Source organism: Erigeron canadensis, chromosome 9, assembly GCF_010389155.1.
Source record: "Erigeron canadensis isolate Cc75 chromosome 9, C_canadensis_v1, whole genome shotgun sequence".
In the NCBI taxonomy this organism is placed as follows: domain Eukaryota; kingdom Viridiplantae; phylum Streptophyta; class Magnoliopsida; order Asterales; family Asteraceae; genus Erigeron; species Erigeron canadensis.
Window position 1 is genome coordinate 29,926,503 of NC_057769.1, and position 102,593 is coordinate 30,029,095.

A 102,593-nucleotide genomic window follows, 5' to 3' on the forward strand; every position below is an offset into this window, starting at 1 on the left:
TTAAGTGATTCCTTATTTCTTTCCAAAAATGTTTAATTTATATTATATCTAATATTCTCTTATAAAACATTTAAAAAAAAAAAATGATTTGAACTACCCAAAATACCCCCATTCTTTATTCACTAATTTAAACATTTCTACCTAATATACCTATAATAACTTTAAATCTCAACCACTCATTTTTTTTCTCCCTCCTCAAATCTCAAAAACTTATTTTTTTTTCCTACTCATCTATAAATCATTTTATTTCTCTAACGCATTCAAAATCTTTTATCTCAAAAACCGTATACCGATAAATTGAAATTGTATGGGTGTTCTTAAAATTTCATGCTCTTTCATTAGAAATGTCATTCGATATACTTTCGACGAATTTTTAAATCCGAAGGCGGAGCCCGTACGGCTAAAACATTTGGCTATCATACTCTATGACTTGATCTATCACCCCAACCATCTCACCGCCGCAACGCGCGAGCACTATCTCTCGTTAATAAACAAACTATCATCCCCCATTTCAACTCTCTACCTTTAAAATACCCAAAATACCCTTAATTTTTAACGCATTTCTAACTCACATACTAAATCACCCAATATATGCCTAAAATATTTTATACTCATATTTATCAAAATTATCTATTTTCTTTATTAATTAATTTAAATATTTACACCTAATATTTTTTATAATATTCTTAATAAAGTTATTTACAATACATCTCTTAACCATAAAATAACTACACTACCATTTACGTCAATTACTTTTAGATTAATAACCACATCGTTACGACCACCGCCAATAGCACCACCCGTTGCTGCCACCGCCATCGCATTGTGCGAGTACCCATTTCGTCAGAAACTAAAGAAACTTTTGTAAACCCCTCGAAAGCACTAGAGGGACAGTTTCGTAATTCTGTAACACCTAGCCTCTATATATAAATTTTAAACTACACATTGCCTCATTCTAAAACATAGACCCATTTAGTTTATGTGTTAACTACAATAGCCGTGATGTAAACTAATCGCTCTGAGTTTTTCATCTGCACACCGACGACCGTATGAATGACTTAATATAAGTCACTCTTCTTTCATTCCTAGATTTTGTCACTTTTAATTCAACTTTTTTTTCTTTTTCACAAATTTTTTTAAGTTGGGTCTAGTAGCTTTGTGGTTGGGTTCGATATGGATTTGTTGATTCCAATTGTTCAGGTGGATGATGACATCTTGAAGATGATTTGGTTGATCAGTGTATCTCGATCTTGCTTTCCCCGTTTAAATTAATTTGTGTTAATCGTTTAATATTTGGTTGGACAACATGTTTAACAGTGAAGATAAAGTGGAAGAAATATGTGTGTTGTCAAAAGCATATTAAATGATTTATGCATAAAAGTGTTGTGAATATCATTGCTAATGTCTTTCTAAAAGAAAGTCAGAGGCTACTCGAAAGTCAAAGAGAGATCAATATCTAATCGCATTTTTAACCAAATCCGATTAGCTCCTTCTGATTTTCTCTTTCCCTTTTTTAGAATATATACTGATGGCAGCGCTAAGTGGTCCAAAAGTTTTTGGTATAGATTTTTTAATTAGCTTTTTTTCGTATGATTATTAGTAAACTTTAACATTTGTAAGAAAAATAAGATAGATGGTATCCGCTTGTAATCTGTGATCGTATTTTTATAGTTGTATTGTAAAAGAAATATATAAGTTTTATATAACGTTTTTTTATTAATCAGATTGTGTCAAACTCATACTCGTTTTTTGTATTTTCTCATCTTCAGAATTCTTTTACATATGTGATATGAATTAGTTTTGGGATTTCCTGTAATTTTAATTTTGAGGATATATTCGTGTATATTGAACTTATGCTATAAATAATGCTAATGACAACGCAAAGTTTAAAGTCAAATACGTTATAGATATAGATAATATTAATGCAGTTGGGAGAAGTTTATGTCTTTTGGAGAGAAAATTCAATTGTTAACACTTAACATAGGCATTTGGGTGGTTTTAACTTTTAAGAGTAGAATAGATGCTTATTGCCCTTTAGGAAGACACGAAGATTCAAATCTTCACATAGGCATTTGGGTAGTTGTAGAAGCAGATTAGATGTCGGATAATAACCAAATATATAAAGGTAAATTTGGATGAAATTAAGTGATAAAATTATTAGATAATATACTTATTCATTGTTTATTATTAGGATTTTATCTTGAAAATTAAATCATTTTTCATATAAAGATTACATTAACAGCCATAAAAGTATCTTTAAAAGTCATGTATCAAATGCTATCTTATTATTCTTATAAAATATTAATCATCTCTACATTTAAAATTTTGTAAAAGCAGTAAGGTTGGATCAAGTGGTTAACACTCTTGTCTCTGGAGACAGAGGTCATGGGTTCTATCCTCATCCCTTGCAAGGCCGGAGGTCCTTTTCTATCTTTAGATAGAACCTGGAAGCAGTCTCTTTACACCGTCGTGGTAGGAGTAAGACTGTCTACATCTTAACCTCCCCATACACCGTCGAGGTATTGGGACCCAAAACCCATGAAAAACGGCATTGGGCGTTACTTACTTTTTTTACATTTAAAATTTTTAACCAAGTATGTATCAAAAAGTTGTCGTTAAGTATTACTTTGATTGATACGTATACGTATACTTAAAATGTAGTAATACCCTATCGTTTTTTATGAGTTTTGGATTTCAATATATCGAATGTGTATGGGTGAGGTTGAGACGTAAACAATATTACCCCTACCTAGATATAATTAATTGATTTAAATAAACTTAATGATTTTGAATATAACTTGCATATTTATACTATTTATATTATATTATAAAAAGAATAACCCAATGTTAAAAGTTGCATAAAAAAATTTTCTAAAATACTCTTAATGATTATATTACATTGTCAGTCCTTTATCTTTTAAAATATCTCAATTAACCTATTACATCAATTACTTTTACATCAATTATCTACACCACTCGACGCTGCCTTTATCACCAACAGTTGTCCCCCATCACCACACTGTCGCCGTTACAAACATCACCGCATTATACAGATACTGTGGTAGTTGAAATTATTAAGGTTCATGTAGTAAATTTAATGGTAGTGTACTTAAATTTACACGTTCTAATTCTTATGTCATTAAATAGCACGTCTAATCTGTATACTTTTTGTAATAGCCATATGTCCGTGTGATATACGGTAACGGCGGCGACGACAGGTGGTGGTGTTGGTGGCAGCAGTGTTGATAGTGGCATGGTTTTTAAATATAAAAGTAATTGATATAAAAAAAAAGATATTATAGTTATTTTAAGAGTTGAGAGATGTATGTTGTAAATAATTTCATTAAGGGTATCATAGGTATATTAGGTGTAGATATTAACTTAGTAAATAAAAAAGATGGGTAGTTTGAGTAGATCGAATTCTTTTTTGAAAAAGTAAGAGGTCAAATGTATTATAAGGTAGTTAAGATTTATATAAAACTTGTTTAAATTTCAATGTTATCTATACTCCATTAAGCAAACTACCTCACCCCCCTTTTAACACCTCTACCTTTAAAATGTCTTTTATGTCCTCCTAATTTACACTACCCTATTTTTTTCTCCATCACGCTCATTACACACAGATACGTTCATCCGATTTTCGATTTTCTCTCCCTTCCCCCTTCTCTGATTTTCTCCCCCCATAAACACCATCCACCACCACCCCAAATACCACCATCCACCGCCGCAATCCACCTTCTATGTACGCTATCCCCCATAAACACCATCCACCACCGTCCCAAAAACCACCATCAAACCACCATCCACTGCCGCCGGCTTATTTTTTTTTCTTTTTCATCGTCGCCGCCCCACAAACCACCATCAAACCACCGGCGTTTTTTTTTTATTCCCTGCTACATCGTGTGGGTACAACGCTAGTAAAATAATACAAGTTTCTAGAATGTATATTTTTGGTAATTAAACTACGAGTATAATATAAGAGTTGATTGCACAAATCATCTATGTGGTGTATATTTTTTGGGTTTTCATCCCTCTAAGATTTTTTTAATAAATTTTATCCTTAAAGTAAACATTTTTAGCCCTTTACATCCTTTTGAGGGACGTAAGGTGTTAAAAAAGTTTGCACAAAGTTTATACATTTTTTTTTGTTTTTCATCTCTTAAAATGATGTAAATGTTAAAAAATTAAGGTTACTATAAGGACGAAACTTACTAAACAAAATTTAAGGGGGTGAAAAGCACAAAATATACAAATTACATGAATGATTGGTGCAATTGTATTGTATACTATATTAAAGCAAATCAATTTGAATAGTAACCACATTATTATTTTTTATATATAAAGATAGTTAATTATGTAAACAAAAATTAATTTGGGTGGATTGGTCATACAAAGTTATCTAAAATCTTTGGCCAATTAAAGGTCTTGAGATCAAAACCAAGGTCTCTTTTCATAAATTTGTTTTTGAATGTCAAATATTAAAACTAAATTGAATTGTAGTTATATATATATTTTTTTTTCGTTTTGTTTTTATTTGTTTGTATCTTTTTTTGATATATGGTTTTGTTGCACACAGTGAATCAATATGTATTTGATATATAACTTTGTTTTGTTATCAACCAAACAAAGATGTCTAAAGTCTTTGGCCTCTTGAGATAAAGTAAGGACTTTTTTTATGAATTGGTTTTTGAATGTCAATATGTTAAAACTAAAATGACTTATAGTTTATATAGTTTCTGTTTTCTTTTCATTTTTATTTGTTTGTAACTTTGTTGATATATGGTTTTGTTGCACATAGTGAATCAATATGTATTTGATATGAATTTTATTTTGTTATCAAGGTATTGGTCATCGATTAGGCGTATATGAATTATACCCCAAGTAAAGTAGCATAATGCAACTATATATGTTAATAACAAAATTAATTGCAATGTTTGGAGCCTTTTTGAATTACCTACATACGAACAATTAGCAACCTGGAAAACCATATACACTTAAGAGACTAAGGATTGAATAAACTTGGGATTTGATGGAGTTGCAAATTATGAAGGCGCTTGGGTTTTTTCCTTTAAATAGACGTTTGGGTATGTTTTACGAAATTATTAATAAGGTTACATTGTTGTGTTTGTAGTATAGTCTTGTAGAAGTTCCTAGTTACTCATTAATGTAACAAACTTTTATATCTTACCATTTACAAATGTATACAAATGTATAACGTCGACAAGTCCCACATATACTTTTACAATAGTGCGGTGCACAGAAGTGTTGATACCTGATTAATTATGTGCCACATGGAGATTTGCTATGAACAAGTGTCTGATGACGAGGAGCTTTAGATCAGCCTATAGGCTCACGATTATTGCAATGGGTAAACTAACTATGATTTTTGTAAGCATTGTTATAAAGTTTATTTATGTATCTGTGTATATGATGTTCATTTCTTACTCAAATTTGTTTGCAGCCCGTTAGAATCACATTTGGGCTAAAGGAGGATCAAACTAAATCAATTTCTAGTGCTTTTAAGGCTATAAAGAAATCACCCGACGTTGCAATAATAAGTGATAGCCGTAAGCGTATAGTTTAATGCGATTATAGAGTATAGATACAAATAATATTATAATTATCTATACTTTTAGTTATTGTAAACAGTTTTTAATATTTTGATACATAAAAACATATTGCAACTGACTAACCAACCCAACTACCCAAGTAACTTCATTTGATTCTCCTTCGTATAAATCAATCAATCAGATACTAGTCATCCTAATATTATACGGAAACAAAAAATATCAAAGCAATATACTTACACAACATTACCATTTTCTTTATACAGTTTACAATTTTACATATGCCAACAAACACGCACTTTGATCATCTTTTAAAATTTATTTTGAAATAACTAATCCACTCAATACGATTGTAAACACTTTAGGAAAAAAATAATAATTTTATATGATTTGCATAGATTAAAATTTGTTAGTAGAAGTATATTGCAAGGCTTGAGCGACTTTTAACTAGATTCTAAGATTTACCCAATCTACGTATGTGCTTATGGTTGTTTTCTGTTATGTTCCAAGTACTGCTTTTGGTAGATTCTAATCAGTAATCACCATATGATTGTGTAATCAAATCATCATGTGATTTTATAAAATAACACGTATGAAGATGAACAAAGTAATTGACTATCATAGGGCATAGGCAATCACATTGTGATTATACAATCCAATCATTCGATTCTCAAACCAATCCAGCCCTTTAACAAACGAGTCCGACCCATCAATTTTGCCACTTGATTATTGATAAGGAATTTAAAATTACCTGAAACATCTTGTCATGCAATTGCCTCTGGTAAATAAAATGGTAATCATAATTCTATCAAACTTGGTCACCTTTTACAAATTTCATTAATAGATTTATTCACGAAACTCAGAACCACAAACGACTTAAATAACAGATAAAAAGAAGGAATAAAAGGTATGTATGTATGTTACACAGGGTAACATTTTACCTTTTCATTCCATCTCATAATATGCTAGTGCTTATAATGCCTTTTTCACATTAATCAAAAGACTAATATGCAAAATGGAAAAAGAATCAAGAACCCCATGGACTTCATCTTTGACATTTGATAATCCCTTCATCTGGTACAAAATGGTGAAAACCCAGTTTAAAACATCAAAAGACTAATATGCAACCTCCTCATATCGTGGGAGTAATAATATTATGGAACCAATTACTCTGAAACTAGTAACCACATAACTTAGACATTCCACAAGTTTTAACGATTTAGAAACAGTTCCTATTTTGGGTCTTGTTTTCCAAACTCGTGGATAATTTGGTCAAAATACCTGAAATTCGCAACAACTGATGTGAAAAAGAGACATGTATCATGTATAATACACAAATCAAAAGTAATGATCATTTAATACTTTCCGAGACCAACAATACTTGTATATTTACGTTAACGGTTTAGATAGACATTTATATAAACATTCATTTCTATATATCTCCGTCCCGTACTATGAACTCAAGGTGTACGGGTTTCGAGTATGACATGCCAATGCCTACAAAAATTGCAAGCCACATGGCATTCTTCATGACAAGATTCAGTTAAAACAAGCTCCACTGTAAGATATGTGACATGAACTCCTAACATATTCTCATACTTTCCAACTATTCAGGAAGCACGTGCACCTAAATGGGACGTCCGAGAATGGATATAAACACTAATAGTTGGTTGTTAGAAGCCAGCCTAATAGTTACCCAAACCTTGAAAAAGTAGCTCATCTTAGAAAGAAACAGACATACCATAGTAATGAAAAACGGAAATAAGGGGTGGTGATTTGGTTTGTCTAGTGACAAATAAAAACCCGAAGTTCCCATCAAAGAGGCATATAAGCATATTAATCAAATCAAATGAAGGGATCCTAAAAACTTATAAATCAATACCTTATTTATTAACGCATTTGGATGTGAAGAATCCATCCTTAACATTTTTCGAATACTTTTATATAGCAAAGTTCAAACAAAGTTGGTGTTGGTTGAACGGGTGGTTGTCATGGTTATTATATCTCTTTTTTTCTAGGTATTCTTTTTTTTTTTTTTCCTTTCTTTCTAGGTGCAGTAATGGGTTTTATGTGGCAATTTGGGCTCACTGATTAGTGATTAGAACATTAATGTTATTTGCTGCTACTTGGCTTTTTGGGGTCTCAGGGTCTCACCATATATGTCTGTACCATTATCCTCTTCCTTCTCAATAGTTGCAATGCTCATTCTCAAAAGTTATGCCTAATTCCTAATTTACTTTCTCTGGCAATGGTTTATATGTTTTCTGTTTGAACCAGTTTTCTACGGATGTCTGTTGTTCTACTTTTGGATTGTAAGCTGTTACACTAATTCTTGAAATCATTGGTTTCCACAATTAATCCATATCAAGGGTTTAAAGAAAATGCACATTTCTCGCTTAAATATTCACTCACCCACTTCGATTCTTTGTAGACGAAGGCTAACCTAGAATAGAGAATGGCGCCTAACCATGTACCACCAGTTTCCCGTTTTTCATAATAGCCATTGAAATCTCTACTTCCATAAAAAAATAATTAGATTTGGTTCCGAATATCTAAACTTCTAAGAACACTCATGTTAAGTGGTTCCAAACAACCATCACAAACTATGGACTTACCAGCATTTTTTAGAACCTGACACACATTATGTTCTGCAACATTTGCAAACTCATCTTGCTTCTAATTTTGTATTTATGGTTTTTAAGGCCAACAGAATCAAATTTTGACAACCTAACAACTTAAACTAAATGCCCACAAGCTATTTGTCTGAAGGAAGGCTTACCAGAAAGTTATTAACCTTTCTTTAGGAATTCAGTGAACGGCACCCTCCATTTAAATTCAGTGTAGCATTAGTACCTCAACATAAGCATTCTAACAACAAAATGAAAAGAAAAAAAAAATGCAAGAAAACAAAAGGTAAGTAAAAAGAAAAACTATAGAGGCAAATTATCAAACAGTTTGACTGCACAATATAAAATAAAAAGAAAATTGTAAATTGACAATCTCAGAAGTAAGAATACATAAATTTAAAGAATAAAATTTACCACTGACTGATGGGAGATTGAATTTCACTGTGCAAGTGCAACATTGAGTTTATTGCGAAGTGTAGTCGATGAGGCCAGATGTTTGGCCGAAAAATGACGTTTTGTTTAAAGAGTAAATTATACTTTGTGTCCCTGAAGTTGACACGTTTTTCACTTTCGTCCCTTAAATGAAAACATTACAATTTTGACCTTAAAGTTGGCAGATTTTTTCAATCACCGTCCCTCGCCAAACGTCGTTAAGTTTCAGCCGTTAAGTCGGACACGTGCAAAACACGTGAGGGACTGAAACTGCAAAAAATGACAAGTTCATGGACGAAAACTGAAATTTATTTTTCTGTTGTCATCATCTTTATCTTCTCTGGCTGACTTTCGTAGGAAAATTCGCCGGAAAACTTAAAATGTTGATATCTCCAACGTTCAATTTACTTAATTCCTATTTAAACACTAACAATTTTTCATTTTTAACACAACCAATTCAAATCACTAAACAATTTCTTTCAACTCATTTTTATCCTCCTCAAACCATTCAATTTCAAGATGGAGAGACAAGTGTGGACTAAATCCGAAGATCTTTTGTTATGCAGGTGTTGGATACAAGTTTCTGAAATGGTTAACCCAACACCCCAAAAATCTACTTTGACCAACATATATGAAAGCTTCAACGAACGCACCACTGAAGGTCCACGAAGCGTATCTCAAATACTAGGTCACTCAATAAGATTCGCAATGAATGTAAGTAGTTTTAGGCAATTTATACGAGGTTGAATGCCCAGATTCATTCTGATGAGTTGCTCTATGCAACGACGCATCGAGAGTACAACAAGAATTATGAAAGGGGCTTCAGATACGAGCATTGTTTCAGGAAGCTTATCACGGTTCCCCGCTTTCGTTTTCATTAAGTCTGTTTTATGTATATTAATTAAGTCTGTTTTATGTATTTTTATTTAAGTGTGTTTTATGTATTTTATTTAAGTTTGTTTTATGTATTGTAATGTCTACTTTGTATATTAATAAAAACACACTTTTATTCATAATTTAAAAACACTACAAACTTATTAAAGAGAAACATACAACATGATAATTCATAGAACACATTATTAAAAAACAAACTTATTTTTCTTCATCTCATATATAGACTGCTCTGGCATTCATGATGAACTCGTTGAATGTGTACACCGCATTAGCAAGTTGGTCAATAGCAAGTTGAATTTTGTCGTACTTCCCCAGCAAATAAGTGAAGTATTGACACTCAAGATCAGTACAACGCCCGATTTTTATATAACGGATTTGTTCAAGACACCATTTCTTTTTCGCTACCAGTTTTAGACCAATTTCAACAAGTTCCTCTTTGGAATTTTGGTGATCGAGGATATCAGCCATGATACTGTCATTCACTTGATCGACAGTCATTGGTGGTTTATGGTTAGGGACTCTTGATGAAGAAGCCATTGCAGATGTATAAAAGTTGTGTTTTGGTAAGAAATATCTGATAAGGAGCCAATATTTATAGCTAAACTAAAAGACGCTCTTCCGACGTTCAAAATTTAAAATATTTACATAATTAGTCCCTCCAACGTTCAAATTCAAAATATTTACAAGTTTAGTCCCTCAAACGGCCAAAAATTCAAAAATATTTACACTTTCAGTCCTTGAACGGCTAGTTGGATTGCAAGTCTATAAATACCAACCCATAGCAGAATTCAGTTGCATCCTCATACCCATTTTCATTATTTTACAAACTCGCTCACTCTTTCTAACCAAATGGCGTCCTCATCATCAAACAAGAATGTTCATCGACCTCGTTTGACAGAACAAGAGATGAAAACACGAATTATGGCTGATATCAAAGAGGATACCCTCCTTCAAACTGAAGTCTCTAAGCAATTGGGTTACTTACGGGAAAAAAGACGACAATGCGAGCATCAGCTTGAGGCAATACAATCACCATACCGCAAGGTCTCGAAGCACGAAAAGACATATTTTTCTTTGTTTCTATAGGATGAGATCAAGAAGATAAAGAGGGTGTTCGATGACGTTTTTGACGTTGGTCACACGTTGGGTGACCAATGCACCTGGGCCGAATCGTATCACGACAATTGCGGGGAAGACAAAAGTACTTGAGAAGTCAAATGTCCGCAACACGACAAGTGGTGGGCAAACGAAAGCGCTTTCCGTGGCTTAGGGAAAATGTCAATCAAAGATGATGAAGATGAAGAGTAATTTTAATGATTATGTATTTTGTGTTTTTTTATCAAGCACTATGTTTTTTAATTTTGTGTTGTCTTTTATTTTGAAGTAATGTAATTTGTTTGTTTAATAATAAAATGTGTTTTTTTTATATTTGAATGTATTTTGTTAATTAAAAAAAATATAAAAGAATTGATGATGTGGCGAAGAAGTTTTAAAAAAGTTGTCCTTATAGACAGTGAAAGTCTGTGAAGCGTCCTGGATTATGTGATGCTGATGTGATAGTGAAGAAGTTCCAAGAAATTGTGCTTATAAGCACAGATAAGATGGTGACATTTAAAAAAACTAAAAGATAATATTAAACAAAAGACTTATACATGTGTTTTATTTTTGGGTTATGCTTTTAAATGAAGTTGCTACGTTTTCTTTGAGTTATATTGTACATTGTTCGTCTTTTTATTATTTTTTAATGTATTTTTATCTATACTATATTAATAAACAAACTAACATTTCTCCTTTTTAACTCTCTATCTTTAAAATACCCAAAATACCCTTAGCTTTTAACACATTTCTAACTCTCACACTAAATTTACCCAATATATCCCTTCTATACTATATTAATAAACAAACTACCTTTCTTCTTTTTAACTCTCTACTTCTAAAATACCCAAAATACCCTTAACTTTTGACACATTTCTAACTCTCACACTAAATATACCCAATATATCCCTAAAATAATTTACACTCATATTTATCTAAACTATCTATCTTCTTTATTAATTAATATAAATATTTTCACCTAATATCTCTACAATATTCTTAATAAAGTTATTTACAAAAGATACATCCATTAATCATAAAAAAACTACACTATCATTTACGTCAATTACTTTTAGATTAATAACCACATCGTTACCACCACCACCGCTAGCATCACCCGTTGTCACCACCACCACCGCATTGCACGGGTACCCATCTCGTGTTTATAATTAGGGGAGGCCCATATGGGGTAAATCGACCTCCAGCCTGACATTTATGAATGGGCACCAAAATTTTAAAAAATTTCTACATACATCTTTTTCATATATAAAACTCAAGTCCATTCCTAAATTTTTTTAAAATATAATCTTATGTGGCATGGTTAGAATCCTTTCATTCACCTATTACCATTAAATAAAGATATTTATGATGTCATAAATTTATAAAAAAAAATGTCCTAATTATTTGTATGAGTGTTTCTCTTAATCTGTTAAGATTTTTTCAAAAAAATTAGTTCTCTATCAATTCAAATGTCCATCGTTGCTAGCCTCTTCAGTATTTGAAATCATGTTTGTTTATTATGGTAGAAAGTATTTTAATTTATTTATAACTTTTGATATTTTCTTTAAACTCTTAAGTTGGTTCGTTGTAATTCTATTTATTATAGCGAATGAACCCGGTTTAACCTATATATGTTATAAAAAAAATATATGTAATGTTTATTATTGTTGCATTATAACTTGATATAAAGCTAAAATATCAACTAACACAATAATTGTAAAGTTAATGAATTAACTAACATAATAATAATTTATAAAATAAGAGTAATTATTGCATTAAGTAACTTTATACGGTAACAATTATACTGATATAAACTATATGTGAATTACGATAACACCATCCGTGTATTACCTAGGCTTAAATGTATCGCATTGATCGTCCAAATCCTAATTCATATCAATTACAACACAAAATCATTGGTATATGTTGTTAAATAGATATTTATGAAACTTTATACGGTTTGTATGTTTAGATTGTTTAGTATAAGTATTACATTGTTTACTGCTTACATACTGATGTGTATTTTCTAGTCTTAAATTTATAAACACGAAATACCTAGCTACTTACTACTACACACTTGCGGGCAGTGGACCCGTTCGTATGCAGTATAGTTGACTTGGTAAACCGAGGTCGAACACAAGGACTTAATAAACAATTGTTACAATAAAATGATTCAGATTAAAAAGGGGGGTTTTGTGACCGAATTGTCACGTTGCAAAAGTTAGTAAGAAAAGTCAGTAATCCCGTAGGATTAATCACAAGAGAATATTTGGTTGTTGAATCTTAACACAGATTTAAAAGGAACACCTACTTGGGTCAGCTCACATGCCAATCATCGGGTCTAAATATTACTTGCATTTGTTGAACGACTTAAAAGGTAGACAAGATGAACTCCCGTTATACTTGAAACTTTAACTGCTCAAAACATAATTATTGCTCCCGCACTTAATTTCTACTCTAAACAGTTAAGCATTAAATACCTGAGTTGATTTTATGATTTAATCTTTTGAAAGCTTTCTCCCGAACTGCTTATTCGCCTAATCAGATCCCTCTATCATAAGCGTTTACACACTCAAAATGAATTTAATTGTTTAAAATCTTTATCGTTGATTTCTCCCGAACTCCAACGACTTTAGGTTAATTATGGACCGATCAACCTTTTCATAAATTAATTGACAATGACATAGATTTCTTCCGAACTTCTAATTACAATTATCAATTAATAAATATAAAAGATAAAAACAATATTTAAACTTAAATAAATATGGATCTTTGATTAAACATGAAAATCTTGTCCAACGATTGCAAGTAACATTCAAAACGACCCTATGACTTGTTTACTACCCAAGCGGGTGTTGAAGTGTGACATCCGTCATCAAAACTGGTAATTTATTATAATCTCTAACTTACATTCCAAATTTCTTGACTAGTCAATATGCCTATATAGTATAACAAGCATAGAAATGTGGTAATTATTTCCAATATGGGATTTCTATTACTTGAATTTCAATAGTTTAGGATTGAGATATTTGATCTTCCTAAACGTAGATGACTATAACTATCCCCGTAATTTCTAGACTTGTAGTTGTCAGTCATATTTATTTCTAGACATTGATAATTTAGTATACGCTATTTAGTGGTGAACAAAATCAATAATTATAAAAATAATATATAATCAGTCTAAGTAGTAAGATGGTAATAGTAATAGTAAAATATCATATGTTTAGTAAAAAAATTTCGGTCATATATATATTACAACAATTTACGGCGAGCAAGGAATTTTAATTCCATTAGAATTCTTATGATGCATTAAGTCTAATCATAAACTAACTAAAACACTTATCTATATATATATATATATATATAATAACTATACCCTAAATAAATAAATAAATAAATAAACCAAAACCCTTTTTGATTCTTTTTTTTTCTCTTTTGTCGACCAACCAACAAAACATCACAACATCAAATATTTTTTTTTTATTATTATTAATCATCTCATTGTCAAAGCAAACTTTGGTAAGTTTAATTATAATTCTATTGAATCTTCATTTAAATTACAATTAATAATAAATTCGTAAAGATTATATTCTATTCTTTTTTTCAAGGTATCTAAAAAGAAGATCATCAATCTTGGGGTAAAATCACTTGTCTTCTCTTTTCATATATATTAGTCTTTTTATTTATTAAAATATATATATGTATATATATATATAAGCATATCTTTTTATTTATTAATCTTTATTTATAAGTAACCTATTTGATGAATATATATTATGGCAAATTTATAATAATGAATGAAAGGGTTTTTTTTTAGGGTTAAATCAAAAGCTTGAAGTAAAAATCATATTAATGTTAAAAGTTTACGTATTTATTGTAGCATAATAATTAATGTAATTACAGAAATACAATTATGAAGGCATGGAAATCATAATAACAGATGTAAATAGGTGTTGGAAGGATTTGAAAATTTTTATATAAGTATTTAATTGTAGTAGTCTTTAAAACAGTAAGTTTGAGTTATTTCAGAATCTGGACAGATTCAGTTTGTTAACTTTAAGAGGTCGTATCTTGGTCATGGAAGATGTTTAAGTCACGTTTTTGGTGTCTAAAATTAATTTCAGGAAGTCTACTTTCTGGTGGAATGCGTTTCGTGTCAAAATATGAAGTTTAAGGTTGTCAAACGAATTTTATAACAAAACTGCGCAAAGCTGAGTTTTCCGAACAGATTTTGGTCGACTTCAAATAGTCATATCTTGGTCGATTTTATGAACTGGAAAATTATTTTTCTCCAGAAACGTTTTTGAGATGTTAAGATTATACAGTAAAAAAATTGGATTTTTTTGAAGCTTCGAAGGCCCTTAACTTTTATAAAACTTTTCTATGCGCAAATAGTGATTTTTCTGACTAGTCTGTAATCATTGAATTTTTAAAAATAGTTAACGTGCCAAATAAATTATGTAAAAATTCATGTAAGTATATAACACTTTAAGGTAACAGTAATTAAGATTTGGAATCTTGAATCGTTCGTTTCATCCTAATAAAAAATAGATAAAGTTACCAAAAATTTCAGTTAATATGAACTTGTAGAATTTAATCTTAAATCATTAAAACGAATATTATATATTAAGTTATGTGACTTGTAACTTAATAATATATGAAAAATCAGTGGTGAATATTTTGAAAGTAGCCATATGTGTATTCCATCAAATACGGGTTACAATGGACGGTTTTTGACCATGTCCATAATTGTAAGTTGTTCATATAATATGTTGTGTAGATTCTAGCGACCTTGTTGGATTTGCATAACTACTTGCTTGTTGAGGTGAGTTTTGTGGCCCCTTTTTATATTATTTCTTTGGGGGAAAATAATGCTCAAAACACTTTTCATTTCTTTACTAGTTGTGCCAAAACTTGTTTATTTTCATGGACAAATACGTGTAATTATGAAATTGTGTATGCTAGCTTGCTTGTATTGATTTCTTTGATGCAATAGATGTCTTTTGGTATCTATTGAAGACTATTGGAAAACTATCGACCAACTTTACACTCCAGCTGGTAGTTGTTGGTATTTAAAGCATGATTGAGTTGTTAACAGGAGTGATGGGGATTGTGTTGTTGGATAACTATGATGGCATTGATCAGTATTTAGTACGCTACTACATGTTTATATTTACACTATTGTCCAAAACTTGATATATCATGCACAGCAAACTCATTTGTATTCCTTTAAACCTACGAACTCACCAACGTTATGTTGACATTTCGAGCATTCATTTTCAGGTAATAACAATACTTAGGAGGATTGAGCTTATGGACTTTAGGAAGACCAATAAAGAGATCCTTCATGGACTCCTAGATTGCATGTGAAACATTGAACACTAATTGCAATTGTTACTTCTTTTGATATTTGAGGCGTGTTGCCTAGACTTTCCGCTTGTGGAATTTACATTTATTTGAATTTCATTTAGTCTGACTCTATTATAAAGTCCATGTGCTATTGCTATATCTTTTCGTCATATCTTACGATTCCGCCTAAGGTGGGGTGTGACATGAAGGATTTAGCTACTCATAATAATGAAAACATATTGTACCAAATGTTGAAATCGTTTGAGAATGATAAACAATAGCTAAATAAATCTCCAATCGTTCTAGCGATCTTCAAAAAATGTTTGTAGATGAAAAACCCTTGAAAAGATGCTAAAAATCGGCTGGAATGTAAAAGTTAGGTTTTTGGAATGATTAAGCAAGCTATTTATAAGTTTACAAAAATCTGCCCAGATTCGGACGTAGTTGCGGGGCAACTAGGTCTAGCTTCGCGTTGACTTGTTGACGTCCAATGATTTAAAGCTGAAGGTGCTGCGGGGCAACTCCATAAGTTGCGGGGCAACGATTCTTCTCTGTTTTCCTATTGCGGGGCAACTCCCACTTTTCAGCTTTGACTTTCGTTGACTTTCTGCTATCTTCATCCAAACACTCCAGAAATCATCCGTTAGCACTTATTTCACCTCAATAATGTCGTTTTTTCCAGATTTACGCTTAAACACCTGTCAGTAGCCTGAAACACTAACAAACACCATAAGCGCACCAAATGTATACAAAAACGACTTATAAACCATGCTAAAACAACTATATTCATTGTGGGAAATGGGTCTAAAATACGACATATCACATACATATACATTTTTTTTTGCAATGAACTTTTAGCGTATTCTATTTTAAATTACTACTTATTTCGTAGTTATTTGTGTTGTCATGTGTTTACGTTTAACATTACTCAGTTATCATAATACTACTTGGATATCACCCGGGTTCTTAAGCTAGTTATATATATATAAGTATAATGTGTTATATGTATAAAAATATTTGATTCTAATAACTAGTTAATAGCCAAATTATAAATACTATGATTTTGTTTTTATTATAAATTTTATTATATTTGAATTCGTTAACAATTAAGAGCATTTTTTCCTCACTTAAACTAGGTCTTTAATTCTCATGATCGCCCCTACTTATAGTAAGTCGTTATTTTATGGTGATTCAATTCAAATGTCATTGTTTTGAATTAACATAATAGTGTTATATGTTATGTTAGTGGTAATATATTATATAAACGTGACCTAACTGATACTGTTAATGATAATGTAAATATATTTCATGATCAACTATTAGGTTTGGAAATTTACCAGTTCTATCACACCCTTATTTCTCGTCACATGCCAACTTAATGTCGGGGGAAAAATTCACAAGTGTTTTTGTGGCCATTTTAATTATTGTAGACTAGATCGTCCTATCTAAGTTCATTTTACATAGTAATAAAGTAAATTTCTTGTTTATTAAGTGATGCCTTTCTTTTTTATTTAAAAAATAGTTAATAACCGACCAAGCAAATATTTTCTAGAACCTTCGAAATCAGCTTGAAGGATAGTTTCGTAATTTGGAACCCCTATCAATACCCTAAATGGTTCTCTATATAAACCACACATTCAACTCTTGTTGCAGCATATTCCCATTTAGTTTTGGTCAAGTAATAGCCGTCATGTAAATAACCATATATTTTCTCTCGTATTATGATTTGATAAAAGTCAGGTTCTTATTTCATTCCTAATATTTGTTCCCTTTTATTCGATATTTCTTCTATCACAAATACAGTACATTTTACTTGGATCTGGTTGTTTTGTGGTTGGGTTAGATCTGGTCGATTTACATCTTAAAGATGGTTTGGTCGGTTGCGTTTAATGTTTTTCAATCTTGCTTTCTCCGTTTAAACTAAACCGTGCAAATCACCTAATAGTACGTGACAACATAAGTTGCGTTGGAGTAAACATGAAGAAGCATAAGTGTTGTCAAAATCAAATTAGGCGAATTTGTATGTCTCCTTGAAAAAAGGTAAGGTAAAGAGCTATAGATATGTGCTTCGGTATACACCGTTCTTTTTTTATAACAGTCTCCCACATAGAAGCCAGGGAGTGTTATCAAATAAGCACGGGGTGTTATTATCATTATATATCGATAATTTTAGAGGTGTAAAATATGAGAATTTTAAATCATTTTTTTCGAGACATGCATAAGAACCGGGTGTTGTCAAATTCATATTTTGATTTTTTGTATTTTCTTATTTCTAGTTTTTGTTATGTATGTGATATGTGTTGCGAATTAGTTTTATTATTTTTTATTCCAAATTATCAATTTTGATTTTTTGTTTTTCTTTGTTCAATCCATTATTTTTGAGATTATAGCTTTTGGATATGTTATTGTAGTATCACATACCTAAATGGTAGTATGACAACATTATAATCTAGATTACATAGTACTTTTCAATTAAATGATAAATATAAAAAGTATCAATAATATAGAAGGTATCAGTAGAAGTCATAAAATTGTGATTAAAAGTAATATATGTTTGAAAAAATCGGTTAATACACATTGGACGACCATCGGGTAATAAGAAAGCAATGAAAGATAAAATAAGGCTGGCATAGCTTTTTGACCAAAGTGATTTAAAATGTTACGAGTACATCTTTAAAAATACAGTTTGAGCCACTTCTTATCGATCTGTTTGACCCATTTTGACCAATGCTGCTATGAGTTCACCCTTTTTATGACCCACTTGACGTATTCGAGACATACATAGCGTGTACTTATTGTTCAATCCATTATTATGCAAATGGGTCGTAGTTGGCACATTTAATTATTAGTTTGTATATTGTTTTTTGTAAGTTTTGAGATTTTCATTACATGCCTTTTTTCCTTGGCACAACAATTTGTGGCGTAACACTCGATCTAAATATACCCCGTCCTTTACATATTGTCTACTTCTATCGTTGACAGAACCAAGAGGTCCCTTCCTGGCTTGCTCGCAATGCCGTTCAAACTTACATATGTTGGGTTGTTCCAAAAAAATTTCATATGGTCGTGACATGAATGTTGTCCATATGACGTCAACCATGAAATCTGAGAGGATTGTCGTTCCACAAAAATCGTGATGGGAGGTTGAAATATGGAGGTCTGTATGGGTGTGGTAGATGATATGATATGAAGCAACTTCTGGTGTTGGATACTAATGTCCATTGGAAGGACAGGTTCCTGTTGGTTGCGGAAATGGTCCTGTGGGATCGATGGTTCAGGTTTTTCTTTCAAACATAAGTTGAGAGTCTTAATTAGTAGCAGCTATTTAGTACATAATTATTAACATAAGGCTTAGAAATTTCTAACTCTAATAATCTATCATATGATTGATGATGTTTATATGTTTGTGCTGTTTTAGGTCCTGTTAAGCTTTGTATTCATCTCTTCTAAACAGGACAACCCTTCCAATATTTTATGGTCTGTTTCTATAACATCATCCAATAATGAGCCTTCAACTCTTAACTAGTAAGTAGTAACATGTTTGCATTTCTATATAACTGTACTTGGTTATTAAAGGGGTCTTTTTTCGAAGTATTTATTTTCTTGGTCTGTTTGGTCACATGGGGATGACCGGCCATTTTTTTGATTATGATGTAACAGCCTAGCGGGTTTTTTTTTGCCCCGGACAGTTTCAAACATTTACCTGGCCATCCCAAGACATAATTCGAATCTAAAACATCTTGTGAGGAAATATGATCCTTGTCAATAAACCAATCGGTGATGTTTTTTTTCTCAAAGTATATGACATGATATAGCAATTGTGATTGAACATAAATTCCACTAATAGTAACTTTAAAAGTGATCAAAGATTATTACTCGTTCAATAAGACTTTTTCGAATACACGCTTGTGGACATTCACCACGAAAACAGAACATTTACAGAACCTGCATCATAAAATACTTTGGAGCAGATATATTGACTTCACATCTAAAGTGTATATGTCACAGAATGAAGTTTGGCCCAGAACCCTGCAAAAAATACGAGTAAATAGTATTAAAATTAGAAAGATTCCCAATTGCTAAGACAAAGATTGTTCATCTCAGGTTCAGTCCACAACCATGAGTATCATCATAATCGTGAATTGCTGGCTCCAGATTCTTTAAAACTTGATTTAGTTTGGTAATGTGATCAGTTGAAGATAAATGAACTGTTGCAGTCTCCCAGTTAAGATTTATTGAGTCTGAACGAAAACATAATAGGCTCGATAACCATATAGAGATGTATCAAATGTAACTTATTTTACCCCGGTCATCTTTTTCATACCATTAACATGAAAGCCCCAAAACAAGTTGTTTATTATAATTTTCATACAACTAACGATGCCTATTTTTACACAAAATGTGCCAGCATAGAATTTACCTGATTTTACCAATCTATGCAACAGTCTAGTTCACTAGCAGGGATTGAACGGGGATCTATATGACTATCTAAAGTTTACGCTAAATACATATATCCATAACCAGAGAATCCTAACTACAACTTGGACTCGCCACTTTACAAATCATAGAGGGTCCATAGTCCATACTGCACCCTAAGAATAGGTGCACGCTTGTCGTGCACAATAATTGGACTAACGGCCCTTAGCCTAAGAAAACCACTAAGACCATTAAAAATCTTCCAAAATCGCAGTTGAGTAGTAAAACTCTGTCATATAAGTTTCAACACTCCTAAGGTACTTCACTCCAAATTTTAAGCAAGAAAACCAAACCAATGTTAATTTGTGACATCTATTGCAAAACATTGTTAACCGGCCCACAATCGGTTCTCTATCCATAATGTTAGGGGCATATTTGACCCACTCCACACAATGTCATGATTATTAACCGAAACTTTAAAAATTACTTATCAATCAAAAACTACTGTATTTTGATACAGGCACAAAAATTATAAGTGAAAAAAAAAGAGTATATATATAATATACTTACCTTTAAATAAAACTTAAATTGATTGAGAATAAGTATAATCATGTTGACAAGCTTTACTCTTACAATCAGGAACATCTTGAAACATATCAGCAGGCAACTTTTTCGACAAATAACCAACATGAAACTCAATCATACCCGAATCCACATCCAAATCCATACCAGTAACACTTAACCATAAAAACAACTGTTTAGCTTGAATACCAGTCACACCAGATATTGACCCATAAGTCAACTTTCCTTGAATTGTTTTACTGTAGTAAACAGTTTGATCATCAAACTTTACGTAGCAAGGGCGCGTGAGCTGCACGGTAAACGACCCGTCTGTTGGTGACAGTTTGTAGGATTCTACCGCGTTCGGGAGGATCCCGACTGGCAGACCGAATTCTGGTAAGATGTCGTGGATGTCGTCCGAGGTTGCGGTTAGGATGAGGTGGATTGTGATTATAGAGATGATGATGAAGGGAGGTTGCTTGAAAGAAGAAGCCATTGATGTCGTATGGATTTAGAAGTCAACTAGGACTTTATATGTATGGATTTGATAAACAGAAATTATACTCGTATAATGAATGAATGCTCTAAATTCTATGTTAAATATGGTTTTTATTTGCATATTAGATAAGTTTTTTCGATATAAAAGGATGAGCTATGTTTGTGTACGTTTGTCATGTAGTGGTTGAATGTTTGGTGTCTTGTCAATTTCATTACTTTAAGAATGTAACTTGACACTTTTATTTATGAGCTATTTGTTCTTATGAAATTATTCTATTTTCTGTCGAGGATTGCCTTAAATTATTTAGGTGGTTAGTCTTGGTCATAGTACTTTCAAACATTCAGTCGGTATGCGACTATATAACGGTGAAGCCTTACACGTACCCTTGACAACGAGATATTGATTATATGCCGGTACAAGTATTTTGAGTAAAAAACACCAAGACTTGTCAATCTTAAAGATCAAACTCAAGACCTTGGATAAAATCTGGATACATCTGACATGTTAGACTAGTTATCATTGACTCTTAGTCATCTTAAATTAATAACTGTATAAAATGCATTAAGTATATGTTTTTTTTATTGATGTTTAAAAAAAAAAAAAGTTGATTTATGTTTTTTTATTTTATCATTTTGCTAGAAAAAATAATAATTTCTATAACATGTACATACATATAAATAAATAAATAAAATCTAGATTCCTAACAAATTGTTTAACCATACCGAATGAAGTATTTAGTTGTGAATGGTAATGGTATGAGAATATCACTCTCTAAAATTATTAAACAAAAATAGAAAATATTAAAATATATATATATATGTATATATAGGAAAGATAATTTGAGACCAACTAAAAAAATCCAAAAAAGGACTATTGATTTTCGTAACTTACACACCACCATCATCATCTATTACGATATACAAGATTTTTTTTTAAAAACACTAAGACTTTTAAGCGACAGACCCATGGAAAAATCATGTGTAAGTTAACTTACATATGATTTTCTAGAACTAAATTTCACACAAGGTGCCGTTAATGTTAATCCACCTAATTTTTTTTCTCAAAAAATAAAGTTACTAATGCAAAATGCCAAAATTTAATTGTTGCTATAAATTGTAGACAAACATAACGTGACAATAATATGAGTGATTGAGTGATGAGAAAGTATAACTAAGTATGAAGATGCAATCAAGAAAAATTTACATATATATCTTGTTTAAGACATAATTACATATTTATCTAAAAGAAAATGACTAATTCTTCTAACAAAATAGCATAAAAATCCTCCTAACACTTTAAGAGGATGGCATGTGGTATCCATTTATTCTTTTTTCTAATCTTACCCCCTGATTTTTTCACATGTTATAATCCAATAATTAAGAGCATTTTTAGGCTATTTTATTAGAAGGATTAATAATTTCCTTTATCCAAAATGTAAATTTTAATGCATAAATGCAATGCTTCTAAAGCATGCTTCTAATACATATATAATTATATCTTAAAAGTGAGATATAATGTTGGTACTCTATATTACACCAATTATCGTTGCATTTTGTAAAAACAGCAACACTATCGGACATGATGCTGTACCGAAAACACTATATATGAAGTAGGGTCCAAACAGTCTCAGTGATTTGCTAAATAAAATATTTGTCCAACTAGTACATTTCTACATATCCCCCATTCTAAATAATGTATCAGAAAGTGTCTAGTAGTTTATTAGCATACAAACTAAAATAAACATATAATGAAAAAAAGGGTACGGGGTACCTGCTGCTAGTTGCTACTGTCTTAGCCTATTCTGCTGCTGGTGGGCTGTTGTTGGAGAATGATGCTTGATGAAGTCTTCGATTTCACTAGATTGGTTGAAAGAGATTCGAGAAAATCGATAGGTTCAATTTTCAAGGAGCCTTTTTTTTTCTTCTTTTTTCTCTCTCTGCATGTCTGCGTCCCCTTATTTTCTTTTATGCCGTCGTTCCTGTTTACATTTGTCAATGCCCAATAGTCAATAGATAATAATCAAAATATGGGGGCTTTTAACTTTGGGGGCTTTTAACTTTGGGGCCAAAGCAATGGCTTGGTCCATTGATACCTTTGAGCCGGCTCTGGTAATCGGTATCGGCCGTGATAGTGTCTATATGCGTTGCGTTCTGGCTTACCTTCTCAACTTAATAGATTAGTAATTAATTAATTTTACAATTTTTATAATTAAATGGAAATCATACAGTTTTACAAAGAAATTAAGATTATTTGTCATGGCCTCATGGGTGAGAACTGGAAACCAAAATCATAGCTCTGGCCTCTATGCCTCTGGCTCTAATTAATAATTTGCATATACAAAATTATATTCAATTCAGTTTTGACACCATGCATTGCATCCCATGTATTTGTTGGCCCAGATTTTGGTTGGCCCATTATTTGTTGACCCATTATTAGTAGCCTTAGTAGGCTAACGTATATTAATTTGTTATGAACTAGTTAATCACAGTAATATTTTCAACCGGATAAAAATAAAAAATAACATACATCGTATGTATATTTTCTTAGCAAATTAGTATGGAATTTCGTTTGTATTGGCATTAAAACCCCCCATTTTAATGGTTCGTTTTAGGTCTTCAAACAACTTGAGTCACCCCTCGTTTAAATCACAGGTAAAAAAAAAAAAACAATCATCATTCATAAAGAAGAAAGCTTTCATTGTTTGCAACTACGATTGCTTGTTTTGTTTGTCTCAACTCGATCTCAAGCATAAAGGATAATATCTTGTCTTTCTTAATCCTTAATTTCTCTCTTTCAAATAAAACTTCTAATACATTGTCGAAAAGACGAAAATCATATATTAATATAACATATAATAAATAGTCGTACGCGAACATGATATATAACAATTATTTTATTTTTTTATTTTTGAACAGCAATATATAACAATTATAATTAATTGTTAAAAGTAAATTAGAAATGAAAATATAATCACTTTATACAATTATTATTATTAAAAAAGAATAGATAAAGAATGAAGAATATAAAAAACGTTTACACTAATATTACACAAATAATCTTTAAAAAAAACATATAAAACATATTAATCCTTTTATAATATAAAAAAATAATAACAATGTGAAAACATAATGATGTGAGTCGTGGCGGTGGACTTGTGATGGCCTTTTTCCAAACGTAAAGGCGACGCCGAGAACATAGACACAGTGGAACAGACTAGAAAGCGTGGCCAATATAACATCCTTCTTTTTCCAATTTGTCCATTTATGTTCGACTTTCTTGCACATGAGTTATTATAATTCTAAAATTAATAATTCATTCATGTAAACATAAACTTGCTTTTTGACTGCAGAACAAAAATCCTTTTTTAATTGTTAATCTTTACTTTTGGGCAGTTTATAGGTTGTATGTTAGATTGTTAGGTGGTTTCAGGAATTTCTATACTGTGTTATAAAGAACGAGGGAAAGTGTCCGCATATTGCAACGGTGAGATGGTAGGGGTGATAGGTCATAGGAGATGATAAGTCATAGAGTGTGATAGTCAAATACTTTATCCGTACGGGTTCCGCCCTCGTATTTAAAAATTCGTCGAAAGTATATCAAATGACATCTCTAATGAAAGAGCATGATATTTTAAGAACACCAATACAATTTTTATAATTTATCGATATACGATTTTTGAGATAAAAGATTTTGAATGAATTGGATGAATAAAATGATTTATGGGGTAGAGAAAAAAAAAATTAGTGGTTGAGATTTGATTAGAGAGAAAAAAAATGAGTGATTGATATTTAAGGGTATTACAGGTATATTAGCTTAGAATGTTTAAATTGGTGAATAAAGAAGAGGGGTATTTTAGGTACTTCAAATCATGAATTGAGATTTTTAAAAAGGACAAAATGCTTTATAAGATAGTATAGAAGTATAGATATGATGTTTGTTTTAAAATTTTCAAACTTTTAAGTACATTCTCAACTTTTCAATTAATGATATGATGTTTGTTATAAGAATCTACCAATAAACTAAAACAGAATTGACATGTTCTTAAAACGACATGTTGTGTAATCTTTGATCGACACGTGTCCTTTTAATTTATTTATTTTGTTAAATTGGCTTTTTAAGTTGTATATATATATATATATATATATATTCAATTTCCTTATTAGACTTAGATTTAAATTCTAACTATTGGCTTATTAATACAAAATACATTATAACCTTATTTGATTGATCGTTTTCTCATTAATAAATTGTCTCTCTTTTTTTTCTCAATCATTCAACACTTACTACTTATATTAATTATAATATGTCTTCAAAATTTTGAGTTTACGATCCGAAATCCCATGACAATTAGTCATTATCCACTATGCTTACAATTTTTGATTTTAATTTGGTACTAAAATTTTAAGGTAAATCTAAAATTCTAATTAAACATATACATTGTATTTGTCATTACTCTTTATTATAGTTTAACTTCGATCATCGATTTACTTTAACAACAATTTATTTTATACTCACAAATCATGTTTAAAGCATATACGAATTTCTTTATGATACAATCTATATAGCTACCGTACATCGTACGGGTATTAGGACTCAAATGAATATATGATATGTGCGAGTTGTTTATAAAAGATTAAAGATGTTATTTTGTTTACCTATATCCAAGGTTGCAGAACTCGGGAATCAAGATTGGATCAACGAGGGAGAGTCGGGATCTTTTAAAAATCGGATCGGAATCGAATCGGTGAATAGTGGGGTTTTTATGTATAAAATAATAGTTTTTGAAATTATGTAAGAAAAAAATTAAAAATATATATAAAACTTCAAACTTAAACATAACATAAATTTTCAACTAAAATATATTGATAAAAGCTTTAAAAAAAAAAAAGTTTGACTTTGGTTAACCCGGTCCGATACAGTGAAGTCTTGACCGATATAGTCGAGTCTTGACCAAGTTGACTTGAGTCTGGAACTCTGACCAATTTTCAAACCTAGAATGACAAACTCATATCGTCAGTCGACCGATACACTATCCGACTCGACTATATCGGCTGTATCAGCCGAGTTTCATGACACTGCCTATTTTACATTCCCTACTAAATATGTCTTTTATTACCCACCAAATCAAATTAAACATAGGTAGCTCCTCTAATTATCTATAATCTTATATAAAACATCTTACTTTTTAGCACATTTTAAATCTTTTAGCATTTTTAATGCTAAAAGATTTTTTGGCGTCATCTTTTAACTGTCACGTCATATTCTTACAAATCTTTAAAATTGTTTAATTTACTTTCAACTATACAAACATTTTTATATATGTTTATTGGAGATTAGAGATAACGTTATACCCTTCCATCCTTTTTATGCACAAGGAGTTAATAAGTTCAAGATATCTAAAGGTGCTTCTGGTTCTAACAGGGGAATGAGAAAGAAAATAGGAAAGGGAATGCAATCAAATACCAAGGTATATTATCATTCCATTAGTGATGTTTGGTTTGTACAAAGGAATGATTATAATTGACATTGGTATTGCTTGGTTATTATAAATATACTATTAAAAAAAAAAGCAAATGCATCACCTCAAACTATCTCATGCGTAATCATCAAATGTATTATATCATAAGAGGGTTGAATAATCATCTTATAATATTTATCTAATTCATAGCAACTGTGTGCTTATCGAATGCCAGACAACAATATATTGCAAGAACCCATAAACTCTAAAAAGAAAAAGTCAGACAACATTCTTTTACAGCAATAGCAATTGAGGGAATGGATGTGTCATAAGAGTTGCTTACCCCATTCTTTTACAGTCATATTTTTTTTTTACCCTCAAAGAAAGCAATCCTTCTTTTTGTTACTCTGATGATGTCACTATAGTGACATATGTATTTCATATGTTTTTCTTTTTTTATAATAACAATAACAGATATATCTTTGAGTGATATTCGAATCTTTAATTAAAATAATCCACCTTGTTTTGATGCATAATGTGATGATGTTTTTTCATTAATGAAGGATGAGAAAAAAAGAAAAGAAATTGATGGTTGTAAAGAGAGAAAAGATTATATTGTTGGAAAATAAGGGGTATTGAATACCATTACCTCCAATTTACTCTATAATAGTTCATTACCCATAATTGGTATTGATTATCTACTTTGGTTGACATTTGTCCACTACTAATCATAAAAAACATTCCCCTCATTCATTTGGGGTGGAGTAATGCCTCCAAGGCATTCCCAACCCCCCCCCCCTTTTTTTTTAAAAAAGTAATTGTTATATGTATTTATTATATTATATATATTATTTATATATATAATTAAGTTTAAACTTTGTAAATAAAAGTTAATTTAAATAAAAATACAATACAAATTTAAACTAAAAATACTTAATAAAAATGTAAGAACTAAAAGGAGACAATAAAACATACTACTAAAATTCATATTCGACGCGAATTCGAGCCTTTTCCTCCTCCAGAATAGCTCGGTCAACCGGATCGAGATGAGACAAGTCCCTAGCCAATAAAGTCATATCTTTGTTTCGGATTTTTTTGGACTTGAGTCGAAGCTTCTGAAGTTCGATTTCTTGGCGTTGCTTGCCCAATTCTTGCAAATTCCGCATCTCCACCGCTATGTTATACGCCTCCTCATCCACCGCCGCCGCCTTCCCTTTCCGTGAGCCCCCGCACGTTCGGCTTTTTTAGTCATATCTCTCGCCACCGAACGACTCAATCTAGACAGTTGAGGTTGCGGTTACTCCTCATCAGTATCATTAAGGTCGAATGCAACCCTCGCAGATGACCCCACACTTTATTGACCCGAACTTTCCGATGTTATCTTAGACCTTTTTGAACTTGGCTCACCCTGACTATTCATCGCCTCCCAAGTCTCAATAACCTCCCACTTCGAACTTCTCCTCAAACACTGCCATTCTTTTAAAAAATTAAAATTCGGGTATTGAGTATTATACTAGCTAACAACATTACTAATCAAATCCTCTTGGCTTGTACCACTTTGATAACCCGAACCACTAAGCCGAGTTATAATACCATTAAACTTGGTGACGCTAGTCCGAATTTTCCGCCACTTCCCCTGTAACGATTCAATGCCTCGATACGTCGATCTATTCAAGGTTTTATGATATCCTTCTTGAACCTTGAACCAAAAAGTCCGAGCCTTTTCATAATTTGCTACAAAAAACAAAACAAATATATATATACACACGGTTTAAATATATATATACGGTATTTATATTTATATATACACGGTTTTTATATAAAAAGTATATACATATATGAATATTTATATATATATATATATATTACTAAAAGTGATGATTTTATACCGCATTTGGGGTCCTCGGAAACATCAACCCAAGCTCAACATAACGCCAAGCTTTCTGCTTCAGTCCAAGTAATTTGAGAGGAGTTTTTCTTCGGCTCCTCTATGTTATCTCTCCTCCGATGTTTTCATTTTTCTTTTTGCGGAGAAGAAACACTACCTTCGGGTTGTGTCTCTTGAACCGCCTCCACATCTTCGTAAAAGGTTCCCGTACACGGCGGTGTATTAATCATCCTTTGTGAATCTTAAAAACAAAAAAAAAGACATAAAACCATATATATATAACCGAAATATATATATATATATATATATATATATACTAAAATATATATATATATATATGTATATAACTGAAAATATATATATTTTACTAAACATGGCGCCGGGTGTTTGACCGAAACGCGACGGAGAAGATGCAAACCCTAAATTATCTTGTCGAACCCACGGTGTTCTTTGTCTTGGCGGATTCATGGGTGATCCAATGTTCATTGTACCAAGTAATTGAATAAACTTCGGGTTATTATGAAGATTAGGGTCATCGAAATCGGGTTGGATGGGTATTCTTTGATTGTTACCCGTGTTTTGATTCGAAAAAATATTTAAACCCCACTGATTGGGATACATTTTCGGTTGATTTGGAAGAAGAGAGTTTGATTTTTTAAAGAAAAATAGGTAGAGAAGATAGATAGAAGATGATAGATAGATAGATATAAAAATATATATGTATAATGTATGTATATATATAAAATCATGCACCTGCACAAAAAAATAATAAATTTTCGGTTTCCAAAGCCCTTTGACCCACTAAATGCCAAGTGCCCGGACGCGTTTGAAATTTTCGGTTTCCAAAGCACGTTTTTTAAGTAAGCGGAACGCCCCCGGGACCGAGATACGGAGTTCCGGGGAGTTAGGCACGAAAAAAAAGACAGGTAACGGGCTACTCCTCTCGGTCTAAGGTGTGTCCGTGTGTATAATCATTACTTCATCTTTCAGATTTTATTTAAATAATCATTTATTTGTGATTCTTACAATCAATATAATTATTTTTAATATGTAAGTGAACGCCACGATAATGTACCAATGGGATTAAGGTGTGTAATTTATTATTCTAAGTATCATTAATTAATAAATGAAAATTGTTACCTACAGTATATGGCACTCATAATATAATATGAAAGGTTAATTATGTAATTCAGTAATTAATGTAAGATTTATAGTTAACAAAGATGAAATATAAAAAATTAAAAAATTACTTATGCCACAGCTACCCTAAATGATGTAAACAACATATAAGCTATCCTAAATGGTTTTGATATGTCAAGAGATCGTCCAGATAATAATTAGTCCTAACTAATGTTGATTTCTATATCACTATTTATGAATCTATGAGTAGAATATATTTAGTTTAGCAAGCTATTTCTACGTTATGAAGTTGGAAGCTTAACTAAGATTATGATAACCAATGATCATGGACTCGAACGAGTTCATTTAAAGTTTCTTTAAATATAGCTACATTGCTTAATTAGAATGTTGATCAGACTTAATATAATTATATGTACTCATATTACGTAATTACGTAGAGTGGGCCAGTAGTAATGTTGCACAAATTGAATATGTAGTTTCTATCGTTTCCTTTTCTATCTTACAAAAAATTGAACTTGTGTGTCTATGTGATTCATTATATTCATTAAAATTATTGTAGTTTACCAATATAAATCAGAAAATGTATGTAGAATTGTCTAGTACGGAGTAATATTGAAGATGCATTTCGTAAGAACATAATTTGTTGGTCGTTTCCGTGACGATAGGTAGGAAACATTTAGTGTAAAAAAACGAGGTTTAAAAGTTCAAATTTTGATCTCATATTTAATCTCGATAATCATGCTTTATGTCGGTTGTATGACTAATTGATATGGAACCAATACTTGATCAATTATATTTATTTATTTGATGGGTTAATCAGTTTGAAGACTACAAAACCACAAGTATTGCTTACAAATATATGATTGCAGGTGAATTATTGTAGTAAAAAAAAATTAAAAAATTATTGTAGTTAAAATCAACATCAACTCTATTAAATAGTACTAGCTATATATCCGCACGATATGATGATGTAGTTATGACGGAGCTGGTAGCAGTGGCGGTGAAGACAGTAGTAACAGTGTGGTAATTAATGTAAAGATAATTGATATAAAAAAGGTAATGTAGTTATTTATCATTAAAAGTATTATATTATAGGTATTTACAATAAATGTTATAGGTATTTTAAAATTTTAATTGAGGATCTTTCAAATAACGATTAAAAATAAAAAAGATATTTTATGATTATCAATAAATTAGTTGAAAAAAATAAGAAGAAAATATTTTATAATATAGATACGAGTCATATGATAGGTAAAATAAAAACAGCCTGAGTGTTGTCTGCTTCGAGGAAAACTTCTAACGACAGTGAGCATTACAAAAATACATGAGTCGACTGCTTCTAGAAACTTATAGTTTAAATTGAAATATATAGTTTTACTAGCTGTGTTTAGGTAGAGTAAAACAAAATAAAATCTCAACATATACACTATGTCTATCTCAACATATTAATCTTTATAGCTACTTTTGTAAGAAACCGTGTCACTTTTTAAAATCATTCCTTTTTTTTTTATACTGTTTGATCTTTCATGATATAACTACACAAGTTTATGTTAATTTATTGTTTGAATCCTTTATAAGTTAACTCTCAAATTTATAAAATTAGAGGTTTAAATCACATGATTTATATAAATGTATGATAGTTTAGAATTAAAATGTTTCTTTTTATACAACATATAATAATAATAATAATAATAATAATAATAATAATAATAATAATAATAATAATAAAATAACATGTTATAACTGATAAAATCATTTATAAGAGTAAACTTAATAGGATTAAATCATAAAAGAAAATTAGCTTAGAAAAGGTTAATGCCTATGCATCATGCAGTTTTACTGGTTTTAATACTATTTCCTTTTTAACATAAATTATTTTACTTCTAATTTAAAATTGTACGATTCACTCTTACAAATATGAGAAATGAACATGAGATCAGGATCAAACTTTATCAATCTACCACCAATACAATCGAACTTATATATGTTTTAAGTCTATGTCGAGTATTTGTAAAATTATTGATCATTATATTTCGATTCACAAATTGATTATAATTTTCTAGAAGACCAAATATAAAATATACGTACTTTTTCACAACATAATTGATTCGTTGATCAGTTGAAGTAGTTGGTGGGCATTTTGCATTATAAATTAGGTGCCCCATTGTCACACTTTCTTTTGTCATATCATACATTATTTTTTTTCTCCATCTTTAACAATGGCCAAAATTTTCCTCTGCCTAATTTTGATCACCTTAACACAAATTTTTCTAGCTATAGAAGCCAATCCCAGGTTCCTACAATCTGTCAAAAACAACCCAATGAAACAAAGAACCGAAAAACTAAGCCATTTTCGGTTTTATTGGCACGATGTCATAAGTGGTTCGAACCCAACTTGTGTAAACATAATTCGACCACCAGCAGCCAACAATAAAACAAGTCCAACCGGGTTCGGGATGGTCAACATGATCGATGATGCATTGACCGAAGGGCCCGAGTCGAGTTCTAAGTTATTAGGAAGAGCCCAAGGTTTTTATGGGCAGGCTTCTCAACAAGATGTTGGACTATTGATGGCTATGAATTTTGCTTTTTCGACCGGGAAGTATAATGGGAGTACAATTACTATATTGGGTCGGAACCCGGTTTTTAATAAGGTTCGAGAAATGCCCGTGATCGGAGGAAGCGGGTTGTTTCGGTTTGCTAGAGGTTATGTACAAGCTAGTACACATACATTTGATATGAAAACTGGAGATGCGGTTGTTGAGTATAATGTTTATGTTATGCATTATTGATAGATTGAGATTATTATAATCTTCTTCTTCTTGTTTTTTTTTTTCTTGGCAACAAGTTTAATGAGTCGCTTTATCTTTGAATGTTTTTAGTTTTTATTTAACGGCGAATGTTTCTGTATGTTAGAATTAATTAACCGATATCATGAAGTGAACCTTCTTATCGAACATCTATCTATCTTTTTGGTTTTGTAATGGAATTGATGAGACATAGTTTATTGTTACTATATTGTTATGTTTGTTTGTACATGTTGATATAAATAATGAAAGTGGGTGACACTTTTTTATGATGATGTCCATTAGAAGACCATTTTGGTCTTACTTTGGTTATTGGTACCACTTTAGCAATTTATTTTATATATAATATGAAAATGAAAGTGAGTTTGCAATAGTTTTATCATTTTTTTTAAGGTATCTTTTTTAGGGGTTTTAGTTTGGTATAAAACTACTCGTACTAGTTTTAAAATTTTAATGGAATTCGTAAAGAGAAAATTAGTTTAAGATGGTATGGTATGCTTGTTACTTTACATAATAAAAGGAAGAAAATGGAAGTGTCTGATTATGTGGTTGGTAGATCAAGATTCCAAATCAAAACCAATAATAAAAGGATCCAAAGACTTGTCATTTCTCATCTCTTTTATTTCTAACACAATTGCCTCAAAATTATAATAGTTACAATATAAAGATTTTATCATAAACAAATCAAGTAATTTCGTTAAGAAAAATGTTATGATTGAATAAGTTAGTCAAATTTGATAAATTAATAAAGAAAAAACCTCTAATTACTTATAACTAGCATATAGCTCGCGTGAAACGCGAAAAAACCATATAAAAAGTATAAAAAAACTGAGAAAAGAAAAAATATACCATAATGAAGATAATATTTTATTTCATAATTATATATATCTTGTAGTTCAGATTTATCTTGTATGTTAATCAACTTGTAAAGAAAAATCCTAATTAGAATGAGAAGGATCGATCATAATCATCATACTAAAAAATCAAGAATTTATAAACTTGTAAATAAGAACCCTTATTAAAATATAGATCGGAGATAAAAACTATTCGTTTAAAAGAGCGTTTATCATATTACTTTGTTATTAAAACATCAGAAATGATTATTCGTGAAAATTCATTTAATCGCATTTAAAAGAACGTTTTTCAGATTGGTTGCAATCTATATTATGAAAACAACATTGGAGAGTTGCATTAGATAAAAATGTATGAGTGTTCAGAAAAATAGTGGAAGTTGGAGGACTAAAAATATTTTTAACTAAAAGTTTAGTCAAAGATGATGTAAGCATGGTAGAAAATAAATGATGAATTTTAATATAAGGTATAAATTTTTTCATTTTTATATTTAAAGGTTCTCTTTCAATATATATAAAAGAAGACACGTACAAAATTCAGTATTGAAACATTTAAAAGGAAGAAAAATATGCAACTTTTTGACAATATTCATATTTCAATTTAGCTGATTTAACTCTTATATAAGTTATCATCTCTCTGTTCGAGTGCCAATTGCTGGCCTTTTTCAGTTACAACGAATATTATAATGAACCATGATCATTATATTTAATGAATTATTATTGTTTAATAGTCACATCGAGATGTTTTTTAGTAACAGTGAGGGGATAATAATTAAGTATACAGTATATAAACGCATGCGTTGCACATTTCAGTCTACAATGTGAAAATATTGTATGTCTCAATATGTCTTAGATTAGATAGATACATCCTTGAAGATTTTCACGTGATTAAAGGTTATTTCAAAAAAACGAGTTATTTTTGACTTATTGTAACAGTTTAACCGAACTTAACCTATAAATGGTTTGAGCCATCCCCAAGATAATGCCTAATTAAAACGGGAATCAAGTTCGAATCAAACTTGAGACTTTAAGACTTTTACCACTAAATCATGTACATACGATTTATGTCTTGGACTCTTAGACATATCTATTTATATTTATATATATATTAGTATTTTCAAGCTTATCACATGTTTTGCTGGAGGTTATATACTTAAGTATATAAGCCTACGGGATTTCCTATCAATTTATTTTTTGTTTTAAGAAAACGACATACGGATTAGTCATTAATATCAGATGTTATAAAACATTTGTTTCCCATTTTCAACATCATGTATCTTATATGCGAAGTCAGGTGACATGAGAAACATGGTGGTCAACAAAGCCGTCAATATTTAACCCGAATTTTCACTCTTTCGAAGATAGGAGCCAAACCTAGCTTTTTAATTAATTTTATGGGAAGTGATTAATTCTCCTAATCAAATAGCCTAATAATCCTTCTAATTATGAGATAATGACATATGAAAAACTCAAGGGCAAGAAAAATAATTAGTTGATACCATATGTCACCTTCTTAATTTATTATGCCGATTATATAGCTATTTGGTTAAGAGAATTTATCATTTTCATAATTTTATATATTCATAACATCACAAAGTTATGATGTTACACTAAAAAACACTTGGAAAACTATTCTAGTGTTTATTTAAAAAATGCGTTGTTACAAAATTATACTCGTAATTACATCTTGTTTAGGATGGAAGTCGGAATGAAATAGGTATACAACCGCTCAAATATTTAAACCTGATTGTAGAAGTTATGAATTTTAATGATACAGAAAATCATAAAGATGTTATAATAGGTCAAATACTATGAGAGTTCATTAATGCTCCATTCTTATTAATGCTCCATTCTTTGAGTTTTTATTTTAAGTAGATAAGAAAAGAAAGATAATACATATTTTATTTTTGTATTTTTGAGTTTTTTTATTAAAAGAAAAGGAAGTGAAAGAAAGGAAAAATGACGGTGTTTTGATCTAAAACTTTTCTATTCACTTTTGACATGATTTAGAAAGAAAAGTGATAAATTTATCATTATAGCATTCGAAGTTATATATAAGTTTTAATAACTATAAGGTTATAAATGTAAAATTATATCTTTTTATTTTTTTTTTCTTCTTTTCCAACTCAAGAATACATTCAACTCTTAACTTTATTTTCTTTTCTTTGATTTTTCTTTAAACTCGCGAATGTCTTTTTTGATATAATTTTTTTATTTTCTTATCCAGTCCATTCTTATCCAATCTTTTCCTATCATAAATTCTCAAGAATGCATTATAAGCATAAATGATGTGTAATTATAATTATTATTAACTGTTGTTATATATTGTGCTATATTTAGGCCCATGTGTATTTAAAGTTTAAAATAAAAACACCAAAAGATTCGAAATTGTTTTGTGGTATTATATCTTTTAGATTTTTTTTTTATATAAAATATCACAACAAATGTTGTCTTTCAAAAAATTCAGATATATATATAAAAATATTGTGTGTATCCATATATGTTCAATTTAAATTTAATTTGTGTAAATAAATTTTAATAACTTGTATATACTTTTTATAAACAAATCGATCTTCTAGATAAAGTTATGAAGACTTGCAAAGCATTTTTTTTATTTTCAAGTTGTTGTCTTATAGAATTCTTGTGTTCAGAAAACAATAATGGATCAATAACAATTAAGGTATTTCGACTTATCTGTATTTTTTATGGGCCACTACAGTGTGTTTTCTCGAAGTTGAAGACTCCAAAGAACAAGCCCAATATATATCGGTAAATAAAAAGTTGAAGTTTGAAATCCTTTAAAGTTTAAAGTGACACTAAAACAAAATAATCTTGACAGTAGTTTAAAAGTTGTTTAATATAAGAAGACCTAGCTAGTTTTTTTTTTACTAGCACGGTACCCACGCAATGCGGCGATAGTCATGGCGACGACGGTGTGGTGGTGGGAGCGATTGTTGATGATGGAGGCGGCGTCAAGTGGTGTAGATAATTGATGTAAAAGTAATTGATTTAAAAGATTAATGAAGATATTTTAAAACATAAAGGACTGATAGTGTAATTTAATCATTAATGTTATTTTAGATAATTTTTCATGTAACATTTAAAGAGATGTTTTTTTTTATTAGATAGTAGCATAAAAGTATATTAGGTGTATATGAGAATTAGGATTAAGAAATAAATGTATTTTGGGTATAAAAAAGTGTTTAATTTCCTAAAATAGGATAATTTAATATGATTATTAAGGGTCTATAGAAGAGCGTTTTCCAAATCATTTTAAATTAACCATTCAAGAATGACTTTCATTCAAAATAAACTACATTGTCTTAATTAGATCTATATTTTTCTGGGTGATTTGAAAACTACGTAACGAGTGCATCTTCTCCAGGAAGCAACCATCCCCCCGTTTTGCTTTCATTGAGCTCAAAAGAACAAGCTTCTTTTGGTTATTGATAAGCATCCATTTTATGATAAAAACCCCTAATGAAAGGCTTCATTTTTATGCTTAAATGAGTTATTATTCCGGAACTATTGGTACTTAATAAATGATGGTGTTTATGCAGGTTCACGGAAGATGCGAGAGAGGGTAAATGACATCAACTGACTCAAGAAAGAAGCCTATGAAGATACAAGACACAAGGAGGTGATTCGGGAGCCAAAGGAAGACGCACGAAAAAGAACTGCAGCCACCAGCGCCGTTGGATTCCTTGCCAGCGCCGCTGGCCATCACCAGCGCTGCTCCCCAGATCAACCAGCGCCGCTAACCCAAAAGAGCCCAGGACCAGCGACACTGGTCAACCCAGATCAGAAACCGACTTTTATCACTATTTAAGTCGAACTAACCCTCAAAACCCTAAGAGAGAGCCGATTCAGCAGCCCTAGCCGCCCAGAAACAACCCTAGGTCGATCTTACAAGTTCCAAGGAGGTTTTGGAGCTTCTAACACCTTCCGATCTTCATCCTCGGTCTAGATTTATCTCTTTTATTTACTTTTCTTATTGAACAATGTCTTTCATCTTTTCAGATTTTGTTATTCCTTTAATAATGCTAGGCTAGTAGGCTGAATACTTGTTTGGATCGATGTGATCATGTAGACGCTTATTGTTTTACTGTGTTTGTTTAGATTCTGTTGGAATGTGTTTTACTGTTTATCATAGATCCATGTTTATTAGTAATTAATGTTGCTATTGGTTTTATATCTGAACATATTAGTTTAATTCTGATGGTTGTCTATGATCATACACTAGGACTAATATGCTAGGACAGAAAACGACTAGTCGGTCTATAACTAGAAGTAAAAAGTGATTCACTTGTAACCGAGGGATCCAGAACCATAGTAACTAGGATGAATTGAACATGAAGCTTAACAATGCCAGACCCGATCCTTTGACTTGTAACTGAGCACTGTGGTCACCGGAGGGAATTATATCTGGTCATGGCTTAAGAGCCGGGTAACTAAAAGATGAATTAGTAACACAAACTTTAGGTCATTAATGCTTAAATAATGAATCTAGGGAGACTTTGTTTATAGGGTAGTGTGAGTCTAGCGACAGCAATACTAATTAGGCAAAGTGAATCTAACGAGAATCTGAGCCGCGATGAACTTTCCAACAGACTAGCAAACAAGTAGGATAGTATTTGGTCGTACCATGAAATCAGAGATGCTAAACAAGTATTTTAATTTATTTATGGTTATTAGCTTTTCTCAAATATTTTCAGGTTAGCCTCTCGCTGAAAAGCGGTTGCGACTAGATTTTAAATTTACTGTTAAAAGTATTAGTTTATTAGGAGTTAGTGGCAAACCACCAAAACAAACTAGAATTACACGTACTACTAAATTAGGTAACGCAACGCGTCCCTGCGAACGATCCTATAACTTACCACTAGGTTATATTACACTGGCCGGGTTCTCTGCTCGTTAAAGTGTGTTTAGGTTAGATAGTGATGTGTAAAATCTAGTCTTAAATTTATAAACAAGAAAATACTAATAGTTAGACTTCTACACACAGGTAGTGTACCTTATCATGTATAGTAAAGCTATCAGTAAGTCCAGGATCGAACACAGGGACTGATTTAGAGCAGGCGAGTTTAATGCAGTTTAAAAAGAGTTTGGTTTTTAAAGACACCACGTCATCTTGATTTTGAAAGCGATTAGTTAATTTGAAAAAGTTAGTAATTCCGTAGAATTAATTGAAAAGAGAAGTTTTAATATCATTATTAATTAAAAGATCATCTACTTCGACTCCATGACACTACAAATTCAGGTTGCACTTAAATGAAGAACCAATTCAAATATGTTGATTAATAACCGAGAACTAAACAAAGACTCACCCCGTACCCGTCAAGTTCGTTACTTTATTCAACTCCCTTAATTAACTAGTTCCATTACTAAGACCGGTACCCCAAGACGCCTTTCATAACTTTCCTAGTCAACTAATTGTTTTGGTTATTTAGATAACAATTGTGTCTATTGATTGTACCCAACCATTAACCCGTTAACTCTTATTAACTATTAATTACTTTCTACCGTACCCGTCATAGAAACAACCACTTCTAACCAAGCAATCAAAATAACTTTTACACAACCTAGTTACCACTAAGATCATGCAAAAACTATCCGCAATCAAGAGTTAAATAACAAAGAATTAATAAGCTAAGATTACGACACAACGTTAAATCAAATCAACTTGAATTATAAAAATAGTGCAACCATCATTCAATTGTGTCACTTCATCTTAGTAGATGATTAAAGATTTAGCTACTTATGACTAGACTAAAATTAATAAAAGCAAAATCTAATGTAAAAGATTCCATTGTCATAGCAAAAATTATCCAATACAAAAATAATTGTTATATTTAAATTAGTCTTGTAGCTGCTAAATATTAAAAAGGAGAAAGAAAGAGTTCGAACTAAAATATGCGGCTGTTGTGATCGACGAACATTAATCGAAAGTTGTACTCTTTTGTTTTATGTGACACCTCCTCACCAAAGTGAGGTCTTGATTTTCGGCTGCTCCTAAAACTAAAAATTAATATTATGGCTGCTCACTAATTCGACCGACCCACCTCCTACCCTTATTCGATTCCCTTCAAAAAAAACTCTTGTCGACTACCTTAGAAAACTCCAATCTTAGAATATATATATATATATATAGTGGTTTTGACTTTGGGGTCCTCTGCTTCTTTCTGCTTCTTTCGCCGACTCACAAAACAAAAGGCCAAACGGCCATTTTGTGTTTTCTTTCTTTTCAGCCCAAGCCCACAAAATAAGCTCCAATTAAATGCCCAAGTGATAAAAAGCCCATTCCTTCTCTTATTTTCTTTGTAGTCCACGTAATAAAATATGACAATTCCAACTAAATACGAATAGTACAAGTCATCAGCCATACCATCAAATTGCAAAAATAATATATTGACTATCCATTTGAGCTTGGTTATCTTCCAACTTGCAAACAACAATGAAACTTCCATCTTTTATTAACTTTTTCACATGGACCTATATTTTTAATAAATCATTTATTAAATATCCAAAGTCCATTAAAATATTCATAATTTAACCATAAAAGAAATGATGTCGCGTAAAATAAATATATATAAAATAGGCGATATCAATAGTTACTTGTACAACATAAATTTAAAGACAAGAAATAAAAACGTACATCAGTTATCTAATAGACCGCCCTCGGATATCTCATGGTCCCTTTGGAACTCCTTTTCAATGTAACTCCTTACTTTGATTGTTTTCTTGTTTTTTATTTTCACCTTGTATGTACTTACTAGCTTCTCGCTAGAAGTTTCATATTAATAATACATCCTTTTTAATGTTAAAATAAAAGAGCATGGTAACCGCGCGTTGCAGCGGGGATATTATTAAAGGGGGGTAAATGATAGAAAGAGAGAAATATTGAAAGAGAGTTGTGTGACATTTGCAAAAATTATGCTTTAATCCTAGTGGTTAAATTAAAATTTTTAGAGCTAATTTCCCTTTTAAGCATGATATAGTTAAGTTAAGACATGATTAAAGATATGTGAAGCTATTATTTGATCAATATATACTACCTTAGCAATATATATATATATATTTTTAATTAGTGGCGAGCAAATTTAAATATGTCGTTTATGCCCAAGATCCTATATAAAATATTTTTAATTTGGTTATTTATAGGACTTGTATGCATGAGTGAATATGTCAACTTGCATGACATCTATAAATATCTTAAACAAAGATTTAAATCCCTATCTTTTGATGACAAGAATAATCAGCCATAATGGCCTTGTCAAATAATTGGATCAATCCTTGTACCATGACTAATTACTACTTGAGTTAAAAAGTTAAGCCATGGTCTTTCCTCATATTAACCAACATACTCCCATGCCAAAGCATGCTTTAAGATAAAGGTTCATTTTCATTTCTCATTACACAAATTACTGTACAAAATTTATTTAGTAACATAAAAGCATCATAAGACTTGCCAACAAAACAAATTATAAGATGTAGTTTGTGCAATCTACTCACTTAAGTAGATCGACCCCAAGGGTCATTTTCCTTATCAATTTCACTTGCAAATAAACAAAGACACCTTCCATCCCTCCTTTCTTGATCCAATCAACCATAGGCTACATCAAGATCCTAAATAAACACTAAATCCTATGATATCTATTGAATGACCACCGTTGTTGGACTAGGAGACGAAACCTTACACAATCTCCCTAAGAACTTACAAAATCAACTAGGCCAAGATACCTAAATCTAGCCTGAAGATGAACCAAAGGATTTAGCTTATAACTTTCTTAACTAATCTAACCAAGCCTTCAACTAGCTAGTTCAAAAATGATAAGATCAAGCTTCATTGATTTTTGGCTATAAATAGGACACCAATTGCATCCTTTTTCACCACACCAACACACCTAAATCCTCTCTTAATTACACTCTTTTTCGGCAGTTAACAAATCACAAACACCAACATCACTTTACATTTCATTATGGCATAAGAGAAAACACATTCATACTAACACCTTACCACCCCTATTAAAATCCCTAGTCTCTTTCACAACAATTACTGAAGTTAACAACAAATACAATGTACATATATATCATCGTGACATACAAAATAGTACTACTTCGTTCATCTTTATCGTTGGGCTCTACTTCGGGTGAAATACCTCTTAGCATTCTCGTTTGATTATATTTCGACTGAACATCACAGCAACAAGCTCGTCTCATTTCATTCTCCTCTTGTTACTTCGATCAAACAGTAGGACTAAAGGTCTACAAGTTGTTTTGCCTTCTGATTCATTCTCTTAGTTCCATTCGAGAAACTCGCGTCAAGAATGTAAGCTTCGAAATTGTTATTTTCCCTCTTCTTCTCACTCGTCTAAAAGTAGTACGAGAGCCTCACAAAATTGTCTATTGTTTTTGAAGCATAATAGCAGCGGGAAGTTCAAGACTCGCAACTCATTCGCCTCGTTGATTTCTCGATCTTTTGACCTCGCAATTATAACGTAGTGTAAGTAACAAAACACATCCCCGTCCATGAAGTCCCACTTTGGTGACACTATGTCACCCATACATGTTTCGTTTGCATCTCTAATCGCAGGTCTCGACTCTCGTACTCAAGCTACTCGATCTCTTGTCAAACCTTTCTACAGTCTAAAAGTCTTCTTCTCTCTTTGTAAGCTCCTAAACCTTGTTCAATATCTCGTTACGCTTCAAAAATTTTAAAACATGTCACTAGGGACTGATATAAAACATAACATGATAAACTAGTATATATGTAACTAAAATGACCCAACATAATATTGTTCCGGTAACCTTGCGGACAGGTCATGATTTCAAAAACTAAAAAAATACTAGAATTGGACATTCTGATTTAAATAAAAGATCATGTACACTTATAATATTTTTTTTCATTACATAATATTTTAAAGACCACATATATGGGATGGGTTAATTTAAACAGATAGAATGCATGGGTTTACTACATCGCTTTTTAAATCAATATATGAACTAAACCAATTATGTTGTTAAAATCCTACCAAAGCCGATTACTCACTGATTCTTTTCAAATAAATAAACTTTGAAAGTAATTAATATTTTAAGTCTACCTTAAGTAGATATACACAAAATATTGTACATCCTAAATGGAACTATACCATAAGATGGGACGGGTTACTACTTCATTCGACATACTAGCTAATCAACCCGGGTTTAACCCGAGCTTTTTAACTAAAATTTTAAAAGAAAAAAAATCTTAAAAAGCGTATATAATTTTTGTTATTGATATATTATAACTCGGCTTGGAGATATTAAATTGATTAACACAAAAATTTATATATATTAGTACTTATTGCATTAATAAAACATAAAAAGACATTGGAATTTATAAATGTAGTTGCCGGAAAACTAAAAAAAGTGACCCTTTTTTGTAAAAAATATAACTTGGGCTCAGAATTTGGGGGTCGGGAATTTCGGAAGTCGGGGACGCCATGGCTGCTAACCCGACGGGTTTACCCCGCCAAGATACGCCCCAGATCATCCGAGTCCCATTTTTACGAACATTTGTATCATCATCGCCCTTTTTTTCCGGCAACCTAAAAAACGGTTCAACGATATCATCATCGGCTACGAACTACTTTTTACGGCTACCTATTGCTTTAATGGAACAAAATTCGGCAACGCCGCCAAGGAAAAACTCCGGCAACGCTACCGGTAACACTACCAAGGAAAAAGCCGGCAATGTAAATAAATAAATATACATATATAAGCAGGAAGTCTAACCGGAAACCCAAAAAGGGTTCGCCAGAAAACATCCCGCAGTAGCAGAGCAACAGCAGCAAAGGGCTCACCAGAAAACCCAAAAAAGGGTTCGCTGGAGAACCGATGCAACATGCAGGAGCACATGAAGAAGCAACAGGAAGCAAATCGGAAAACCGGAAACCCCAAAAAGAGATCACCGGAAAACCAAAGGAACAAGTAAGAACATAGCAAACTACACCCCTGCAAAGCCAAACAAGGTTTTGGCCGTAAAAGTGAACGATTCTGGCCGGCGACGACCGGAAACCCCAAAAAGGGGTTTCGGAACTCACCGGAAGGGTGATATATCACGTTAGGAGCATCGACAAGTTTTATCGGCACGTATTCCCGCAATAGAAGCCAAGAAAAACGTAGATCAAGCCTCAAAAATAAAATAAAACATTTAAAAATATTTAATGGGGTATTTATTTTTAAAAAGCTTTTTGATCAAATATGACATCATAAATGGATAAAAACATTTTGAAGAAATTTGTAGACATGACACATTTATACATATTAGTACTTATTGCATTAATAAAACATAAAAAGACATTTATAATATTATATAAAAAAGAATTTACTTTGTTTCTAATAAAAGAATAAATTTGTTGACATCATAAATAAAATAAAACATTTAAAAATATTTAATGGGGTATTTATCTTTAAAAAGCTTTTTGATCAAATATGACATCATAAATGGATAAAAACATTTTGAAGAAATTTGTAGACATGACATATCATACTTATTTCCAAAAATAATTTAAAAAACAATCTTCCTTTATTATATATAAAGATGACTCAATTGTCTTGCAAAATTTTTCTAAGCTAAATTATATATATACTATCTAGTTTTGATAAATGAACTTTAAAAAGGTAACTAATATATATATATATATACTAGGTATTTTACCTGCACGATGTACAGTTGTTTAAATTAATGATGAATATTGTTTTATTGTGGATACTTGTAAAACATATAGTTAAGGAGATGGTATTAAAGTTAACTAATATGTAAAATAGTAATAAACACATTCAGGTTGAGGTATATCTCTTATTAGTATAGTGACATGATTAATCACAACGTGCATACATATATCATGTTTAATGTCATGTACAAAGGAACTATGGAAGACGTCATAAAGGTCTAAAAGAAAAACTTGATTCGGGGACCTAACCATTAAAGAAATTGGTGTTGTGCAAATAGTGATAATTATGTAAGTTTAGTTTATATTGAAAAGATGATAGCTTAGTTAGCGACTACAAATGTGTCATGGCTACTTAATATGATAGAAAAAGAAATTCATTAACGTTAAATAAAAACGCTAAAGTATCTTACACGTTTAGTACTTGTAACAACTTCATCAATTCATCCCATACCTACAAAATTTAACAATAAATTGATGGAATTTTTAGATCCAATGTACAACATTTCTATCTGCGAAACTCCCATGCTAGAGTTTTTTAATTTTGAATCAATGGTTAGCTTCCATTCTTAAACTTTTTACAAGAATTGTAGGTCTTTTAAGACACAAATATTCAATGACGTCGTGGTATGAGTTGGTTAACAATGTTCATATATATTAGTCAACCAAATTCAATTAGTGAATAATTTATTCATTACCTTGATCAATGAAAAACCATTGAGTAAGATAGATTAACAATGCAAAGAGAATTGCTAAAATTTCAATTGGAGTGAGACAGAATTTATAGGTCAAAATGATATCATTTATTTAATTAAAAGATTCGAATTCCTATTAAGAAATTTAATACTCCATATATATTTATTAAAATACATTTGTTATCTTTGCCTAAAAGATATGAATCTAATTATGAATAAAATAATTTTTTTTACTACGGTATAAAGATATAGTTTCATATTTAATACTACTTACATTTAGAAAGCAAGTACCCATAATTACTAAAAAAATATAGCACGTATCTTTGAAAAATGTTTAAACCATCCTTTGTTTTTTTGGTTTAGATGAAATTATTAATTTGTTAATTTAATATATAAATTAGATACTAAATATTAAATATAAATATAAATTGTGGGAAAAAAAATTATGGACTTGGCATATTTTTAGCATAACTTTAAATTTGAAAGGTGTCTTAAAAGTCTTGTTTAACTACTCTTTTAATATATATATATATACTTAAATTAAAAATGCACAATCTTAAAACAATACTTATAAATATATTTAACCAAATGGGATGGTGTCTAGGCGGGTCACTCTATATCAGTGTTGGTTGCTGGATTTTCCGAAAGTGCGTGTACCAAGGGTCGTGTATCGAAAGGATCTTGCCACCCGATCGACCTACCTGGCCATTCCATTTTGGTAACCAAGAATGACTTGGTTAACAATTAAGAATTTAACGAATGTTTGAACCAAAATTTTTATAGGGCATATTACTCTTTCAGACTAGTTGCTTGTTTTGCCATCATACTAATTTACCTCTTCAGCTACTGTGAGTTTTCATAGATCCCTTTTTAAATCATTTTGAGATGAGAATACACATTTATGATCACAAGTGTTTTTATGTATGCTTATGTACTTATATGGTTGCCTTATTTAAAATCCTTTAAGAACTTGAATAGAGAAACAACAGCGCGAATATTATAAATAGTACTATTTGGGTTGACACTCCTATCCGGCATAGTCGCACTATGGCACAACGGATATATAATATTTGAATATGAGCGTGGTGTAATTGGAATAATCACCATTAGAGGGGTAAACTTATTATTGTTAAGGTATCGATTCAAGACATGAGCATTACATGGTTATTTTATTAAATATTTGTGATATTGTATGCGTACATTATCAACTATGCAAATCTTGTGATCTATGGTCATTTTGGTATAAATCTATGAGCTCACCAACATTATCTTGACGTATCTTATGTGTGTATTCTCAGGAAATTGAGCTCTATGAAGTAATTGCTAGATGCACAATGTGTGAGTCACAAATCGCATAACTTGAAGTATTTATATGGAGATTTTCTTAACATTATATTTTGTCAACTTTATTATGTTTTAAAAATCTCTCTAGAAGTATTGTGAACTCATAACACTATAGAAAAACAACGGTGTTTGTCTTAATAATATTTTCTAAACGTCGCATTTAGAGGTCGTTTACTTGCAAATGGTGTTATGATCCTGCTTTATTACACTAAGCCATTTTGGGGTGTGACAAGTTGTGATAGTGTAAATGACTACAAATGAAAAGAGGATAGTTTTCTTATGGATGATAGTTTTAGTGTTTGAATGGTCATAACCTCTTCGTCCCACTTAGCCGTCTCTACGTCTTTTAGGTATGTAGGATGCCATTCGCATTTTCAAGAAACCAAGGAAGGAGGGAAACCTCCTATTAATAGTTAAACAACAAGACGAAATCTTGCTCTATTAGGATTCGAATCTAAGTCTCCAGGTCCAAAACTCTAATTGGGAGAACTAAGATACAATTGTAATTTTACAACGATAATTTAACCTTGAGTTAATTGCCAGAATTTTTCTATGGTTTACTCATTTTCGTGGTTTACATCTCTACTTGAAATTTTTAAATAAATACATCCAAACTAGTCAGATTCTTTGCACTTTACGTCCATGTGGCTAATGATATTAATATATATTCGTTAAGTCGTGACACGTGCCCCACATGGGAAGGCAGTTTTGTAATTTCCCCACCCAAGTAAAGATGTAAATCACATAAATAACTAAAATATAAGTTATTTTAACACTACATAAACAAATCAGTTCGATAAATAAACTATCATCTTGAAAAAACCTTATACGGTTATACACGAAAGAATGTCACTTTCAAACCGATATAATAAAATGAATATCAAAAATTTAAAACAAATCAAAATGTATATAAGAAAAAACTTTACCCGAATTAAAACGCTAATCGTTTTTGAGTTAGTTTACTTTTCAATTTATAGATTTTTTACGGAAAAAATGATATATAGAGTTAGTTGCAGGATCCGTCCATGTGGTTTACCTATTTTTGTGGTTTACATCCCTGCTCCGGCGGGAAGATTACGAAACTGCCCTCACATGTGGGCACGTGTCACGAAATAACGTATATATTAATTTTACTTCCCTAGCTACTTTAGGTTTAGGGATTAGGTCCTAGCGCTATTGGGGAAGGCCCCCCAAGTCAAAAGGAGAGCTTTTGCGCCTCTCTCCAAATGATACGATAAAGGCCATTAGCCATAGGGATGTATAGTGCAAAGAATCTTACTAGTTTAGATGTATTTATTTAAAATTTTCAAACTAGAATGTAAAGCACGAAAATAGATAAACCATATGGACAAATTATGCAATTACTCTTTTGATTTTTTTTAAACAGTTAGTCGGTATTCGACATCTGGGAACACCTCACCGTATATGGTGAAACATGCACATACCCTAGACTACGAGATGTAGACCATACGCCGTTACAGATGATTCAGTGAAAAAACCCACAGACTTGTCACTCCTAACTCAAAACTTGTGAGAAAAACCAGGGATGCATCTGTTGAGTTAGCTTTATTTGCAATTACTCTTTTGATTTGATTTGATTCTTAAAAGGGAAATAATTAATCTTCCTAATACAATATTTTAAAAATCCTCCTAACTATTAGATAAAGACATGTAACAAAATCAGAGAGCAAGATTAGAAAATAAAATTAATGGATACCATATGTTAAATTTTTATAATTTAAGAGGATTTTTATGCTAATTTTTAGAAGGATTTATAAAAAATAAAGTATTTAGGAATATATATTAATTGGGAAAAGTGAGTATGAGGCTGTTATGTACCCAACTTGTGAAAAACCCCTCACATACTAATATTTTAATATTTTAAATAAATACATGGCCCCTATGATTTTTACCTTTTAAAAAAAATATGTAAAGAGTTTTTCACCCAACTTGACTGCTTAACAGCTTCATATTCCCTTTCCCGTATTAATTTTCATAAAAGAAAAAATATCTTAATGCTGCCCCTCTCTTCCCCAATTTTGACCTAGCTCATATAAAATAATATATAACCTATACATATATATATACACACATGCAAACAAACCTTTACATAATACGCAAATAATCTTGGTCAAATCCATTTTAAATTTCAAAATCAAACACACTTAAATCCCTTCCGATTGTATCCAATTGTTCGGAAAAAAAAATCAGTAAAATTGATCGATTATGCTTAGGGTTTCAGAAAAAGAATGCCGGTGTTACGCAGTGGTGTACGACTTGGCCGTGATTCTCCTGTGGTAGTAATCGATAATAATAACAATAACAATATTAATAAGATTAATAGTAATAAGAAGAAGAAGAAGGTAACCGGTACGGCCGGTGAGGCGGTGAAGCGATCAGAAGGCAAGTACGTGAAGACACGCGCTGCGGTTGCTAAGGCTGCTGCGGCGGCGGTTGCTGTTGTTGAAGTGAAAGAAGAGGAAAAAGTGTGTGTGAAAAAAAAAGAAGAAGAAAAAGCAATGGCGGATGGCAGTGGTGGATTGAGTGCTAATAGATTTTCTGGTCAGGAAGAAGAAGGAAATACTGCTCCTTTTCCTGATAAGGTATACATATAGTTTCTGTTTATACATATATATATTATATATAATTTTATTTATCTGTTATGTATATCTTTATATATAATTGTTTAAAGATGTTTTTGTTGTTATAATTATATGAATTGTTGATTTGTGGTTATATGTGTAGTTTAAGAAAGTAAATTTTTTATATGTATTAGTTTAAATTAGCATTCTTTTTATGTTTTAAATTGTCGATTATTTAAATGTATTTGCTGATTCGCAGCGCAGGAAGGAATGCATGATTTAGTTATATATATGCTAAAAACGAATTGTGAAGTTTTGGTTTTATATAAATAGCACTATACCTCAAAGTTTTGACAGTTCAATTGGATTAATTTTTTGTTCCTGTAGAGCAATTAGTATGCTTGATGATAACTAGCTTTATTAATGTCCAATGTAGCGGCTTTTGATGTTTAATGGTGTTTTCCTGCCGACTGCCGTGCACTGCGGTGTGTAAGAGTGGGTAAGGTAGTGAGGTGGTAGAGATTTAGTGGTTGTGTTTAATCATAAATTTGGGGGAGGATAAATGCTTGATGTAATAATATACAGAGTAGTTTAGAAGTATAGGTTGTGCTATTTATCTATGGACCTAGTTAAAGCTATCTAAATTCAAAGTATGCAGATAACCTGTTTGAGGCAAGTGGCATAGCTCTGTACGTAATTGTTTGAGATCGTGTGCTCCCTCAATGTTACAACACTCTTACGTTGATTTCTTAACAAGTTAAGAAAATCTGATCTTGTTTTGTGCTTCTTATAGTGGAAACCCAAAATGACAATGCTTGAAAAATGAGCTTTAGGAGTTTACTTGGCTGACCACTTCTGTATTGGGAATCTGCTAATGGGCACTTTAACCCAAATATCAAGTATAATCACTATTTTCTTCCTTATTGAAATATGGATTTCAGATTGATGTATTCTCTCATTTATCTTCCTAGCACGAACAAGAAACGTGTTTCAGGTCATCTGATTCTGCTGTTCCCTCACACACTATCCTAAACTAGTTATAATCAATCCTTAGTTTATATTAACATTCTTTTTATGTTTTAAATTGTCAATTATTTAAATGTATTTGCTGATTCGCAGCGCAGGAAGGAATGCATGATTTAGTTATATATATGCTAAAAAAGAATTGTGAAGTTTTGGTTTTATATAAATATGACTATACCTCAAAGCTTTGATTGTTGAATTGGATGAATTTTTTGTTCATTTAGAGAAATTAGTACGCTTGATGATAACTAGGTTTACTAATGTCCAATGTTGCGGCCTTTGATGTTTAATGGTGTTTTCCTGCCGACTGCTGTGCACTGCGGTGTGTAAGAGTAGGTAAGGTAGTGAGGCGGTAGAGTTTTAGTGGTTGTGTTTAATCATAAACTAGAGATTCAATAAATGGAAGTATTGTGGTTTTCATTATATTGTTTGTTTTTCTTATACTTATAATTGGGGACCTGCATGGATTATTGAATATCCTAGTTAAGCTTTCAAAGTCAGTACCAGCTAACTTGATATATCTTTTGTTTTTGGCTACTTTCAGGTTCAAGTAGGTGGATCCCCTCATTATAAGGTGGAGAAAAAGTTAGGAAAAGGTGGGTTTGGTCAAGTATTTGTAGGCCGTCGTGTTTGTGGTGGAACTGATCGAATATCAGGTCCTGGTGCTACAGAGGTATGTTTTGGTACCAAGCAATCAAGTTTAGATTTAATGAGAATCTGTTTTTCTGAAATCTAATTTTTGCTGTCCATTTTCTTTAATTATGCGATTGGCAGGTAGCTCTTAAGTTTGAGCATAGAAACAGCAAAGGCTGCAGTTATGGTCCTCCATATGAGTGGCAAGTTTACAAGTATGTGTGTGTGTGTGTGCGCGCGCGTGCGTGTGTATTGGCGGTTTTTAAATCTATTTTTGCAGTTTTTTTTTTCTAATTTATAATAAATAACATCTCCGGGTTTTGGTGGAACAGTACTCTGGGTGGCATTCATGGAGTGCCTAAAGTTCATTATAAAGGAAAACAAGGAGATTACTATGTTATGGTATGTTATTCTGTTTCTTGCTTAACTAAATGAATCATTGATCATTCTATAATAATAACATTAATCTGTCTCTCTCGTCATAATATTCCAGGTTATGGATATGCTTGGACCTAGTTTGTGGGATGTCTGGAATTCTTCTGGGCAGTCGTGAGTTCTTTACCTTGCGGACCTAAACCAACGATTTTAGCTCAATTATCTTGCAGTTAACTGCATTTTAAACCAAATTTTTTTGTTTTAATCTTGTTTTGGTGTTTTATTTTTGTATAATGAGTTTCATTTCTTTTGAGTTGTTTTTTAGGAACTGCACACCATGAGTAATCAGGAAAAAACATATGTTCATTCATGTGAGTTGATTTGTTGATTTTGTATGTTTTTGCCAGGATGTCCTCAGAAATGGTAGCTTGTATAGCTGTGGAGTCTTTATCGATTTTGGAGAAGATGCACGCAAGAGGGTATGACCTTTAATTATTCTTTGTTATTAGCTCTCTCATTGTGATACTCGTTATATACGAGTATATGGAATGTTTATTTTGTTCTCTTACATGCTATACTGCTGGAACTAGTTATGTGCATGGAGATGTAAAGCCAGAGAACTTTTTACTTGGTCAACCATCAACACCTCAAGAGAAGAAGTTATTTCTTGTTGACCTTGGGCTTGGTATGACATCCTGTCTGCATTGTTAGGTGATTTTTTCCCATTTTACTCATATAGTTATGAATTCTTATATATGTGATATATGCAGCAACTAAGTGGCGTGACAGTGGTCAACATGTTGATTATGATCAGAGACCTGACATGTTTAGGTAACATTTGTTTTCACAAATAATTGAAGCAACCTCTTCATGGCGTCTTGTATACATATACTTGATATATATTCTTTTCATCTGCATAAAATTTCTTTTATGTTACTGTAGAGGAACAGTTAGATATGCGAGTGTGCATGCACACCTGGGAAGGACAGCAAGCAGAAGAGATGATCTGGAATCTCTTGCATATACTCTTGTCTTTCTTCATCGTGGTAGACTGCCTTGGCAAGGGTATCAGGTATTGCTTTGTGACACCAAAAATTCTCTTTTTGCCAAGTTATATTTAAGGTTTCAGAAATCTGATCATAAACATGTATATGTTTGTTAGGGTGACAACAAATCATTTTTAGTGTGCAAGAAAAAAATGACCACATCTCCTGAAATGTTGTGCTGTTTCTGCCCCCCTCCTGTAAAGCAATTTATTGAGATTGTTTGGAACATGAAGTTCGATGAAGAACCTAATTATTCTAAACTAATCTCTTTGTTTGAGGGTCTGCTTGGCCCAAATCCTTCCATAAGACCAATCAATACAGATGGAGCTCAAAAGGTGATATCTAATTTTTAAATCATTCTTTATATGTAGTAGCTACTTCCTGTTTCTGACATACTTCTATTTATAGATTATAACTCAAGTTGGCCAAAAACGGGGCAGATTGAATCTTGCTGAAGATGATGAAGGGCAGCCTGCAAAGAAGATTAGGATGGGAGTCCCTGCTACACAGTGGATCTCTGTTTACAATGCCAGGCAACCTATGAAACAAAGGTGCATAACTTATCTATTACAATTTCTATTTCAGATTTTATGTTTTTTACTTAATATTACATGTGAATCTATCAAGTTACATTGACTTCTCTTTTATGCTGCATCAGGTACCATTACAATGTTGCCGATGCAAGACTTGCACAACATGTTGAGAGGGGAAATGCAGACGGTTTACTTATCAGTTCCGTGTCTTCTTGTTCCAACCTGTGGGCTCTTATAATGGATGCCGGAACCGGCTTTACAAGTCAAGTTTATGAGCTGTCTCCTTTTTTCCTACACAAGGTAAATGCCACACGATTGTTGTATATATTGCATTCTGTGCAAACCATTCTGGACTATTTATGTATTTGTCTTGGTCCTGTTTATGTTATAGGAGTGGATAATGGAACAATGGGAAAAGAACTATTACATCAGCTCTATTGCGGGTGCGAACAATGGGAGCTCTCTTGTGGTGATGTCTAAAGGTTTGTAGATGGTGTACTCATACTTGGACAGTTTTTCAACTTTGTGACTAAAATTACGAAATTGGCCCTGCAGGGACCCCATACTCTCAACAGTCGTACAAAGTAAGTGAGTCTTTCCCGTTCAAGTGGATAAGCAAGAAATGGAGAGAAGGGTTCCATGTGACCTCTATGGCAACTGCTGGTACACGATGGGGTGTTGTCATGTCACGCAATGCTGGATTCAGTGATCAGGTAGAGCTTCCAAGCGTTGAAACTTTCAGGGGCATATGTTTGCTTTTATTAGATTTTGCTTTTATATTGATAAAAACCTGTAGTTCACATCAACATTAAATGTGTTACCAAATGTCTAGGTAGTGGAGTTGGATTTTCTGTATCCAAGTGAGGGAATCCATAGACGTTGGGATAATGGGTATCGTATCACATCAACTGCTGCCACGTCTGATCAGACTGCTCTCATCTTGAGTGTGCCTCGTCGTAAGCCCGGGGATGAGACACAGGAAACTTTACGTACATCCCAGTTTCCAAGTACACATGTCAAGGTAAGACTATTTGATGGAATCATGTGAACATTGTAGTATACTTTCCCTCATAAGCAGTTAAAACTGCCACATTTAGTGTGAACGTCACCGCTTTCTTGTATCTGTCATCTGTATCAAGGATCATTAATGTTAATTTCTGGTTTTGGAACGTGCAGGATAAGTGGGCAAAAAATTTATATCTCGCGTGCATTTGCTATGGAAGAACAGTGTCTTGATGATATAGCAAGGCCTGCTAGACGATTATCTTAAATTGAGGAAGCCATTAGTCTTTTTATTACTCTTTTTTTTTGGTTACTTATCATTGTTTTGGTAACTGAAGAAGTGATGTTAGAAGTTGGGGTTTTACAGAAATGATGTAAGAGATTATTATTTAATATTGAAGCTGTATAGTTGGCTCCTCGTAAATGTAGTTTGTTGCACAAATGTTCTTACTGGCCTTTAGGCCCTAAGCCTGAAATCGGTCATGATGGTTGATGCCCAAGACCCTTAAAGGTCTTTTTTTTGTGTGTATCCAACCTCGTTGGGTAAAGGCAGGAAACCTGCAAGGTTATTTTTAAGAAAATATGTCATTATGAAATAACATTACATTTAGTCATTTATAACAGTGAGTATATATATATTTCATAATCTAAAACATGGAATATGAAATGTATGTAATTAGTGAGACGGGATGACATATATATAAATTGGCGGGAGTGTTAACGGTTGAAAAAGAGCCACGTCACTATATCATATCCTAATCAATAAAAGGTCTTCCTTTCCTTTGTTACAAAAATCTGCAAAGGCAAAAGAAGAGAGAAAAATGGCGTATCATCTTTCTTGTGCAATCACACCTCGCTCACCTGCTCTACACTCTAGACGTACACTTCTACTCTCTTTCTATTCTTCCTTTCTATGTTAATCAATTAAACCATACTAAAAAACTTGAAGCTTTTCAAGTTCCAACCAACCAAGTCTTATCTCATTGTTTTTAATTCTCAAGATGCAATTTTATTTTATTATTGATTATTGATATTGATTTATGTATGACACACTTTCTGTTATTCTCACTCAATATGATTGTTATTATACCATCTGACTGAATAAGTTTAACATTTTTACTTATTAATTCAAGTTTTGATTATTAGCCAATCTGAAGCTGGCGAGCTTTCGTGTGAGATGCGTCTCCGAATCCTCCGACACCTCCTCCTCCTCAGCTGCTGATGCCTCGCCCGAACCTATCACGAAAAAGGTGGCCTTCTTCGCCTTTATCATGCTTTCCACTGCTAATTCTTTGTTGCTTAATAGGTTGAACAGCAACATATAAGTAGTTGTGCCAATTTCATTAAAATTGTAACAGACTAAGTGCCCCCTTTTTTGTCATCATATGCAAACATAGTTACATTTTGTTGATTTTGTTTCTTGTTTCTATAATTGCTCCAAAACACAATATACCTTCACTTTCTTTACCAATCAAAGTAGCTTTGTTACAATTGATTTGCATCAAAATATGTAAGTATGTTAAACCAAATGGAAAGACACAATTGTTAACTTGTATCATTGTATGACAACAAAAGAAGAAAAAAAGAAAAGAAAGTTAAAGTACTTCACATTTTGGTGCAAACAATGATTAGTATGACAGGTTTTAGATACTTGACATTCCAACAATGATTTCTAAAGTTAAGTTCATTTTGACAGAGTGAAACTCAGTTGACTTCACGGAGACTATGTGTAGCGTGTTTAGCTTCATCAATGGCTTTAATAAGCAATTCGACTACTTCCCATATGAAGGCAGATGCACTTGCTCCTGACTTCAAAGAAAGACCCGTGTGTCGCAACTGTATGGGCAGTGGTGCTATCATATGTATGTTTTCATCTTACTTTTATGTGATTGAAAAATTATATTGGATGTTGCCTTTCTGGTCCTTGAGATGTTGATTTTGTATCTAGGTGATATGTGTGGTGGTACAGGAAAATGGAAAGCTCTAAACAGAAAACGGGCTAAAGATACCTACGAGTTTACTGAATGTCCAAATTGTTATGGTATGATATTTCTTGATTTTGTGTCTTGATGCATTTTGCTGGCACTAGAGTTGTTGACAACAGTTTTTGTTGACTTGGAATACAGGCCGGGGGAAGCTTGTATGTCCTGTTTGTTTAGGTACCGGTTTACCCAACAACAAAGGTCTTCTTAGGAGACCTGATGCCAAGCAACTGCTTGATAAGATGTATAATGGAAGACTACTTCCAAACTCATAAGGTCATTCTCCAACTTGCTTTTATTTGGTTAACGTTCATATGGATACTGATAAGATGTCTGATGGAGACAACATCAACCTTCCATAAGCCTTTTTTTTTTATAGGTGTTTACTGTTTAATGACATGCAACAGTAGAATCTAAAGATTACTCATCTATTTGATCCAAAATGCATCATTTCAGCAAAGTTGAGGGTTATTAATCTTGATACTATCTTTTTGTTCACTGGTACAATTTGGCTTTCAGGTTATTAATGAGCAATGGTATATAGAAGATCAAATACATGCGTATATAGGAGCAACTTCTATGCAAAAACCTTTTTGGAAGAGACAAGTCGGACAACTCTTACTCGAGCAGCTGCTGAGATATCACATACACAATCCAACTTTTTTCATCTATAGACTCGGTAGAGGAAACATTTTAAATATGTATTATCTTGAAAGCAGGGTTGTTAATCTCCTTATAATTTGTGAAGAATTGAGGTCTGGTTTAGATAAGATGATCTTTTTGTTAGATTCTAAAGTTGCATATGCAAAAATTCAGTTCTGCACTTGTAAGAATGTAATTTCTTCTTTAGTTATTTGCAAAAGCCCCAGGTAAACTAACTGGTCTTTACTTGTTTTTATTACACATAGAGATGATATTATAATCCTAAAACATTTAATTTAAATGTAACAAGATTAAATGTTCAATAAACAAAGAAAAACAAGATTATACTGAAATAGTATAAAACGGTATATTTCATATCATTTGACACAAATTAACAATAAAAGAGTTCACACAACTTTGGACAAACTGTTATGGGCCATTCCAAATCAGACTAACTTTGGCCCTCACCAACCAATACAGGTTCCACAGACCTACCTGACCCACCGATTTTGCTACCTCTTCTTACAGTGACTGTGCCAAGAATGCATACAGTCAGTCATTATCTGTAAACCAGAACAAAGGCTTCCTTAAAATAATCATAAGATCATGAATTTCATTATAGGAAAGGATGTATATGAATACACCACTTGCTATTGAGAGAACTTTTTCTTCAGATAGTAACCCTTAAAATATGAAGTCAGATTTTTAGTCCAGCAGTTGTCACTTCTGTTTCTAAATCACCAATTTTCCTCTTCTTATCATTGTGACGTTGTTTGTTCATAGATTTATCGGCTCTGGACACGATCTTTGAGACGGTAAACCCGGTGACTTCAAAATTATGTGATCTTTGAGGGACTAATGCGTTGCGAAGGGTGATACCAACACCATCATATGTCCAAACACCAAGCTTGGCATCACCTTTTAGTCCAATGGCAAACCAACCAAGACCAGCTGCAGCAATATCAATGCAACTGGAGTCCCAAGTGTTGCCCTGCACACTGAATTCCTTCTTTACCCATCTTCCAAGCTCCTCGACCCGTTGCTTCCCTATTGGTGGCTGAGGGTGAAAATAGAAATCAATATCTTAGTCCCTATTAGAAGGCACACCATACTACTACTAACAATAACAATTGGAAAGATTCAGAGGTCATAAGGGCCGTTGAATATTCAGCTGATATCAAAATCCCATAAGTAGCTCTAATAGAACATGCAGTGGAAAACAGTGATTGTATACACTTTCTGCTGTTTTGAGTTGTATTATTCAGATGTTCAAGTGTTTGGAAAAAAGCTGATTATTTGGGAAACAAATGTATAAATTATAAAGGATAAAGGGTAAATAAGTATATAAACTATTTAATAGCAGCTTATATGAAACTCGCTATCCAAAACTATGATCAGACAATCTGAAGTAGAGGCTGTTAATCCAAACACCAATTTAGGACTGGTTATTGCGACCACAAGTCCACAAGTCACATGTTCAAGTATAACCCTACACACAATATTTAATTCCACAAGTAAATACAAACAACCCACCGCAATAAGGCTAATACTTTAGGCAAGTTCTAAAACTAGTAAACTACAATGACAGTATTAATAATAGAAAACTGATTGAAATGCAGGGGTACTTTCAAGTTTCACCATTCAAAAAACAGTCAGACGCTTACAAGAAGTCAAGACTTTGTGCCTAAAGAAATGTCGCAGTATAATCAAACAAATGGAGTACACATTATTAAACAAAAACGGAGTGCTTCTCAAAAATTTCAATCACATAAAAAATTGCCATCTGTGACTAATGGTCAAATATCTAAACTAGCTTATCAATGTTTTAACAGAACTCCCAAGCATATACCACCAAATTATTGTAATAAAGATAATTGGCATATATGTAACCTCAACATAGAAAAGGAAAAAATGTCCCAATTATGTTAAACAAGTTCATAACCTACTTGCTTCTTCCCATTTCTATATGGATTTACTTGAGGTCAAACCCACAAGTTCAACTTCAAAGTCATATGGATGTGAGTTCTCTTATAGGCACAGCATCGAAAATAGGCCAATGGGCCTCAAAACTCGAATTTAACATCTTATCTTATTCTTATTGGAACAAAAAGAGCAAAAGATTCGTTTCAAAAGTATTCAAATCATATGTCACCCATAAAAGATTTAATTCATAAAAACATAAAAAATGATCAAAGTTAGAGCTAGAGTGACCATACTTGTAACTGATTACCAAAGTGATCTTCCACCATTGATGATGCCTTCTCTGTTTTGCCCATATGCAGGGGAAGATAAGGAGATGCCCACACAGTGACATATATAGAATCCACCGATGATTCTTCTATGTCAAGCCTCATGAGACCAGCAATATGAACAGAATGGCCAGCCTAATCAACACCACAAGTCTACTAAGTTAACAAAAATAAATAAAACATTGTAAACCATGGATTGCACTATCTAAAGAATCATGCTTTTCTGCTATATCTACAAAAATGTACAGCCAAATAAACTCACTTTTATCCTATAAGTTCTCGGCTTCAACTCCTTGCTAATGTTAACCAACTTCTGTTCTTCAGGAGTCAACCGTGTAGTAATCTGATGCGGGTTCAACAGCCCTGGTGTATCAAACAACTTAGCCTGGCCCGATAACACACCTTCCACCCGAACAATCCCCAATGTAGTCCCAGGCACAGGAGCCTCGGTCAAAACACTCACTTTACCTCCTACGCATTTCCCTAACCCATTAATCAGTGTCGATTTTCCAGCATTCTGTGCCCCAATGACCCAAACACGCCCTCGTGGTCCAGCCATTGACACCATATCATCTGCAAGATTCTTCAACCCCCAATTCTTGACAGCACTCACCAAATGAACTTTAGCCAATTTATTAGCCCCACCTTCTCTAGCCCGAGTCCTGACCCAATGCTCGAAGCCCGTTGGTGATATAGATGCAGGCAACAAATCGATTTTCGTCACAACTAACACAACTCTAGGCAAGTTCCCTGATTTTCCTTCTTTCCAAGCTCGAGAATTGTCATCAATCGTATTTGAAACCAACTCTGCAACTTTTCTAGGAAATGATCCATCAAAATCTACGGAATCTACAACCATAACAACCACAGTCCTAGTACCCGAAACCGAACTCAACTTCCTTCCAACAGTATGGTCAAAGTCAAAATCCGGCAACAAATTTTCAACACTTTGATCCTTAACCTTCCCATAATTCCTTAAACTATGACACCTAGCACAAACAACCGGCCTTTCAGGTAATTTCTGACTTTCAACATTTTCAAGATTTTCATCAAAATCAATCAAGAAACCTTTTTTAAGAGAATCTGGAATCTGGGTTTCATCTGCCAATGGGTTTTTATCAATGGGTATTTTATAATTTGAATCTTTAACAGAAGGTGTAATAAAAAACCCGGGTTTTTTCGAGTCGAAGTCTTGCATTCTGATACCACATCCAGGGCAAATTTGAAGTGTTTGTGAGGCTTTTTCATCATAATTTCCATCTCTTAAAGATGGGTTTGATGAAAAAGGTCTAAAAAATGAGGTTTTGGGGTATTAGGGTTTTCGTAGGGTTTAAAAGATTTAATCTTTTTGGTTTAGGGTTTATGATATTGGGGTTGTTAGATATAGGTTTTGTGTATGTAAAGGTTGTGTATGGTGAAAATGCAAAAAGGGTTTTGAGCTTTGATGGAGATAGTTTCCTAGATATCATTTTTGTGTGTTTGTTGAGTTATGCCAAAAACAACTTCATATTTGACTGTATAACGGGGGGGGGGGGCAAAAAACATTAGATAAAACAAAAATTACAACAACACATATGTTAATTCTATAAAACATAAAACTTATGGTACAAATGTTTAAAATGTTATAAAAAACAAAAATGTAAAATATATGTTAAAAAAAAACAAATTGTTAGAAAATGTAAAAATATATAAAAATTACAAAATACAAAATGTTAAAAATTAAGAGAAACAAAATAAATTAAAATTAAAGAAAAATAAATGTTAATAAAATAAATATTACAAAACATATATGATTCCATGAATTTTAAAGTTTTAGGGTTTAAAAAGAAATAAGAAAGAAGTTAAAGAGCTGCAGTAAGCATCTTCCAAAACAACAGGGGACAATATGTAACTTTTAAAAATAAAGAGAAAAAAAAAAGGATTATGATGATGGCTAGGTTCAAACATGGGACCTTGAAGATAAACCAAGGGATGCTTACCACTCCAACCAACTTCATATTTGTTTCATTTTCCAGTTCTTTCAATTTATAATCTATCCAAAGTTTGTGGCAGAAAAAGACAAATAACCACTATTCACATTCCATTGCTATATTATAGAAGGTAATATGTTTTGGTAACAAATGTTTAGAGGAATTATTACTTTTATTATAGCAATAATTTAATATTTACTTCGTAAATAAATAAGCCATCCCTCCCGCTGTTTGGTGATATTCCTCAAAGAGACATGGTTTCTTCACTTTCTTGCAACTCACTTATTAATTACCACTTTTCATGTTTGTGTGTGTGTGTTTTTTTTAATGATTATATATGATGGCTTCTTTTTATTTTATTTCATGTTATGTGCTCTAAAGTTCATTGTATTAATCTAGTGAAGATGATTTGTGATACCCACTGCCGGCTTAACCATTTTGGTGGCCTTAAGCGGTACTAATATTGGAGGCCTTTTTAAAAAACTTTTTGACAAAACCAGTTTTATTTTATCCATGCTTAGAATCGATAAAAATAATTAAAAACTCATACATAATGAAGTTAAAAGGATAAAACAAAATTTTTAACAACACTGTATATGATGCAAGTACATATTAAAGTTATATTATCAAAATATAATCATCACTTAAAAGGAAGCGATGTGAGTACACATGAAACTGATATTATCAAAATTGTAAATTTTTACATTAACCATGTATGAAGGGTCTAAATTGATAAAATTGAAAGTAGAAGGGATTACATAAAATTTAAATATAATAATGGGACATTAAATAATGTAATGAAGTACAACTAGTCAACTATCCTGTTTTGGGTTGTCTATAACCTTTCTTGCCTTCCGCCATTAAAACAAGATCTGAGCTTCTTATTTTTTTTTCTTTCTATTTTGACTTCAGTTATCAAACTTTTTAGTATCAAATACTTAGTTTATCCATCGAAAACACAGTATACTAGCATCAAATTTCCGAAAAGCAAGATATATAAGCCCGAAAGGTGATAAAATGTGAGGCCTCTAATTTGTGGAGGCCTTAAACCACCACCTAACCTATACATACAACCGGCTCTGGTGATACCGACTAATTAATTAATGTCATTATTAAAAATTCCAAATGACCTTAAGTTTGATGATTAAACTAGTTTTTATGATCCTATAAGTTGATTATCCACTGCACATTTGGGGGGTTAGCAAGTTGTAAATGCCTCTTAGCTCTTCCACCAACACTGTCAAGATTAATTTTGTGTTTATTAAGCCTCTGCCAACCCTGAAGCTCTTCCTCTATTTTCCCCACTGCCACATCAGCTTTACTCTCTCCTAAATCACCTCTTCCTCACAAAAAAATAATATTATTTAAACCAAAAAGTTTTTTTTTTGTTTGGAAGTGAACCGGACCCACATAATTTCCTTTTCTCTTATCTTCAGTTGGTGGCCCAAGGATGAGGAGGGGAAGGAAGAGGCTTGGAAGAGATTGCTACCAACCCAAGAAGTGTTGAAGAGAGCAAGGAAGAGGGGGAGGAAGGAGTGTTGGCAGAGGCGTTAACGTACTTCATATATAGTGTTCATTCATATAAATTTATGTAGCCCAAGACATTCATGATTATTCACATTTCAGTCGATATAGGGAATATTTAGATTCTATTAACTACTCTACCACATAGTACCTTTTGATAAAAAGAGTTAAAATAACACAACTATATTTGTACACATCATGAAATCATTTCGTGATTTGTACATGTAGACTAAGTTGAGAAATTCATATATTTGTACAATTGTATACAGGTCACGTGGAGCGGCAATAGCGAAAGGATTATGTATCAGAGTCGTAGAAGGGGGTCGAAAGCTTTCAAGGACCTGTCGAAAGAAAGACTTGCTGTTTTGATCATTGACTTTCTTCAATAGAAAGTGTTTGCAATTAACATTTATGTTGTCATATATGTTGTAAATTTTATAATAATTCTTTTTCAAGTTGCATAGTGTAGTTTCTGACAATCTTATGCTTAGTGCAACTTAAGCAATCCACCCTGGCTCAAATTGTGCATTTTAAGTTTATAGGTTGACTATGACCTCACAAAATTGAGTTGTCGAACATCTAGCTTGGCCACGTTAGTGTAAAGTGCATTTTTGATGACATCAGAATTTGCTTAGGAAGTTAGTTAGGAGCTTAATTTGATTTTAACTAGTAGATAAATAGGGTTGGTTTTTGTGAAGGTTAGACTATTAGTTGGACTAGATACATGTTTCCCATGTAAAAAAAGACGTAAGTGCATTAATCTGATCAAGAATTCAAGTTCTAAAGGCTTCTTCTATACTCTTTCTCTTTCTTTTTCTCTCCAAAGAATTCAAAGATTACAGACTCTTCTTTTTCTCTTCTTCCATATTTCTCTCCAAAATAATTCAACAACCTTAATTTTTGAACACAGATTAACACATCTACACAAAAGCTATCACTCTATAGATCTAGCCGGAATTACTACTTATTAAACTTGTATTTATAGATAACCATTAAAAGTTTTAATTTAATTTCTTTTTTTTGAAATCGTAGATTGAAGAAGGGATGAATCAGAAGATCGTAGATATATTTTGGTTAGTTCGATCTTTCAGCAAGGGACAGTCGTCGGTCAATCAGAAATATCATACAGTGATATATCGGAGGTATGTGATTCTTAATATCTTTGGGTTTTTCCATCGATTTCTAATTCACAATTTTTAAAGATTTTTAGATGTATCCTTAATGGGTTTTGTTATATATATATATATATATATATATATATATATCAATATGAATGGCTGTATCTTTAATGGGATTTGTTCTTTGTGAATCAATTGGGATAATTGCATATGAATGTAACCACCTATGACCAAATGGTTATGTAATGTAGTGATCTATTCAAGTGGCTATGTAATGTAGGCACCTATGTTTTCTTGGCTATACTATGTAAGGTTCTTTTTGTTTGGGTCGATCAATGTAAGGACCTATGTATTTTTTTTTGTTATACTATGTAATGTCCGTACATATTTTACATGGTATAACCAAGAAAACATAGGTGCATACATTACATAGCCACATGAATAAGTCACTACATTACATAACCATTTGGTCATAGGTGGTTACATTTGTATGCCATAAACCCGAATCAATATCATATTATGTATGTGCACATGATGTTGATTATATTTATTAATATGGTGATTTGTTGTTGTATTCCAAACATTATGTGACTTTTTCCAGAATTATTTTGTTTTGATGGTCATGAATCAATAACTATATGTTATGATTACAATAGAAAAAACTCAGTGGAATTCCTCATTTTGTTTTGAAGGAACAGATGTTTTTTGTGCTGCAATAATTGGTTGTGGTAAATTCTAGCCTTTCTCTTGTATCAATTTCCTCAATTTTAGTATGTATATCATATATGTCGTGAAGTTAACCTCACTGGATTATTTTTGCTTTCTTCCGTTTGATTTCCAGGGATTTATTTTTAATCCATCTTATATTTATGCCTTTGCATACTTTCTGAGGTCCATCTCTTTCCCCTTCATTATTTTCTTATAGACTTATAGTCTGAATTTTTTTGTATAAGTTTGGATTTGATAGAGTTATAGGTTTTTAGAGCTGAATTGGTATAAGATTAAAATGTACTGATTGTTTAGATATTTATTTATATATTAGCTCAAAATACGAATCATGGACTGATTGCTCAGGTTTCGTTTAGATATTGCTCAAAGTAAGTAATGATGAGGGGTCTTCAAATAATAAGAAAAAAACAAAAGAGAAGATAGAAGAAGTGTTAAAAATCATTCTTGGTTGGAGGCTTGAAAATCCATCCTGCCAAAAACTTATTCATGGTTGGAATGTACATGGCTAAAAATTTATTTAGTAGCTTTAATTTCTCAATGTAGGTCTATCTACTTATATCTTACAGCTAACAAGGTGGACGGTTTAGAGAATGGGTCAAAATGGGTTTAGGGTTATGGTATATGTCAAAAAGTATGCTACATTGATTTTTGGAGATCTTCTTAAAAGTGTGTTAACATGTTTATTTAATTTGTCTTTTTAGTTGGTTTAGTTGAACAGAATTCAGTTGGAGATCATGTGGACAAGTCAGATAAGTGAGTTCGTTTTAACTCATTGTCTAAGAATTATCTTAGTGTTGGATTTGTCATGAGCTTTTGTTATTTTTTATTTTTATGTACAGGGGCGAAGATGGATTCCGTAGCGTGCTTCTAAATCATAAGTGAGTAATATTTTCTATTCTCCTCCTAACCCTCAATTTGATTGTTTACCAAGAATGTTGAGCTGTCTATGTAAGCCAGGGCTCTAACTCACAAGAAGTGTTTTTGATCACTTTGCAGGAAAAAGGTTTTCGTGGAAAATATATCATAAACAACAATTGATAAAACCAGGGCTCTAACTCACAAGCTACGACAAGGTGTGTTCCTAACCCTTTCTATATATATATATATATATATATATATATATATAGGGCTCCTTTAGTTCGAACCAAAGCAAACAAATCAAGAAGAGGGATCCTCTTTTGCGGCGATCTCACGCATAAATAATTTTGGCTTTTTGAGGTCGGTAAATTTATTAACTCAATCTAATATCAAGTTTTTAAGAAATATATTAACTCAACGTAGTATCAAGTTTTAAAGAAATTTAGTTACTCAAATACGTCAAAATAATTGTTTTAAAATGTTGGATCCTTATAAGTGTTATATGTGGACTGTGACATATGGAAGTATGGAACTGCTGTATTAGGGAAACATGATGAAGAAAGTGATAGCCTTGTGCAAATTTGCGGTCCTGCAGTAGTTGAATGCGTTTCTCACAGACTAATCCAAACTCTTGCAAAGTTGCGGTCCATCTTAATAGACACAATGGTTGGGTTTTAGATGGATGATATATATATATATATATATATAGAGAGAGAGAGAGAGATATTCCTTATTTTGAGAACCATTTTTTTTTGTAAGAACCATGTGAACTCTTGGATAATATATTTGTTCACATGTTCTTTTTGTTCATTCACATGTGAAATGATATAAAAATGTATGTTGTAGAAGAAACTTTTTAATGAAACCTTTAAAGTAACCTTTTATGAACTTGTGAATGAATTTGTTCACATTTTTTGTTCACATGTAACAAACGGCTATATGTAAGGTTTTGAAAAAAAATTTCTTCTGCAACATATATTTTTATAACGTTTCACATGTGAATGAACAAAAAAAACATGTGATCCAATATAAATATTAGGAGTTCTCACGGTTCTTACAAAAATATGGGTTCTCAAAATAAGGGTCCCCTATATATATATATATAGAGAGAGAGAGAGAGAGAGAGGGGGGGGGGGGGGAGGGAGAATATAATCTAGGATTATTTCATTAATTAAGTTTATATAAATGGTATACAATATTAACATATAAGGCGTCTGTTATAATTTCGCGTATGCTTTATTTATATAGATAGATAGATTTATTAGGCTCTGGTATGTAACTATACTCCTTGAAATTAGTATTTGGTTTCTATAATAATTAGTCTTTTTCTAACACGTAAGTTAAGAAACGTTGAAGCTATATTAGCTTTATTGGTCCATACCGGTTTCTTGTCATTCTTTTATTAGTAACTTCAGCCCCTTGCGGTCTCAAGTTGGTTTTTAGTTTTTATTTTTTTAATTGATGTGTTTGATGAATGTGTGGGTTTATAGATTGCATCATCAACTGTAAAAGGAACAATAATTTGTTTATTCTGCAGTTATCTATGTAGCAGGAGTAGTATTGCAGTTTCTTGGATTCTGCAATTCAGTCAGTTGTTGATGGAGGATGCTGGTGACCTGGTGTACAACAACGGATATGCCAGTGCTATGGGGAGGCAATGGAGAAGTCTGCTATTTCGAGTAAATCTCTATATTCTAATTGCTTATAAATAAAATCTAGGGGTGACAGAATGAATGGGTCAGAAAACAACCACAGTTATGGCATAAAACAGTCGCCAATACATGGTCATTTTTTTTTTTGAAATATTTTTGTCAATTCATAGGTGTGTAATGATCGAAATATAATTACTCAACTGGTAAAACTTGCTGAAAAGTTGCTTTCAACGCAACTAACTCTCAAGTTGACTGGTATCATAGTTGGAAGGTTAGGAATATTTCTTGTGTATGTAAACTATAGCTCTCCAGTTAGCGGGATTGGTAAAGGGTCAAGACGCCGTATAGCTTAGAAACCTGCCAATATTTAGTCCTAAGTCAAAATGGTTTAGTCCAGGTTAATACCAAATCATTTTTGTCCATGTTTTTTTTAACACTCGGCTACATGTGACTGTGCCACATGCTTAATATGTGCTATTTGATTGTTAGAGAGCTGCAAGTTGTCGACTCAATGGAATTCACATGACAATTTGCATCAAAAGATTGATCAAGGGACTTCCATTGAACAAACCTTATACGTAATGGTCGCTCCGTGTGTAAGTCTCCAAGATTCAACTTTTTTATTTTCACGAATCTTTACTATCATATATGTTACTATGATTAAGTAGTTAAAGCTACACAATCTTATAGTTTAGATGGTGAATTTGTGAGTATTTATTTATCAATGCTCTTTAGAGTTATAAAATACAACACCATGTTGACCTTTTTTTTCCATAAAATATATGAGTGAAAACTGTCGACTACATGTAGCTGATGAAACTGCGTTTATGCGGACGAAACTCCGTTTATACGGACGAAGTTAAAGTAGTTAAAAAGAAAAGGAAAAAAGAGGGCCAAGAGTTGCATCAATGGCATAGGCCTTACCAGAACCATTTATGTGATACTTTCTGCAATACTGCAACTATCCATATGTGAAAAATCATGGTTTTGAGTTAGAATGTTAGTTGATTTTTTAGCTTACTTTATAAGATATGTGAAATAGTACTTGCCCACAACATATGCTTCTTTTGTATCCATCTATTTATTGATATATGTATTTTTTTTTCTTTAGTATGGCTATCGATATATATGTAATAATGAAATTTGAAGTTGAAGGATAGTGTTGGCATTGCTCATTCGCTTGTAAAGTAAAATGTGTAGGTATACATGATAAGCGATTTCCAGTTATAGGTAGACCCAGCAACAAAAATACTGATGGTTGGGCTAGCATCATAAAAAGAAACGAAATTAAAGTGAGGGGAGGAGTGATGTGTCAAAGTGATGCTTGGTTGATCAACAATAGCCAAATCTACAAAATGAAACTATTGTACTTTGTGTTTAACAAAATGAAAGACTTAGGCTGCGTTTGGTTGTGGAAAACAACCTTTGTTTTCCAAGAAAACATGAAAAACAGAAAACGCGTTTTATTAACCGTTTTCCACAAAAATTTTCTATGAAAACAAAAAACCATTTTTTCACTTTTTGAACTACAATCAGAAAACAACTTTTTTGTGTTTTTCCGTTTTCTACTTTTTGTTTCCAAACAATTCCTTATATCATTCCTCCTACCATACACTCACACACACACAAACTTCTCCTCCCACCTCACCTCACTGCTATCTCCACCACCCCTGCCCCCTTATATGGCCAAAGCCCATATAAACATTTAGGTTTTCTGATTGGGCCACCCTTACTCTTACAAACCTTGGGTCGGTTTGGATTTCCACCCGAACGCCTCCTCTCTTCCCTTTTATGTTGCTATAAAACTTAGTTAATTTGTCACCAAATTAAGGTATATACAAACAAATTTAATTTACACATAATAATATATACACAATTTTAAACTACTTACATTATACTGCACAAATGAAATGGCTGGGTCTCAATTAGGGATTTATTTGTGAAAGTGGTGATTTATATTAATATAAATATATAAATACTTGCATTTCAATACAAACGATATATATATAAACACATTGATAGGTCGTGAACATTGAAGATTTCCGGATATTTGTAGCTCATTCGATACTTATAACTTGGTCTTAACTTGCTTCTAATCGGCAAATGTGAGTTTCGTAGTCCTTACGTTTACTTTATTTGGGGTGGAAAGTGTACTCGTGGTTAAACGGTTGTCGGATGATACAATTTGTTGTGATACGAATTGAGACGTTAGATATCTAATTGATTGACCGTGATACGTGTTATGTGACGGTTATATGAGACATTTATGATTGTGACGTATGACGTATATATTACTATTATGTATTGACGTGACGGTGGATTGACGAATTCACACCCGGTATGATCATGGTCACTTTATTATTATGTTATACTTGTAACCTATGACGTATATTATATATTATTATGTATTGATGTGACGGTGGATTGACGAATCCACACCCGACATGATCATACTCGGGAAAGGGTCTTTGAGCGCATATTATGACGTTTATTGTAATGTCTTGTATTGACGTGACGTGATTAGGTATTCTAATCCTCATTTATCGATAACGGTTGATATCCCGACACACTTGATTTTATTACAAAAACCTACGAACTCACCAATTTTATGTTGACACGTTTTAGTACACTTTTCAGGTGAACAGGTAAACCACAGACATATTGGATGATTGCTTGATTGTATGCATGCTAGGATGGACTTGGACTATTTCTTGGATCCGTGATTCATAGTTCCTGCTAATGGGTTATGCTTAGGATCATTTACCATCTTTTGAACTATTATTTAACGCTTGATGGGTGTGCTCCTTATGCATTATTCTTGATCCGGTACTTGTATTTTGAATGATTTGAATGGATTGTCCAATCCTTTTAAATGCATTTAGACTCGTCTCTACTTAATTTCCATGTCGTGCTATGTTTAGTATGTAACCCTCGTGTTACCGCCTTGACGGGGTGTTACGTATAAGGCTAAGTAAAGACATAATTTACGCTTCAATAATCAATTTCTGTACAATAACTTGTCAGTAGAGAAAATCAAAAACAAATCATTGCAATTTCATGTTAAATAAATAATCGGCGCTAAGAGTTTCTGTATAGAGCCAGGGAACAGAGCCACACTTATGTGAGTGAGTTTAGTAGATCCAACTTAAATATGTGGTTCTGTAGTTGTGTCCAATCAATTGTTTTATACGCACGTCGACCTCACTTGGAAAAGTGGAAAACTTTATGGCTTTGTCCAGGCATCCCTGTATAGAGTATGAATGTCTTTGTTTCTTCTTCTTTTGTTCTTCGGCATCTATTTTGTTTAAAGATTTAGATTATTATTGTAATATGTAAATAGTTCAAATTATCAGAAACAAAAAAAAGGTGTGTCAACCTAACCGATTCTGAAAAATGACCTGGTTCAACCAGACGTCGTTCTAGCATGTTACCCAATTCAGAACTTATTTCTGTTCCTTACTGTTCTCATTGATATCTTCCATTGGTAGGCTTTCTCTCGTTTGGAGGCTAAAGGTTTCATTTTTCCATCTAGCTTGAAGGTTGTAAAAGTAGATTATCCTATCTATGATACCGATTCGACAGAGCTGGGTGATTCCTCTGATAGTGACTCATCTGTTGGTGACACAGCTGTAGATTCGGAGGAACTTATGCTTGATGATTGGTCCTGGAGAGGACGAGGGTAATTAATAGACATGGCAATATGAATTCTGGTTAATTTCTAGGGCATGCTAATTAGTAGACATGGCAGATTTCAAACTATGAAGCTGTTTGATATTTAATGTTATGCTCTTGGTTTGTGTCGTTTTTTAATTAAATTTCCGTAATCAGATTCCACTTCTATAAGTAATCAGATTTCTGTTTAATTAAATTTCCTGATCTTTTCTTCACTTCTGCTGCTATATTTTATCCTTTTAGCTTTGTCCACTCTACCATATTGGCATTTTTCCTTACAACCGATTTTGTTTCAGTAATTTTGTTAAAAATATAAAAGGATGCCACCGAATAGTGTTTTAGAAAAATGAGTAACAATTGCTGGTAAATAAAGTAACTAACTGTTGAAATTTAACAGTACCTTTTATAATAATCCGTTTGAGTTTCAAGTCAAAATTTGGATTCGTTTTTAGATTTATGGTATATAGATTTTGAACATCAGTTTGTATTGAAAGATGACTCTTTTTTCATCAACTGGCATTTCACCCGCCTCAATTTAATAGACTGCATATTCGATCCAACTGACCCAATTACTTGTAACAACATTACCGGTTTACTAGTTGTCTATTTCAAGTATATTTGGACAAAGCATGAAAACATCATTTCCTGATTTGAACATCTACTAGACTAAGTTGAGAATTTCATATATTTGTACACAGGTCACGTGGAGTGGCAATGGCGAAAGGATTATATATCAGAATGGTAGAAGGTGGTCCAAAGCTTTCAAGTTTCAAGGACCCATCGAAAGAAAGACATGCTTTTATGATCATTGACTTTCACCAATGGAAAGTTTGCAATTAACATTGTAGCATTTTACAATAATCCTTTTTCAAGTTGCACAGTGTACTTTCTGACAATCTCATGCTTAGTGTGCAACTTAAGCAATCTACCCTGACTCCAATGGTGTTCAAATTAACTTAATTTTGCAAATATATATATATCAACTTGTACACTAAGTTGGGAATTATCGAAAGGATGATCAAAGAAAAAGCATTCCCAAAAACAAACCACTCTGTTGTTCAAATTGGAAAATGAAAAGAGATGCTTGGTGGGCGAACGGTTTAACAAAGATTGTAGCAGGTTTATGGGTTTGTGGAAATGGTATAGAAGCCTTTCTCTGAGCAACGAGCTACTAGAATGGAATGAGTTACAAAGTATGTTGGATAGAACTTGTTTGGCAGATAAAAAAGAAACTCATTCCACAAGTTCTATCCAACATACCTTGTAACTCATTCCATTCTAGTAACTCGTTACTCAGAGACGGGCTACTATACCATTTCCACAAACCCATAAACCTGTTACAATCTTTGTTAAACTGGTCGCTCCCCAAGCATCTCTTTTCTTTTCTAATTTGAACAACAGAGTGGTTTGTTACAGCTACAAGTTTCTTTTTTCACAGCAAAACTAACAGAGTGCCGTTAATTTGTGTAATTCAAATAGTCCAGTATCTTGTTTACAGCAAAAGCATATATACGAATAACAGACAAACAATCTTAGTGGGAAACAAGTGGAGTCTTATCTGCTCAACGTCCACACATAATAAAGTCATGGTGTCTTTATTTCTTTTCATTCTTTTTTAAAGTGATTAAACAGAGAAACAATCTTTTGTAATTATTTTCCAAAAGAAAAAGTAAACAGGGAGACTTATCAACTCGTACTATATACATCTTCCATCAATCATTTTCTTATATATCAAACCAATTAATTTTCAAAACCTTCAGAAAAACAAACCAATCTTGCAATCATTTCTGAATAATATGATGGTTGAAGCCATTGCTGGCGCTGTCGCGACTGCGCTGATTCAAAAGCTACTCGCCAGTGACTTGATGAATTTTGCTCGATCTCAAGGAATCGAGTCTCAGCTGAAAAAGTGGAAGGAAACTTTGCCCGTGATCCAAGCTGTGCTTGCTGATGCAGCCCAGAAGCAAATTACACAAAAATCTGTTGAATTGTGGCTGGTTGAGCTACAGGAGTTGGTATACGACATTGAAGATGTACTTGATGATATCGCCACTGAAGCTAAGAAGCGGAACTTGCAAGAAGAATCTAGTAAGGTACTGAAGATGATCCCAACTCCTCATGACATCATGTATCGTCGTAAGATGAGACCCAAGCTAGATGAGATCACCACTAGATTGACACATCTTTTTGAGCAGAGAGAGGGTCTGGGTTTAAAAGTGAATGGTGAAACATCAACTAGAACAAATAAAGCAGTAGAGGAAACTACTTCACTGCTGCCTGATGTGTCTGAAATATTGGGTCGGCAAGGAGACAAAGAAGTATTGTTGGGGAAGCTGTTGGGAGATGAAGGAGGAGCATCCGGGATCAGCATTGTGTCAATAGTTGGCATGGGCGGGATTGGAAAAACAACTCTTGCAAAACTTTTATACAACGACCAGAAGGTGAAGGATCACTTTGAACTCAGAGCATGGGTTTGTGTTTCTGATGAGTTCGATGTATTCAATATTAGTAAGCAAATTTATCATGCTGTGGGTGGGTACAAACAAGATCTTGACACTATAGATCGGCTTCATGTAGCTCTAAAAGAAGAACTATCAAATAAAAGGTTCCTATTAATTCTGGATGACGTTTGGAACGAAGACCACAAGAAATGGGAAGCCCTCAAACAGCCACTAGTAGGGGCACCTGGAAGTAAAGTTATCGTGACAACCCGGAACACCATGGTTGCATCGGTGATGAAATCAATGCAACCTCACAATCTGGGGGTTTTGTCAGATGAGACTGCTTTGTCTTTGTTTGCTCAGTATGCACTTGAAGAACCAAACTTTGACAAACATCCATCCCTTTCTATGATTGCTCGAGGTATCGTTAAGAAGTGTGGTGGTTTGCCTCTGGCTTTGGTAACAATTGGGAGGGTCTTGAACACGAAAGGAAGTGATGTTGTTGAATGGGAGGCGTTGCTGAAGAGCAAGATATGGAGTTCAGAGGACGGAAGTGGTATACTTCCTGCACTCAAGCTGAGCTACTATCATCTCCCTTCACATCTAAAGCAAGTCTTTGCATATTGCTCCTTGTATCCAAAAGACCACCAGTTTGATAAGAACAAACTCGTCCTAAAGTGGATGGCACAAGGGTTTCTATCCCATACAAGAGGCGACAAATCAATGGAGATTTTGGGTCATGGGTATTTTGAAGAGCTGCGGTTAAGGTGTTTTTTTCAGCCTTCAACGAATGACAAATCACGATACACAATGCATGACTTGATAAATGACTTGGCCAAAAGCGTTGCAGGAAAGTTTTTCTTTATGTTGGATGGTAAGGTTGATACAAATGGTAGGAACGAAGACTTTGAGAAGTTTCGTCACTTTTCATTCATAGGTGAACGAGATGCAGAATATAGTAAGTTTAAAGAACTACATAGAGCTAGATGCCTGCGAACATTTTTACCTGTTGGTGGAAGAAGATTCAATAAATTGGACAATGTTCTTGTCAAATCACTTACTCAATTACAGTTCCTCAGGGTGTTGAGCTTAGCTCGTCATTCAATAAGAGAGGTACCAGAATCCATTGGTAATCTTAAGCATTTGCGATACCTTAATTTTTCTGGAACGAGCATCAAACAGTTGCCAAAACAAGTCGGTAAACTTCATAATCTTCAAAGTTTGTTGCTTCGTGATTGTGATATATTATGTAGGTTGCCAGACACTTTAGTAATGCTGAAAAACCTGCGACACCTTGACATGACTAATACTCCGTCATTGAAGAAGACGCCTCTAGGGATTGGTGGCTTGACGAGTCTCCAAACATTATCTAAGGTTTGTATCAAAAGAGGTAACAGGTTTAAAATATCTGAGCTAAAGGGCCTGTCAGATCTCCAAGGTAAACTTTCCATTAAGGGGTTGGAGAAAGTGACAGATCCGATTGAAGCAAAGGATGCCAATTTACAGCAAAAGAAGGGCCTTGATGATTTGGAATTGGAATGGAGCGATGTCTTTGACGATTCTCGGGATCTAGTTATTGAATATGAAGTACTTGAAAGGCTAAGGCCTCCCCCCCAGTTGAAGAAGAAACTGAGCATTTCTTTCTATGGGGGAAAGCAATTTCCTAGTTGGTTTGGGAATCCCGCATCATTTGATGAGTTATCAGAACTTATGTTAAGAGGTTGTAAAAACTGCATAGATTTAATGCTTGGGCATCTAAGTTCACTTCGGAAGTTGCGTTTGGGTAACATGAAAGCGATGAAGACGGTGGTTTTTGAGCTACTAGCACCTACTACTAAACCGTTTCATGCATTTCCATCACTTGAATATTTGGAGGTTGATGATATGCAAAGCCTGGAGATATGGTCGACTAGCGGTGGTGACGATGTCGAGACTCCTCCATCGTTTCCTAGTCTTTGTGCAATTACAATTAAAGGCTGTCCGAAACTTGGTAAGGTATCATTCGGATTGATACCGTCAGTTAAGGAATTAACTGTAGAAAGATCCCCTGAAGCTGTGTTGAGAGACTTGGTTGGTGTGTCTTCGTCAATCCGAACATTGAAGTTGGAGGCAATTAAAGGACTGACTCAACTGGACAGAGAAGTCTTGAAACATCTTGGGGCAGTCGAAGATCTACGCATCATGAATTGTCAAGAATTGAGATACCTGTGGGAATCAGAATCGGAAGCATGCAGGTTTCTTGGGAGTTTACAGAAGTTGTATGTATATAAGTGTTCAAAGTTGGAATCAATTAACAAGCAGGGAGAGAAAGAGGTGGTTAATGTGGGGAGTAACATCATTATGGGATCTCTTAGACAAGTTACTCTTTGTCATTGTGATTCACTAAAGAGTTACTGCTGTCCAAATAGTGTTGAGATGTTGGATATATGGTATTGTGATTCTTTGACATCACTAAGCTTCTCTAAATTGCAGGATAATTTGAAGGATCTTAAGGTCAACCATTGCAAGAATATAAAGTCAATATCTCAAGAGCATTTGCAAAGTCTCACATCGTTGGAAGTCATGTGGATATATAAATGTCCAAGTATGGAGGATTCATTTCCGTCATGTGGCTTGTTGTGGCCTCCGAATTTAAAGAGATTACATATAGGAGAATTAAAGAAGCCAATGTCACGGTGGGGATTTCTAAATTACCCACCCTCACTTGTTAACTTAGTGTTATATGGAAAGAATTCAGGAGTGGTTTCATTTGGAATAATAATGGAAGCAGAACAACGTCATAATAATACCACATGTTTTCTTCTCCCACCGTCTCTAACTTCTCTAGCAATCCATGATTTTGAGGAAGTGAAATCAATTATAGAGGTCTTACAACACCTCCCTCACCTTCAGGAACATGGATTTTATAGTTGCCCAAAGCTTAGAGATAATGAGCTAGAGACCACCTCATCTTCGATGAGAAAATGGTTGAAAAGCATTGACACATGATGGTATGTATGGTAGGTCATCTCTCAATCTCTTACATAATTAATTAATTATATGCACGTGTTTAATGAATATTATCATTATCAGTATCGTTACTAAAATTTGTTTTGGTAACAAATGTTCAGACGAATTATTACCTTTCTTATAACAATAAATAAATAATTACTCCATTAATAAATAAGCCCTCTATCCAGCTGTTTGATGAAATTCATCAAAGAGACATGGTCTCTTCACTTTCTTGCAACTCAGTTATTAATTGCCACTTTTCATTTTTTTTTTTTTAATAAATATATGACAGCTTTTTTTATTTTCTTTCATGTTACGTGCTCTAAAGTTCATTGTATTAATACGAGCATGGTACCCGCGCAATGCGGCGGTGAGTCGGCGATGACGGTGGTGACGACATCTATTGGTATTTAATTTAAAGGGGTTAGTAGAGATATTTTATAATATAATTGACTAATGGTGTAATTTAATATTAAGGGTTGATGGTGATTTAATTCATTAAGGGTATTTTGGTCAATTCGCATGTCCCATTTATGTAAACTTTTAACACAGGGGTTATAATTTTTATATAGTAGTATAGATAGTGAAGATGATTTGTTATACCAACTATTTAATTAATGTCATTAGTAAAAATTTCAAACGAACTTAAGTTTGATGATTAAACTAGTTTTTCAGAGCATGTAAGTTGATTATCCACTACACATTTGGGGGGTTAGCAAGTTGTACATGCCTCTTAGCTCTTCCACCAACGCTGTCAAGATTAATTTTGTGTTTATTAACATATTTCATACATAGTGTTCATTCGTATAAATTTAGAATTTAATATTAAGGGTTGATGGTGATTTAATTCATTAAGGGTATTTTGGTTAATTCGCATGTCCCATTTATGTAAACTTTTAACATATGATTATAACCCCTATGTAAATTTTATAACCTAGGGGTTATAATCATCAAACTTTTAACATTTATGTTGTCATATATGTTGTAAATTTTATAATATCCTTTTTCAAGTTGCATAGTGTAGTTTCTCACAATCTTATGCTTAGTGCAACTTAAGCAATCCACCCTGGCTCAAATTGTGCATTTTAAGTTTATAGGTTGGCATTGGGTTCTAAAAGAGCTATGTCAGTAATACCATGTACAATGGTTACCTTTGCCAGTTCTGTACATATTTTGAGCAGTTAGAAAATAAGACAAGAATATCTAACAACAGTAAACTAACAAATAAGCAAATATCAATCTACCATCGTCAAAAGCATCGATAAATGTAAAAAGTTTCAGACTTCTCATACTCTGAATTGACCTGAAATGAAAAAAAGAAAAAAAAGCAATACATTTATATGTATATATTTTGAAACAAAGTTACCTCTTGCTTTAAAGATCATTCACGAAGCAAAAATGTTACATCTAAACCTTTACAGAGAGATACATAATCTCTCATACCACCCTGATCAATTATTCGGATATAACTTTCTTACATTACTTTAAGAAAGTGGATGAAAATGTCGTTGGACTTACATCCGCTTTGCCTGTAAATAGTCCACACTACATACGTTATTATACCAAACCCGATAGTGATTCTTTCGATTCGTACTTTTTACTAGTAAATCCACTTTCATTCTCTATGAAATAGCATATAAAAAAGTGAATTACTTCACTTTATCATACACACATTCGCTTTACATAACAAGTGAGTGAATATAAAACACATAAGAGAATGGAGTATAATGATTTATCTCAACACACAAGGGAACTCCTCACTTCATATTATACAACAACATTATTACATCGGATTCAATCCAACAACATACAAAACAAAGTAAATAATATATCGATCTAATCTATCGAATCATACATTCATCTTATCCTTCTAGAATATGGAAAACGCTACTTTCCTATTCTTGGACAACCACTGCCACCTTATGCTCGCTAAGAGCTTGTTAGGTTTGCACTGTATATTCAGGAGATGCGATGGTTGTCACGGTCAAACACTTTCTTTCCTATTTCACAACAAAGAAGAAGAAAAAAGAACTAAAAACATGATTGTGTAAGGGGGAGTGGCGGTGGTGTGTTTTAAGATTGCTCTTTCCATATCTGACCGGCCACTTTGAACTTCAGCTCCTTCCTATCACCACTGTAGAAGAACAATACTATATTCCTCGTTATGATCAACCCGTCTAGACTATCTCTAACTGTTTTGTGACTGTCGTGAATACTTCTCGGGACCCCTTAGTTTTCTGCCATTTGCACCAACCTCGAGCTGTAGCTGAACTTGCTGGCGTCATTTTCATCTCCCATAAAACGCAAAAATGCCATGTATACCAGTACCATGCCCAAATGAAATCCTCAGAAGTGCAGACAGGATTGATATCCGAAGCAATTGAAAATCTACATTGAAAATCAAGAATGTAAATTCCAATGCTTTAATTGCTTAAAATGAAATAGCTCGAATGAGTTGAATCAACGTGTCTGCATACAGACAACTATATCCACGATATAGCCCTAAGTAGTGTATTCAAATGCTTAAAATATTTTAAATCGTTATATCTAAAAGTTTATATTATAATTATAACACCAGTTTCTGTCATCAATTATTTCAAAATAAAAGAACTAGAAAAAAATGTGTATATCCTCGGACTCAACCAGGCCCAACCCATGCAACACGCATATAATAAGACCTATTACAACCCAAATCCATCATCCTGGCCCGTTATCCAATCCACATTTTGCTACCTCTACCGATGACAAAAAAATTCCCTTTTTTATTAACCGTTAAGAGGTGTTTGTTTCATAGTCACAGGATCGCGATATGATTGCAATCCGGATCACCCGGGTACGTGATTTGGTACAGAAAAAACAGTGTTGCCAATCAAGTTCATAAATCGTTTCAAGCCTCACTGGTACACAATTTGGCTTCTGTATAATTGAGTTCCAAAGATGTATGACTTGACATATTTATGTGAAGAAATCGGAGTTTAGTTGTGGAAGTTTGACAGGCACCAAATACTCAAAAAATACTGAACATAAAAAGTATTTACCAGATTCATTATATAAAACTTTGCAATACTAATACCCTAAAAACATTTAATCTAATAATTAATTGGATTCTTTGAACAAAGACATGGAAGTGAAATAATTAAATCACATAGTTGAAAAATATTAGAAACTATATATTATAAATTTATTGGGTAATCATACCAAATAATATGGTACCCCCTACCGTACCAGATACTAGGACAGAGCGAATCACGATCCTGTGCCAGAGCGATCCCTTCCATGTGACTATGGTATGGATATGCATTTTGATATTGATTTGTGATATTAAATAACTAAAAATTAGATAACAAGCTGAAATACAATGGGCGGTGAAAAATGGTGTTGGGAGATGCATTAAGAAGACAAAGTTTAAAGTTGTATGAATCAGATATTCTCTAATGTTAAGCAAATTTGATTACTTAAGAGAAACAATCTTACCGTCAACATCCATGTAGCATTTTCAACATCATGAGGATTGGGCTTCACATAACGGTGGTTAAAGGTGGAGCCATCCGCCATCGTACATATCAACATTGTGATCGGCCTTGAGATGTGCAACAAGAAATGAGATATCACATGTGACACAGCATTCTGTGCCTGCATACAGACAATTATATCCACGATATTAGCAAAATTCCTCGTGTCTTATCCTACTATGATAAGAAAATATATCTTGGCAGCCCAAGTAATGGTATTAGCACGCCAATTCTATCGACTCTGAAACTTTCTCCAAGGCCAGACAACATATGTTTCTAAACTCTTGCCGTCATATTGGGCAGCTATTTTGCAATTGAGATCTACAAACGTTGGGGCCAGTTCTATGTTAGGCGCAAGAAGAAGAGTGGGCTGAAGAAGAATGGGCTGAAAGTGACTTGAAGAACAAATTTAAAGAATGGGCCGAGTTTGGGGTTGTATGTGTTTATTCAAGTTATGTTTTAATGTGCCACAACAATATGTTGGGTGTTAAGTGTAACATTGGGGATGTCCCAATGCTTTAAATAAGGCTGAGAGCTATTAGGTTAGGGCATTGTTTTTCTGTAATAGCGTGTTACGCAAACTAGGGAGCTAGCTGGGCTCATATACCAGCCAACTATAATATCAATCTATTGTTCATCCAACTGAGTTCGGGTTTTGTTGTGCAATTCTTGTTTCTGCTGTTTCTGTTCTTATCAGAGAGACATTCAGTGAAATGCGAATAGAAGTTTCTCAAATAGGTTACGTGTAAATAAGTACACGTCATTTTGCCCTTAGGTAATCAGACTTATTATGGCTGGATTGGAACTGAAAGTCCAGAGCTAATAATAATCAATCAGATAGAAGCAAATTTTCTTTATCCAAACATTAGAAACTCATATAGTCATAAGGTAATCAGTTCTAAAATACAGATCCAAACAACCTAATAATTGAGAAAAACTGTAAAAGAGTACATACTTGATGAATTGGAGGGTGCATTATGTTTAAACATACAGGACACTCGAGTAGCTAATGAACTGCACTTTTTGAAGCCATTCGATGCCTTCCACCAGCTGATACACATAATCTAAGGCAACTTCGTCCTTCAATATTTGCAGATTTAAAACCATAGTCACCACGTGATTCAGTAACATCTTGATAAACATTACCTCCAAGACCCATATCATATGGTGTTGTATTTTTCATCTTTTATTGCCCCTGCAAGAACAACCTACCCAAAATTATCATCTCATAGTATTTTTTTTTTACCTTTTATTGCCCTTGCAAGAACAACCAACCCAAAATTATCATCTCATAGTTTTACTTGCACATTTGCAGCGTCTCTTTGATTTCTGTTTGGCATTTTTAAAGTATAACATATCCAGATTTACATTTTTGAATATACCAACTTAAAGACAGAATTTGCAAAAGTGAACAAAATCAGACAAACTAAAGAATAATAAAGTGCAAAATAAACAGTTGTATAAGCCTAGGCTAATTACACAACAAAGAAAATATGCTCAAAATGTAATCAAAGATATACACCTAGGTCGATTGCTTATTTTCCAAAAGAGTAGGGTTCAAGTGTGCAATTCTGCAAGAAACATGGCCGCTTCGAAACAAAAGGCTAATTCAAATAAAACAAACAAAATGCCTTTATTGGTACCAAAAGTATAAGCCCACACACCATATTTGAATAATTCCACAAGTAAATACAAACACCCACCAAACAATAAGGCTAATACTTAGGGCAAGCTCTAAAATTACAATGACACAAGACTTGTGCTTAAAGAAATGTTGCACTCTAATGAAACATATAGAGTACATATTCTTAAACAAAAATGGAGCGCTTTTTTAAATATTCAATATCGTGAAACTTGCAATCTTTGACTATTGGTCAGACTCAGATATCTAAAATAGCCTATCAATGTTTTGACATAACTCCCAAGTATATACCAGTATACCACCAATTTTATAGTAAGAACAATAATTGACACATATATAACCTCAACATCCAAAAAATTGGATGGCCCCATTTTGTTAAACAAGTTCAAATACAGTAGTTGGTTCTTCCCATTTCTACATGGATTTACGTTTGAGGTCAAACCCACAACTTTCAACTTCAAAGTCAAATGGATATGAATTCTCCTATAGAGTTATAGGCACAACGTTGAAAACAGGTCAATGGGCCTCAAAAAAAGAATTGTCTCAAACGTATTGTCGTATTCAAATCATATCTCAAGTTGTTAACCAACAGAAAAGAACATGAAAAGTGATGATAGTTAGAGCTAGAGTGACCATACCTGTAACTGATAACCGAATTGATATCTAACGCCATTGCATATGACTTTTCTGTTTTGCCCATATGCAGGGGAAGATGAGGAGATTCCCACACACTAACATATATAGAATCCACAAATGATTGTTCTATGTCAAGCCTCATGAGACCAGCAATATGAACAGAATGGCCTGCCTAATCAACACCACAAGTCTACTAAGTTAACAAAAATAAACAAAAAGGTTGTAAACCATGGATTGCATTATCTAAAGAATCATGCTTTTCTACCGTATCTACGAAAATGTAAAGCCAAACAAACTCACTTTTATCCGATAAGTTCTTGGTTTCAACTCCTTGCTAATGTTAACCAAGTTCTGGTGTATCAAACAACTTAGCCTGGCCTGGAAGCACACTTTCCACCCGAACAATCCCCAATGTAGTCCACTAGTCCCAGGAACAGCAACCTAAGTCAATTAATCAGTGTCCATTTTCCAGCGTTCTGGGCCCCAATGACCCAAACACGCCCTCGTGGTCCAGCTCACGACACCATATCATCTACAACATTCAATCCCCAGTTCTTGATGGCATTCACTAAATGAACTTAGCCAATGGATCTGGGTTTCATCTGCCAATGGATTGTTATCAATGGGTATTTTGTAATTTGAATCTTTAACAGAAGGTGTAATAAAAAAAAAACTCGGGTTTTTTCGAGTCGAAGTCTTGCATTGTGATACCACATCCAGGGCAAATTTGAAGTGTTTGCGAGGCTTTTTCATCATAATTTCCATCTCTTAAAGATGGGTTTGATGAAAAAGGTCTGAAAATGAGGTTTTGGGGTATTAGGCTTTTAGTAGGGTTTAAAAGATTTGATCTTTTTGATTTAGGGTTTATGATATTGGGGTTGTTAGATATAGGTTATGTGTATGTATAGGTTATGTATGGTGAAAAAGCAGGATTTTGAGCTTTGCTGGAGATAGTTTTCTGGATATCATTGGGACATTAACAAATATTTTAGTTATGCTCCTTTAAGATTGGGAATGATATTGTAATGATCCCCAGCATTCTCAAGTTTTAAGTAACGTTTTAAATATCGGATATATACCGGCCGGTATTATAATATGAGTAACGGAGGGTGTACAACTAGTCCGGTATTTTCATTTTTCATTATCGTTGGTATTGTAAAATTGGTTTTTAATTTTTTTAGCTTTTTGAAAATTATTTTATAATACTTTAATGTTATTTTTTGTTGTTTGTAAACTTTAGAACTTATATTTGCTAGAAATAGATATTTTATTATTATTTTTGAGTGAATTGTAATTGTATTTCGACTATTTTCCTTCTAATTATAACAAGTTTTGAAGCATTTTATAAAAAAATATAAAATTTAAAACTAACCATACCAATAATACCGATACTGAGTAACACACCGGTATAACTAAAGTAAAGTAACTCCCAATGCAATTAAAATATCCGAGTTTAAAAACATTGATTTTAGGGCATTTTGGACTTTTGGTGATAGTGTTGAAAGAAAAATAAAACATACAGTCAACCATGTTATATTTTTGAGTTTAAATTTTCAAAAACAAAAGAGGATATAAGATAAAAAATAAAAGATATGGAGTTATTTCAAATCATGGCTAAGAAGATATTTTAGACAAAAACAACTAAATTTTTTCAAATCATATTAATTGAACTTTCTTCCGACTTTAAAAAATAATTTTAAGAACCCAATTTAACATTTTGGATTTTTTTTTTCTTTTCTAGTAAAAACTCAATACCATATTCTTGTGAGTTACTATTGACTCTGGACATTAAAAAAAGATAACATACAAGGGTTAGTTTTCTGGAATGTAACTATCTTTGACCGAATGTCTATAGTAGGAAAAAACTAAAGTTGTGTGTATTGTATGTAAACAACTCGAAAAAATATTTATTGTATGTAAAAAAAACATACGTGGCAACCATATACAGGTGCCACTTGTCAGATTTTAATTGGTTGAAACGAAATTCTTATATACAATAAACATTATTTCGAGTTGTTTACATACAATACACACAACTTTAGTTTTTTTTTACTATAGACATTCGTTCAAAGTTTCTTACATTCCAGGAAACTAATCCCTAACATATATGATTTTAATAGCATATGACTAGGGGGATAACTTAGATGATATTAACATCAACTAAGTTAGATAATGTTATTCTCACAAACAATAAAATTCATGGGGGCTTTTTTGACACGTGTAAAATTTGATGTGAGTGAGTTTATGAGGAAATATCATCTAAGTTAGATGATTTTAACATCATATAACATTTTCCCTAAAACTAGATGCTTCTAAAACAAATTTTAAAAACAAATTTACATTTTCAGAACTCTAACTATCTACCAATAAATTAAAACAGGATTGACACATTCTTTAATCGACACATGGCGTAATATCTAAGCGACAACAAGTTTTGATTTTGATGTGATTGTAAAAATTTAAGGTAAATCCAAAAATCTAACTAAACATATATTAAATTTTTCATTAGTGTTTATCATAATTTAGCTTCAATAATCGGTTTACTTTAACCACAATTTATTTCAACCTCACAAATTTTTGTATGAGACATATTCAAATTTCTTTATAATACAATCTATATAGCTACCGTACATTTAAATATACACTTATACACGTGTGAATCCTTTATTTGCTTTTGAAAGCACCTAAGGCCCTGTTTGTTTTTTATACCATTAAGTGACTGAATGGATATATAACGTTTGTATGAATTAAGTCAATACAGTTATTTTTTTTTTTATTAAGTAAAAAACAAACACGTTTGATGACTTATTTTGATTAAGTCGTGGTTGAGTATATTAAGTTTTAAACAAACTTATACCTGGAAGCATATTGGTTATTTTCGAAAAGCTTCAAAGAAAAGAGTCTTATTCAAATTAAAAAGCGAAAAGTGTATATACTGGGGCCAAAAAAAACCCTATCGTTTCTAAGAACATTTGGGGAAGAATTTCAACCAACAAAATCTGGGTCATGGAAGTTAAAGCTCCAAAACGGATCAAAACCCAAGAACAAGAAGAAGATAGAATAAGCTTATTATCAGATCGTTTGATTATCGAAGAAATCCTTCCTCGTTTGGAGTCCACAAAATCCGCAATTAGAACAGGTGCTCTTTCCAAAAGATGGCGACATCTTTGGCCTTTAGTTCCATCTCTTCATTTTACTGATTATTCATTTAAAAAACTACACCCCTTTTTTATTTCTAAACCCTTACCCGAATTCTATACATCTGTTGATAAAACCCTAGATCAATGCAAGTTCAAGAATTTAAAAAAATTTAGTGTTAGTGCCAATTACTGTTTCTATTTCGAATCCGATGTCGATAAATGGATTCAGTTTGTTATTAGCTGTAAAGTCCAAAACTTTCACATGGATTTAAATTATAAGCATTTTACAGACCAGTTTGTATTCGAAGACGAATCATTTTTTATCAATTCCCATTTTACCCATCTGCATTTGGAACACTGCTTGTTTTATCCAACCGGGCCGATTAGTTGGAACAATCTTACCCATTTAACGATTTCGTATGCGAGATTAGACCATGATTTGATTGAAGATATATTATCTGGGAGTCCTGTGTTGGATACTTTGAGGTTGGTCGATTGTTATGGTTATTTATGGATCAATGTTACTTCTAAGAGTGTTAAGAATTTGGTGTTTCATGGATATAATAATCTTGATGATAAAAGTGATAATCTTGAAGATGTTATTGAAATCAATGCTCCTTATATTAAATCACTAAAAATTTGTGGGTATTTGTTGTTATGGAAGCTTGTGTTGCGAGATGTGTCTTCTTTAGTCAAAGCTGAGTTAGATTATACCAAGATGGGGTATAATGAGATGACATCTAAAGTAGAGAGAGAAGAGATGCTTAAAAGGTTTATACTGCGCCTTCACCATGTCAAAGAGCTCAAAATCGGGATTGATTGTTATACGGTAAAATCCTTTTTTTTCTAATCTGCAATTTGTGAACATTTTTCATCAGTAGTTATATTGGCAATTTACTTGTTTCATGTATACTTGATTAAATCTCAATAATATATTCCAACTGGATGGATTAGAATTTGGTTGCTGGATGTGCGAATATTGCTACTACTTTGAAGGAATATAAGGCTAAGTTAGTTACCTACTTGAAGTAAAGACGTAATTATTACTTATCTCAATAATTAGTTTCTGTACAATAACTTGCCAGTAGAGAATATCAAAAACAAATCATTGCAATTTCATCATAAAAAATAATCGGCTTTAAGAGTTTCTATATAGAGCAAGGGAACAGAGCCACACTTATGTGAGTGAGTTTAGTTGGTCCCACTTAAAAGTTTCCACCCTTCATTTTTTCTTTGTTGTAGCTTTTTTCGGTGTTGGGTTTTTGAGTTTGCAAAGAACGTTTATTTTTTGTATTGTCAGTCCTTTGGTCATTTTTTGATTGTGTAGCTTACAGAAGCTAAATGGAGACCCTTTTTGTTGCTCTTATGTAGTTATGTTCTTGATGTTATCACTGTTTTTTTTTTGAAAGAACGTATTTAATACTAGATTTAATATATTTGGTTCTGTTGTTGTGTCCAATCAAGTGTTTTATATGTACGTCGACCCCAATACAAAAAGTGGAAAACTGTATGGCTTTGTCCAGGCATCCGTGTGTTGAGTATGAATGTCTTCATTTCTTCTTCTTTTGGTTTTTGGCATCTATTTTGCTTAAAGATTTAGATTATTATTGTAATTATATTATAATAATGTGTAAATAGTTCAAATTATCAGAAACAATAAAAGGTGTGTCAACCTAACCGGTTCCGAAAAATGATCCGGTTCAACCAGAACTCATTCTAGCATGTTACCCAACCCAGAACTTATTTCCGTTCCTTACTGTTCTCATTGATATTTTCCATTGGTAGGTTTTCTCTCGTTTGGAGGCTAAAGGTTTCATTTTTCCATCTAGCTTGAAGGTTGTAAAAGTTGATTATCCTATTTATGATACCGATTCGACAGAGCTGGGTGATTCCTCTGATAGCGACTCATCTGTTGGTGACACAGCTGTAGATTCGGAGGAAGATATTTTACTTGATGATTGGTCCTGGAGAGGACGAGGCTAATTAATAGACATGGCAATATGAATTCTGGTTAATTTCTAGGGCATGTTAATTAGTAGACATGGCAGATTCCTTACTATGAAGCTGTTTGATATTCAATGGTATGTTCTTGGTTTGTGTCGTTTTTTAATTAAGTTTTCGTAATCAGATTCCACTTCCATAACCTGATATTCCCTTCACTTCTACTGCTATATTTGAATCCTTTTTAGCTTTGTCCACTCCACCATTTTGGCATTTTCCTTTACAACCGATTTTGTTTCGGTAATCTTGTTGTATATATAAGAGGATGTCACCGAATAGTGGTTTAGAAAAATGGGTAACAATTGTTGGTAAATAAAGTAATTAACTGTTGAAATTTAACAGTGCCTTTTGTAATAATTGGTTTGAGTTTCAAGTCAACAATTGGATTCTTTTTAAATTTAACACAGGTCACGTGGAGTGGTAATGGCTAAGGATTATATATCAGAATGGTAGAAGGTGGTTCAAAGCTTTCAAGGACCCATCGAAAGAAAGACTTGCTTTTATGATCATTGACTTCCACCAAATGGAAAGTTTGCAATTAACACTGTAGCAATATTCATTTATGGTAATCTACGTTGTTGTAAATTTTACAATAATCCTTTTTCAAGTTGCATAGTATGCTTAGTGTGCAACTTAAGCAATCCACCCTGACTCCAATGGTGTTCAAATTAACTTAATTTTGCAAAAAAATAATAAATATATCAACTTGTACACTAAGTTGGGAATTATCAAAAGGATGATCAAAGGAGAAGCATTCCTCAAGATTCAGAGCTGTAAACAAACCACTCTGATGTTCAAATTGAAAAAGAAAAGAGATGTTTGGTGAGCGACCAGTTAACAAAAATTGTAGCAGGTTTATGTGTTTGTGGAAATGGTATAGAATCCCGTCTCTGAGCAACGAGTTGCTAGAATGGAATGACTTACAAGGTATGTTGGATAGAACTTGCTCATTCCATTCTAGCAACTCGTTACTCATAGAGGCTCCTATACCATTTCCACAAACCCATAGACCTGCTACAATCTTTGTTAAATTGGTCGTTTCTTTTCTTTTCCAATCTGAACAACAGAGTGGTTTGTTACAGCTACAAGTTTCTTTTTTCGAAGCAAAACTAACAGAGTGCCGTTAGTTTGTGTAATTCAAATAATCCAGTATCTTGTTCACAGCAAAAGCTATACGAATAATTGACGAACAATTTTAGTGGGAAACAAGTGGAGTCTTATCTGCTCAACGTCCACACATAATAAAGGCATAAAGTCATGTTGTCTTTGTTTCTTTTCATTCTTTTTTTAAAGTGATTAGACAGACAAACAATCTTTTGTAATTATTTTCCAAAAGAAAAACTAAACCGGAAGGCTTATCAACTCGTACTATATACATCTTCCATCAATCATTATCTTTTCAAACCAATTAATTATCAAAGCTCTCAGAAATTCAAACCAATCTTGCAATCATTTTTGAATAATATCATGGCTGAAGTCCTTGTTAGCGCCATCGTGACTGTTCTGGTTGATAAGCTATACTCTGCTGCCTTAATGAGTTTTGCTCAATCTCAAGGAATCGATTCTCAGCTGAAAAAGTGGAAGAAAACTTTGCCCGTGATCCAAGCTGTGCTTGCTGATGCAGCCCAGAAGCAAATTACACAAAAACCAGTTGAACTGTGGCTGGTTGAGCTCCAGGATTTGGCATACGACATTGAAGACGTACTTGATGATATCGCCACAGAAGTTATGAAGCGAAAATTGCAAGAATCTAGAAATGGAAGCACAAGAAGTAGTAAGGTACTAAAGATGATCCCATCTTGTTGTACTAGCTTCATTCCTAATAATATCATGTATGGTCGTAATATTACCTCGAAGCTAGATGAGATTACCACTAGATTGCATGATCTTTCCGAGCAGAGACAGAGTCTGGGTTTAGTTGTGAATGGTGAAACATCAGCTAGCTATAGAACAAATAAACGATTAGAGGAAACTTCACTGCTGCCGGATGTGTCTGAAATATTGGGTCGGGATGGGGACAAAGAGGTTTTACTGGGGAATTTGTTGGAGGATGAAGGATCATGCAGTCATAAAAATGTTATCAGTATTGTGTCAATAGTTGGTATGGGCGGGATTGGAAAAACAACTCTTGCAAGACTTTTATACAACGACCCAAAAGTGAAGGGTCACTTTGAACTCAGGGCATGGGTTTGTGTTTCTGATGACTTCGATGTGTTTGATATCACCAAACAAATTTATCAAGCCGTAGTTGGGGAGGACAAAACGTTTACTAATCTAGATCTGCTTCAAATGGCTCTGAAAGAAAAACTTTCAAAACAAAGGTTCCTACTCGTTCTAGATGACGTCTGGAACGAAGACCACAAGAAGTGGGAAACCCTTAAACAGCCACTTGTAGGGGCACCGGGAAGTAAAGTTATTGTGACAACCCGGAACACCGTGGTTGCATCAGTGATGAACTCAGCTCAACCTCATAATCTGGGGGCTTTGTCTGGTGATATAGCATTATCTTTGTTTGCTCAATATGCACTTGAAGAACAAAACTTTGACAAACATCCATCGGTTTCTACAATTGCTCAAGGTATCGTTCAGAAGTGTGGGGGTTTGCCTTTGGCTTTGGTAACAATTGGGAGGGTATTGAAGACTAAAGGAATGGATGTTGTTGAATGGGAGGAGTTGTTGAAAAGTGAAATATGGAGTTCACAGGACGAAAGTGGTATTCTTCCAGCACTCAAGCTGAGCTACTATCATCTCCCTTCACATTTAAAGCAGTTGTTTGCATATTGCTCCTTGTATCCAAAGGACCATCTGTTTGATAAGAACGAACTTGTCCTAAAGTGGATGGCACAAGGATTTCTGTCCCAACCAAGAGGCGACAAATCAATGGAGAATTTGGGTCATGCGTATTTTCAAGAGCTGCATTTAAGGTGTTTTTTTCAGCCTTCAACAGATGTCGAATCAAGATACACAATGCATGACTTGATGCATGACTTGGCCATAAGCGTTGGAGGAAAGTTTTTCTTTATGTTGGATGAAAAGGTTGACAAAAATGGTCAGAATGAAAACTTTGAGAAGTTTCGCCACTTTTCATTCACAGGTGCGGAATATAGAATGTTCAAGGAACTACATAGAGCTAGATGCCTGCGAACATTATTACGTGTTGGTTATTGGGGAAGTAGATGGGACATTATTAATGCAGAATTACTTACTCAATTACGCTTTCTGAGAGTGTTGAGCTTAACTGATAATTCAATCACAGAGGTACCACAATCCATTGGTAATCTCAAGCATTTACGATACCTTAATTTATCCCAAACCAACATCAAAAACTTGCCAAAACAAGTCGGTAAACTTTATAATCTTCAAAGCTTGTTGGTTCGTCATTGTCATCAGTTATCTAGCTTGCCAGACAGTTTCGCAGAGTTGATAAACTTGCGACATCTTGACATGGTCAATACTTCAATGTTGAAGAAGACACCCTTAGGGATCGGTGGATCAACAAGTCTACAAACTCTAACTAAGATTTATATCGAAGAAGGTAACGGGTTTAAAATATCCGAGCTTAAGGGCTTGTCAGATCTCCAAGGTGCTCTTTCCATTGAGGGGTTGCACAAAGTGATACATCCAACAGAAGCAGATGATGCAAACTTACAACTAAAAAGAGGTCTTGATAATTTGTATATGGAATGGAGTGATGTCTTTGATGCTCTTCGGAGTCGAACTATCGAGTATGACGTACTTGAAAAGCTAAGGCCTCCCTCTAAGTTAAAAAGACTGAGCATTTCTTTCTATGGGGGAATGAAATTTCCTACATGGCTTGGGGATCCAACATCATTTGATCGATTATCAGAACTTATGTTAAGCGGCTGTGAAAACTGCAAATATTTACCAACGCTTGGGAATCTAAGTTCACTTCGGGAGTTGTGTTTGAGGGGCATGAAAGCGGTGCATATGGTGGGTTTTGAGTTGCTATCATCTACTAAACCTTTACATGGTAATGCTTTTCCGTCACTTGAATCTTTGGAAGTTGAAGATATGGAAAGTCTGGAGATATGGTCGACTAGCATTGGTGATGATGTCGAGGCTCCTCAATTGTTTCCCAGTCTTCGTGCGATTACATTTAGAAGGTGTCCGAAACTTGGTAAGGTATCATTTGGATTGATACCATTACTTAAGGATTTAACTGTAAAAGGTTGTTCACGGAAAGTGTTGAAAGACTTGGTTGGTGTGTCTTCATCAATCCGCAGATTGGAGGTGGGTGCAATTAAAGGGCTGACTCAACTGGATAAAGAAGTCTTAAAACATCTTGGAGCAGTTCAAGCTCTAGAAATCCAGGGTTGTCATGAATTAAGATGCCCGTGGGAACTAGAATTGGAAGCATGCAGATTTTTTCGGAGTTTACAAGAGTTGTATGTATATAACTGTCCAAAGCTGGAATCAATTAAGGGAGAGAAAGAAGGGGTTAATATCATGGGATCTCTTAGAAAAGTGGTTCTTCATAGCTGTGATGCACTGGAGAGTTACTACTGTCCGTCTAGTGTTGAGACGTTGGATATATTGACTTGTTCATCGTTGACATCATTGAGCTTCTCGAAATTGCAGGAAGAAGACCTCCCATCATCATCCTCTAATTTGAAGTATCTAAGGATTGGCAATTGCAATAATATAAAGTCGATCTCTAAAGAGCATTTGCAAAGTCTCACATCCTTGGAAGAGATAGAGATATATGACTGTCCATGCATGGAGGACTCATTTCCATCACGTGGGTTGTTGTGGCCTCCTAATTTGAAGAAATTAATGATAGGAGAACTAAAGAAGCCAATGTCAGAGTGGGGGCTTCAAAATTACCCACACTCTCTTGTTGAACTATCCTTACATGGAAAGAATTCAGGAGTGGTTTCATTTGGAATAATAGGGGAAGAACAAGAACATCATAATAATAAAAATACTACGACTATTAGTTCATCATGTTTTCTTCTTCCGCCATCTCTAACTTATTTATTTATCATTAATTTTGAGGGAGTGGAATCAGTTTCAGAGGTCTTACAGCACCTTCCTCACCTTCAAAAACTGAATTTTTGGAATTGCCCGAAGCTTAGAGATGTACCAATGACAACTTCATCTGTGACAGTACGTATGAGAAAATGGTAGACAAGAAAGGCACTGCCGAAAGGATTATATATCAGAAGCATTGACACATCATATATGGTATGTCATCATATATTAAATTCTATTAATCATTATACTACATTATCTATGCTCATTTTACTTTTAGCGCTAATGCGGCTTAGGTAATTAGGCCTGACTACATTTGTATTTATTTCACTTTGAGCTTTCCAGGTTGACACTTGTTTTAAGTGAGTATGAATACATCATTTGGTGATTTGAACATGTAGCCTAAGTTGAGAATTTCATACACTTGTAGACAGGTCACGTGGAATGCCAATGGCGAAAGGATTATATAGCAGAGTGGTAGAAGGGGGTTGAAAGCTTTCAAGGACCTGTCGAAAGAAAGACTTGCTGTTATGATCATTGACTTTCATTAATTGAAAGTGTTTGCTGTTGTCATTGTAGAGCATATCGTGATCTATATTGTTGTAAATTTTTTAATAAAATTTTTTCAATTGCATAGTTTAGTTGATGGTACATATTTGGTTTTACCATCCAGTATAATTGTGATTAGTATGCCATAGACATATCACTTTCTCTTACACCATCACCGGATATATGGCTAAAAATACCGTGAAACCATTTGAAATACTATAAAACCACCAAGACTATTCACCAATTTACAAGACTGGTAAAACCACCTAGACTTTTCACCAGACTATGGTTCTACTTAATATGATGGCGCAATAATATCAAGTACATTACTGGTTACCTTTCGCAGTTCTTTAAATATTTTATTGTCCAATAACCATAAGTCCATAAACTATATGATAACCATCAAATATATATTGAACAGTTAGAAATTAAGACAAGAATGTCTAATAACAATTAACAAATGATCATATATCATAACATATATGATATCCATCAAATGATCAATACAATCAAGAAATATCAATGTCAAAAGCATCAACTAAATAAAAAAAATAGTTCCAAACTTCTCATATTCTGAAATGACTGTATAAGTATATTTGTTAGAAGATTTCCTGAAATGAAAAAAGAAAAGAAAAGAAGCTTATATATGTATATTTTAAAACAAAGTTACCTCTTGCTTTAAAGATCATCCACAAAGCAAAAATGTTATATCTAAACCTTTACAAAGAGATACATATTCTCTTATACCACCCTTTCTTTCTTTCCTATTTCACAACAAAGAAGAAAAAAGAACTAAAAACATGATTGTGTAAGGGAGAGGACTAGAGGAGTGGAGGTGGTGTGTTTTGACTTAAGATTGTTCTTTCCATATCTGGCCGGCCACTTTCAGCTTCAGCTCCTTCCTATCACCCCCGGAGAAGAACAATGCTATATTCCTTGTTATGATCAACCCATCTAGACTATCTCTAACTGTTTTGTGACTGTCACGAATACTCCTTGGAACCCCTTGCCATTTTAGTTTTCTGCCATTTGCACCAACCTCAAGACTGTAGCTGAACTTGCTGGCGTCATTTTCGTCGCCCATAAAACGCAAAAATGCCATGTACACTGGTGCCATGCCCAAATGAAATGCCTCAAAGTGCAAACAGAATTGATATCCGAAGCAATTGAAAATCTACATTGAAAATCAAGAATGTAAATCCCATTGAAAATCCAATCTTCGTCTAAGGCCATTAGATTCATTTGGGCGGTATTATATTGGTAACAGGTCAAACGCGTCAAGTCAAGTGTATATAAATAGTGAAAACGATACGGCTCAAATGAGTTGAACTGGTTCAACTGGTCAATACTAGTGTATTAAATCATTTTATGTAATAGTTCATATTATTATTATAAAGCCAATACATCAAAAATTGTCATCAATTATTTACAAAAGAAAAGAACTAGAAAAAAAATGTGTATACCCTCGGACTCAACCACACCTAACCCACACATATATGACCCGTTACGACCCAAATCCATCATCCTGACCCCAATTACCTAACCCACACATATATATGACCTGTTACGACCCAAATCCATCATCCTGACCCTCAATACGCAAACCACATTTTGCTGCCTCTACTCACAGTTAAGCCAATTCCCTTTTTTTTTATTAACCGTGAAGGGGTGTTTGGATCACAGTCACAATTTGGTAGAGAAAAAACAGTGTGCCTAATCAAGTTTATGAATTGTTCCAAGCCTCTCTGTACACAATTTGGGTTCCGTAAAATCAAGTTCCAAAGATTTTTGGTTCGACATATTTATGTGAAGAAATCGGAGTTTAATTGTGGAAGTTTGACAGTCACCAAATACTACAAAAACTTTGAATATAAATAGTATTTACCAGATTCTTTATATAAAAACTTGGCAATACTAACACCCTAACGACATTTAATGTAATAACTAATTTGATTCTTTGAACATGCACGTGAATGTGAACAAATTAGATAATGTAGTTTGAAAAGTATAGAAAACTAATATTATCACTTATTGGGTACATCGTACCAAATTTATGGTATATCATGCCAAAACGATCTGGAATGAGCCTACCACCTACAGTTCGAATTTTAGAGCGTAACAAGTCACTATCCTGTACCGGAGCGATCCCAGTTCCATGTGACTATGGATTGAAATTTGTTTTGACAACGATTTGTGATATTAAATAACCAAAAATTAGATAATGAGCTGAAATACAACATGCAGTGGGAAATGGTATTTAGAGGTGCATTTAGAAAACAGAGTTTAAAAGTTGTACGCATCAGAAGCAAATTTAACTATTTAAAATAAATGGACCTTACCGTCAACATCCATGTAGCATTTTCAATTTCATGAGGATTGGGCTTTACGTAACGGTGGTTGAAGGTGGAGCCATCGTGCATATCAACACTGTGATCGGCCTTCAGATGTGCGACAAGAAATGGGATGTCACCTGTGACACAGCATTCTGTGCCTGCATATGGGCAATTATATCCACGATATTTGCAAATTTCTTCATGTCTTATCCTACTATGATAAGGAAAAATGTCTTGGCAGCCCAAGTAATTGTATTTGCATGGCAATTCTATCGACTCTGCAACTTTCTCCAAGGCCAGACAACGTATGTTTCCAAGCTCTTGCCGGCATATTGGGCAGCTATTTTGCATTTGAGATTTACAAACAACACAGATAGTGTGACCATTTGGACACTTCAGAAAACAAAAGCAATATTAGAACTACACATACATTTGATATTAAAACATAAACATCATATATACTACATAGTGGGTGTTTGGGTGTGCATTTTAGAAGTCATTGTGCGATGTTGAATAACCGAAATCATGTAATAATTGTAATAAAACAGTCCATAAAGTTGTACCGAATTTCTAACAAGTAGATGATTAGATGTGTAGGTATGGCATATCTTGATCATTCAAAGAATATATGTATTAAATGACATATTTGGGTGGATAATGAGAGACATTCAGTGAAATGCAGATAGACGTAACATTAACATCATTTTACCCTTAGGTAATCAGACTTATTACGACTGGATTGGAGCTGATGGTCCAGAGCTAATAATAATTAGACAGATAGAAGCCCATGGGCCATGGATTGCACTTTATCCGAACATTAGAAACTCATATAATCGTAAGATAATCAGTTCTAAAACGCAGATGCAAACAACCTCAGAAAGTCAGAATTGAGAAAATTTGTGGAAAGAGAACATACTTGATGAATTGGAGGGTGCATTATGTTTAAACACACAGGACACTCGAGTAGCTCATGGACTGCACTTTTTGGAGCCACTCCATGCCTTCCACCAGCTGATACACATAATCTCAGGCAACTTCGCCCTTCAATATTTGTAGATTTAAAACCACAGTCACCATGTGATTCAGTAACATCTTGATATATATTACCTCCAGGACCCATACAATATGGTGTTGTAATTTCCACCTTTTATTGCCCCTGCAAGAAAAATCTACCCAAAATTACCATCTCATAGTTTTACTTGCACAGTTGCAGTGTCTTCTCTTTCTGTTTGGCGTTTTCAAAGTAACACATCCAGTTTTACATTTTTGAAAACACAGTCAATTTCAGACAAACTAAAGAATAATAAAGTGCAAAAGAAACAGTTGTATAAACCTAGGCTTATTACATAACACAGAAAAGATAACCAAAATGTTATCAAAGACATAAACTTAGGTCGATAGCTTATTTCCCAAAAGAGTAATGTTCAAGAGTGTGCATTTTTGTAAGATATAGGGCCACTTTGAAACAAAAGGCTAATTCAAATAAAATGTCTAAATTGGTACCAAAAATATAAGCCTAGGCTTACCTATGAAAAGCAAATCTATCATACATACACAATCAAATGATCAGTATTTAATACTGTACAAAATACTATATTTACATCACAACTCACAACCAAATATGATCATTAGTTAACACGAAGATACTAAGTGTTACCTAAAACACAAGCAAATGATCAGCAACTAACACAAAAATGCTAAATTTACTTTGCAAGCAAATGATCAGCAATTAATAAAAAACTACTCCTTTGAAATCACAAAGAAAATGATCAGTAACTTACACAAAAATGCTAATATTCAATTCACACAAGCAAATAATCAACACAAAAATGTTAAGAGTAATTTTTTAATTCACAAGAAAATATTCAGTAATCAACACAAAAATGCTAACTTTATTAGCAACTGATCATAATTAACACAGAAATGGTAATATTTAATTCACAAATAAATGATCAATATATAATACAAAACTAGTAATTCTAATTCAGATAAGCAAATGTCCAATGATACTTAACACAAAAATGCTATACTTTATTCACAAGCAAATGATTCAGAAATCAACAGAAAAATTATAAAATTTTACTCAAAATCATATGATCATCAGTACCTATAATAGAAAAATGCTAGATTTATATCACAATCAAATGAGTGGTAATTAATACAAGAATATACTAATTATAATTAACAAAAAAAACGCTATATTTAATTCACAGTTTCACACAAGCAAAAATTAGTACTTACTTACTTAACACAAAAATGATAACTCTAATTTAAAGCAAATACTAATGATTAACACAAAAATGCTAAAAATAAAGTCTAATTAAAAAGTAAATGATCAGTAATCAACACAAAAATGCAAAACTTAATTGACAAAAAATCTACAAAATTTTAAACTCTCAACTTATTATTACACATAAAAATTAAAACTTTATTACACCCAAATCAAATTCACACCAGAATCATAAACACCCAAAAAGAAAAGAAAAAAAAGGATCAAATACTAACCAAAATAAGCAAACCCCAGATGAGAAATCCAATACCCAGAAGCCCAAAATATTTGAATCAATTAACCCATCAATATTTAAGGCTGAAATGATATAGTTATACAATTAATTATCTGTGTGTATATATACTTTGATGAGGTGGAAGACTAGATTGACGTGTAGAAACAGGAGTTTCTATGTATAAATAATATAAAGAAATATATTATATATTATATATTATTATATATATATATATATATATTATATATATGTGTATACAAAACAATGATTAATTATTAAAAATGGATTTTATGGAAAAATAAAGTCAAAGATTTGGGTTAACTTTCCCGTAAATCAATCGATGGAATGGAACAGTGGAGTTTTTTAAAATGAAAACTGAATATTGTATGATGTGTGTTTTGGGCAATTATTTTCAAAAGGTGATTATAAATTTTGGGAAATTATTTTCAAAAGAATATAAGAAAAATTATGTACTTTTGTGTTGTCATTTTCTTGTGTCCAGGGTGCACTTGTTGGCTTGTCACTGGATCTATTATTGTATTTTTATTTTCTATTTTTACACTACCTCAAGTAATCTAATTACTAATAGGGTCTCCCAAGTGCTCTTAGGAGTTTTTCACTTCGTAACTTCTTCCTACTGGTCATGAATTCAAATCCTATTACATGTAAATATGGTAAGAGGTCTTAATAATGTTATACTCATCTACTCATGAGAGAGCAAACTCTTTAGGGCATTGCCAGGATTCAAACCCAACATAAGCACACCAAAGTTGAAGGTATTAACCATTTATCCGCTCTACCTTTAAAAAAAAAAGTCTCGTTACAGCCTATCAATAAGGTTTCATAAACTTCAAAAGTGCCCTTTTTGATATAAAAAAAATATGTCTTATATGAACGTTAACGATAACATTTAAGAATAACTAGAAGCGTATTTAACATTTTTCTTATTTAATACTTTGAATTTTATTTAAAGATTTTGAACCTAATCATAAAATATACTATTTAGATCGTTTATACATTAGCTGAAAGAACACTTGTCTTTTACTCTTTTCGGATACTTGAATAATGAAAAGCCGTCCGTAAATATTATTTTTGTGTGTTCATTATGGTTAGTGAAAAATATAATATTGAAAAAATTTGATGGATGTAGACATGTAGTTATGGCCATCCTATCTTGAGGATATTAACGTGATCTCTTGTTTAATAAAAACGAGCATGGTATCCGCGCAATGCGGTATCCGCGCAATAGTAGAGAAGACATGTACCAGCAATTAAAACATTTGATGGATGTAGACATGTAGTTATGGCTATCCTATCTTGAGGATATTAATGTCATCTCTTGTTTAACAGAAATGAGCATGGTACTCGCGTAATGTGGCGACAGTACTGGAAAAGGCGATCTGCTTTATTAGAGATTTTGGGTAGTTACGTAAGGAAAAAAACAAAAAAGTCTAAGGGCAAATAAGGTATTTCAAAGACAGAAATATTTAATAGAGGTGGAATTCGCTTTATTAGGGAGTAGAGACGGGTACAAAGAGGGATGGATTTATCTTTTAGCCGACTTAAAATTGGGAGACGATTAATTCTACTAATTTATTAGTCTAAAAATCGTCTTAATTCATAAGATGGTGACATCCGAAAATTTAAAAGATAAAATTAGGAAAAAGATTATGTAAAATCTAATTATCTTATTTATATAGTTTTAAAAAAATTTTTAGACTAAAATTTAAAAGGATTAATCATTCTCCCTTTAAATTAGTCCGGTATCTGAGGGTGTTTGATTTAGGAAACATAAAGAATAAAAATTGTATTTAAGAAAAAGGGAATTTTATTATTTGGTGGCTGAAAATGAATATAAAAAATAACTAATATAAATAAATAAAAAAACACATTACTTAATTACTTTGTCTTTCAATAAATAATTAAAGTAAATACATAAAACCTCAACTACAAAAATATTTTCATTTATACCTTTTTCTTCAATTTATACAGAACGAAAAATAAAAGTAATAATCACTCACTTTTTCTTATTTTTGTTTTCATTCATCAATCACTTTTATTGTTCTTTTTTAACATATCAAAAGAGATTACAGTAACGAGAAAGGAAAAATATGACATATGATATTTAAGTTATCTAAAATGAGGTAACATATTATTATGGTTTATTTATATAACTTTTATATAACACATGTCGGTCAACAAATAAGCTAATCATCGAATTCGAGAAATGTGAATAAGAAAAGTGGTTGGGGAAGGACCACGCCACTTCTCGGTTAGCTTATCAACTTGATGCGGCGTCATGGTTAAGTGATATGTGAACCGGATAATTACTATACATGTTACGGATAAAATAAAACAAGTATTAAAGTACAAAATAAATAAAACAATCCATTTCCCTTAATTAAAATTTATTGTGCATTATGAAAATATCCATGCATCAATTTATAATTGTATTTTATGAATCTTCGTGCATCAGTTTTTTCATGATCCAATGGTGAAAATCTTATCTTATTTATTTTACTTTAATACTTATTTTACTAAAACCAGTCTCTTATTATACAAGTAAAAAGAAAAGGAAAAAACCAAAAAACTTAAACTATAGCTATAACCATTTTTATGTTTTTTGTTTGTATAACGGATTAGGTTAAAGGATTTGGAGGTGTTTGATGGGTTGGACGGCGATTCCCTGCTAGTAAGGTGTGAGAACTTTTTGTACGCCAGTTTAGATGTGTTTTAGATCTCTTAGGGTTTTGCCCGTGGATCTTGTATGTGTTTTAGGGTTTTGGCCGTAGTAGGCATAATGATAATGATAAGGGTTTTCCCCCTTTTATAGCTGCTTTTTCGTGGAGAATAAGTCTCTCACGCGTTTTGTATCTTTGGTAACGATCTCCTTTATTTAAGGAAGTGATATGATCGTATCTTTTCAAGTTTATCTTCTTTTCCCCAGGCTATGTGATACCCTGGGTGATCTTTTTAGTCTACCTAGGGTGAGGCTTTATCCTGGGTGATGGTGGATACACCATCAAGCCCCCCAGACTAATAATATGATGTGCCAAGATCGTGTTGTTAGTCTTAGCCGAAGAGTTAATTCTAGCCATCCTTCCCGCAGGGGGTTCGTGACTTATTCCCCAAGTAGGGTTTTTCGGGCCGTGTATATCACTTCTAAGAATAAGGGATTTGATTTGATCTTCTTTCCCTAGATATGGGATTCTTGATAAATGCAAATCTGTTCCTTGTTTATCGAGAGTGAAACGTACCTTTCAAGCATATCCTGCGTGTTTTCATCTGGGAGTCCGTTGTCTTTCAGAAGGTTTTTGAAAGGGACGATTTTGTACTAAAACGAATCTTGAATGGCCCTTTTTGCAAATTGACGGTAGTGCGGTTCATATCCCTATATAAGGTAAGCAATTGGATCCGAGTTTTTGTTTTTCACTTTTGTTAATAGATTCCATAGATGAAGTGGGGTTATTGGAAAAAGATGAGTGTTTTCTGCAAGCATGGCCGGATAAAGACTATTGGCCAGAAGTTTAAGCTCGGTGCCAGGTCGTATGTGGATATGATAAAAATTCGCCGGTTGGAGTCGGATCTGGAAATCCTATGGCGGCATTCTGAAGATTGTGGCATGTCCGCTGGTGTTGCCTCTGTTTCATCCTATAGCTCTTGGAGTTTTTTGTCCAGGCTATACGTCTTTATACCTTTTTCAGGATTTTGTTGTATGCACTTGCTTTTTCAGCAGTTAGGCATATGCTTTGATAAAATCATAGGAGTATGATTTTGAAATGCCATTGCCTTGTTTGGCGTTTTTGGGCATGCATTCTATTATAGTCATGACTTTATTATAATATGCTTTGCCTTTTTTGGCTTTTCGAAACTACGTGTGTGAGGTTGCGATCCTTCTTCACCATGAATCATAGTTTTAGTACACCGGAGGGTTTGTAACCCGTCCTTGTATTAGTCCGGTAGGCGTCCCCACCATTCTTTAATAGTGTACTTTAATAGGATATGTTGTAAGAGTTGGAGATCTTCTCTCCTTTTCTCTTGTTCAACAATAGAGTATTTATTTGCACATAAGAGTTGGAGATCTTCTCTCCTTTTCTCTTTTTATTTATACATATATATATATATATATATATATTAGATATATATATATATTAACAATAAAACTTACGTAGATTTGTTGCGTTCCATGTCCTGTCAACGGGGTTGCCATCTGTCGTTGAAAGCTTGTACGCACCATTTCCGATGACTTTATCGACTTTGTATGGTCCTTCCCACGTTGGCCCCATTTTCCCCAGGTATTCCACCTGGCTTGCGCTGTTGAGCCTGAGGACGTAATCACCGACTTTGAAGCTGTCTGGGTGAACTTTTTTGTTGTAATATTTCTCAATTCTTTGCTTATACGCAGCCTCTCTTATTGAAGCAATTTCCCTTCTTTCCTCTAAGAAGTCGAGGTTTATACGCATTTCTGTGTTATTGTCTTCTTCATTGACATTTGTCATTCGACATGTGGAGACTTGTATTTCCGCAGGTAAGACTGCTTCTGATCCAAAGGTTATGGAGAATGGGGTTTCCCCATTGCTTTGCTTGGGTGTTGTACGATGTGCCCAGAGTACCAATGGTAATTCATCCACCCAGCCACTATGGCTACGTCCCAGCCTTTTTTCCATGCCTTTCACAATCTGTTTGTTGATTGCTTCTACTTGTCCATTCCCTTGTGGGTGATATACTGATGTGAAAGATTGCTTTATGTTTAGCCTTTGACACATTTCCGTGAATGTACCCTCCGCAAATTGTTTTCCATTGTCTGAGACTATCATTTGTGGTAGTCCAAAGCGGTATATTATATATTCCCAGACAAAATTCTCAATTGTTTTTCCATTTATGGTTGCCACAGGTTTTGCTTCTACCCATTTTGTGAAATAATCAATAGCCACAATTAGAAATTTTACCTTTCCTGGTGCTTTGGGTAGTGGCCCCACTATGTCAATTCCCCACTTTGTAAATGGCCATGCGGATGTTACCGATGTCATATCTTGCTTTGGTAGTCTAGGGACGTTTGCGTGCAATTGACATGCTTCACAATTTTGCAAAAGCTTGGCTGCGTCTCTGTGCATGGATGGCCAAAAATACCCCAGGCGCAGTGCTTTTGTCGCCACTGACCCGGGTCCTGCGTGTAGTCCACAGATTCCTTCATGGATTTCGAAAATTATTGTTTCTGCCTGTTTGGGTCCCACACAGCGTAGCCATGGGGTCAAAAATGCCTTCTTGTAAAGGTTCCCATCCGTCAACTTGTATTGTGGAGCTTTGATTCTTATTTTTCTTGCTTCGTTTTCATCTTCTGGCAATATTCCGCTCACCAAATATTCGGTTATCGGTGTCATCCAGTTTTTTCCTTCTTCTTTAACTAAATCATGCACCTGCTTCTCGTATATGGATCTTTCTTTCAGGACCTCTATTAGTACTTTCTTCCCCAGGTGTTCAAATGTTAACGAGGCTAGCTTGCTTAGAGCATCGGCTTTTTTATTTTGATTTCTTCGTATGTGCTCGATGTCGAAGCTTGCAAATTGCTCGATTAATTCCTTTGTTTTTCCCAAGTATAGCTTTATGATTTCTCCCTTGGCCTCGTATTCACCTTTGACTTGGTTGGCTACGAGCTGGGAGTCCACGAAAGCTTTGATGCTTCTGATTTTCATGTCTTTGGCTAGGTCCAATCCTGCTATCAATGCCTCATATTCTGCTTCATTGTTCGTTGTTTCAAACTCGAATCTTAGGGCATATGTATATTCTTGCTTGTCTGGGTTTTATTAGTCGTATTCCGGCCCCGCAGCCTTCTGAACTTGATGCTCCGCCAGTGTATAATTCTCAGGTTTCAGAATCTGCTTCCCCAGTCACAGTGAGTGTTGTGGAGTGAGTTACTGAATTTCCTG

General features: G+C 33.1%; 7 protein-coding genes, 3 long non-coding RNA genes and 2 pseudogenes across 20 annotated transcripts; 8 read left to right on the forward strand and 4 right to left on the reverse strand.

Annotated features, from left to right (window-relative positions):
- Positions 1-6,366: 6,366 nt before the first annotated feature.
- Positions 6,367-8,676, reverse strand: LOC122584028. 2 transcript variants are annotated; one of them, XR_006321390.1, is made up of 3 exons: positions 8,609-8,676; positions 8,347-8,435; positions 6,367-6,641 (listed from the first exon to the last, which is right to left on the reverse strand). It is a non-coding gene; the product is annotated as an uncharacterized LOC122584028 (long non-coding RNA). The 2 variants fall into 2 exon arrangements; XR_006321389.1 differs by having other exon boundaries at positions 6,367-6,848.
- An 8,956-nt stretch (positions 8,677-17,632) lies between these two features.
- Positions 17,633-21,542, forward strand: LOC122581557. 2 transcript variants are annotated; one of them, XR_006321018.1, is made up of 3 exons: positions 17,633-18,004; positions 18,947-19,489; positions 20,069-21,542. It is a non-coding gene; the product is annotated as an uncharacterized LOC122581557 (long non-coding RNA). The 2 variants fall into 2 exon arrangements; XR_006321017.1 differs by having other exon boundaries at positions 18,947-21,542.
- Positions 21,543-32,118: 10,576 nt separating this feature from the next.
- LOC122582433 (dirigent protein 22-like) lies at positions 32,119-32,905 on the forward strand. Its single transcript, XM_043754822.1, has one exon. It carries the CDS (start codon positions 32,146-32,148, stop codon positions 32,716-32,718), a length of 573 nt encoding a protein of 190 aa, XP_043610757.1. The 5' UTR covers positions 32,119-32,145; the 3' UTR covers positions 32,719-32,905.
- Positions 32,906-48,453: 15,548 nt separating this feature from the next.
- Positions 48,454-53,953, forward strand: LOC122581979 (casein kinase 1-like protein HD16). The gene is made up of 16 exons (XM_043754312.1): positions 48,454-48,938; positions 50,485-50,613; positions 50,715-50,788; positions 50,906-50,975; positions 51,067-51,122; positions 51,356-51,427; positions 51,539-51,633; positions 51,719-51,779; positions 51,891-52,020; positions 52,111-52,329; positions 52,403-52,545; positions 52,653-52,827; positions 52,919-53,009; positions 53,083-53,240; positions 53,360-53,548; positions 53,704-53,953. The coding sequence occupies exons 1-16, from the start codon at positions 48,585-48,587 to the stop codon at positions 53,761-53,763; spliced, it is 2,076 nt and encodes a 691-aa protein (XP_043610247.1). The 5' UTR covers positions 48,454-48,584; the 3' UTR covers positions 53,764-53,953.
- Positions 53,954-54,301: 348 nt separating this feature from the next.
- On the forward strand, positions 54,302-56,297 carry LOC122582321 (protein PHOTOSYSTEM I ASSEMBLY 2, chloroplastic). The gene is made up of 6 exons (XM_043754688.1): positions 54,302-54,408; positions 54,676-54,779; positions 55,226-55,391; positions 55,478-55,570; positions 55,656-55,787; positions 56,031-56,297. Exons 1-5 carry the CDS (start codon positions 54,351-54,353, stop codon positions 55,784-55,786), a joined length of 552 nt encoding a protein of 183 aa, XP_043610623.1. The 5' UTR covers positions 54,302-54,350; the 3' UTR covers position 55,787; positions 56,031-56,297.
- Positions 56,298-56,506: 209 nt separating this feature from the next.
- Positions 56,507-59,871, reverse strand: LOC122582319 (annotated as a pseudogene).
- Positions 59,872-62,658: 2,787 nt separating this feature from the next.
- LOC122582372 lies at positions 62,659-69,306 on the forward strand. 7 transcript variants are annotated; one of them, XR_006321171.1, is made up of 10 exons: positions 62,660-63,038; positions 63,713-63,742; positions 63,856-63,905; positions 64,287-64,374; positions 64,445-64,496; positions 64,583-64,621; positions 64,740-64,816; positions 66,139-66,280; positions 66,743-66,849; positions 68,891-69,306. It is a non-coding gene; the product is annotated as an uncharacterized LOC122582372 (long non-coding RNA). The 7 variants fall into 7 exon arrangements; XR_006321170.1 differs by having other exon boundaries at positions 62,661-63,038; positions 64,287-64,360; XR_006321169.1 differs by having other exon boundaries at positions 62,659-63,038; positions 63,671-63,742; positions 64,287-64,496.
- Positions 69,307-71,616: 2,310 nt separating this feature from the next.
- LOC122583534 (putative disease resistance RPP13-like protein 1) lies at positions 71,617-74,844 on the forward strand (the record flags this gene model as incomplete). Its single annotated transcript, XM_043755927.1, has 1 exon — positions 71,617-74,844. A coding segment is annotated over exon 1 (3,123 nt), but the record flags the coding sequence as incomplete, so codon positions are not given.
- Positions 74,845-77,088: 2,244 nt separating this feature from the next.
- Positions 77,089-82,059, reverse strand: LOC122581187 (annotated as a pseudogene).
- A 1,964-nt stretch (positions 82,060-84,023) lies between these two features.
- On the forward strand, positions 84,024-86,931 carry LOC122581185 (putative F-box protein At1g49610). Of its 2 annotated transcripts, XR_006320981.1 has the most exons (3): positions 84,024-85,116; positions 86,073-86,368; positions 86,696-86,931. XR_006320981.1 is itself a non-coding variant. In XM_043753354.1 (2 exons), the coding sequence occupies exons 1-2, from the start codon at positions 84,154-84,156 to the stop codon at positions 86,268-86,270; spliced, it is 1,161 nt and encodes a 386-aa protein (XP_043609289.1). In that variant the 5' UTR covers positions 84,024-84,153; the 3' UTR covers positions 86,271-86,397. The 2 variants fall into 2 exon arrangements, 1 of the variants encoding a protein (XP_043609289.1); XM_043753354.1 differs by lacking the exon at positions 86,696-86,931 and having other exon boundaries at positions 86,073-86,397.
- A 673-nt stretch (positions 86,932-87,604) lies between these two features.
- LOC122581184 (putative disease resistance RPP13-like protein 1) lies at positions 87,605-91,933 on the forward strand. 2 transcript variants are annotated; one of them, XM_043753352.1, is made up of 2 exons: positions 87,605-91,493; positions 91,626-91,933. In XM_043753352.1, exon 1 carries the CDS (start codon positions 87,756-87,758, stop codon positions 91,434-91,436), a length of 3,681 nt encoding a protein of 1,226 aa, XP_043609287.1. In that variant the 5' UTR covers positions 87,605-87,755; the 3' UTR covers positions 91,437-91,493; positions 91,626-91,933. The 2 variants fall into 2 exon arrangements, with proteins under 2 accessions (XP_043609287.1, XP_043609286.1); XM_043753351.1 differs by having other exon boundaries at positions 91,711-91,933.
- A 513-nt stretch (positions 91,934-92,446) lies between these two features.
- Positions 92,447-96,840, reverse strand: LOC122581186 (E3 ubiquitin-protein ligase SINAT2-like). Its single transcript, XM_043753355.1, has 4 exons — positions 96,668-96,840; positions 95,079-95,318; positions 94,169-94,555; positions 92,447-93,003 (listed from the first exon to the last, which is right to left on the reverse strand). The coding sequence occupies exons 2-4, from the start codon at positions 95,280-95,282 to the stop codon at positions 92,680-92,682; spliced, it is 915 nt and encodes a 304-aa protein (XP_043609290.1). The 5' UTR covers positions 95,283-95,318; positions 96,668-96,840; the 3' UTR covers positions 92,447-92,679.
- Positions 96,841-102,593: the final 5,753 nt, after the last annotated feature.

What these genes read in the sequence shown, in the direction of transcription:
- LOC122582321 (XM_043754688.1), top strand. Translation starts at nt 54,351, where the DNA reads ATGGCGTATCATCTTTCTTGTGCAATCACACCTCGCTCACCTGCTCTA. An exon ending in ACCTGCTCTACACTCTAGAC is followed by an intron (nt 54,409 to 54,675) that starts GTACACTTCTAC and finishes TTTGATTATTAG; the next exon opens with CCAATCTGAAGCTGGCGAGC. An exon ending in CCGAACCTATCACGAAAAAG is followed by an intron (nt 54,780 to 55,225) that starts GTGGCCTTCTTC and finishes TCATTTTGACAG; the next exon opens with AGTGAAACTCAGTTGACTTC.
- LOC122581979 (XM_043754312.1), top strand. Translation starts at nt 48,585, where the DNA reads ATGCCGGTGTTACGCAGTGGTGTACGACTTGGCCGTGATTCTCCTGTG. An exon ending in CTCCTTTTTTCCTACACAAG is followed by an intron (nt 52,828 to 52,918) that starts GTAAATGCCACA and finishes TTTATGTTATAG; the next exon opens with GAGTGGATAATGGAACAATG. An exon ending in TTCCAAGTACACATGTCAAG is followed by an intron (nt 53,549 to 53,703) that starts GTAAGACTATTT and finishes TGGAACGTGCAG; the next exon opens with GATAAGTGGGCAAAAAATTT.
- LOC122581185 (XM_043753354.1), top strand. Translation starts at nt 84,154, where the DNA reads ATGGAAGTTAAAGCTCCAAAACGGATCAAAACCCAAGAACAAGAAGAA. An exon ending in TCGGGATTGATTGTTATACG is followed by an intron (nt 85,117 to 86,072) that starts GTAAAATCCTTT and finishes TTCCATTGGTAG; the next exon opens with GTTTTCTCTCGTTTGGAGGC.
- LOC122581184 (XM_043753352.1), top strand. Translation starts at nt 87,756, where the DNA reads ATGGCTGAAGTCCTTGTTAGCGCCATCGTGACTGTTCTGGTTGATAAG.
- LOC122582433 (XM_043754822.1), top strand. Translation starts at nt 32,146, where the DNA reads ATGGCCAAAATTTTCCTCTGCCTAATTTTGATCACCTTAACACAAATT.
- LOC122581186 (XM_043753355.1), bottom strand. Translation starts at nt 95,282, where the DNA reads ATGGGTCCTGGAGGTAATATATATCAAGATGTTACTGAATCACATGGT. An exon ending in TGCACCCTCCAATTCATCAA is followed by an intron (nt 94,556 to 95,078) that starts GTATGTTCTCTT and finishes TGTTTTCTGAAG; the next exon opens with TGTCCAAATGGTCACACTAT. An exon ending in ATGCTACATGGATGTTGACG is followed by an intron (nt 93,004 to 94,168) that starts GTAAGGTCCATT and finishes TTTTCAATGTAG; the next exon opens with ATTTTCAATTGCTTCGGATA.